Raw genomic sequence first — 144179 nt, 5'->3', positions numbered from 1 at the left:
AATTAAAGTTCCGTCCAATTACGAACTGTTCTACTGGGTACATATCTATTCAGTGCATAGTCAATTATTCTTTCAAACTAGAACTACAGTTCCTCTATATGCTTGTGCCCTGGGCTGAAAGTTTGAAGTTCCTCACTGAAACATAAGAGTACTGATTTTTTATCTAGTTTACTGTACACATATATATTTCTGCTTGTTTAGTTCACCTTTCTACTTTGGTAAACATTGTTGTCACAACTGTGTCATGCTCACTGATACCAGTTTTGATGTGGACATCCTCAAAGAGATCAGGTCTATTTGTTGCAGTTACATTCAATATATTTCCATAATGAATGAGGTTCCTAACTGTCTATTCTAGGTAGCCTTCAGACTATGCATTTAGTAAAGTTTCACAGGATGTCTTATGACAACCATCTCTAACAAAATTGTAATTTTCCCAATTAATTGATGGATGATAAAAGTCTCCACCAATAATTACAGTATGATTGAGGAACTTATGCACAAGTTATATCAGAAGATGAGCCTGGCCATTGATAGGAGGATCCAATTATCATTTTATGCCCACCCCTGATACTGAGTCTTGCCCAAACAATCTCACATACAGCTTCAATATCTACCTTGGTGGATTTGAGTTTCTTGTCTACTGCAACAAATACACTACCTCCCTTCCCATTTGCCTATCCTTTTGATATACACTTAAATTTTACCCAAAAATCACTCTGCTATCAATTTCAGGTTTCGACCAGCTTACTGTACCTAGTATTACGTGAGATTCACTGCTTTTCATGAGTGCTTCAAACTCTGGTGCTTTGTTGCGAATGCTTCAGCAGTTTACTATTAGACTTTTAATACTCTCACATGTGGGAGGCATTTATTTCAATCTTACACTTATACTTCTGCATTGTCTACAGCTATCATTACCTGAATTGGATGGAGAGTTGCCTATCTAGAAAACCCTTGTGTGCACCCCACACACAGTCAGCTACCTGAGTAGCAGCCTCTGATGTGTAGTACACACCTGAACAATTTAGGGGAAACAGCAGTTCTCAACCCTATAGTGCAAGTCCAGGAAGGCACAGCTTAGCTTGTCACAGAACAATTGAAGTCTCTGGTTCAGTCCTTCCACTCAACTCAGAAACAAAGGGCCTCGATCAGTTCTGGGGACGATGCTGAAAACTGTGAGCTTTGTTGAAAATGTGTAAGGCTGCTCTTCTCAAACGTCTCTGCCAGTTACTGGAATGACCCAAGAATGACCTCAGAGCCCACATGACAGACATAATTTGTTCCAACATGCATCACAATCTGCGGTTGGCTGCACGCTGTTCACTCAATGGCTGCCAGAATACTGTAGCCTCTTCAGTATGTTGAATGAGGCCTCCAGGCACACAGACTGAGTGCATCTGGAGTCCTTTCCTGTCCCTTGCTGCCATGCCCCTAAGAGGAGTCAACCAGGCTCCCTTCCATGTGCTCATGGGTGGTGTTGGAAACTGGTAATCATGACAGATACAAGGATAGGTTGAGGGTTTCAGAGAGAAAGCCTTGAAAAACTGTCTGTAAGTCTGACATCATACATCCAAAACATTAAACAGGATATAGATTGAACTTTGAAAGATATTTCCAAAAGTACCCAAATCTGTATCCATGTCTTACAAAAGCAAGTGTATATCATCAGGTATTAAGAAGTCCTCCCAAACCCTTAAACACTTCAGTTAGATTAGATTAGATTAAGTTTTCATTCCACAGACCCAAAAATGAGATGATTTTTGTGAGTGTGGGACATGTTGAGAAAGTATAACATACATATAAATATAACATATATATTTGAATGTAACACTCACTTCCCTGATTATTTGTCAGCAGATTGTCAAAACATATGAATACATTACAGTTCTGTGGAATATAGTCACAAGTACTAAAATATTTATAAGAAGTTGCTGACTGCAACAAAAAAGTCATTTAATGACGAAATTATAAACAATGCAGAGAATAATAGCAAAGAAGTCTGGGATGTCATTAAAAAGGAAACAGGAAGAGACAAAGGCATAATATGTTGCTCATAAAGGAGGGGGATAAAGTAATGAATGATCCACACCACTGAGCAAACTATGTGAATAAACTTTTTACAAGTATTGGAGAGGAATTACAACAAAAATTCCCATAAATAAATATAACATCTGTAAATAAATATGCACTAAGTACAGTGATGTTACTACCAACCGCACACCATGAGGTCAGTAAAACTGTACAGAACCTAAAAAATAAAAAGTCAGTTGGCTTAGAGGAAGTACCAATACATGTGTTAAAACAATGCATACAGAGCTTATAAGCTCCCTTAACAAATATAAAAAATAAGTCATTTACACCAGGGAAACTTCCAGTGTATCAAAAACAAACAAGAATTGTATCTCTGCTAAAGAAAGGCAGTGTAGAAGACATATAAAATTACTTGCCCATTTCCCTCCTGTCATCATCCTAAAAAATAATAGAACAATTATGAAAGACTGATTAATGAATTACTTGAATAAATGCAACCTTCTAAGTGACAGAAGTACAGAGCCAGCCATACAAGAACTCACAAAAGTGGTACTTGATGCTCCTGACAAAGATGGGTGTGTCAGAGGCATGTTTCTAGATCTTTCTTAGACTTTTGATACTGCTGGTCATAAGATTTTACTAAACAAACCAGAGGCATTACGAATAAGAGGCATAACTAATGACTGGTTCTGATCATACCTAGCAGATAGGGTACGAAGTGTAGAGACAAAATGTACCTTGAATACTCTAAACTTTTACTGAAACACTTAACAGAACCAAAATACTATTAAATAGGAGTCCATCAGGGTAGCGTACAGGATTGATACTGTTCCTGATAAACATAAGTCAATTTCCCAATTGTATTATGAAGAGTATAGATTGTTATTCACCATACAGAGGAAATGTTGAATCACAGACAGGAACAACAAAAATACTGCTTTAAATATGAGCTCTCAGCCAAAATATCTTCTTCTAAAGTAGAATACACACACACATTCACACAAGTGCAGCTCAAATACACATGACAGCTGACTCCAGCTGCTGAGGCTGGATTGCTTACAGCAGCTGGGCCTGATGGGAGAAGCAGTCTGCGGGTGGTGGAGAAAGGAGGAGGCTAAGGTGGTGAGGATAGTAGGGTAGGGGTGGGGGAAGGGGTAGTACTGCTTGTGGGAGCATTCAGGGATGTAATGGGGACAGGGCAGGGCTGCTAGGTGCATTCAGGTGGTTTGAGGTGGAAGAGGAGTAGAAAAGGAGAAAAAGAGAGGAGAGGAAAAAGACTAGAGGGTGCTTTCATTGAATAGAAGGCTGTGTTGTACTGGAGTTGGAGCAGGGAAGTGGACAGATAGGTGAGAACAGGGACTAATGAAGGTTGTGACCAGGGAGGTTAGGTTACAGAAACTTAGAATATATTGGAGGGAGAGTTTCCACCCATACAATTCAGAAAGGCTGGTGTTCATAGGAAAGATCTAGATGGTACAGACTGTGAAGCAGTCACTGAAGCACAGTGTGTTGGGCAGCATATCCACCAACTGGGTGGTCTGGCTGTCTCTTGGTCACAGTTAGTCAGTGACCTTCAACGTGGACAGACAGCTTGTTGGTTATCATTCTACTAAGAAAGTGAGCAACAAGCTATCTGTCTGCATGAATGGTCACTGACAAACTTTGGCCAAGAGACAGCTGGACCACCTAGTTGCCAAGCATGCTGCCCAACATAATATGCTTCACTTCAATGACTGCTTCACTGCCTGAGCCATTTGGATCCTTCCTACCAACACTAGCTTTTCTGAATTTTGCAGGTCGAAGCTCTCCCTGTAGTATATCCCATGTTCCCATAACACCCCTGGCCTCAACTGTCACTAACCTCTGTCCTCAGCTATCTGTCCCTTTCCCTGGCCCCTCCAGCAATACACAGCAATCTGTTTCACCAATGCACCCACTAATCATCCCCTCCCCTCTACTTCTCACCTTTTCTGCTCCCTCTTCTTCCCCTCTCCACCTTTCTCAAACTACCCAGCTGCATCTAGCAGCCCTACCTTGTTTCCATCATGTCCCTACAAGCTCCGACAAACAGCACTACACCTTCTGCCCCCCCCCCCCCCTCCGCCTTGCTATTTCTCCCACTCCGTGCTGCCCCAGCCTTCTCCTTACCTCCACCATTCACAGATTGCTTCTCCTATCAGGCACAGGTGTGTGTGTGTGTGTGTGTGTGTGTGTGTGTGTGTGTGTGTGTGTGTGAGAGAGAGAGAGAGAGAGAGAGAGAGAGAGAGAGAGCTGTGCTTGCATGGCTGAGTGTGTGTTTTCTACTTTAGAAGAAGATCTTTTGGCTGAAAGCTCAAATGTATAGAAGTCTTTTTGCTGTGCCTGTCCGTGACTCAATGTCTGTTCTACACTGAAGTATCAGAAGTCATGGGATAGCAATATTCACATATACAGATGGTAGCAGTATCGCATACATTATGTATAAAAGGGCAGTGCATTGGTGGAGCTGCCATTTGTACTCAGGTGATTCACAAAAAAAGGTTTCCAACATGATTACGGCTGCAAGACGGGAATTAACAGACATTGAATGCAGAATGGCAGTTGGAGCTAGGCACATGGGACACTCCATTTCAGAATTCCGAGATCAATAGCATCAAGAGTGCGCCAAGAGTACCAAATTTCAGACATTACCTATGACATGGACAGCTTCGCTTAATGACCGAGGGCAGTGGTGTTTGCATACAGTTGTCAGTGATAACAGACAAGCAACACTGTGCGAAATAACAGCAGAAATCAATGTGAGACATAGCAATGAATGTATCCACTTGGACAGTGTGGCAAAATATGGTATTAATGGGATATGTCAGGAGATGACCGATGTGAGTGCTAACAGCATGACATTGCCTGCAGTGCGTCTCCTGGGCTCGTAACTGTATGAGTTGGACCCCACACAACTGGAAAACTGTCATCATCATCATCATCATCATCATCATCATCATCATTTAAGACATTATGCCTTTCAGCGTTCAGTCTGGAGCATAGTCCCCCTTATAAAACTCCTCCAAGATCCCCTAGTCAGTGTTAACATTGGTGCCTCTTCTGATGTTAAGCCTATTACTTCAAAATCATTGTTAACCGAATCCATGTACCTTCTCCTTGGTCTACCCTGACTCCTCCTACCCTCTACTGCTGAACCCATGAGTCTCTTGGGTAACCTTGCTTCTCCCATGTGTGTATCATGACCCCACCATCTAAGCCTGTTCATCCTGACTGCTACATCTATAAAGTTCATTCCCAGTTTTTCTTTGATTTCCTTATTGTGGACACCCTCCTGCCATTGTTCCCACCTACTAGTACCTGCAATCATCCTGGCTACTTTCATATCCATAACCTCAACCTTACTGATAAGGTAACCTGAATCCACCTAGCTTTTGCTCCTGTACAACTAAGTTGGTCGAAAGATTGAAAGGGTCACAGATAACTTAGTCTTGGTACTGACTTCCTTCTTGTAGAAGAGAGTAGATCATAGCTGGGCACTCACTGCATTAGCTTTGCTACTGGAAAACCGTGACCTGGACAAATGAGTTCCAATTTTAGTTGATAACAGCTGATTGTAAGGTCTGAGTATGATGCAGACCCCCCAAAGCCGTGGAACCAAGTTGTTAACAAGGAACAGTGGCTCCATAATGATGTGGGCTGTGTTTACATGATAGTAATCATCCCTCTTTAATGAGAGATATTGAGCTTAGAAAAAGGATAAGGCTTTAAAATTATACACTGTGTAGCTTCGGGGGTAAGCTGTTCCAGAAAAAGAGAAGCAAAGGCAATAGTGTGAAAGTGTTATGTGAAATGATCAATGTTTTATTGTCATTATTAATATTTATTTGTGTTACATTTTTACCAAACTCCTACTCTTTCTAATCTAAATAGGCCTTCACTATATAGACAATATTGTTGTTGTTGTGGTCTTCAGTCCTGAGACTGGTTTGATGCAGCTCTCCATGCTACTCTATCCCGTGCAAGCTTCTTCATCTCCCAGTACCTACTGCAACCTACATCCTTCTGAATCTGCTTAGTGTATTCATCTCTTGGTCTCCCCCTACGATTTTTACCCTCCACGCTGCCCTCCAATACTAAATTGGTGATCCCTTGATGCCTCAGAACATGTCCTACTAACCGATCCCTTCTTCTGGTCAAGTTGTGCCACAAACTTCTCTTCTCCCCAATCCTGTTCAATACTTCCTCATTAGTTATGTGATCTACCCATCTAATCTTCAGCATTCTTCTGTAGCACCACATTTCGAAAGCCGCTATTCTCTTCTTGTCCAAACTATTTACCGTCCATGTTTCACTTCCATACATGGCTACACTCCATACAAATACTTTCAGAAATGACTTCCTGACACTTAAATCTATACTCGATGTTAACAAATTTCTCTTCTTCAGAAATGCTTTCCTTGCCATTGCCAGTCTACATTTTATATCCTCTCTACTTCAACCATCATCAGTTATTTTGCTCCCCAAATAGCAAAACTCCTTTACTACTTTAAGTGTCTCATTTCCTAATCTAATTCCCTCAGCATCACCCAACTTAATTCGACTACATTCCATTATCCTCGTTTTGCTTTTGTTGATGTTCATCTTATATCCTCCTTTCAAGACTCTGTCCATTCCGTTCAACTGCACTTCCAGGTCCTTTGCTGTCTCTGACAGAATTACGATGTCATTGGCAAACCTGAAGGTTTTTATATCTTCTCCATGGATTTTAATACCTACTCCGAATTTTTCTTTTGTTTCCTTTACTGCTTGCTCGATATACAGATTAAATAACATCGGGGAAAGGCTACAAACCTGTCTTACTCCCTTCCCAACCACTGCTTCCCTTTCATGTCCCTCGACTCTTATAACTGCCATCTGGTTTCTGTACAAATTGTAAATAGCCTTTCGCTCCCTGTATTTTACCCCTGCCACCTTTAGAATTTGAAATAGAGTATTCCAGTCAACATTGTCAAAAGCTTTCTCTAAGTCTACAAATGCTAGAAACGTAGGTTTGCCTTTCCTTAATCTTTCTTCTAAGATAAGTCGTAAGGTCAGTATTGCCTCACGTGTTCCAGTATTTCTACGGAATCCAAACTGATCTTCCCCGAGGTCGGCTTCTACTAGTTTTTCCATTTGTCTGTAAAGAATTCGTGCTAGTATTTTGCAGCTGTGGCTTATTGAACTGATTGTTTGGTAATTTTCAGATCTGTCAACACCTGCTTTCTTTGGGATTGGAATTATTATATTCTTCTTGAAGTCTGAGGGTATTTCGCCTGTCTCATACATCTTGCTCACCAGATGGTAGAGTTTTGTCAGGACTGGCTCTCCCGAGGCCGTCAGTAGTTCCAATGGAATGTTGTCTACTCCGGGGGCCTTGTTTCGACTCAGGTCTTTCAGTGCTCTGTCAAACTCTTCACGCAGTATCGTATCTCCCATTTCATCTTCATCTACATCCTCTTCCATTTCCATAATATTGTCCTCAAGTGCATCGCCCTTGTATAGACCCTCTATATACTCCTTCCACCTTTCTGCTTTCCCTTCTTTGCTTAGAACTGGGTTTCCATCTGAGCTCTTGATGTTCATACAAGTGGTTCTCTTATCTCCAAAGGTCTCTTTAATTTTCCTGTAGGCAGTATCTATCTTAGCCCTAGTGAAATAAGCCTCTACATCCTTACATTTGTCCTCTAGCCATCCCTGCTTAGCCATTTTGCACTTCCTGTCGATCTCATTTTTGAGACGTTTGTATTCCTTTTTGCCTGCTTCATTTACTGCATTTTTATATTTTCTCCTTTCATCAATTAAATTCAATATTTCTTCTGTTACCCAAGGATTTCTAAGAGCCCTGGTCTTTTTACCTACTTGATCCTTTGCTGCCTTCACTACTTCATCCCTCAAAGTTACCCATTCTTCTTCTACTGTATTTCTTTCCCCCATTCCTGTCAATTGTTCCCTTATGCTCTCCCTAAAACTCTGTACAACCTCTGGTTCTTTCAGTTTCTCCAGGTCCCATCTCATTAAATTCCCACCTTTTTGCAGTTTCTTCAGTTTTAATCTACAGGTCATAACCAATAGATTGTGGTCAGAGTCCACATCTGCCCCTGGAAATGTCTTACAATTTAAAACCTGGTTCCTAAATCTCTGTCTTACCATTATATAATCTATCTGATACCTTTTAGTATCTCCAGGGTTCTTCCATGTATACAACCTTCTATCATGATTCTTAAACCAAGTGTTAGCTATAATTAAGTTGTGCTCTGTGCAAAATTCTACCAGGCGGCTTCGTCTTTCATTTCTTAGCCCCAATCCATATTCACCTACTACGTTTCCTTCTCTCCCTTTTCCTACACTCGAATTGCAGTCACCCATGACTATTAAATTTTCGTCTCCCTTCACTATCTGAATAATTTCTTTTATATCATCATACGTTTCTTCAATTTCTTTGTCATCTGCAGAGCTAGTTGGCATATAAACTTGTACTACTGTAGTAGGCGTGGGCTTTGTGTCTATCTTGGCCACAATAATGCGTTCACTATGCTGTTTGTAGTAGCTTACCTGCTCTCCTATTTTCCTATTCATTATTAAACCTCCTGCATTGCCCCTATTTGACTTTGTGTTTATAACCCTGTAGTCACCTGACCAGAAGTCTTGTTCCTCCTGCCACTGAACTTCACTAATTCCCACTATATCTAACTTTAACCTATCCATTTCCCTTTTTAAATTTTCTAACCTACCTGCCCGATTAAGGGATCTGACATTCCACGCTCCGATCTGTAGGACGCCAGTTTTCTTTCTCCTGATGACGACATCCTCTTGAGTAGTCCCTGCCCGGAGATCCGAATGGGGGACTATTTTACCTCCGGAATATTTTACCCAAGAGGACGCCATCATCATTTAATCATACAGTAAAGCTGCGTGCCCTCGGGAAAAATTACGGCCGTAGTTTCCCCTTGCTTTTAGCCGTTCACAGTACCAGCACAGCAATGCCGTTTTGGTTATTGTTACAAGGCCAGATCAGTCAATCATCCAGACTGTTGCCCTTGCAACTACTGAAGAGGCTGCTGCCCCTCTTCAGGAACCACACGTTTGTCTGGCCTCTCAACAGATACCCCTCCATTGTGGTTGTACCTACGGTACGGCCATCTGTATCGCTGAGGCACGCAAGCCTCGCCACCAACGGCAAGGTCCATGGTTCATGGGGGGGTAGACAATATTATGAAAATGATATATTGCTACTCACAATAAAGTGGAGATGCTGAGTCACATATAGGCACAACAAAAAGACTGGCAAACAAGTAAGCTTTCAGCCCTTTCAGCCAAAAAGTCCATCATTGGGATTACACACACACACACACACACACACACACACACACACACACACACACACACACTTGCATGACCACACAGCTACCGAGGCCCGCCAAAGACTGTGGTCATGTGTTGCTTTTGCATGTAAGAGAGAGAGAGAGAGAGAGTGTGTGTGTGTGTGTGTGTGTTGTAGTAGTAGTAATAGACCATACAACAACATGTACACTTCTAATCATTGTTACCTGTTTATGCTTCCCATAAATGTATTGCTTAACACTTAACAAGTACTTTTTAACTGTGTTCTAAATAAGTTTGTCTTAGTGATCTCTTCAAACATTTTATTGTTCAGTTTTATTCCTTGGTAAAATACTGTATATTCTTTCTTGTTTAGTGTCAGTTCAGTTTACATCTTGTTCCAGGATCATAGATAGAGCTGTGTGTGCAATACTAAGCAATGTTACTTTTGATGTGTGCAATTGATTGGTAAATGTACTCAAATGGTGTAGTTAAAATTCACAATGTCTTAAACAGATCTTTACAATGAGTTTGTCTGCTATTTTGATTATTATTCATATGAACCTTTCCTGTATTTCAAAAACTGTGTTCATATTATGCGCATTTGTTCGCCAGAAAATAATGCCGTAGCTAAGAACTTAGTGTGCATATTAATAGTGTACAACGAAAAGACACTAGCTGTTACATGCTGATGACAGAACACTTAAGCGCGTAACTTGTTTATGACATACTGTTTCCCAGGATTTTTACCTGTCTATATTACTTCAACTGAGTATCAATATTCATTCCTAGAAATTCTGTGTTTGTTACGCAGTCTGTAGAGATGTCACCTACCTTTAATTTAACAATCTCAATTTTTTATCTTCAAATTAAAATTAATGGCATTTGTTTTCCTCATGTTCAGTGTATTTTTATTGCGTACTGACCAAATGTAAACTTCCTTGAGGGTTATATTTGCTTTTCGCAACAAAAAGAATTTTTTTCCCATGACTAACACTGCTGGGAAATTCATACAATGAAAGATTCAGGATATAATAATGACAATGTTATGAGACAGATAGATTACTACTCGCCATATACAATGAGGTGACAAAAGTCATGGGATACCCCCTAATACAGTGTTGAGCTTCCTTTTGTCTTGTGCATTGCAGCAACTCAATATAGTACAGACGCAACAATTTGTTGGAAGTCCCCTGCAGAAATATTGAGCCATGCTGCTTCTATAGCCATCCATAATTGCTAAAGTGTTGCTGGTGCAGGATTATGTGCATAAACTGACCTCCATCCCATAAATGTTTGATGGGATTAATATTGAGTATTTGTGTGCCCAAATCGTTTGCTCTGATTGTCCAGAAAGTTCTTCAAACCAATCATGAACTGTGGCCCATTGCCATGGTGCATTGTCAGTCATAAAAATTCCATGACAGATGGCTGCAAATGGTCTCGAAGTAGCCAAACATAACCATTTCCAATCTATGATCAGTTCAGATGGACCAGAGGATAGTGAAAAGGAAGTTGTGGTACTCAAAATGGAAACCAAACACTGTTGCTATGCTCCTGAGATCAACTGATAGTGCGAATAATGTTACTTTTGTGTTAGCAGAAGAGCCAACACCGTGTTACGAGTGGATGCCAAAATGCACGCGTTTTAGCTCATGCAGGCTGGCTTGAAGAGGGAAGAACTATACTGACATGAGGTCTGGAACATGACAAGGAATGAGAATTCAGAAAGCAGACATAATTAGTTTGATACTTAACTTTAATCCATTAATGATGAACGTCGCTCTTGATGGTACGTGATTCACAATATTATCTGTTCAGAATACATTCTTGAGGTAATTATAGCAACTGAGTATGGCGCCTTGCTAGGTCGTAGCAAATGATGTAGCTGAAGGCTATGCTAAACTGTCATCTCTGCAAATGAGAGCATATGTAGACAGTGAACCATCGCAAGCAAAGTTGGCTGTACAACTGGGGCAAGTGCTAGGGAGTCTCTAGACTAGACCTGCCATGTGGTAGCACTCGGTCTGCAATCACTGATAGTGGCGACATGCGGGTCTGACGTATACTAAAGGACCGTGGCCGATTTAAAGGCTACCACCCAGCAAGTGTGCGGCGTGCGGTGACACCACATTCCTCCACCACAAATCAGCTTACGGTTGTGGTATTAGGCCTCCGCCCGCCATGGGGAGGACCGCATTTTGACGTATGCGACGAGATGGGGAGCCTAACAACAGGCGAGGCCGTGCCACCCGCACCCTGCCATTCGGACCACAGGGAGCTAGGGAACGCCTGAAAACCTACTCCAGGGTGCACACCAACATGCGGTGTATGTGCCCACAGAGAGACAGGAGGTGCCAAAGGGTCAACCTCCATCAGGCCGGGGCACCCGATGGGCGGAGGGGGCAAGAGTTCCATGTCGGAGGACAACTGATCATGTGGAGTGATCGGTGGCATGTGACACAGGGGGGCACCCGGTGGCTGCAGCGACGCATCCACTGAGGGCGTCGCCGGCGGGAGAACAGGCGGCAGTGGCAGCGCGTCGCCACGGGGCAAAATGGAAGGCAGAGCCGGTAACACCTGGGCCGAGGCGAGCCAGTAGATGGATCTCCGGGGCACTAACCGGATGCCACCATCGCTGAAAGCAGACGGCGAGCAGCAGATCCTGTGCGACGACAGAGGCGCAGCTGATTGAGATGCTGGCGCACCTCACCAGAGGCCCCCAAAACCAGATACATAGTGCATCCAAGGCAGCAAAGAATGCACCCTGCGAGCCAACGCCATGAACCTCGATAGTGGCGGTAGTAGACAACGTCGCCTGGGGAAAAAGCAGGTGTCTGCCGCTGCACAGGAACCTGATGCGGTGGGTGTAGCAAAGACATGGAGGTTCGATGATGGCGTCCGTGGAGCAACTCAGCCGGCGAGTGACCATCTCGGGGCTGAGAGTGATATGACGACAAAAAGAGCAATAACGCATCCTCCCAAGAATGTGACTCTTTCACCTTCAACATCTGTGACTTTAAAGTCCTGACCAATCATTCAGTGGCACCGTTTGACTGTGGAGAAAACGGCGTGGACGTCAGATGTTGAATACCGTTGGCCTTGCAGAATGACTGAAATTCTGCGAACATGAGTTGTGGGCTATTGTCGGAAACAGTTGTGTGTGGAAGACCTTCAATGCAAAAGATAGCAGATAACACTTGGATGGTGGCAGATGATATTGTGGAAGACAGCCGGACAACAAAAGGAAAATTACTGAATGAATCTATCACAACCAACCATCGAGCATTCCAGAATGGACCAGCAAAATCGATGTGTAAGTGTTGCCAAGGGAAAGTGGCTTCTGGCCATGCAAAGAATTTCTGCAGTGGTGCTGATTGTTGTTCGGCACACACCATGCAAAAACAGCACATAGTAGTAATCGCGGAATTGATTCCAAACCAAGTACAGTGCTGACGAGCAAGTTGTTTCGTTCTCACTATACCCCAATGTCCTTGGTGGAGAAGCTTTAAGACAGAGGACTGTAACAAACGTGGGACCACGACCCTGGACTGATCATTATCAGAACACAACAGCAAAACACCACATCGAACAAAAAGTCTCCCCTTGTGAGCAAAAAATTGGCGAACCAACGGGTCCCCAATCCATGACCTTGACAAGGGCCATTGCGTAGCAACAAAATGCAGAATGGTAGCAAGGACAGGGTCGGCAGTTGTGGCTGTAGCTACATGACGAAAATCAATTGGAAACGATTCAACCACATCATTGGTTTCTGAATCAATGAACTTGCAAACAAGTTCAGGGGAATCGAATGCCCTATCCTCAGCAACAGGCAAACGGGACAACGCATCGGCGTTTCCGTGCTTAGCAGTGGACTGATACAAGATATCGTAGCAGTACTGTGAGAGGAAAATAGACCAGCGAATGAATTTCTGCACTGTACGTGGAGGTACAGGCTTGTTTGGGTGAAAAAGCGATATCAAAGGTTTGTGGTCTGCGATTATGGTAAAGTGACGACCATACAAGAAGTGATGAAACTTTGGAACAACAAAGTCGAGAGCCAATGATTCTTCCTCAATCGGTGAATAATTTCTTTGCGCAGACAAGAGCAATTTGGACGCAAAGGCAATAGGGCGATCGTGCGAGCCATCTTTGTGCGCAAGCACAGCACCGATCCTAAAATCTGATGCATCCACCATCAACAAAAGGGGATTCCAGGGATTGAATGGTGTAAGGCAAGTATTGGAAAGCAACGCAGATTTCAACCGGTGAAAGGCGGGTTTGCATTCCATCATCCAGACGAACGGAACACCTTTACGGTGTAAGCGATGAAGCGGAGCTGAAATGGAAGAGGCAGGCGGCACATACCTGTGATAATAATTAATTTTTCCCAGCACACTCTGTAGCTGCTTCAAATTTTGTGGCGAAGGGAAGTCTTGTATGGCATGGAGGTGCGTGGGACTGGGATGTATGCCTTGGGCATTGAGTACATATCCCAGGTATGGCAACTCACTAGCAAAAAACACACATTTGTCTTTCCGTAAGCGAAGACCATTATGTCGCAAGACCTGAAATAATGTTCTGAGATTGGCTAAATGTTCTTCTTCCGTCTTTGGCAGTCGTTTGAATTGATACAAACCAAGAGGCATGTTAACCACCAAAACACGCTGGGATTCTTTGTCCACAGGTATTTGCAAGTATGCATCTGCTACGTCCAACTTCGAAAAATATGTGCCTGGGCACAGTTTGTCAAAAAGATCTTCCGGGCGGGGTAAATGAAAAGTTGCAATCACTATTTGTGGATTCACTGTTGCCTTGAAGTCCACACAAAGTCTCAATTTTCCCAAAGGTTTTGGCAAAATTACTAAGGGTGATGCCCAGAGAGAAACCTGCACATGTTCAATTACACCTTGTGATTCCAAATCGTGTAATGTTTTTGCAACCTCATCACGCAATGCGTGGGGAACTTTGGGCGCTCTGAAAAATTTCGGTTGTGCGTTTACTTTCAGTTCCAAATGTGCTTTATAGTTCTTAGTGCAACTGAGGCCTGGTGCAAAAATGTCTGCAAATTCGTCATATAGACGAGAAACACTGTCTGAAGGCACAGTCTGGTTCACTGATAGGACCTGATGTACTATAGACAAGTTAAACAACTGAAATAAATCGAAACCAAACAAGTTCACTGCAGAAGAAGAACGGAGGACGTAAAATGACACAAGTTTTGTTTGTCCTTTGTATGTTGCAAGAAGGCTGCACTGTACTAACACAGGGATCTCTTGACCTGAATAGCTAGTTAACTTAACATTTGTGGCACGCAACGGAGGTGTGTCCAGCATTTTGTAAGTGTCTTGATTGATCGGTGAAACTGCAGCTCTGGTATCGAGCTGGAATGGTATCACTTTGCCGTTAATGTCCAAGTCTACTAAAAGTTTATTGTCCTGCTGTCGACAAGAGCGACTGTCTCGTGTAACGTGAAGTGACACTGGTACAAAATCACTTGCGACCTGACGGGAGTTCCAGCGATGTTGATGCACACTATTTGTGGGATGAACACAGTCACTGTTAGAGAGAATGGCACTGGGCGGAGTGGAATGAACGACATGAATTTCCATGGGCGAAGTTTCGCGAGCCTGAGTATCCTTGGTTTGATTCCAATTCCGGTACAAAGCAAAGGGCCTGGAATGGTTTGGAGTTTCTGATCTGAGCTTTTTCTGGCAAACACTCTGAACATGTCCTTTTTTATTACAGTAAAAGCAAATGAGAGCGTATGTAGACAGTGAACCATCGCAAGCAAAGTCGGCTGTACAACTGGGGCGAGTGCTAGGGAGTCTCTAGACTAGACCTGCCGTGTGATGGTGCTCAGTCTGCAAACACTGATAGTGGCGACATGCGGGTCCAACATATGCTAATGGACTGCGGCTGATTTAAAGGCTACCACCTAGCAAATGTGGTGTCTGGTGGTGACACCACAGTTACATTATGAAACAATGTGTGTATAGTGTGTTCAATGACTGGGAATGAGAAATGAATGAACAGTGTAGCACTAGCCTTTTACATTATTAAATAACCTCTTTGCAAAACAGTGTTGTATATTAGGGATAAATTGAATGAGGTAACTCAATTTTGAAAAGACTGGTCTTTTATTCAGGAGGTTCGAGGCTCTAATCTTCATCTGGACACCCTGATTTAAGTTTCCCTTGGTTTCCCTAAATTACTTCAGGCAAATGCCATGATGATTCTTACTATAAGGCAATTACTGACTGCCTATTCCATCCTAGTGAAACTAATTCTGTAAGTATGTAAATGCCTGTACACATGAATTATGTTATTTTTGTCATTCTTTGGTTATAATATAATGGCATGTCCAATACCCTTGTAAAAGTAATCTACCGATTTTTACTACTACTACTGCTACTACTACTACTTCTTTGAAGCCAAATTAACTTGATCATGAATATGAGAACCAAACACCAAAAATCCTGTCATTGGAAAATGTTATCAAATACTGGCAAAGCCACTATTAATAATGTTAGTGTTCTACAGACATTCTTGTACTTCGCTGGTACACTGATTTGCCGATTGAGTGTTATAGACTGGTGCTGATCTTGTCACTGCCTGAGTTGCCTACAGAGGCTTTGCCCTTTTTCTCCTGATTTATGTTTTCATTATTAGTGGTTGATGTAGTTGTTCCTACTTCATCATATGCCATATCAGTGGGGATTATTGGAGTTGTTCTTACTTCATCACATGGTGCATCTTTGGGAATTTGTGGAGGTACCCCTACTTCATCACATGCCACATCTTTGGTGATTGGTGGTTGTACCCCTACTTCTTTACTAGCCATACTTTTAGGGCTCAGTGGAGGTTCCTTCTTCACACGCCACATTATTTGGGCTTAAAGGTCATATCCCTACAAATCAATTGCTACACCATTTTTACTTTTTTTACATGATAAACTGTTGGTATTTCTCTGTTGCATGGGCATTACTATGGGTGGATATGATGGCCTCTAATGGCAAAAGGGGTTTCCCCTGGGTTGTAGCATCCCCCAGAGGTAAACTTAACAGGTTTTACGTATTGTTTACATTTTGTTGTGTCATCTCACTCTGCATGTTTCATTTTTACTGTTTAACGTGTCCTGCTACAATAAATCATGCTGCCATTGTCATTCCGAGGCATGGTGCCAGCTTTTACTCCTTGTGGATGCTGATCATTTTTTGTCCTAGCTACAAAAATGTGTGATTCCTGTTTTAGAACATACTGCATGGGGTGGCTTGAATTCCTATTGCAGTTAGAGGCCATAGTCAGTCTTATTAATTTGTCTGTTCTACAAGAATTCTGCCTTTTGTGCATGTCTTGTCTCATTTCTTATGTTCTGCTCTGGTCATATGTATTCTGCTTCTTTATGTCCTTCTTCACTGCATGTTCCACAAAGAATTTGAGAAGCTCTGCAAACCTTCACAGAATGTCCCACATTGCAACGCTTAAAACATTTTGCAATTACATTGTAATCTTTGTCTCCTAGAGATTGGAAATCCATAAATATTCTGTTTCATCTCAATAATTGGTTTCTTACTCTGGAACTTGCCTCTACAATATTATTTGCAAAACCTTTATCTTGTGACCCAGTTTTAACTCTCAGTTTCATTTCATTTGTAAATTCAACTCTGGGTGTGTGTTCTCATAAATTTAACTCATAGTTCATCGAAGAATTCATCATCTTTCCAAGTTGTTGGCACCTGAGAGATTGCCACTAGTGGTCTTCTCTTTTTTATGGTCTCACATTTAATTTCTGAAATGTTTCAACGTTTCTCCAAAAATGTTTTACAATCGTCTTGAATCTTTGTATCCACTATGACAACAGATTGTGTTTTCCTGATTGATCTTATCCTCAGCACTTCTTTTTCTGGATCTATGCATGTTGTCAGTTTGTTTAACACTTCATTTGTGTCTTTGTTCTCTGACAATTTAATGAAGAGATTTGCATTCTGTTTTGCTTTGGCCTCTTCTACTTAAGTGTTAAAACTTGCCTTCCCTGTTGGAATGGCTGCAACTGCAGCGTAAGTCAATGGTAATTGTTCATTCTCTATCTTCATGAGTGTTCATTTTCTATCTCAACCTAATGTTCTCTTCTTGCAGATTCTCTATCTTTTCCCTCATATTCTCTAGAACTGTGATCTGGTCTTTGAATTTACTGTTATCTCTCTTTAGGATGTCAATCTGTCCCTCTAGATGTGCCTATCTTAGTGCTCTGGCCCCAATCTGTACCTCTAAACTTACACAAAGTCTAGTGTTTTCATTATTTAGTGCCTGGACTTTCCCTTCCAGTTGTGACTGGGTGAGAGTGAATATGATTAATCTGCATTTCAGTTTTTGCAGACATGCTAGTGGTCATTTCTTAGCCCCAAATTCTTCAGCAAGTTCATTGACTATATATTTTATGGCACATAGTTTCACCTCTGGGATAGCAAACTCAGTGCTCAGAAGCTGTTCCTCCTCCATTTTCTGGGCACCTTTCTGTGATGCACAGCGTGTATATTTTGCTTCTTTCTTATAATCAAGAATCAGCAAACTATAGTGCATTTGAATTTAATTTGAAGCTCAGTACACTTGAGCGAAGGGATAGCCTACAAAGTGCACAAAGATTAATTATATGAGCAACACATGAGAATGTGTGATTCCATTTGCTTCCCTGCAAACAGATAGGATAATTCTTTGGATGGGAAACTTGCCCAGTGATGGGAATGGGCTTGCTGATCTCCTAAGACAGGTCTGTGGATGGCATTCAGAAGATTTCAACATTAAGAAAATGTACAAAGACCTCGTCAGGTTTCACTGGAGAATGTACTTTGACCCAGACCAAATGGGTGTGAAGTGATATGTGTATACAAGGCAGACACGAAGATCTTGCAGCTCGATGCTGTGAGGAGTGCAGAACTCCCCAGGTTGGCCCAAGAGTTTAATGTTGATGTCATGTGCATTCAAGAACCATACAGTAGAAATGGGAATTAAGTTTGGCCCCCTGAACAAAACAGATAACAGGAGACAGGGAGGCTATGCCTGCTACAGTGATAATGGACACCAAGTGCCAGACAACAAAAATCACACAGTTGTGCAACAGACTTGTTGTAACAATAGAGGTCACCTAGGGTACAGATACATGGGTATTGGTGTCAATTGTATGCCCAGTACTCCCATACAATTCAGCCATACACAGACATGATTCAACAGATAGCCCTTTACTCAAGATGGAAAAAGATGATATTTGCAGCTGACATCAATGCCAGATCCACCACATGGCACTGTGATCGGACTGATGACTGAGATCAGTTCATCAATGCCATCCTAAGTGCAAATAACCTGTACATTATCAACAAAGAAGGCCAAACACCTACATATAAAGGACATGCTGGAGGCAGCAGCAATGTAGACATAACTATTGTTAACCGCATTGCTGTAAATATAAAAATAGACTGGCATGTGTATCTGAATGTAGTGACAAGTGATCATAATGCAATTATCATTGACACAAAGACTACAGCACATCATGCACCATCATCAAACAATTATATGTTAACAAAGGCAAATTGAGACGGATTCAAAATTATGTGAGAGACAAACTAGTGGAAAACATAGATGAAGGGCGTGCAGCTGTCAGAAAATATTACAAACTGCCCAACGAAAATACACTTAACCTTCATTAACTAACATAAGACAGATGTTCTCTGGAGTTCCGAGCTATCTAGATTAAGACAAAATATGAGATCCAAGAGAAGGCTCTACCAGAATGCAATTACCACTCGGGACAGACAGATCTGACTATGGGGATGCAAAACCACATTCAAAACTGTGCTAATCATGACTAGACAAGAAATTTGGGAACACTACATCAAAATACATCTACAACACGACACATGGGGAATACCAAACAAACTTATAACTGAGAAATTAAGCCCCTTCTTGTCCTGGCTGCGCTAAGACAAGATGATGGAACTATGACACAGGATGGAGATAAACAGCATGGTATCTGCTCGACAAACTCCTGCTTGATGATGATCCACAAACAGATACACAAGCACACACACACACCTAAGGGAGACAATGTATAGAGATTATGCTGCAGAAACCATCACCTGCCTGTCTGTGTGAGAGAGGGTGACACTGGCAATTGCTGGCAACAAAAACAAGAAAGCACCATGACCAGACCATATTCACTCGGAAACATTGCAACACATCTCACCACAGATAATCCCATATTTAACAAATCTAATAAATGATGCCCTGGGGCTGGGATGGGTGCCTCAAGTCTGGAAAAAAGCCAACACAGTAATTATTAAAAAAGCTACAGACAGGGATCCATAAGAACCAAAACCATACTGATCAATTTCCCTGTTAAATACATTGGCTAAGGTCCTTGAGAGACTTCTGTGTAACTGCCTCCAAGCTCACAGGGAACTCCATGGGCTTAGTCAGCAACGATTTGTCTTAAGACCACGAAAATCTATTGACGACATTAGTTGGGCTTTCCAAATTATAGAACAGACATTACAGAGGTATGCTATTGTTATTCTTCTTGACATTGCTGGCACCTTTGATAATCTTTGGGGGCCAGCAACATTTGCATGATTTTGAGAACTACAGGTACCTGGATCCCTGTACAATAGGTTTTGAGACTATTGTAGGAACAGAGTGGCTGAGTGGCAAGAGGCAGCCGAAAGGTTGTAAAAAGGATTACTGCAGGATGCCCACAAGGCTCTACCTGCAGACCCATTTTCTGGGATATCACAATTGAACCGTTCATGAGATGAACATTCAGATAGGATTGTTGCATATGCCAACAACCTGTTAGTTGTGATATCAGTAAACACAAGAGCAACATTGGAAAACAAGGCCAGTGGTATGCTACACACTACATAACAATGGGTCACCCAAAACAAATTATCCATAGCAGCACATAAAATTCCAATGGCCTTGCCACAGTGGTAGCACTGGATCCCGTCAAATCACTGAAGTTAAGTGCTGCTGGGCTGGGCTAGCACTTGGATGGGTGACCATCCGATCTGCCGATTGCTGTTGGCAAGTGGGGTGCACTCAGCCCTTGTGAGTTAAACTGAGAAGCTACTTGATTGAGAAGTAGTGGCCCCAGTCTTGTAAACTGACATATGGCTGGGAGAACGGTGTGCTGACCACATGCTCCTACATATTCACATCCAGTGACAGTAGTGGGCAGAGGATGACACAGAAGCTGGTCGGTACCATTGGGCCTTCATGCCCTGTTTGGGTAGAGTTTCGTTTTTAGTACAAAAAACAGCATACAGAATGCTTAAAGGTTCACTACAAAGACACCTGGCAATTAAAATAAACAACACAAACTTAAAATGCGAAGAAGTAACTAGACATCTTGGGGTACACACTGACAAACAACATAGCTTCAGTGAACACATATGCCTAATTACAAACAAAACCAAAAGTATACTTCACAAACTGGTGGCATTAAATTCGACATAATACAGACTACCATTCACACACACATAAGAATGTACCACTGAGCACTTTTTGAGTCACTATTGAGCTTTGCAGCTATTACATGGGCACACAGATTCACTGTCTTCATGAACAGTATGACTGTTAGTCCTGGGCAGAGGAGTATACTACTTAGACTATCTGGGGTGTTCGGCACCACATCAGTCGATTCACTGTATGTGGTACTTGGAAATACCAGATCAATATAACCATCAGCTACTGGGCTGCAAGATACTGGATGAAGATGGGTAGACCTGAGAGAGTGTTGCAGATCACTGGGCAGCAACAGAAGATAGGCACTAACTAAAAAATTGGTGTGTGAACATTTGCCAAAAAAATTGGGATGAGAGTGATGAGGGGCACTGAGTCTATTCATTTTTCCCCAATATCAGGGAGCAGTTATGGTTATTCCATGTCAGCCTCAGTCAAGGCATGGTCTATTTTGTGACTGGATATGGCTCTTATCCCATGCACTTGAACGCATGTCACTTTCAGAAAGCAATCGTTACACATGCAGGGAAATTGGTTCCCCAGAACACTCCTTTTTATAATGCATTAGATACAGGCACTTACATAATACCACAGAACACAGTCAGGAAACAACACTATACAGTGCACTGAGGAACCCAGATACATGGACACAGTTGAATGCAATCGCCAACATCTCAAACGCAGAACATGACATAGACCAGTGGTTCCTAACAGGTGGTCCGTGGACAGCCAGGGGTCCGCGAGCTATGCCAGAGGGGTCAGCAAGATGCTATTAGAATGAAAAATATACTAAATATATTTCATATTTGTTGTGGCTTCCTGCAGGAGCAGAGCTTTAACGAATGCTAACTTCTGCGTCTAACGTCTTCCTAGAGTGTAAACAGATTGACAGTGAGCATGAGCATGAGCAACTTCTTATTCATACGGAAGTAAGATGGCTTTCTCAAGGTAGGATCTTGTCAAGATTTTTTGAACTTAGAGACAAGGTTTGTGTCTTCCTTCTTGGCAAAAAGTACACGGATTTTCTTGCTAACTTCTCTTGGCTTTGCTCAGTTGCATACTTAGCTGATGTGTTTGAACACTTGAATGTGTTAAACTTGAGTTTACAATGAAAAAATGTAGACATGTTCAAAGTTGAGGATAAGATTAGTGCTATGGTCAAAAAGTGTTAGATCTGGGTCTCAGGGATAGAAAATGAGTCACTAACTAACTTTTCTACTTTAAAGCAATTCTTGGAGTCATCAGAGGAGAGTTTTCCAGACCAAGATCAATGTAGCCGAGCATCTATGCAGCCTAGCCACCACTTTTAGAGAATATTTCCCTGAACCTGACCCTGACGACAGATGGATTTGAAATACCTTCAGCTGTGAAGAAATAGAGAAAATCCAAGGCCTCACTGAAGAAGAGCAAGATCAACTTGTGGATCTGTCCAGCTGTGGTACGATGATAAACATTTTCATCGGTGATAAAATTACAGACTTCTGGGCATCAGCACACAAGGGCTACAAGAAACTTGGCAATAAGGCAATGAAAAAGATCCTTCCATTTGCAACCACATATTGGTTGAGCAAGCATTTTGCTACATGTGTTTCATGAAAAACAAATATAGGAATCGGCTCAACATGCGGTCGGATTTCAGAGTGAAAGTTTCAAGTTTGGAACCTAATATTTCAGAAATAATGGACTCAAAGGTCAGACTGAACTCATCTTATTAAAAACTGAAAATTAAAACTGACTATATACTGATTGAGTACTCTGTTGTAACCATATTTTTTCAAATAAATACAACCTTGTATGAAATTAGTGTTTTCTTATTTTTCACACGTGTCTACTCAATGCAATCTCAAGTGTAGTATGTTTGAAAGACCAATATACTAAGTTTTAATTTTTTCCTGTCATTTTCCGTTCATACTCAATTTTTATTTTTTAAGGGGTTAGTTATACTAAACACCCAGATTTGAAGACAAAGATTTTGAGCAATAATCAAAAATTGAACAATAACAATGATGGGTAAATTGAAAAAGTTTTAAGCTCAATATTTTTTCAATAATAAATATGTCAATGTTTTTTCTAAGTACCAAAAATAGAAAACGTATAAAAAGACTCTTAATTTGGCTTTTTTAGGTACTTGTTACTGTGATATGACAAGGTACCAATCATGCTTGATGAGGGGGTCCTCCAGAAAAATTTTGTTGGGAACCCCTGACATAGACAAACAGACTCATCAATACAGAAGGTACAGAAGATGAAAACAGGCCAACATAGATAGCTGGAGTAGCTCCAGTAGTGACGATGATACGAGTTACAGTGACAACACTGACATAACACAGACACACAAAATATACATAATATGAAACATGTAAAACATGCACAACTATTCATGTGAACATTAATCAAAAATTGTGATGTATATGAACCACGGACCTTGCCGTTGGTGGGGAGGCTTGCGTGCCTCAGCGATACAGATAGCCATACCATAGGTGCAACCAAAACGGAGGGGTATCTGTTGAGAGGCCAGACAAACGTGTGGTTCCTGAAGAGGGGCAGCAGACTTTTCAGTAGTTGCAGGGGCAACAGTCTGGATGATTGACTGATCTGGCCTTGTAACACTAACCAAAACGGCCTTGCTGTGCTGGTACTGCGAACGGCTGAAAGCAAGGGGAAACTACGGCCGTAATTTTTCCCGAGGGCATGCAGCTTTACTGTATGGTTAAATGATGATGGTGTCCTCTTGGGTAAAATATTCCGGACGTAAAATAGTCCCCAATTTGGATCTATGGGCGGGGACTACTCAAGAGGACGTCGTTATCAGAAGAAAGAAAACTGGTGTTCTGCGGATCGGAGTGTTGAATGTCAGATCCCTTAATCAGGCAGATAGGTTAGAAAATTTAATAAGGAAAATGGATAGGTTAAAGTTAGATATAGTGGCAATTAGTGAAGTTCAGTGGCAGGAGGAACAAGACTTTTGGTCAGGTGACTACAGGGTTATAAGCACAAAATCAAATAGGGGTAATGCAGGAGTAGGTTTAATAATAAATAAAAAAATAGGAATGCAGGTAAGCTATTACAAACAGCATAGTGAACACATTGTTGTGGCCAAGATAGACACGAAGCCCACGCCTACTACAGTAGTACAAGTTTATATGCCAACTAGCTCTGCAGATGACGAAGAAATTGAAGAAATGTATGATGAAATAAAATAAATTATTCAGATAGTGAAGGGAGATGAAAATTTAATAGTCATGGGTGACTGGAATTCGGTAGTAGGGAGAGAAGGAAATGTAGTAGGTGAATATGGATTGGGGCTAAGAAATGAAAGAGGAAGCCGCCTGGTAGAATTTTGCACAGAGCACAACCTAATCATAGCTAACACTTGGTTCAAGAATCATAAAAGAAGGCTGTATACATGGAAGAAGCCTGGAGATACTGACAGATTTCAGATAGATTATATAATGGTAAGACAGAGATTTAGGAACCAGGTTTTAAATTGTAAGACATTTCCAGGAGCAGATGTGGACTCTGACCACAATCTATTGGTTATTAACTGTAGATTAAAACTGAAGAAACTGCAAAAAGGTGGGAATTTAAGGAGATGGGACCTGGATAAACTGACTAAACCAGAGGTTGTACAGAGTTTCAGGGAGAGCGTAAGGGAACAAATGGCAGGAATGGGGGAAAGAAATACAGTAGAAGAAGAATGGGTAGCTTTGAGGGATGAAGTAGTGAAGGCAGCAGAGGATCAAGTAGGTAAAAAGACGAGGGCTAGTAGAAATCCTTGGGTAACAGAAGAAATATTGAATTTTATTGATGAAAGGAGAAAATATAAAAATACAGTAAATGAAGCAGGTAAAAAGGAATACAATCATCTCAAAAATGAGATCGACAGGAAGTACAAAATGGCTAAGCAGGGATGGCTAGAGGACAAATGTAAGGATGTAGAGGCGCATGTCACTAGGGGTAAGATAGATATTGCCTACAGGAAAATTAAAGAGACCTTTGGAGCAAAGAGAACCACTTGTATGAATATCAAGAGCTCAGATGGAAACCCAGTTCTAAGCAAAGAAGGGAAAGCAGAAAGGTGGAAGGAGTATATAGAGGGTCTATACAGGGGCGATGTACTTGAGGACAATATTATGGAAATGAAAGAGGAGGTAGATGAAGATGCAATGGGAGATATGATACTACGTGAAGAGTTTGACAGAGCACTGAAAGACCTGAGTCGAAACAAGGCCACGGGAGTAGACAACATTCCATTAGAACTACTGACAGCCTTGGGATAGCCAGTCCTGACAAAACTCTACCATCTGGTGAGCAAGATGTATGAGACAGGCGAAATACCCTCAGACTTCAAGAAGAATATAATAATTCCAATCCCAAAGAAAGCAGGTGTTGACAGATGTGAAAATTACCGAACAATCAGTTTAATAAGTCACGGCTGCAAAATACTAACGCGAATTCTTTACAGACAAATGGAAAAACTAATAGAAGCTGACCTTGGGGAAGATCAGTTTGGATTCCATAGAAATATTGGAACACATGAGGCAATACTGACCCTACGGCTTATCTTAGAAGCTAGATTAAGGAAAGGCAAACCTACGTTTCTAGCATTTGTAGACTTAGAGAAAGCTTTTAACAATGTTGACTGGAATACTATCTTTCAAATTCTGAAGGTGGCAGGGGTAAAATATAGGGAGCAAAAGGCTATTTACAATTTGTATAGAAACCAAATGGCAGTTATAAGAGTTGAGAGGCATGAAAGGGAAGCAGTGGTTGGGAAGGGAGTGAGACAGGGTTGTAGCCTCTCCACGATGTTATTCAATCTGTATATTGAGCAAGCAGTCGAATTAAGTCGGGTGATGTTGAGGGAATTAGATTAGGAAATGAGACACTTAAAGTAGTATAGGAGTTTTGCTATTTGGGGAGCAAAATAACTGATGATGGTCGAAGTAGAGAGGATATAAAATGTAGACTGGCAATGGGAATGAAAGCGTTTCTGAAGAAGAGAAATTTGTTAACATCAAGTATAGATTTAAGTGTCAGGAAGTCGTTTCTGAAAGTATTTGTATGGAGTGTAGCCATGTATGGAAGTGAAACATGGACAATAAATAGTTTGGACAAGAAGAGAATAGAAGCTTTCGAAATGTGGTGCTACAGAAGAATGCTGAAGTTTAGATGGGTAGATCACATAACTAATGAGGAGGTGTTGAATAGGATTGGGGAGAAGAGAAGTTTGTGGCACAACTTGACTAGAAGAAGGGATCGGTTGGTAGGACATGTTCTGAGGCATCAAGGAATCACCAATTTAGTATTGGAGCTCTCCTGCAAACCTTGCAGAACTAGCACTCCTGGAAGAAAGGATATTGTGAAAGTTTCATATCAGTGCACATTCCACTGCAGAGTGAAAATTTCATTCTGGAAACATCCTCCAGGCTGTGGCTAAGCCATGTCTCTGCAATATCCTTTCTTTCAGGAGTGCTAGTTCTGCAAGGTTTGCAGGAGAGCTTCTGTAAAGTTTGGAAGGTAGGAAGCAAGGTACTGGCAGAATTAAAGTTGTGAGGACGGGGCGCGAGTTGTGCTTGGGTAGCTCAGTTGGTAGAGCACTTGCCCCCGAAAGGCAAAGGTCCCGAGTTCGAGTCTCGGTCCGGCCCACAGTTTTAATCTGCCAGGAAGTTTCAGCTCTCATTTGTTTCAAACTCCTCTGAGGCTCTCCCACAATGCTGCAGGCCTAACGCGACTGGTAGGAAGTCTGCAGAGGAGAATCACTGCCGTAAGTTAGATGAAATTCATTTGCTTTCAGTAGCATAAATCTGATTAGACTATCTTTGATAAATTAAAACCATGACAAATATCATAACATGATCCTGGATCTTTTTAGAAAAGTTTCTGTAAACTTTGTTGGAGACAGTTTACTCAGTCTCTAGGTATTGTCATAGGCATAATTCTTTTTTCCTCGTGGGTCATGAGTTGTGAAATGAGGTATTAAAATTTTGTGGTACTAATTGCTTCAAATAGTTTTTCCCAACACAACATGAAAAAATAACAAGAAGAGACAAACTCTTTATTCATATGAGCAAATAGCTGCTGCATTGCTATGTTGGGGTCATTCACCCTTTGACGTTGCAAACAGTCAGACATCAGGTTCAAACAGGTAGCCTACACAGCAAAGCCAAAGGAGCTATTAAAGCAGATGACAGCCAGTTGGTTTTGCCATCTGCCAGGGCAGCAGACAACAGCTACAAGAGGTCATAGGTACTGCAGACCTAGTTGCCTCTTCAGGGTCATGTCAAATGAAATAGATATGGCCGTTCTCTGGCACCTTTACGGTATGAAGGCACTACCTGATTTATGCTTGGCACTTCATTCCTAACGAGTTCTCTGGACCTGGTGCGAACCACATTAGCAGCTCATCAGTCAAAGTCACACTAAGGAATCAGCAGGATCTTTGATGCTGTATGATTGTTGTCGTGGCAGTCCAGAGACTGGTTTGATGCAGCTCTCCATGCTACTCTATCCTGTGCAAGGTTCTTCATCTCCCAGTACCTACTGCAACCTACGTCCTTCTGAATCTGTTTAGTGTATTCATTTCTTGGTGTCCCTCTACGATTTTTACCCTCCACGCTGCCCTCCAATACTAAATTAGTGATTCCTTGATGACTCAATTACGCCCTACCAACCGATCCCTTCTTCTAGTCAAGTTGTGCCACAAATTTCTCTTCTCTCTAATTCTATTCAATACCTCCTCATTAGTTATGTGATCTACCCACCTAAACTTCAGTATTCTTCTGTAGCACCACATTTCAAAAGCTTCTACTCTGCTTGTCTAAACTATTTATCGTCCAAGTTTCACTTCCATACATGGCTACAATCCATACAAATACTTTCAGAAACGACTTCCTGACACTTAAATCTATACATGTTGTTAACAAATTTCTCTTCTTCAGAAACGCTTTCATTCCCATTGGCAGTCTACATTTTATATCCTCTCTACTTCGACCATCATCAGTTATTTTGCTCCCCAAATAGCAAAACTCATTTACTACTTTAAGTGTCTCATTTCCTAGTCTAATTCCCACAGCATCACCCAATTTAATTTGACTACATTCCAATATCCTCATTTTGCTTTTGTTGATGTTCATCTTATATCCTCCTTTCAAGACACTATCCATTCCGTTCAGCTGCTCTTCCAAGTCCTTTGCTGTCTCTGACAAAATTACATTGTCATCGGCAAACCTCAAAGTTTTTATTTCTTCTCCATGGATTTTAATTCCTACTCTGAATTTTTCTTTTGTTTCCTTTACTGCTTGCTCAATATACAGATTGAATAACATCAGGGATAGGCTACAAACCTGTCTCACTCCCTTCCCAACCACTGCTTCCCTTTCATGCCCCTCGACTCTTATAACTGCCATCTGGTTTCTGTACAAATTGTAAATAGCCTTTCACTCCCTGTATTTTACCCCTGCCACCTTCAGAATTTGAAAGAGAGTATTCCAATCAAAATTGTCAAAAGCTTTCTCCAAGTCTACAAATGCTAGAAACGTAGGTTTGCCTTTCCTTAATCAATTTTCTAATATAAGTCATAGGGTCAGTATTGCCTCACGTGTTCCAACATTTCTACGGAATCCAAACTGATCTTCCCCAAGGTCGGCTTCTACCAGTTTTTCCATTCATCTGTAAAGAATTCGTGTTAGTATTTTGCAGCCATGGCTTATTAAACTGATTGTTTGGTAATTTTCACAACTGTCAACACCTGCTTTCTTTGGGATTGGAATTATTATATTTTTTGTGGCGGCGTTCGTAGCGACAAACACTTCGCTGTAGAAACGGCTTACGAAATCACCGCCACACTTTTAATAGCGGGCCGACCGGTCCGCTGGAACAGTGAACAGAAAGATGAAAACCCAAACACTCTGATTAAATAAAAGTCGGTACTTATCTTTATTAACGAAGATACAGAAACAGAGTAGTGAACTCCGTGTCTACAGAATCTGTCTAGTTCGAGTCGGAGCGGCTAGGTCAGCGTCGGCTGACGACAAACAACAACTCTGCTGCGATGAACACACAACTGACTAGCAAGTACACAAATCGGTGGCGAGTATACAACTGAGCGGCGAATACAGAACTGTCCTAGCACTCGCGACTCCAGCGCTTAAGAAGCCCGAAGCCAGCGGTGGCGCGCGCAGACTTCCGGCGATTTCCTGTATCGCTTGCGCTGCTTATGCGGACGGCGTCCGGACTTTGATGCTGCCAACCTTTTGGCAACGGGCTCGGTTGGCATTACTGGCTAGGATATAACAATATTCTTCTTGAAGTCTGAGGGTATTTTGCCTGTCTCATACATCTTGCTCACTAGGTGGTAGAGTTTTGTTAGGCCTGGCTCTCCCAAGGCTGTCAGTAGTTCTAATGGAATGTTGTCTACTCCCGATGCCTCTTTCAGTGCTCTGTCAAACTCTTCACACAGTATCATATCTCCCATTTCATCTTCATCTACATTCTCTTCCATTTCTATAATATTGTCCTCAAGAACATCGCCCTTGTATAGACCCTCTATATACTCCTTCCACCTTTCTGCTTTCCCTTCTTTGCTTAGAACTAGGTTTCCATCTGAGCTCTTGATATTCATGCAAGTGGTTCTTTTTTCTTCAAAGGCCTCTTTAATTTTCCTATAGGCAGTTTCTATCTTACCCCTAGTGATATGCGCCTCTACATCCTTACATTTGTCCTCTAGCCATCCCTGCTTAGCCACTTTGTACTTCCTGTCGATCTCATTTTTGAGATGATTGTATTCCTTTTTACCTGCTTCATTTACTGTATTTTTATAGTTTCTCCTTTCATCAATAAAATTCAATATCTCTTCTGTTACCCAAGGACTTCTATTAGCCCTCGTCTTTTTACCTACTTGATCCTCTGCTACCTTCACTATTTCGTCTCTCAAAGCTACCCATTCTTCTTCTACTGTATTTCTTCCTCTCATTCTTGTCAATCATTCCCTAATGCTCTGCCTTAAGCTCTCTACAACCTCTGGTTCTTTCATTTTATCCAGTTCCCATCTTCTGAAATTCCCACCTTTTTGCAGTTTCTTCAGTTTTAGTCTACAGTCCACATGTCTTACAATTTAAAACCTGGTTCCTAAATCTCTGTCTTACCATTATATAATCTATCTGAAACCTGTCAGTACCTCCAGGCTTCTTCCATGTATACAATCTTCTTTTATGATTCTTGAACCAAGTGTTAGCTATGATTAGGTTGTGCTCTGTGCAAAATTCTACTAGGAGGCTTCCTCTTTCATTCCTTACTCCCATTCCATATTCACCTACTATGTTTCCTTCTCTTCCTTTTCCTACTATCAAGTTCCAATCACCCATGACTTTCATCTCCCTTCACTATTGGAATAAATTCTTTTATCTCATCATACATTTCATCAATCTCTTCGTCGTCTGCGGAGCTAGTTGGTATATAAACTTGTACTACTGTAGTAGGGGTGGGCTTTGTATCTATGATGCTGTATATCAGCCAGCAATATCTTTTGCATGGAGAGGCCAGTGACATCATCAGGCTTTGGCAAGATATGGCCTTTGTGCTGGAGACATGAGCAGTATTTGGTATTGGCCATCATAGTGCTTCATCTCATTAATTTTTTTATTCCAAAGTGAAAAAGCAATTAACTTTGATATTTCTTTGGGCTGTCCACCCAAGAAGAGTTATTGTACCATTCAAGTTCAGCTCTGAGTTAACCATGTGTGTGTATTGTGTATTGAACCAGGGACCTGGAAACATCAGAGAGGCTTCGCCCCGCCATAGCCCTCAGAGGTTCACAACCCCACAATAGGCCACAGCAGTCCACTTGCCCCACTGCTGTCCCACACCAAACCCAGGGTTATTTTGTGTAGTTCAGCTCCCACTGGACCCTCCTCCCCCCTTCACCCCCCCTTACCCCCAGGAACATCTATACCAGATGAGTGTAACCCCAAATGTTTGCATGGTAGAGTAATTATGGTGTAGGTGTACGTGGAGAAAGTGTTTGCGCAGCAATCATTGACATAGTGTAACAGAGGCAGATGGAAAACCATCTTAAAAACAATCCACAGGCTGCTTGGCACAGCGAACCTCAACACTAAACTGCCAGGCAGATTCGTACCAGGGTCCAGCACACCCTCCCGCATAGCAAGCAACATGTTTGACTGCGCGGCTAGCTGGGCGGGCAACTTAACCATGTACTGTCAATGTAAAACACACTCCAAGGAGGAGATTTGAGGGCATGTGTTTACAACCAAACTTTTTCTGATTTCTTACCTGGGCTGTGTTCTTACTGTGCCTCCAGTGGTGCAGTATGAGTCTGCTGTAGATGAGGTGTTTTTTGTTGAACTCAGTTTTTCACATCCCAGGTTGATGGTGTTTTCTCATACATAATTTCCAGGTTTTGAGTAAACTGTTATTTATTTTCTGTTCCAGCATGGCTGAGCCATAGACAGTACTGCCCAAGCATTACTTATGAATTGCACACCCATTGTTCCAGCCATTTGGCAAAAAGGTCATGCTGTGGACAATTTATGTTGGCATGGCTTCAATTGCTTTTCCTGGCACATGGTATCACAGGTGATATTCAGCAGTGAACACTCTTTTGGCCTATGCACAGGCACCAAAATGTACTATTTACTGCAGCAGCTCAACCCAGAGACTGAGTTGCATGCCCTTCCAAATAAATGAATAAAGTCATCCTTATCAGACTATTCTGAGTTTCAAGTGCACATCTGCAGCTGTCCATCACAAGTTTTTCAGCTGCCCTAAGCTCAGTGGACAATTGTATAGGGAATGGAAATCAAAGTTACAGTGTCTATTTGGAAACTGCCTTTTTCAGTGTGTGAATACCCCAATGCACACAATCAGATGCTGCGTCCTTAGCTCAGTATGAGATTGTTATCTGATATCATCCTTGTCCATTTGCCTGAAGAACGACTCCACAATGATCTCCTTAAGCTTAAGGACCCTTCATTAGACATGTCTTCTCATCATTAGGGTTTATGAGAAATCTATTTGATACTCAGCAGTGTTGTGGATACCCCTTTAGGTGTTTGCTGCCTAACTGAATCACTGGACACAGCCTTGCTCTAGGCCTCCACACCAGCCCGATTCTCTCGTTATTTATTTTATTTTATTTTATTTGAGATACATATTCCATAGATCCAGTATGGCATGATTATTCATGGATGTGGAACGAGTCAAAGCAGATACAATATAGATATCATACAGACAATACATACTGGTGTATTACACATGGTAGATGAATGATTCAAAACTGGTACAATACAATAATATAACCAAGACAATAATATACCTGCCAACATCGCAAGCTGAGGAGAAAGAGAAAGCATAAGTGGATACTGAAAGGGTAACACAGTACATAGAGGAAGATGAAAATCTAATAGTCATAGGGGACTGCAGTCATAGGGGAAGGAGTAGAAGAAAAGGTTGTAGGAGAATATGGGCTTGTGACAAGGAATGAGAGAGTTCTCTAATAAATTTCAACTAGTAATAGCCAATACTCTGTTCAAGAATCACAATAGGAGGAGGTATACTTGGAAAAGGCCAGGTGATATGGGAAGATTTCAATTTGATTACATCATGGTCAGACAGAGATTCTGAAATCAGATACTGTATTGTAAGGCATACCCAGAGGCAGGTATAGACTCAGATCACAATGTAGTAGTGTTGAAGAGTGAGCTGAAGTTTAAGACATTACGAAGAATCAACACACAAAGAAGTGGGATACGGAAATACTAAGGAATGATGAGATATGCTTGAAGTTCTCTAAAGCTATAGGTACAGCAATAAGGAATAGCTCAGTAGGCATTACAGTTGAAGAGGATGGACATCTCTAAAAAAAAGGCCATCACAGAAGTTGTATACAAAGACATAGATACAAGGAAGTTAATTGTGAAGAAACTGTGGGTAATAGAAGAAATACTTCAGTTGATCGATGAGAGGAGAAAGTACAAAAATGTTGCAGGAAACTCAGGAATACAGTAATACATGTCACTGAAGACTGAAATAAACAGAAAGTGCAGGGAAGCTAAAATGAAATGGCTGCATGAAAAATGTGAAGAAATAAAAAAAGAACTATTGTCGGAAGGGTGACTTAGCATACAGGAAAGTCAAAACAACCTCTGGTGACATTAAAAGCAAGGGTGGTAACATAAAGAATGCAACAGGAATTTCACTTTTAAATGCAGAGGAAAGAGCAGACAGATGGAAAGAATACACTGAAAGCCTCAAGGAGGGGGAGATTTGTCTCATGTAATAGAAGAAGAAACAGGAGTTGATTAAGAACAGGTAGGGAACCCAGCATTAGAATCAGAATTTGAAAGAGCTTTGGAGCACTTAAGATCAAATAAGGCAGAAGGGATAGATAACATTCCATCAGAATTTTTAAAATCACTGAGGGAAGAGGCAACAAAACGACTATTCATGTTGGTGTGTGGAATGTATGAGTCTGGTGACATACCATCTGACCTTCAGAAAAATATCATCCACACAATTCTGAAGACTGCAGGAACTGACAAGTGCAAGAATTATTGCACAATCAGTTTAGTAGCTTATGCATCCAAGTTGCTGACAAGAATAATATACTGAAGAATGGAAAAGAAAATTGAGGATGTGCTACATGATGATCAGTTTGGCTTTAGAAAAGGTAAATGCAAGAGGGAGGAAATTCTAACATTGTGGTTGACAATTGAAGCAAAACTAAAGAAAAATCAAGACACGTTCATAGGATTTATCAACATGGAAAAAGCATTTGACAATGTAAAATGGCACAGGATGATCAAAATTCTGAGAAAAATAGTGGTAAGATATAGGGAGGGATGGGTAATATACAATATGTACAAAAGCCAAGAGGGAATAATAAGAGTGGATGACCAAAGAATAAAGTGCTCGGATTAAGAAGGGTATAAGACAGGGATGTAGTCTTTCACCCGTACTGTTCAATCTGTGCATCATAGAAACGATGATTGAAATAAAAGAAAGGTTCAGGCGAGGAATTAAAATTCAAGGTGAAAGGATATCAATGATATGATTTGCTGATGACATTGCTATCCTGAGTGAAAGTGAAGAAGTTAAATGATCTGCTGAATGGAATGAACAATCTAATGATCACAGAATATGGGCTCAGAGCAAATTGAAGAAAGACGAAAGTAATGAAGAGTAGCAGAAAGGAGAAAAGAGAGAATGGTCACAAAGTAGGTGATTTTAAGGAATACTGCAACCTAGGCAGTAAAACAACCCATGACAAATGGAGCAGGGAGGACATCAAAAGCAGACTAGCAATGGCAAAAAGCACATTACTGGCCAAGAGAAGTCTACTAGTAACAAACATAGGCCTTAATTTGAGGAAGAAATTTCTGAGAATGTATGTCTGGAGTGGAGCATTGTACTTATACGTTAGAGAAAATGGACTGTGGGCAAACTGGAACAGAAGAGAATTGAAGCATTTGAGATGTTGTGCAACAGATGAATGTTGAAAATTAAGTGGACTGATAAGATAAGGGATGAGGAGGTTCTGCATAGAATCAGAGATGAAAGGACTATGTGGAAAACACTGATAAGAAAAAGGGACAGGATGATAGGATATCTGTTAAGATATGAGGAAATGAATTCCATGGTACTAGAGAGAGCTGTAGAGGGTAAAAACTGTAGAGGAAGACAGAGATTGAAATAGATCCAGCAAATAATTGAGGACGTAAGTTGCAGGTGCTGCTCTATCTTGATTCCAGTCCCTAAAACTTAGTGGACCATTCCCATCATCACCATGGAAAAACTAAATGATTCACTAAGAGCTTGTGGAGACTTCAAAACCATGAGTAATGCCCAATCTGTCACTGGTACCTAACCTATGTCTAAAGTAGAAGACATCATCATGTGCCTCACTGATGCAAAAATTGATTTGCACAATGCATACCACCTACTCCCACTAGATGAGGCATCAAAAAGTATATTGGTCATCAGTACTGCACTTTGCCTTTTCCATTATAATTGGTTCCCCTTTGGCATTGTCACCACACTGGCGATCTTTCAGTGCTGCCTAGAGCATCTTACACGAGAGGTGCCAGGGGCAGCCAGTTACTTTGATGACATTATTGTTAGTGATAAAAATGTTCAGTACTTAGCCACCTACATCAATTCTGTAGCTGATCATAAACCTCTTTTGCCACTGTTCAAGGTCAACTCCAACATTCCAACCACAACAACGTGTTGCTCCAGTGATGGGTATTGTTCATGTCGGGGTACACTTACCACATACAGTATAGATCCACGGGTCAACATGCCAATGCCAATATCCTCTCAGGGCTACCCCATGGACAAATCTGGAGTATGACTTGGCCCCAGATCTCTATTTCCACATGGATACCAAAGCAGAAGAAGCAGTGGCCAACTTCCCCTTTGATTCGGTAGTCATCACCTGCCTATCTTTAGGGAACCTAGTCATCTGGGAACTAATTCAATTAGTAGACCAGAAACAATTGCACCACCCCAAGCTCAAATGTTGTCAAAATGAATTATCAATTATCACTGGTGTCTTACTGTTGCTGGGGGACAGTGGTCACACCTCAATGGGATTTCACAAGCCCACAGACAGTGCATCCTGACACTTCCCCACAAATGTCCTGAGCAAATGACTGGCTCTCCAATCAAGCAAGGTGACACAGTGGTTAGCGCACTGGACTCGCATTTGGGAGGATGATAGTTCAAACCCCTGTCCAGCCATCGAGATTTATGTTTTCTGTGATTTCTCTAAACTGCTCTAGGCAAATGCTGGGATGGTTCCTTTGAAAGGGCATAGCTGATTTCCTTCCCCAACCTCGACACAATGTGAGCTTGTGGTCTGTCCCTAATGACCTTGATGTCAACAAATTGTTAAGCTCAACCTTCCTTTTTTTTTGCTCACCAACATGTGTATTGGAGAGATATTGACAATGATATTATTAAAATGGCTGCAGCAGCACCACCTGTTGGAGTAAACAGGTACCTCCAGTTTGGAGACATTTTTCTGGGCATATTCATCACCACCATGGTCTTGTCTCAAACTTAGACTCTGCAAGCCCTTTGTTGTGATACTCCTGGATAATTGTCATTGATGTAGGCAGCAGTTTCCTACATGTGCCTTGAGTGTCTTTGACATCCTTGGTGAAAACAACTGAAGCAGTAGTTTACATTTTTTCCATTGAGGGTTCCCCAGAGACCATTGTCACAGATAATGGTCCTAAGTTTATGTCTGCTGAATTTGGCACTTTTTGTTCAGAAAACAGCATCACCTAGGTGCACGTGACACCCTTTCATCCAACATCCATCGATCTTGTGAAAATGTTTGTCCACATGTTCAAGACACAAATGGCCAAGCTGCACCAGTGCCATATGTTGGATGCTCACATTGTTCATACCCTACCACCACTCCTCCACACAAGATGGGTCTAGTCCAACCAAATAACTGCATGGAAAGCTATATTGGTTGCTACTCTTGATGATTCCCCCAACTGTTCTTCATAACCTGTCCTGGTGATTGAGCCACCGTCCCTACAGGGTGCTCATCTTATCTAAAGTGGCCAACTCTAGATGCTGGCAGTTACAAAACATCTGTTGGAGTGGGCAATGGTTGAAATGCAACTTCAAGATGGTTCCAGATACAGCAAACACAGCAACCAGGTGCACCCTCACAGTACACTGACCCCTCTGACTGAAAATCCTCCACAATTTTTTGTTCCATAGTCAGACACCTTGACACCCAGGACCATTGACAGCACCCTCTAGGTGCCACTACAACAGGCTATGTAGTCTCTGAATGCTGATGAGTTTAGCCAAAGTTACCACTCCAGAAGATGTTGCACATCTGCCTGTCCAGCAGGCAGCAGCCACAAGAGGTCACTGTCCCCACAGAGCTATTTGCCTCCATGATTTCACATGGCCTCAAATAGACCTGGCTGTATCCTGGTGCCTTGACAGTATTTATGTAGCACCTGATCTGAACCAGGCAGTTCAGTCCTAACAAGTTCTCTGTGTCAGGTGCCCACCACAGTAGTGGCTCATCAGAGTCTCACTAAGAAACCAATAGGATCTCAGAAGCTGCATCCAACCAGCAACATCCTCTGCATGGAGCAGCCAGCACGATCACCAGGTTTCACCAAGACATGGCCTCCACACCGGGCACAATACACGGTGGCCTTATGACCTTATAATACATGTGTGGACTTTGGTATTGACTGTCACAGTGCTTTTTTTATCAACATTTTCATTCCAAACTGAGCAGAGCAACTAATTTTGATATTTCTCAGAGCTGTCAGCCCAACATAACAGTTATTGTGCCATTCAGCTGCAACTCTGACTTAACCACATACTACCATTGTAAAAGCTTACTCCAGTGAGGAGATTTAAGTTCATATTCTTACCTGGGATGTATTCTTATGGCTCCTCCAGCAGCAAAGTACATATGACATCAAAGATCATCAAATTAACCCGAAGTGTGTCAAGAAGATAAGCAATGGCTGAATTAGCATTATTTGCTTATCTAATTTGTGAGCTTATTATTCTTGCCTCTTGGAGTTCTTATGAAGCTTTTTTTAAAAATGTATGTAGCAAAACAATGATTAGGCCTAGGCAAAGTTTTGTATTATAAGGTGATAAGGCCACCGTGTATTGTCTGCTACGGTGCAGTGATTAGTGTTGTTTGGACAACAATTACTCATATGATCCTTAACCACATGCTAATGCATATTTGGATGATTTGAACGTACACAAGGAGTTCTGTTAGCTCCTAAATAAAGAAGGATGTTAGGGTTTAATGTCTAATAGATGATGAGGTCATTAGACATGAAACATGAGCTTGGGCTGGATAGGAACTGGAAATGAAATTGGCTGTGTCTGAAAGGAACCAGCCATGAATTTGTATTAAGAAATTAGAGAAATCACAAAAAGTAAAATGTGGATTACTTCACAGGATTTTGTGTCCCACTCCTTAAGAATGGATAGTATTTTAATCAGTGTATCAATTTGTTCAACTGTACACTCCTGCTGTGAATAGCAGAATACTTGGGTCTTTTGTGAAATTCATCTAGTACACACACACACACACACACACACACACACACACACACACACACACATTTACAAAAAAAAAAAATTTTTTAATTCATGAATTTGGCCAGCTATGGACCCCATACAACTTAAGACTTACGGTGTTTCTTTTTCTTCCATTCTTCCCAGTACTACTTCATTTTCTCACCAACTGCTCATCTGTCCACACTCTCTTGGGTTGAGGTTTTGGCTCATCTTCTTCATAGTTTGCGTTTTCTATCAGTAGCCTGAAATGATTCCTGTCACGTATTATTTCTTCTGTAACACCTACTTCGTTGCCGTCTTTCTTTACTGCTTCTATCCATCCTACAGTTTTTTTCAGCTTACTAACATAATTAAAAATTTTCTTTGTAATCCGTGTTTCTTCCATTCTTTTTAAATGTCCATAAAATTTTATCCGTTTCTTCCTCATTGTATCTGTGATATTTTCTGTATTTTTGTATAAGTCTTCATTTCTCATTTTAATCCACCTATTTTCCTTGTTTTTCTCAGGACCTGGAGTTTTTCTTAGTATTTTTCTCTCTTTTTTTTCTAGTTCTCTTAATTCACCTTTCTTATTCAATGTTAGGCACTCTGATCCATATGTTGCTTGTGTTCTAATAACTGAATTATAATGTCTAATCTTTGCTTGTATGGATATAGATTTCTTATTGTAGTAGTTTTGTGTTAATTTATATGCAAATTCTAACTTTTTAAGTCTTTCTTTATTTGTTGTGTTATCCAGTCCACTGGCTTGGATCCACTCCCCCAGGTATCTGAATCTATCAACTCTTTTAATTTTTTCATAATTTGTTTTCATAAACTTTTCTGTATTATGTTTTTGTTCTATATACTCGGTTTTTTCATAGGATATTTTTAGCCCAGTCTTTTCAGCAATCCCGTGTAACAGATCAAGCATAACTGTTGCGTCTGTTCGGTTCTCAGTTATCAATACCATATCATCCACAAAGACTAAACATTTCACTTCAAATTTGTTCTTTCCTTGGGCCATGCTTATACCCTTTGTGCCTCTGTTTTTTAATGTGCTTTCCCACATTATTACTATTTCATCTAAAACCAAGATAAGAGAATTGGGGACAGTCCATCTCCTTATTGAATGCCTATTTTGATTTTGAATGGTTCAGAAATTTCGAATTGAAACTTAATTCTTGATGTTGTATCTGTGAGTGTTTGTTCAACAAGTCTTCTGGTGTTTTCATCTATCCCTGATTCATAAAGTATCTGGAATAGTGTTTGTCTGTCCACTGAGTCGTACACCTTCTTGAAGTCCATGAAAGTAACTACTGTATTTTTATTTTGTATAGCTCTCACTCTCAAAATTGTTTTTAAATTAAGAATCTGTTCTGCACATGATCTACCTTTTCTAAATCCTGCTTGATAATCTCCCATATTAGGTCCTGCTTGTTCCTCTATTCTATTTAAAAGTGCTTTAGAAAGTATTTTGTATGTCACTGGTAACAAGGATCTGCCCCAGTAGTTGTTGGTGTCTGTTTTATCTCCTTTTTTATGGAGAGGATGGATCAATGATTGTTTCCAGTCACTGGGTATGATTCCTTTTGTCCACATGTCTTTAATTACTTTGTGAGTTTTCTGCCATGCGGATAAGCCCCCTAGTTTCCACATTTCTGCTACTATCCCATCCTCTCCTGGTGCTTTGTTATTCTTCAATGCTTTGATAATCTTTTCTATTTCTTCTACTGTAGGTGGTTATACACATACACATATATATACATATCTGCTGAAACACCAGAATAAATGCACCTGATGACTCTTAGGAGAGACACCTGGTAAACATATTTTCAAGCAGATATTATTTCAGTCTGTGTTTGAAGTTAATTTTATTATCTATTAAATACTTTACATCTGGTCAAAGATTTTTCAGCTGAATACCTACCTCACTGCTTTCTGTGCCACACAAAGATTTTGTGATGGGCAGTGTAAGTCATTCCCCATGCTAGTATTATATTTATGAATGATGTTGTTTCCAAGCTTTCACTGACTGGTGAAACAAATTTCATAATGGAACAAACTGTTGTCAGTATTCCCAACTATTTAAAGAGCTGTCTACATGAGGCTCTAGAGTAGACACCACATACTGTATTTATTGCACACTCCAGTTCAATGAACATATTTTCCTTGATGAGGAGTTACTGCACAATATGATGCCAGAAGACATCAGTGAATGGAAACAGGAAAGGTAATTTAATTTGCTGGCATTTTCATCTCCAAAATCTTATACTGTCTGTAACATGAAAGTTGCAGACCTTAGATTTGCAACATGTGATTTCCAGAAAATGTGATATTTTTATTGATTTACTCTCACATGTTATTTTTAATGTTAGTAGTTGTTGCCTGTCTCTTGCTTTGTCTGTGTTGAAGTCACTCTATTAGGCTTGATTATGATGCTTGCACTGTCAGCAAAGAAAAAAATTTCTGTTTCTTGCTTATATGATGATAGATAATTTATAAATAACAAGAACAAGAATAGAACCAATTCAATTACTGGGGTATAGCTGTACATATTTTTCCCCATTCTGAAGATGGTTCTTCATTGTGTACACTTTCTGTGTTTCTTAATGTGATACTCAGCACCCTTTTACCTAAAAATAATGAAAGCCAGTTACCAGCAAGATTTCTGATACCATAATATTCTAGTTTCTCTAGAACACTGTGGACTGCAATCAAATGCTTTTGCAAAGTCACGGAAAATATCAGTTGGCAATATTTTGTCATTTAAATTTTGTGTAATCTGATTTGTGAAAGTACTATGTTCTGTGGGGGGACCTTTTTGAAATTAAAATTAAGATTCACTCATGCATTTATTCACACAATGTACTCCATCAAGATTATTATTATTATTATTATTATTATTATTATTATTATTATTATTATCATCATCATCATCATCATCATCATCAACTCCATGATGAAGAAGAGCCTTGAGGGTTGTGGAACAAACCAAGTTACACATTAACAGGCAGACACACCACTTCTGTAAAGTATATTAACAACAACTTATGACCAACACTAATCCGCTAAAACTGATAATTATGGTTACCACTCTTACAATGTTTTATCTAGAACGAAATTTTCACTCTGCAATGGAGTGTGTGCTGATATGAAACTTCCTGGAAGATTAAAACTGTTTGGAAGGTAGGAGACAAGGTACTGGCAGAATTAAAGCTGTGAAGATGGGTCGTGAGTCATGCCTGGGTAGCTCAGTTGGTAGAGCACTTGCCTGCGAAAGACAAAGGTCCCGAGTTCGAGCCTTGGTCCGGCACACAGTTTTAATCTGCCAGGAAGTTTCAGTGTCTGTCTATGTTAGGAGAAAAGTAGATATTTTGAAAAATGCCACTGCTCCTCCTTTTATACTACTCAGCTGTTGTTATTATCTAATACCTCAAACAAAACATTTTAACTTTACACAGATTTCTATTAGGTGTCTGTATACTGGCAAATCAGGATCATTTGGTATAAGTATTAGTACTAGGCAGAATTTACATTCCTGAATGCTACTAGTCAGGTATATTGGAGGAGTGGCTAATGAGGTATTCTTTTACTGTGCGTGTACAGACAAAAAAATGATTACAATTTCAGAAATATTGGGTGATTTATTCAAGAGAAATAGATGCACAAATTGAGCATGTCAGTAATGTGTTGGTCCACCTCTGGCATTTATGCCAGCAGTTATTTGGCTTTGCATTGATTGGTAGAGTTTTTGGATATCCTTCTGCCAGATATCTTGCCAAATACTGCCCAACTGGTGTGGCAGATAGTGAAAATCCTGAACTGGTTGGAGGACACTGCCCATAATGCTCTAAACATTCTCAATTTTGGACAGACCCAGCAATGTTGCTGGCCAAAGTAGGATTTGATAAGCAGGAAGAGAGGCAGTAGGAATTCTTGCCCTGTGCAGGTAGGCATTATCTTGCTGAAATGTAAGCACAGGATAGCTTGCCATGAAAGGCAACAAAATGGGACATACAATATTGCCACCTTACCACTGTGCTGTAAGGGTGCTGTGGATGACAAGCAAAGCGGTTCTGCTATGAAACGAAATGGCACCTCAGACCAGCACTCCTGGTTGTCAGGCCTTACAGTGGGTAACAGATAGGATGGTATCCCACCACTGTCTGAGGCATCTCCTGACACATTTTCACTGGTCATCAGGGCTCAATTTGAAGCAGGACTCATCACCTGAAGACAGTTCTATTCCAGTCAATGAGATTCCAGGCCAAATGTGCCTGGCACCACTGCAATTAGTCTTGTTGGTTTACAGAGGTCAATGGTAGTCGATCTGAGAGATGCCATGAGCTCAGTGCCCTTTCTATGATCTGCATATTAATGTCTTTGTGGTGATTGAAGCACCTGTTGCACATTGAATCAATGCTAATGATGAATCCGTAGATGTGCAACAGTAGATGTGCAACCACTCCAAGTGAACAATTTTTTAGTAAAAGGCAACAGGAGGCAGAAATCCAAAAGATAAGCCCTGAAAAACGTTTGAAAACCAATCACCATAGTGTTCAGTGTGTAAGCAATAAGAGCATGGATCTTAAAATATGTTACCTTAACGTTCAAGGACTGAAAGATAAAGAACTTATCATAAATGAGTTTGGTCTTGATAACCAGTTTGATATTTTTTGTCTGAGTGAACACTGGGCTAATGAGAATGAACTTGCAGTTGCCAAATTTGACAATTTTAGTATAGTAAATAGCTACTGTAGGAAAGAGCACATTAGAGGTGGTGTGGCAATTTATTCCAACCAGTCACTCAATTGTACAATAACCAAACTAGGCCTAAATTCCTCGTGTGATGAACAGCACTTTGAGGTTACGGGTATAATCATTAATAGTCATAAGCTAATAGTAGTATCCATGTACAGATCACCAAAGGGAAGCATTAACATATTTTTAGAAAAAATGGACATGCTATTGAGTGAATTAAGTAATATTAAATGGCTACATTATGATATTGCAATAGGAGGTGATTTGAATGCTGATTTTGATGTTACTAAATGTAAGGGTAGTGTTGCAGATCTGGAAAACTTACTAAGACAATACAATTTATATCATGTTAATAACAGGCCCACAAGAAACAAAGCATGTTTAGATAACATCTTTGTAAACTTCAAGACCACTGAAAACACATGCGAAGTTGTAGTGTTCCCATTCTCTGACCATGACTCCGTATCTCTAAATTATGCAAGTAAAATTCCCCTCAATAGGAGCAATGCAAACAGACCTGTCCCAACAGTTGTGATTACCAGACGCATAACTGAGGATAAAATTAACACATTTTGTAATTCCCTTGCTGACAGAGACTGGTTTGGCCATTGTAGTGTCGATGGACATTACACATCAAGTAATGACCTGCCAGCCAAAATAATATTTGATAGATTTTTTAATGCATTCTTGACCCTATTTAACCATAGTATTCCCATAAAGAAAATCAAAATAATGGACAGCAGCCACAAATCCAGATCTCAAAACAGACAAAATATATGGTACAATAAACAGCTGACAGATCTAAAGAAACAAGTATTGTTACTGTACAACATATACAATAGTATGAAGTCTGACTGTGCCAAATCAGCCTATGTGGAATGCAGGAATGAATACAAAAAAGCCATCCTGCAAGCCAAAAAAACCTACAATGCCAACAGCATACATAATTCCACCAATAAATGCAAAACCGCTTGGAAAGTAATTAACAGTGCTGACAGAGATACTAAAAAAGACAAAATTAATATCCCACCACAAACACTCAATGAGTTTTTCATTAATTCAGTGAAAGAAATAGGAGACACAATTATCAAACCAGACATTAGTCCATCAGAGTTACTCTCCCAAAATTGGGGTAGACAGTCACCAAATACAAGCATGGTAACCTTCTCCGAAGTATCGCCTAGATATGTACAAGGGGTCATAAAACAACTGAAATCATCTGATAGCTTAGATATATATATGGCATATCATGCAACCTGCTAAAAAAAGTGTGTGATTGCATTCTGTACCCTCTAACCCATTGCATAAACAAGTGCTTACTTGAGGGATATTTTCCTGATGAGTTAAAACTGTCTAGGATCGTCCCAGTATACAAAAAGGGAGATAAAGACTCTCCATCTAGCTACAGGCCTATTTCAATAGTACCCGCATTCTCCAAGGTAATAGAATGCATCATGTACCAACAACTTTGACCACCTAGGAATAATTAATGCTACACAATACGGGTTTAGGAAGAATCTGTCGACCATTGATGCAATCAACACGGTAGTCAGTTACATCCTCAAAGTTTTTGAGAACAAAGGCTTTGCTCAGGTCTCATTCTGTGACCTAAGCAAGGCCTTCGACTGTGTTGAGCACATGGCACTACTAGAGAAACTAGAATTCTACGGCATCAAAGAAAACAGTCTCAGACTATTAAAAGCTTATCTCAACAACCGTAAACAGGTAGTTTGTGTTGGTAAGGAAATGTCAAACATAGAAAAATGTTAAAGTAGGTGTGCCTCAGGGATCTGTACTGGGGCCCTTCCTGTTTCTGATAATGATCAATGACCTCCCCTCGTTTATTAGATCCACCACTGTATTGTATGCAGATGATACAACTTTTCTCCATAGCAGTAACAATCTTAATGACCTTAAAACCTGTGCTGAAAATACACTCACTCATGCAGCATATTGGTTCAGAGCAAATGGTTTCCTGCTAAATGAAAATAAAACTCAGCAGATAATCTTCACTCTAAGAGAAAAGCCACTATCTGATGACCCTAGTTCTGTTAAATTCCTGGGAGTTTATTTAGACGAAAAGTTAACCTGGAGCCAACATGTAAACTATATTAGTAGTAAACTATCTAGAGTAATTTATTTATTAAGACAACTCAGAAATTGTGTACCTGAAACATACATCAGATCATCTTATTTTGCATTTTTCCAGAGTATAATATCCTATGGCATTATGTCATATACATGACATCCTATTATTGCAGAAGAAAGCCATTAGGATAATTACAAACTCTTCACATAAGGCTCACTGCAAACCCTTATTTACTAAACAAAAAATTATGACTGTAATAAACCTCTATATATACAATGTCTTAATCTTTACGAAGAAGAACCTACAAGATGTGAAACGTAGAGAAAATGTACATTGTTACAACACAAGAAGCATCAAACACATATACACGCCTTACCACAGACTATCAAAATCAATAAATAGCTATGAAGTCACAGGACACAAGCTATTTAATAAGCTGCCACATGCCATACAGGATCTTCCTGAACATACATTCAAAGAAAGACTGCATGAATGGTTTATTGCCCACCCATTCTATGATATCAATGAATTCTTCAACTGTAAAATGCAGTAATCCAACAGATGACCCACTGTACATTTATTGTAATATAAACTAAAATATTTCAGTAGTCAATACCTTATCACACTGTATTATAAATTGTAACTTCATTTGACGTTGTCAATTGCTGTAATGGCCTAAAGACAATAAAATTATTATTATTATTATTATTATTATTATTTAATCATATTCCTGTTGTATCATTTGCTAGTGTGAACCTCCGTTTTCTAAGATTTGACTCCACCTATGCAAGGGGAAGACCTCTAAAGCCATATCATTTTAGTTTCCCTAGCTAAATGCCAATGAGGTTAATTTTGTTATTTAGTTGCAGTAGAATTGACTTTGGGAGATCATATATTGCATTCTCAGCACTGTCTCCAGTTTTATACACTGGTGTTATTGCTGCATATTTCAGTCTTTCAGGAAATACTCCGTGATCCATTGCTGATTACACAGGTAACTCGGTAGTGATGCCACCAAGCCAACACAAGGTTTTAGCACTTTGACTAAGATATCTTTACAGCCAGAAGTTACTGTTTTTAGCAACCTACCAGCTTTTGTGATCTCTGTAACAAATGAGTTGGCAAAACTGATGTCTGGCTTGGAGTATGCATTACTTGTCTAATTTTATTACATCTGTGTTTGATAGACTATGTTTTGTCCCCATGTTTTCAATTACTGTTAGAAAGAATTCATTGAATTGTGTAGCCAACAATTTTAATTGTGTATCGCCTGTTCACTATTGCTTCCATTTGGAAATTCAAAATCATTTTCTTTGCTGAGATTTTTTCATTTTATGCCAAATAAGGCTCCAAATGTCCTTGCCTTGTTATTGGAATTTTCATTATTTTGCACATACACATGGTTTTTGCCTTTTTGATGACACACTGAATAATTTTGCAATGCTGCTCCTAGGGCAATTTTAGTTCTTGATTAGAGCTAGTCCTTAGCATTAAATAAAGCTCTCTATAACACAAGATATTTTGACCCCAGATGTTAGCTACCCTTTTTATCAGTTTCCAGTGTAAATTTTCCAATCCCATTTTAAAGGAAAACTGGATTCACAATGTAGGAATATTTTTGGGAAAGAAAATACCCATCAAAGATGAAATCTATACTGAAATATCCACTCACAATCACTTCACAGTTATTTATACTAATTAGTACTCATTCTAATTGTTGAATAAAGTTAAAAACATTTTCTGTTGGGGATTAGACTTTCAGAACTGCTGTCTTTGACATTTCAAGTACATTACTAAAGTACAGCACACAAATGGGTTTTCAGTACAATATTCATGGAAGTCTATGGCCTGGAGCTTTATTCCACTTTTTGCGTACAAAGCTGATCCTCTTTCCCCACATTACACCTATAGTAATGTGCTACCAACTTGTATACATGTACATGCATCTGTTCAGTCTCTGTGATTTTAAGATGATATTCTGGTATGCACAGCTCATCTGTAGAAATACTTACTAAGTATATTTTTTTTAGAGAGATTTGTTATGGTTCTTGCATATACGCATATAATCTTTTCCAGTGCCCTCAAGATGGAGGTAAGTTGTGAGATAATCAGTAATTATTATTATTATTATTATTATTATTGTCTATGTTACTACCTTTCTTGGAAATATACCCTGTGACACTGATGTATTGCATATGTGACTGAATGTGTGAAGAACAGGATTTTAGAATTTTACTTGAGACATTATGAACTCTATCAAAGATTTTATTTATGTCTGAGAATGTTAATTACATTCTTAATGTTCTTGATACTGAGCTCATATTCAGGAGGACACAGATTCAAATGCCCATCTGGTCATACTGATATAAATTTTCCAACATTTTTCTAAACTGCTTTGGGCAAATGCCAAGATGTTTTCCTGGGACAGGACTTGGACCATTTTCTTTCCTAATTGAATCTCATGTTACATCTCTATTGATTTCATTGTTGACACAGTGTTAAATCCTAGTCTCCCTTCCTTCCTTTACTATCATTGTCCTTGTGTATTGTCTTTCTGGTGCTGAATATTACATTAAATAGTGACAAAATGAATGAAAAACTATGATGTCATTTCTCTTAATCTCAGTCACTTTCACTTTCATCAATAAATTGTTCATCTTTGTGAAATATATGCACAAACAAATCAGGAAGAGATGTGTGGGAGCCAGGGCAGCTCCTCTTTATCAGTGTGCTGCTCCACTTTATTATGGCTCCTCAAGCGTTACACAGTGGAACTATGGTGCAGGACTTTCATTGTGTGCCAGAACTGCAGACACGTACCTACCAAAAAAGAAACTTGAAATTAATTACACAGAATGTAGGAAAAGACAGATAACTACTTACAGTAAAAGAGACACATCAAGTTGTAGACAGCACAATTAAAAGACACTTACATATAGCTTTCAACCACTGCCTTCATCAGTAAAAGAGAGACACACACCACTGACACACACAAGCAAGCACAACTTGTGCACACACAACCACCAACCTCATGCACATACAACTGCCAACTCCAGCATCTCGGGCCGCACATGCTGGAGTTGGCGGTTGTATGTGCATGAGGTGTGTGCTTGCTTGTGTGTATGAATGGTGTGTGTCTCTCTTTTGTTGATGAAGGCAGTTGCTGAAAACTATATGTAAGTGTATTTTAATTGTGCCTGTCTGCTACTTGATGAGTCTTCTGTAAAGTAAGTAGCAATCTCTATTTTCCTACATTGTTGATATTCCTACCTGGAGTTTCCTCTGTTTAAAATTAATTACATAACTCTTTTACGTGATAATTAGAACTTTATGACTATTCCTCAAACACAAGCATTTCATCAACATATCTGCTCTATTACATGTTTAGTTTTAGTATTACGTAGACATTTAAATGTGAAAATAGCATTCATTATATCATAGTTTTTCTTTCTCACAGGTTCTTCATCCACACAGGATAAGCAAAAACACTATTTACCACCTTAGCATTAATCACCATTTTTCTGCTTATGTTCCTTGCAGGTAGATTGTACATGTTTAGTATCTGTTCAATATTTTCCATTTTTTACCTTCTTAACCCTTTTGAACCTAGATTTTTTCTGAAGGAAAGAAAATTTTTCTTTATGTGGTCATGCTCTTAGGTGAATTTTTAATGATTTTAGATGCATGATTTATACACAAATATGTACCCCTTTTCAAAACATACTTTGTACACATGCCTTCGTTTTGTGGTCTAAAATAACTAATTATAAAGTATTTTCTATTGTAGTAAATAGTAATATGATCATTCAATAATTACAATGAAAAATAACAACAACAGTATTCAACTGTACAATGGAATATAGTGAACCAAACACATCCGTTTATTCTGGTGGTCACGAGCTGCTGCGCACTGCTGCATTGACTTGCTGATATTTCCATAGTGATGCCCAACAGTTGGCAACACTTGCGCATGATGAAAAGGTTGAACATTCAAAAATGTGTAGCTTAGGTTTCCATTGGGAAAAAATACTTGTGTTGCAGCTGCGACACAGTAAAAGTTTATGTACACAATTGTAGCCAGAGGGTCTGAAAGGGTTAATGGCACTAACTGTTGTTACAGTCAATTGATTGCATGAGAAGTGATTTATTTAAAAATGACATCTTATGATATGAGTAATGTTTATTGAATTTGAAGCACTATTTAAAAGTGAATTATCAGGTATCATTGTTGAAACACATTCAAGAAACTCACTGCAGATCAACATTCTATCAAACTTTCTTTAGTTTTTAACTGGTCGACAATCTGGATATGGTGCCACTGATATGTGTGGTTGGTACAGGTAGCACTCAAAACCACCAGGACAGTAATGACTCAGACACATATCATCCCGGTCAATGTAGCAAGGTGCCCTTGCTGCAACATATGAGAAAGTTTCATTATCTGTTAGTAATTTAAATTTTGTTTCACATTAAAAAATGAGAAAATTTGTAATAGAAAATTATTGGTTGTATCACATAGTAGGTTCCATCCCCCTCTCCCCCTTACACACACACACACACACACACACACACACACACACACACACACACTGAAAAATGGAATTTGGATGGAGGAAAAAAAAATAAATTTAGGAGCAGACTGTCATTATATGAATAATGATGATCTTTATGTTGAACGTCCTAAATTGAAATCATAATAATTTTCTTATTTTGCTTCACAGACAGGTGAAAGATGCATATTTTGCAGTTTATAGCGTCCAAAACTTCCCATATGCTACCTTTTGTAGGGGTCTAAGAACAAGAACAAGAGCAAATATGTCAGTTAAGAACTTTTGCTGGGTATATTGTCTTGAATTTTTTAAATTTTTATTTATTATTTTTGTACCATGATTTATGGCAAGAGAATAAGTCTATAAATATATAGCAGGAAGACATTCATCTACCATGTTTTGATATGGCAAACTGATACTTAACTCTTTATCATTCAAAACGTGGTCAGTACAACTACTGAACAGCAGATTTATTTTAAACATTTTTACTATTTCACCTCCTCTTCATGTAGTATAATTTTACTGAGATATGAAAGCTGTTAATGCAAAAATCCAGCAATTCTTTGGTAAATGAGTGACAGTAGTTTAATCATTTTTTTCTATTTTGATCATTTACAATGACAAAGCTGTGTATTTTTTGAAATGAAGGAGAGAACAGCTAACAGGCCAAACTTTCTGTAAGAGCAAATTAATTAATGTGGTACTACAATCTTTATTGTGTTTCTGTTATTTATACAGCTCCTATGTTGTGGTAAAAGTAAATGAACTCTATTTTTGTTAAATATGCTAATAGAAAGACCTGAAGGAATTCAATTGTTAGTAGGGACACTGCCTCATTGAAAGGCACACAAATAGTTTTTGCATGAATCTACACACACACACACACACACACACACACACACACACATACACACACACACACACACACACACATTTGGATGGCTACATTGTTCTGGCTGACTACATTGTACTGGCACTGGAACTGGAGTGGAGGGAGGGTTTGTGTTGGATGGAGTGGGTGAGGAGACATTGGAGGCTGGGAGTGCAAATGAGGGTTAGGAAAGGGTGGGTGACAGGAGGAGGCAGCAGCTACACAAGACAAGGGAAGTTTCAGCAAGAGGGAGCTGTGCACAGATTAAGAATGGATAATATCTTTTCCCCTAGATTCATGACTATGGTATTTACTACGTCCAATGTCAAACAGGAGTCTTTACTTCAGATTGACAAGGAGTGCAGGTTTACACTAAGGGGTAAACCTCAGTGATTTTTGAAGAAATACCAATGAAACCTGAAGGATTATGTTACAATTAGAATGAATATTTTCAATTAGGGTACAACTTTCTGGTTGTGAAGATGCAGATGATTAAAACATCAATGAATGGTTAAATACCAGTGTCTATGGACTGGGATTTGAGCAGCTAAGTGATGTGAATGTAGTGAACAAAGTGGTTTGGTAGAGGAAGAGAGTGAAGATGAGACAATCCACAAAACCATTAACACACACACTGAGGCACTGAAGTGCACTGATCTGTTATTAGAGTATAGAGGATACTCAGTAGGGTTCAGTGAAGTGAAATGGAAAGACGATGATGATCTCAGATCAGACACATATACACTATGTGATTAAAAGTATCTGGGCACCTGGCTGAAAATGACTTACAAGTTCGTGGTGCCCTCCATCGGTATTGGTGGAATTCAGTATGGTGTTGGCCCACCCTTAGCCTTGATGACAGCTTCCACTCTTGCAGGAATACATTCAATCAGTTGCTGGAAGATTTCTTGGGGAAAGGCAGCCCATTCTTCACAGAGTGCTGCACTGAGGAAAGGTATCGATGCCAGTCGGTGAGGCCTGGCAAGAAATCGGCGTTCCAAAACATCCCAAAAGTGTTTTATAGGATTCAGGTCAGGACTCTGTGCAGGCCAGTCCATTACAGGGATATTATTGTTGTGTAATCACTCCATCACAGGCTGTACATTATGAACAGGTGCTCGATCATGTTGAAAGATGCAGTCACCATCCCCGAATTGCTCTTCAACAGTGGGAAGCAAAAAGGTGATTAAAACATCAATATAGGACTGTGCTGTGATAGTGTCACACAAAATAAGAAGGGGTGCAAGAGCCCTCCATGAAAAACATGACCACACCATAACACCACCACCTCCGAATTTTATTGTTGGCACTACGCAAGCTGTCAAATGACCTCCAGCGGGCATTCGCCATACCCACATCCTGCCATTTGATCGCCACATTACATTGTGTACCGTGATTCATCACTCCACACAGTGTTTTTCCACTGTTCAATCATTCAATGTTTATTCTCCTTACATCAAGTGAGGTGTTGTTTGTAATTTACCGGCATGATGTGTGGCTTATGAGCAGCCGCCGCCCATGAAATTCAAGTTTTCTCACCTCCCGCCTAACTGTTACTGGGAGGTTTCTTGGGGAAAGGCAGCCCATTCTGCACAGAGTGCTGCACTGAGGAAAGGTATAAATGTCAGTCAGTGAGGCTTGGCACCTGCAGTGGATTCTGGTGCAGTCTGGAATTCCTGTGTGATGGTCTGCGTAGATGTCTGCGTATTACACGTTACGAGCCTCTTCAACTGTCAGCGGTCTCTGTCAAACAACAGACGATGTCAGCCTGTACACTTTTGTGCTGTACATGTCCCTTCATGTTTCCACTTCACTATTACATCAGAAACAGTGGCCCTAGGGATGTTTAGGAGTGTAGAAATCTCACGTACAGATATATGACACAAAAGACACCTGACCTCGTTGGATGTCCATGAGTTCCGTGGAGTGCCCCATTCTGTTCTCTCACGATGCTTAATGACTACTGAGGTCACTGATATGGAGTACCTGGCAGTAGGTGGCAGCGCAATGCATCTAATATGAAAAACTTACGTGTCCAGATACTTTTGATCACATAGTGTAGGGTAATATCAGTGGCAGCAGAAAATGGTATAATGGATGTAGGATCTGTTATATATAGGAAGGTAGGGCAGAGAGTGAGTCACTGTGGGCAGTTCTGTGATAGGATTCTTGTCATCAGAAATGACAGCAAACCAACACCAAAAGTTATAGTTCAGGTATACACGCAATGTCATAATCAGAAGACACAATTCAGTATGTAAAGGGAGATGATAATTTAACAATCAAAGGAGACTGGAAAGCAGTAGTAAAGGAAGTTATAGAAGTTGAGTAATGGGAGATTATATACTTGGTAGAAGGAGTGGGAGAGCAACAGTGGAAATTGAGTTCCTGCAACAAATGGCAGTTAGTAAAAGTGAATATGCTGCTAAAAAAAAAGGAGAAGAAGAAGAAGAGGAGGAGGAGGTGTACTTGGAAAAGTCCTGGAGATAAAGGGAGATTCCAGCTGGATTGCATCATTGTCAAACAAAGATTGTGCAATCAAATATTGGATTGTAAAGCACGCCCAGGGACAGATTTACACTATGATCACAATTAAGTAATGATGAAGATTACACTGAAGGTTATGAGAATCATTTGGAACAATCAGTGATGAAAGACATGGGCCACTAAAGTAAGTATGTTTAAAGAGACCTTGATGTTGATGGAATGTTAAATCCAGTTAATAAGATGCATTTGAAACTTCCTATGGTTGCAGATTTTGTGGTAAATACCATAGTAGGTAGATCAGTTGAAGAAAAATTGACATATGTAAAAAGGGCAATGACAAATGTTGGACACACAAACATACACACAACAAACATAATGGCCAAGAATCCTCAGGTAGCAGAAAAAATACTTCAACTGATCGATGAAAGAAGGAAATACAAAAATATTCATGGGAAGCCAGGAATACAGAAATATGTCACTTAGGAATGAGATAAATGGGAAGTGCAGAAAAGGAAAAGGGACGTGGTTGCACAAAAAATGCAAACAAATATAAAAAGTAATCTTGGGAGGACCATAGAGAAAAGTCAAAATAATCTTTGATGAAGTTACAAGCAAGGCAGCAACATTTAAGAATGCAATGCGAATTCCACTGTTAAACACAGAGGAGAGTAGATATGTGGAAAGAATATACTCTAGGCCTCAACGAAGGAGAGGGGTTGTCTGGTGCCATGATAGAAGAAGAAATGAGAGTCGAAAGGAGAGACATATTGATTCCAGCATTTAGAGTCAGAGCTTAGTAGAGCTTTGGAAGAGCTGCAATCAAATAAGGCAGAAGGAACAGATAACATACTTTCAGAATTTTTAAAATCATTGGGGGAAACGGCAATATAATGGCTGCTCAAGTTGGTATCTAGAATCTATGAGACTGGAGATACACCACCAGATGGTTGGTAAAAGAACATCCACACAATCCTGAATAAAGCAAGGGCAGATAAGTATGAGAACTGTTGCACAGTCAGCCTAACACCTCATGCATTCAAGCTGCTGACAAGAACCAATATACAGAACAATGGGAAAAATAAAGGACCTGTTAGATCACAATCAAGTTTGGCTTTTGGATTTTGCACCAGAGAGGCAATTCTGACAGTGCACTTGATAATGGAAGCAAGACTTAAAAATATCAAGATATGTTCATAGGATTTGTAAACACAGAAAAAGCATTTGACAATGTAAAATGGTGCAAGATGTTCAAAATCCTGAGAAAAACAGGAGTAAGCTATGGTGGAAGATTGATAATATGCAATATGCACATGAACCAATTGAGTACAATAAGAATGGAAGGCCAAGAATGAAGTGCTCAGACTAAGAAGGATGTAAGACAGGAATGCAGTCTTTCACCGCTATTGTTTAGTCTATACAATGAAGTAGCAATGATGGAAATAAACAAAAGTTAAAGACTGATTAGAATTCAGTATGAAAACATATCAATGATAAGATTTGCTGATGATACTGCTGTTCTCGGCAGAAAAAAATGAAAAATTGGAAGGCCCTAGGGGCAGACCAAATCCCAACATGGAAAAGTGTGGGAGAATAGGGAACTGATATTCTCTGGGATCTAATGCAAAACATCTGGAAAGGAGAAAGAATGCCGCGTGCATGAAGAAGCAGTATACTGGTTTCCATATATAAGGGGAATGTGGATATCCAAAACTGTGGCAATTATAGAGGGATGAAACTGATGTCCCACACAATGAAGTTCTGGGAAAGGATAACTGAGAAGAGGTTGCAGCTAGAGACTGAAGAATGTGAAGAACAGTTTGTATTTATGCCGGGAAGAGGAACAACTGACACAATATTTGCACTAAGGCAACTTATGGAGAGGCACAGAGAAGTACAAGCCGAACTGCACATGGCCTTCATCGATCTTGAGAAGGCATATGCCAGAGTGCCGAGGCAAGTGATATGGAGATGTATGAGAAGTAAACACCAGCCCAAAAAACATATCAGGGTGGTAGAAGACATGTATGAAGGTGCAATGACACAAGTCAGGAGCAACACAGGTGCAACAAAGGCATTTCCAGTGAGAGTAGGACTACATCAGGGATCTGCTCTCAGCCTGTATCTCTTTGGCCTTGTCATGGATGTACTAATCAAAGATGTTAAAAAAGAGACACCATGATGTTTTCTGATGATGTTGTAATCTGTGAACCCAGCCACGAGGCAAGCTTGAACAATGGAGAAAAGCTCTAGAGGAAAGGGGAATGAGAACTAGCAGGATGAAAACAGAGTATATGTGTACAAAGGATGCCAAAGATCTATATATTAACCTGCAAAGAACAACTGATGCTGGTCAAGAAATTTAAATACCTAGGCTCTTATATGCAAAGTGATGCAGGACTGGAGGCTGAAATACAGCACAGGATAAATAGTGGATGGATGAACTGGAGGAAACTGAGTGGAGTACTGTGTGATAAGAAGGTTAGCTGCAGAATGACAGGAAAGCTTTCCAAGTCTGTGGTGAGGCCTGTGATGCTATATAGTGCAGAAACTTGGCCAATTACAAAAGCCCAAGAGAAAAAGATGGAAGTGGCACAAGTGATAATGTTAAGGTGGATCAGTGGGGTGACACAAAAAGATAGACTAAGGAATGAGTACATCAGGGGAACAGTGAAAGTGGGGCCCATAGGAAAGAAGATACAAGAAAGTAGGCTAAGATGGTATGGACATTTGCAGAGAAGAGGGGGAGTACTACATGGCAAGAAGAATTGAAGACTCAGAAATTGAAGGACCAAGGAGAAGAGGAAGACCGAAACTGAGATGGAAAGACAAGGTAGCAGAGGATCTATGGAAGAAAGGATGGCTTAGAGAAGAAGCACCGGATAGGCATTTACAGGAGAGAAGGATCCAGAAAAGCAATGCCGACCTCACATGACGTGAGAAAAGGCTGAGATGATAATAATGATGATGATGATGATGATGACTGCTGTTCTCAATTAAAGTGAAGAAGGATTACAGGACCTGTTAATGGAATGAACCATCTAATGACCACAGAATATGGACTGAGAGTAAACTGAAGAAAAAGAAAAGTAGCTAGGAGTAACAGAAATGAGATTAGTAATGAACTTAACATCAAACTGGTGAACATGAAGTTAGTAAATTCCAGGAATTCCATTACCTCAGATGCAAAATAACACTGGTGGGTGCAGTAAAGAGGATATAAAAAGTAGAGCACCATAGGAAAATACGGCATCCATGGACAAAACAAGTCTATTAGTATCAAAGAAAACCCTTAATTTGAGAAAGAAATTTCTTAGAACGTATGTTTTGAGCACAGAATTGTGTAGTAGTGAATCATGGACTGTGGGAAAACTGGAAATAAGAGAATCTGAGTGTTTTTGGGATGAGGTGCTGTAGGAGGACATTGAAAATTAGGTGGACTAAGATAAGAAGTGAGGATTATGTAGATAACACATAAGATTAGGAATGAGGATGTTCTCTGCAGAATTTGTGAAGAATGGAACGTATGGAAAACACTCACTAGAAGATGGAACAAGATGATAGGTATTTGTATTTTATTTGTCTCATAACATACATTTGCAGATCATCTGATCATGCTGTACAGGAGACATGTCAGTTTTTGTCTTATGATATACATAATTACATAACTAATTTTTACCAGTATGGGTTGAAATTGGACATAGCAATATTATTAAATTGTTTTTCTTATGATGTAACAATACCTTATCTTTATATATCTATACAATATTAGACACAATGCTATAACATTAAACAGTCACACTACTCAAATAATGGCCATAGTAATGTTATTAAATTGTTTTTCTTGTGATGTAATAGTACATTATATATGCATACAGTATTATACACAATGCTATTTTTGATTGTTTGGTTCTAAATTGTGTAAACAAGGATTTTGAAAAGTTAAGTTTAAGCCAATTTTGTTGAAACCATGTATCTAGGTTGCTTAGTGTGTTTATAACACCATCCAGAATTTCTCCTACATTTTGCTTTTCAAGGAGTTCTGAAGTATCATCAGCAAACATAACTGGCTGGGCAGTCATCAGAGAATATCTTTCATGGTATTAGAAGAGAGATATATAGGGTACAAACTAAGCCAGAGATTAGAATATGTTCAACAAATTGTTAAGATGATGTGATTAATTGGTACCCATTGTAGCAGCCTATATGTAAATCTGCATGACCAATCATAGAAACTGCCTTCATTATCTTTTCATGATTTACAAAGTCCAATTACAATTTGTTGTAAACCAGCTATGTCAATTTTAATGTAAAACTTTTATTCATTTCATTTTCTTTATCAGAATATCTTGTATTTCCTCATAATATTGCTGCTTTTGTCAGTTACAAAACTTTTTTTAATGCTTAACTCTGAACCAGAACAGAAATATTATAACATGGAAAACATTAAAAAACTGGACAATTATTTCCTGAAAGTGAACTGAAAACAAGTGACACAAAATACCGTGTGTTTTAGATTTAATTTTTAAGATAAGTTGTCAGTTTACAAGATGTAATGTGTAAGTAATGAAGTGGGCTTTCAAATCTGACATATACTATGTTTTACACATATAGCAAACAGCAGTTTCCAGTAAAAACACATGAATTTTAAATTATCCATGTTTTCAGTTGTTAGTGCAGTCATGGGACTATATTAACTTGGATAATTGAGTACTTGCTGCATATAGAGTGAAAGTAATAATAATAAGTAAAGGCAATGATACACCATACATTGGAGGAACTGAATGGTAAATGTGCTCATAAACAAAAAGTTGTAGCTCACCATACGAACATTCATTCTGCTTGAGAGTACACAGGAGCATCCTAGACTGATGAGATGGATTAGAGTACCTGTGCATGTGCATGTGTACACTGTGTGACAAAAGTCATGGGACAGTGATTTGCACATATACAGACAGTGGTAACATTGCATAAACAAGATATAAAAGGCCAGTGCATTGGCAGAGCTGTCATTTGTACTCACAAGATTCATGCAAAAAGGTTTCAGACATGATTACGGCTACACAATGGGAATTAATAGAATTTGTATGCGGAATGGTAGGTGGAGCTCAACACGTGAGACATTCCATTTCAGAAATTGTTAAGGAATTCAATACTCTGAGATATACAGTGTCAAGAGTGTGCTGAGAATACTAAATTTCAGGCGTATCTATCACCACAGACATCATAGTGGCCAACGGCTTCACTTAATGACTGAGAGCAGCAGCGTTTGTGTAGAGTTGCCAGTGATAATAGACAAGCAACAATGCTGAACGTATACATTAGGACAGTGCAGCAAAATTTAGTGTTAACGGGCTATTGCAGCAGAGACCGATGTGAGTGCCTTTGCTAACAGCACGACTTTGCCTGCAGCATCTCTCATGTGCTTGTGACAATATTGGTTGGAGCCTAGATGACTGGAAACTGTGGTCTGGTTAGATGAGCCCAGATTTCAGTTGTCGACAAGGCCCTGTGATTTCATAACAGTGTCGGCTGTGTTTTCATGGAATGTACTGGGTCCTCTGCTCCAACTGAACTGATCACTGACTGGAAATGATTATGTTCAAGCTATACACTTCTGACATCATTAATGTGGGGCGACTTGCAGTTTTATGAAAACTGAATAAATTTTCAACTGTCAAGATCGCTAAAAATCATTTATCAATACAGATGATAAGTTTTGGCAATTCTCTGTTGCCATCTTCAGATCAGAAGGTGGAAACAGAGGATTGCCAAAACCGGTCATCTATATGAATAAATGATTTTAGCTATTTTGGCAGTTTAAAGTTTATTTAGCGTTCATACACTACTGGCCATTAAAATTGCTACACCACAAAGATGACGTGCTACAGATGCAAAATATAACTGACAGGAAGAAGATGCTGTGATATGCATATGATGAGCTTTTCAGAGCATTCACACAAGGTTGGCGGCAGTGGCAACACCTACAACATGTTGACATGAGGAAAGTTTCCAACCAATTTCTCATACACAAACAGCAGTTGACCGGCGTTGCCTGGTGAAACATTGTTGTGATGCCTCATGTAAGTAGGAGAAATGCATACCATCACATTTCTGACTTTGATAAAGGTCGGATTGTATCCTATCGTGACTGCGGTTTATCGTATCGCGACATTGCTGCTCGTGTTGGTCGAGATCCAATGACTGTTAGCAGAATATGGAATTGGTGGGTTCTGGAGGGTAATACGGAGTGCCGTGCTGGATCCCAATGGCCTCATATCACTAGCATCTGAGATGACAGACATCTTATCCTCATGGCTGTAATGGATTGTGCAGCCACGTCTCAATCCCTGAGTCAATAGATGGGGACGTTTGCAAGACAGCAACCATCTGCACGAACAGTTCGATGACATTTGTAACAGCATGGATTATCAGCTCGGAGACCATTGCTGCGGTTACCCTTGACGCTGCATCACAGACAGGAGCGCCTGCGATGGTGTACTCAACGACGAACATGGGTGCAGGAATTGCAAAACGTACTTTTTTCATATGAATCCAGGTTCTGTTTACAGCATCATGATGGTTGCATCCATGTTTGGTGACATCGTGGTGAACGCACATTGGAAGCGTGTATTCGTCATCACCATACTGGCTTATCACCCGGCGTGATTGTATGGGGTGTCATTGGTTACACGTCTCGGTCACCTCTTGTTCACATTGACGGCACTTTGAACAGTGGACGTTACATTTCAGATGTGTTAAAACCCGTGGCTCTACCCTTCATTCGATCCCTGAAAAACCCTACATTTCAGCAGGATAATGCACACCGCATGTTGCAGGTCTTGTATGGGCCTTTCTGGATACAGAAAATGTTCGACTGCTATCCTGGCCAGCACATTCTCCAGATCTCTCACCAATTGAGAACATGTGGTCAATGGTGGCTGAGCAACTGGCTCGTCACAATACGCCAGTAATTACTCTTGATGAACTGTGGTATCGTGTTGAAACTACATGGGCAGCTGTACCTGTACATGCCATTCAGCCATTCAAGCTCTGTTTGACTCAACGCCCGGCGTATCGAGGCCGTTGTTATGGCCAGAGGTGGTTATTCTGGGCACTGATTTTTCACGATCTATGCACCCAAATTGCGTGAAAATGTAATCACATGTCAGTTCTAGTATAATATATTTGTCCAATGAATACCCGTTTATCATCTGCATTTCTTCTTGGTGTAGCAATTTTAATGGCCAATAGTGCATGTTCAGCTACTTGGAAGCTGTTTGCAGCCATTCAAGGACTTGATGTTCCCAAATATGTCACCAGGCCACAACTGTTCATGATTGTTTTGAAGAACATTCTGCACAAGCAGAGCGAATGATTTCGTCACCCAAACCGCCCGACATAAATCCCCTCGAACGTTTATGGAACATAATTGAGAGGTCAGTTTGTGCACAAAATCTTGGACCGGCAACACTTTTGCAATTGCGGATGGATACAGAGGCAGCATCACTCAGTATTCCTGCAGGGGACTTCCAAAGGCTTTTTGAGTCCATGCCATGTTGAACTGCTGCATTATGCCAGGCAAAATGAAGTCCGACACAATATTAGATGGTATACCATGACTTTTGTTACACCAGTGAGTGTGAGTGTGAGTGTTAGTGTGTGTGTGCGTTTGTGTGCGTGTGTGTGTGTGTGTGTGTGTGTGTGTGTGTGTGTGTGTATGTGTGTGTGTGTGTACATGCATGTGCATGTTTTTTAATTGTTCATATTTCTGTTGAGTTCCCATTATTGTAGTGATATATTTCTTTACGGTCTAGCATTAAGGCACTTGGAAGCTACTAAAGCACAGTATTACAAATGGAAGTTCCCATGTTACAGGTAGCATGATGATGAAAGAACTCAGAATATGGGCATACATCCAGTCCTCTCAAACATATGTGATAATTGTATCTTCACACAAATTTTAACATTAGTGTGTAATTCTTTTAATCATGCTTGCTAACATGTGAACACAAGGAAAAGGACTCTGTAGCTAGTCACAGTGTTCTAAAAATGCGTATATAGCTTCTGACATCTTAGATGCAGATAAACTTCCTACAATTGGAAGGGAGGGTTTGTTGAAGCTGATCGTTAAGAAGTACCTCAGTTAGGAAAGGGAGAATAATTCAAAGATTAATTCAAATACACTAAAGTAATTTTCATCAGCTCTCAAGGAGTGTGAATGTTTTAAGTTTCTATTACTTTGAGAAGCTGTAATGGTTTATATGTGATATACTCACTGTACTCACATACTCCTGAGAGGCAGCAACCATCACAGCAGGCGTAATCATCAGCACACTACAAAACAATGTTATTATTAGCACATTTACACCATTGTAAATAATGTATTGGTTAAATTATAATAGATAATAGAATTAACAGTACTACTATTAATAAATGAAACACGTGTGGTAGGAAATCTATTAACACTGACAGTAACCCTATGGTTCATTCTACATTATATTTAATCTGTAATATACTTTACTACTGACTGAGCGTAAATACAGAAACAATACTGGTCCTCATCTGAGAGATAAATTCACAACATGGATCATGCAGCACAAAAGGAATACATAAATATTTCAAATAAGAGTTGTAAACAGAGCTAACAGGCATCCCTCTTTAACTGGGACCATCCCAGTTTGAGGAATTAGTTTCTTCATCCCAGTCAATTCTTCACTTTGTCACAGTTATGTGATAAAATTTCAAAATTGCTCAACATTAAAATGAAAATAGTCAATGCTATACTCTGTCTAATAAACAATGCAATACACTATTCTAGCATACAACATGATACATCAATATTTTGCCTACAATTTTTTCTACCCCTACACTTATAACTTGCATGTCTTTTGATCACATTCATATATTTATCAATACAAAATGTACATACCAATTGTGCCTATGCTAAAATGATGGTAACTCAAGAGCATTGCACATATTATTTATTTATTTATACAGTTTGATCTTTTGGAATTTTCATAGTTATTACTATTATTGTTGGCTATTGAAATGTTTTTAAGGGATCAGAGGAATATGCAACATGAATGAACTAATTTAGTTGATGCTGAAAGCAGTGTTGCGCATTTGGTGGAATTTATTTCGCCTATGGCTTTGGCCGGAGTTGTTATAACACAGTAAAAATTTAAATTTCGTATGGCATTGTTGGCTGTGATATCACGTGGGTTGGGTCCACCCACCTGTTGGAAAGCATTATCTCCTTCTGCTTCCACTGGCCCCTTTCCTCGCGGAGACAGAGCAAGGTGGCACAGCAGTCAGCACACTAGACTCACATTCAGGAGGATGACAATCCAAATTCTCATCCGGTCATCCAGGTTTAGGTTTTCTGTGATTTCCCTAAAATGTCGATCTTGCTCTTCTGAAAGGACATGGTCGACTTCCGTCCCCATCCTCCCAAATCTCTCACTAATGACCTCATTGTGGATGGGATGTTAAACACTATAACCTTCCTTTGTTCTTCGTTGCAGATGTATGAGAGTTGTATTGTATGTATACGCCTATTTGTGGAGTGTAGGTGAGTCGAACATATGCGTGTATAGTATAGTGTTATCTCTGTGTTCGATGTTGATGAGAGAAGGGAGAGGGTGAAACCTAATGCCACCACATAGCCTATTCCTCTGAAGTAACGCCAAGGGGACCACTGGGCTTACGTGCCCATTTCAGTTGTTAGACATTTTTTTTCAATCAGAGTCTGCAAGACTTGGACTTATTTTGTTTCTATAATTTTTTCTTCTCCTCTGGAAGTGAGTGACAAATGTATTCTGGGGCTGCAATTAAGATTCTAAAGTTTTTTTTTCTCTCTCTCTCTCTCTGTAAATTTTTGTCATGGAGTCTGCAGTGTGAATAAAGACAAAGAACAAGCGCTCTGTGAGTGGCACAGCGAAGTGATGTATCGACACGGCGAGTGTTTATGGACAATTTGTCCAGTGTGTGGTATATTTAGCACAAAGTGTTTCGGGACTATGTTATCTTATTATAAACAACTAAGGAAAGTATATGAAACAGTTAAATGCATTAGATTAATCAACAGAGTGCAACGCAGTACCCATGGCGATAGCCAGAGACAATAAATAAGAATTACGGACTGCTTCGGAAAGAATTCCATGGTGCAATCACAGTGGACCGATGAAGAGTGTACTCTGAAATAACCGCATCTTTTCCCGATAACTCCCGCAAACATGACGCCATTTTGACGTCACGCGTAATATCGACGAACGTATGATCGGCTATCGACTTCGTGACGAGGAAGAATATGAATGGAATTGCTCCTCGATTCACTCGCAGCAATTTAAACTGTCGCTTAGGTTACTGCCTAACCACACACTCCAAAGGTGGCACGTTTTCGGAAATAAAGACCCAAATATTAGCGAAAAGGAAGAATATGAATTTTATTGTTGATCGTTTCAGTCGCAGCAATTTTAAGCTGTCCTCTACGGTTCCTGCCTAAACACATACTCGGACATTTCTAAATATTTATTTCATCCTTCGTTCTCAGGTAAGACTGATGTAAATAACGGGTGATTTTTACTGATGAAGCGACTTTTACCAACCACGGTAGTGTGAATTTGCATAATATGCATTACTGGTCAATAGAGAACCCTCATTGGCTTCGACAGGTACAGCATAAGCAACTGTGGAGTGCTAACGTGTGGTGCGGCATCGTCGGAAATGTCGTTGTGGGGCCGTACGGCATTCTGGGTATACTAAATGGCAATAACTACGCACAGTTCTGCCCATTTTGCTGGAAGAGGTACCACTAACTCCGCGTCCGTGCATGTGGTTCCAACATGATGGCTGTCCTCCTCAGTCTTCCAGTGTGGCTACAGAACTGTTAAATGAAAAGTTCCCGGATTCTTGGACAGGATGACGTGCTGAAGTGAAGCGGCCAACCCGCTCTCCTGATTTGACCCCTCTTGATTTTATTCAGTGGGGAGCAATCAAACATAAAGTGTCTGCTCAAATACCAACTACGCCAGACAATATGAAGCAACATATCATCGAAGCGTGCGGTGATATCTCACGTCACACCCTCGCATGCATTCACAAATCATTCGAACGGCGACTACAAATGTGCATTGCAGCAGAGGGCAAGCATTTTGAGCACATGCTTCAGAAAAGTTTTGTATCATGTACAGTATGTATTTTGCATCTTTGTGAGTATTTGCTTCGTATTGTGATCAATAGTAAATATTTTCAAATAAAAAACAAATATGTACGAAATAATTGTGACCAATAAGAGCCTCCAGTTCCGGCGAGATCGTGCACCAGCACTCTCACCTGAAGATGGCGGCCAGTTGGACCGCGGAAATATTGTGTCATGAAGACGTTATGATCCGGCTGCATACCCGAGAAGAATATTATCAAGAGCCTCATCATTTACATTTGTATTTCTGTTACTTAAAATGTAGTAACATCTTGTAGTATTTTAATACTGTATGTTTTATATTATTTTGGTACCACAGTTGTCAAATAACTTAATAATATTTGCGCGACATCATCAGTTAATTTTTGCGCAAAATATCGCAGTATGTACTACTATTGTAGGGTAAATGGGCGTGTTTGTGCAAGGACGGATTCGCGACGTTTACCATGCACTCTACACAACACGAAAGGTCGCATTGGACAATGCCACTTCGAAGGACGAACACGATATGAGAACATATCTGTGTCTCAAAAACTATTCGTCTAAATATTATGATATGCGCATATTTGAAACCGTATTTTTAAGCCCATCATGTTACGCTAAAATTTAACATACGGTTCCATTTAAAAAATAAAGATGACCTCATTCTCTGTAATAAAAAATAGCACAAACATGAAAAGTGATGTATTCAAGTAACCCCTGTCCCTGCAATTCACTGTCCAAACGGCATCTTTGTATCTATTACGGTTGGGGAGATACAAGGGGTTATGACTGAGCTTCCTCACCCTGTATACAGGGTGTTACAAAAAGGTACGGCCAAACTTTCAGGAAGCATTCCTCACACACAAATAAAGAAAAGATGTTGTGTCGACATGTGTCCGGAAACGCTTAATTTCCATGTTAGAGCTCATTTTAGTTTCGTCAGTATACCCGATTCACCGCCAATTGGCCCAATTGAAGGAAGGTAATGTTGACTTCGGTGCTTGTGTTGACATGCGACTCATTGCTCTACAGTACTAGCATCAAGCACATCAGTACGTAGCATCAACAGGTTAGTGTTCATCACGAACGTGGTTTTGCAGTCAGTGCAATGTTTACAAATGCGGAGTTGGCAGATGCCCATTTGATGTATGGATTAGCACGGGGCAATAGCCGTGGCGCGGTACGTTTGTATCGAGACAGATTTCCAGAACGAAGGTGTCCCGACAGGAAGACGTTCGAAGCAATTGATCGGCGTCTTAGGGAGCACGGAACATTCCAGCCTATGACTCGCGACTGGGGAAGACCTAGAACGACGAGGACACCTGCAATGGACGAGGCAATTCTTCGTGCAGTTGACGATAACCCTAATGTCAGCGTCAGAGAAGTTGCTGCTGTACAAGGTAACGTTGACCACGTCAGTGTATGAAGGGTGCTACGGGAGGACCAGTTGTTTCTGTACCGTGTACAGCGTGTGTAGGCACTATCAGCAGCTGATTGGCCTCCACAGGCACACTTCTGCGAATGGTTCATCCAACAATGTGTCAATCCTCATTTCAGTGCAAATGTTCTCTTTACGGATGAGGCTTCATTCCAACGTGATCAAATTGTAAATTTTCACAATCAGCATGTGTGGGCTGACGAGAAACCGCACGGAATTGTGCAATCACGTCATCAACACAGATTTTCTGTGAACGTTTGGGCAGGCATTGTTGGTGATGTCTTGATTGGGCCCCATGTTCTTACACCTACGCTCAATGGAGCGGGATACTCTACCTGTGTTGCTAGAACATGTGCCTTTACAAGTACGACACAACATGTGGTTCATGCACGATGGAGCTCCTGCACGTTTCGGTCGAAGTGTTCGTACGCTTCTCAACAACAGATTCGGTGACCGATGGATTGGTAGAGGCGGACCAATTCCATGACCTCCACGCTCTCCTGACCTCAGCCCTCTTGACTTTCATTTATGGGGGCATTTGAAAGCTCTTGTCTACGCAACCCCGGTACCAAATGTGGAGACTCTTCGTCCTCGTATTGTGGACGGCCGTGATTCAATACGCCATTCTCCAGGGGTGCATCAGCGCATCAGGGATTCCATGCGACGGAGAGTGGATGCATGTATCCTCGCTAACGGACATTTTGAACATTTCCTGTAACAAAATGTTTGAAGTCACGCTGGTAGGTTCTGTTGCTGTGTGTTTCCATTCCATGATTAATGTGATTTGAAGAGAAGTAATAAAATGAGCTCTAACATGGAAAGTAAGAGTTTCCGGACACATGTCCACATAACATATTTTATTTCGTTGTGTGTGAGGAATGTTTCCTGAAAGTTTGGCCGTACCTTTTTGTAACACCCTGTATAGACACACACACACACACACACACACACACACACACACACACACACACACACACACACACACGCAGCTGATCAATTCTATTTAGTGTTGGCTGTCTACAGAACACGTGACTGAGAAGCAGATTACGTAGCAGCAACAAGACGATTGAGCACTGATAACGCTGTCAAATGTGTTACTCCCGGAAATAATTGAAATAAAAACAAAAGTCTTTAATTACTTATCACTGACTTGATAGCGTTCACCGGAAGCTTAAATATGACTATGCGAGAGACCGTCGCACTTTCTCAAGCGTCACGTTATCGCACATCACTGCGTCCTTTGCTTGGGATGATGTCCAACCAAATAAATGCAGCCGGCCCTTTGGCTTGTGAGGTTGTCGTGTATTTCTCCGATTTATTTCTACAGTACGGATGAATTTCTATTTTAAAACTGGTAGCCTAAGAAAAGTATGTTGTTTTTAAGTGCAGTTGCAGACTATGAGTGCAAAAATAATGTGTCCATTACTGTTAACAATAATTATGTTTACATGTCCTGTAAACTGACTTGCTCCACATCATTTCGATAAAAGATTCGTTCAAATGATCAGTAAAACATGTCAGTAACTAACTATGTATTCAATGGACACACCAGGGCTTGCCAGATGGAAAACAAAAGACGGAAGCAAGAATGGGTGAATGATACGAGAAGGAATTTTGTATGGGGAATCTGCTCACTTACACAGGGTGATTCAAAATTACTATTACGGACTTCTATGGGCTATGGAGGGGACTTTGTAGGTAAAGTTCTGAGAAGAACCATATCAGGAAATGCCCCGTTTGGATGTAAAATCAGTTTGAGGATCGGATAGCTTTAAAATCTCTCGCTTCACGACAGTCACGTAGCGGTGACAACGATCTCTGAAATGTGTGCTGTAGAAGCGCACGGCATGGGCAACGTTTCGAGTACTTTCTCTTCTACGTGACGAATGACGTCCCCTTCAAAGTCGAAAGTTCAGAACGTCCATGGAGCACGACAGCCATTTTCGAACGACCAGTTTATGGCAGCCGTCATTACAGCCGGACGAAGGTGTTACGTGATGTAATCATTATAAGAGGCACTGACGGCCACGTCCTCTTCTCAGCAGAGACCGATTTACGTAAGTCCACTAAACACGGGCCTAGGGGCGGCAGCTTTAGACGGCAGCATTTTTCCACTGCATTTATCTTAACATTTTATGTTTTAAATTAACTACGCTTACAAATGACAGATATTGTTAATACTGTGAAATATCTCGACAGTTTAAACCTGCCGTAAGAACTGCAATCGACAGTACAAGCTCTGACATGTTATTAGTTTACTTGGTGACTGAATGGAAACTCAGACACTCGATTTCCGTCTGGAATTGTGGTTATAAAATTGTTCAATAAAATTTTAAAATAAGCTACCAGAATGATAATCTACATACTAGCTATGAAACGTTATTATTCCGAATGCTGCCGGATTCATTGAGAACAGAGAAAGAAGCGACAGTGAAAATGAATTACTCTGCACTGTCGTTCTTGTCTTAACGATTTTATTTCGTAGAACATTTCGGTCAAGTAATCCAAGCTAGTCAGTTCATCACTGTCGTGTTCAATATAAAAAGCTTTGTGCTCATGTGGCCTGTGGTACAATTTACAAACTTATTTTCTTTTGTGTTTGTGTTGATTGGCTGTCGTGTTTACAATAGAAACCTTTGTGCTCGCGTGGCTTGTGGTACCGTACGATTTTGAACTGGATACTTTTTATTTACAAATTTATTTTCTTTTGTGTTAGTCTCGGTCGACAGTTTCGCATGTGTCTTTAACATGAATAAGAGTGACAAAAACAAACGTGCAAAATTAAGTAGGGTTGCATTTCGGAAAACAGCGAACGAAAAGTGAGAACGAAAAGCTAATGTTCTAAAAACGCTTGGCAGAGTAGACATATTTTTCACAAAAAAGTTGCTGGTTCCAGTTCTAGTAGTATTGATGATGTCTAGTACTACAACTGTAATGAAAGATGTAAAGGCGAACGAAAGACTAGTTAAAAATTAAGAAAAAACAAATTGTTCCTCAATTCGAGTCTCACAAAAGCCTAAGTGTAGAAACAGATATTACAGAAAGAAATAACTGCGTTAGTGTCGATCCTGGAGTGGAAAATGGTGTGTTAATAAATCAACAATCGACATTCTTTAATCCCGTAGCATTAATCAAAATTGTAATGCTGTTTTTTTCTGATTCACGAAGGTCAATAGACAGAAAAACCAGATATTGGAACAAAAATTTATTTTATCGTAAACATTTAAATGGTGAATCAACTTTAAGTGATTATTTAACATACTCCTGCAGCACTAGTGCTATTTTTCGTACACAATGTAAGTTGTTCAAAGGTAAGACCGTGATTACTACTATTGGTATTTCAGGTTGGAGAAATATTTCCGATGTTTTATCTCATCACGAAAATTCACTTGAACACAAAAATTTTGAGTTATCACTTTGAACAAGAAAAAAAAAAACAATTGGAACTGTAGAAAACCATTCCGAATCATAGGTAGACAGAAAAAAATGTACCGGCACAATGTGTTAAAAAGGTGTTTGCGTTAGTGAAGGCGCTAACAAGTCGTGGATTTCCCCTGCGTGGACACGTTGAAAAATTCCATTTATTGCATAATGGTCAATTTATGATTGAACTTACTGCCGACTTCTAATTCCGGGGCAGGGACACACAAATTAACTATCTTCAACAATCTGAGATGAAATAATAGAGCTGCTTTCGGAACGAATAAAAAGAATTCTCTTAAGTGATACAAAACAGGCCAAATATTTCTCTATAATACACTCCTGGAAATTGAAATAAGAACACCGTGAATTCATTGTCCCAGGAAGGGGAAACTTTATTGACACATTCCTGGGGTCAGATACATCACATGATCACACTGACAGAACCACAGGCACATAGACACAGGCAACAGAGCATGCACAATGTCGGCACTAGTACAGTGTATATCCACCTTTCGCAGCAATGCAGGCTGCTATTCTCCCATGGAGACGATCGTAGAGATGCTGGATGTAGTCCTGTGGAACGGCTTGCCATGCCATTTCCACCTGGCGCCTCAGTTGGACCAGCGTTCGTGCTGGACGTGCAGACCGCGTGAGACGACGCTTCATCCAGTCCCAAACATGCTCAATGGGGGACAGATCCGGAGATCTTGCTGGCCAGGGTAGTTGACTTACACCTTCTAGAGCACGTTGGGTGGCACGGGATACATGCGGACGTGCATTGTCCTGTTGGAACAGCAAGTTCCCTTGCCGGTCTAGGAATGGTAGAACGATGGGTTCGATGACGGTTTGGATGTACCGTGCACTATTCAGTGTCCCCTCGACGATCACCAGTGGTGTACAGCCAGTGTAGGATATCGCTCCCCACACCATGATGCCGGGTGTTGGCCCTGTGTGCCTCGGTCGTATGCAGTCCTGATTGTGGCGCTCACCCGCACGGCGCCAAACACGCATACGACCATCATTGGCACCAAGGCAGAAGCGACTCTCATCGCTGAAGACGACACGTCTCCATTCGTCCCTCCATTCACGCCTGTCGCGACACCACTGGAGGCGGGCTGCACGATGTTGGGGCGTGAGCGGAAGACGGCCTAACGGTGTGCGGGACCGTAGCCCAGCTTCATGGAGACGGTTGCGAATGGTCCTCGCCGATACCCCAGGAGCAACAGTGTCCCTAATTTGCTGGGAAGTGGCGGTGCGGTCCCCTACGGCACTGCGTAGGATCCTACGGTCTTGGCGAGCATCCGTGCGTCGCTGCGGTCCGGTCCCAGGTCGACGGGCACGTGCACCTTCCGCCGACCACTGGCGACAACATCGATGTACTGTGGAGACCTCACGCCCCACGTGTTGAGCAATTCGGCGGTACGTCCACCCGGCCTCCCGCATGCCCACTATACGCCCTCGCTCGAAGTCCGTCAACTGCACATACGGTTCACGTCCACGCTGTTGCGGCATGCTACCAGTGTTAAAGACTGCGATGGAGCTCCGTATGCCACGGCAAACTGGCTGACACTGACGGCGGCGGTGCACAAATGCTGCGCAGCTAGCGCCATTCGACGGCCAACACCGCGGTTCCTGGTGTGTCCGCTGTGCCGTGCGTGTGATCATTGCTTGTACAGGCCTCTCGCAGTGTCCGGAGCAAGTATGGTGGGTCTGACACACCGGTGTCAATGTGTTCTTTTTTCCATTTCCAGGAGTGTAGTAGAGTCCAGTGCAGACATTTCACGTATTGATCAGTTACCTTTCGTATTGAGATATGTGAACGAGAATGGTGATCTTTCTGAGCATTTCCTTCTGTTTTTACCAAACTCGGGGCACCAAGTCTGAAAACTTAGCTGAGGCCATAGAGAAAGCCCTGTCTACAAAGTCCATTGATATTACTGACTGTAGAGACCAGTCATACGACGGTGCAAGCAACTTGTCAGGAAGTTACACCGGTTTGCAGGTACGCATTAAAGTACGAAATCCGAAGGCGTATTATATGCCTTGCGTAGCAAGTTATTTGAATTTAGTCGGTACTAGTGCTGCAAGCTGCTGCAGGAAGCATGTTCATTTTTCAGTTTAGTGCAAAACGTTTATAATTTCTTCTCTGGTTCTACACAACTCTGGGATCAACTTCTTTCTTTCATGAAACCGGGACGCAAAATAGTTAAAAGTTTATCAAAAACACGTTGGTGAGCAAGAGAGGAAGCATGTGTAAACGAAAGTTTGGAGAGCGTTATCAGTGCCCTCACACATGGTACCAACAGCACCTATCAGAAACCACTTGCGGAAAATGATGCTTCAGCTCTGCTCAATCAACTCAGTAGACTAGACACAGTAGTTATGATGACATTTTGGGAGGACATACTCCAGAGATTTAATAGCATAAATGTGTAATTGTAAAGTGTAAATATTGATACTGAAATAGTGTGTGAATTATATAAAACACCTGTAAGGTTTATTAGCTATATTCGTATCATTAGTAACAGTTATGAAAATAAGTCCATGGAGATTATGACTGATATGGGCTACGAATGCACCAACAGAAGATCAAGGAAACGCAAACTTCATATTGGTGAAGAAGAGACACTGAAGAAGTTCTTGTGACTGGTAGAGAGAAATTTAGAGTCGAAGCACTTTTCCCAATACTCGACAACTTGTATGCTGGATTAATATGGAGGTAGGAAATTTATAAAACACAGTTAGAGTCCTTCACAGTCTTCAGTAAACTTTAGAACAGTTCACCAGATTTCCAAATAACTTCCGGGAATTCAGCCAGGTAACACTTTCAGCGACCGCCGACATTTCGGCGGGAGAACACCCCGCCATTTTCAAGGCAAGCTGTGCCATTTATGCTCAGTACATCGTTCCTCCATATATACTCGATATACACCCTCCTTTCACAGACCAAGATCATCCTTAACAGAACTCAAGAGGAGGTCGGAAAAGACATTTCACATCGTATTTCCGTAAAACGGCACACACAATTACAGCAGTCAAGTAGATCTGCTATTGCCGAACGTTGCTTGGATACTGGTCACCCCATGTTATATAATAACACCGAGATATTGGCATGCACGTCCAGCTATTGGAACAGCGTTATTAAGGAGGCATTTGAGATTAAATTAGCGAGCAACCTCGTTAACAGCGATGGAGGTTTCTGTTTAAACTCTGTTTGGAATCCGGCTCTTTCCCTTGTCAAAAAACAGAGGGACAGAGTCAATGCTACCTCACCTGCGAGTTCGTAGTCTCACTATCGATAGCTCTGATTTTGGTCATCTTTGGTGGCACTAGTGTTCACAGTGTGTGTGTTATCTTTCCTGCATCAGTCCGAGAACCGACGTTTTAAATTTGCATGTACGTCGCCTGTCCGTTGCAGTTTGCCTGGAAAATGGCGGGGTGTTCTCCCGCCGAAATATCGGCGGCCGCTGTAAGTGTTACCTGGCTGAATTCCCGGGAGTTATTTTAAAGTTGTATACGCCAGGAGAAACTCAGGTCTCTACAGTTCACCAGATGTTGTTTCTGGACGCACAGCAAAACTCCCAGCATCATATGAAACTGATTAGGACCTTCCTTCCCACGTGAATGTGTACCTTCCGCAGCACTTGTGAAATCTTGTGAGATTGCTGATGTATTAGTCGAAATGAATAAATTTCTACGAAAGATGATGATGATGATGTTTGGTTTGTGGGGCGCTCAACTGCGTGGTTATCAGCGCCCGTACAATTACCCAATCTTTGCTCAGTCCAAATTCGCCACTTTCCTGGATGATGATGAAATGATGAGGACAACACAAACACCCAGTCATCTCGAGGCAGGTGAAAATCCCTGACCCCGCCGGGAATCGAACCCGGGACCGCGTGCTATCTCTACGAAAGTCCATGTTCCCGAATGTTGATGTTGCTCTATGTATGGCACTTACAAATTGTTCGGCAGAACGCTCGTTTTTGGCTCTTCAGAGCCTGAAATCGTTCCTGCATTCTGTCTTGTCTGAAAGAGACAGAACACCTTATCTATTCTTCACAACAAAGCTGACATGCTAACTGATGACTGTCTCAACTATGAAGGCACGATTAACGCGTTTGCTGCCGTCAAAGCCATCCACAAATTTGGCTGCCTGGTGAGCTTTGTTTGTTTCTTCATATTAGTTTTAAAAATTTCAGGTTATAATGTGGTTTTTAGTAGAAATTTAGAACGCATTCATTGTGATTTAAAAACTCTACAGTTATTGTGCTGGCGTAAGCTGTCACCAGCACACCAGGTGGCAAAGATGTTGCGAGAAGATCGATAGTAGGCACAAGCAATGCGCCTGTCGGGAGAGGTCAGAGACAGACTTGGAAGCGAAGTGCCACCAACGCCCTCTCTACCGCCAGTAGTTGGATCGCTGCCACGGACCGGAGCGCCGAGTCAGTCATCCAGTCAGTCAGTGAGTCGCGTCAGCAGTCGCCTCCCAGTGGGAGTCGCAGTCACAGATAACTCAGCCTCTAGCTCAGAGTCAGTCAGTACCTGGCGACCAGAGTGGTGTACATAGCGGGACTTATGCTTCATCAGCAATCAGGGTAACGTGGACCATTAAACAGAAGAATTTGTACCACAACAACGTGCTTAAAGATAAGTAATTTTCTGCTCTGATAAATAAACAACTCTGTTAATATATGGGTGCAGTTATGTCACAAAAGAGGATACCGGCCACCAAAAAAAAAATCCTCTCCTTGCTTCCCATGGTACAAGCCTACAGTGACAACGAGACGACACAAAAGTTGTTATTTGAAACATACTTTTGATGGGGCGCAAATGTTGCAGTGTGTCTAGGGGCGCAGAAATTTAAAATCCGCCACTGCTTCCTGGCTTGTGCGCGCACCGTGAAGCGGCTGGTCTGAAAGTGATCCGATATTCAAACCGATTTTACATCCAAACGGTACATTTCTGGACACACGTTGCTCCTCAAAACTTCATCTACTAAATTCCCTCTACGACACATAGAAGCCTGTAATAAGAGTTTTGAATCACCCTGGAGAATGACATGCAAGAAAATGATGATCTCCATTTCGCCTATTTTACAATTAGTAAATATATTTTTGGATACGTACTGACCCCTATTGAAGATAGCTTGAAGAAATATGGCACCTTCAGAGAAACTGTGACACCCAAAGGCTGTCTGGCAGTTACTTTGAGGTACATGCTTTATTCGTTGCAATGTGCATATACAAAAATTTCAAACAAAGTGATGTAATAAGACTAAAAATACTTAAAATACAAAGTGATGTGTTTTCGCCGAATGAACTGGGTCTACTAACCAGGTGAGCTGCATCTGCATACTACCTGCCCCTGTAAATTGATAGAGCGATTTCCAACAAGATAATCTTAAGGCTGATTGTTTCTAAGCGGAGGAAGACAAAAAAAAGATGCAATACGAAGAAGTTACGCACATTGGTCACAATTTGATATTCACACCGGTATCGATGGAAATTGCAAAACTGTGAACTTTGGCGGCCAATGGATGAATGCAATTTCAGCGCACCGGTGGCAACGATAGTAAACATGTCGATACCAGGCCATACTGTGTACTCAGTTGGACAGTATCTACCTGTACGCCTTGCAGACAGGTGCGTGAACAATATACTCAGATGTCGGCATCTGAGAGAGGACGTGCAGCTGGACTCAAAGAACCCGGTTGGAGTAATTGGCGAATCACTCTACATTTGAATAGGAGCGGACTCGACGGTATTGGCAGGAAAGGGTGAACCGTAGCCGAACACATCGTCAATAAAGGAAGCGGTCGACCTAGAGATACGACAAAACGTCAGCACTGCGCCATCGTCAGATAAGCATTCAGAGCCCGGGGCCCATTATTACCATCGATACGACGTGCAACTGGCGCTTCAGCGACCACAAGGACCAGTAATAGGAGGTTCACAGAGGGGGGGGGGGGGGGGGGGCTGAGCTCGTGGCGCTCGTCGCGCCGACTACCGTTGACCTCTGTACACCAACAAACCAGTCTGCAGTGGTGTCGGCTACATTCGGCCTCGAATCTCACTGACTGGGATAGAACTGTCTTCAGTGATGAACTGAACCCCGATGACCAGAGAAGACGTGTCTGGACACACCCCAGACAGCGGTGGGATACCAACATGATTGGCGCCCGCCATACGGCTCGACAATCAGGATGTTGTTGTTGTGGTCTTCAGTCCTGAGACCGGTTTGATGCAGCTCTCCATGCTACTCTATCCTGTGCAACCTTCTTCATCTCCCAGTACCTACTGCAACCTACATCCTTCTGAATCTGCTTAGTGTATTCATCTCTTGGTCTCCCTCTACGATTTTTACCCTCCACGCTGCCCTCCAATACTAAATTGGTGATCCCTTGATGCCTCAGAACATGTCCTACCAACCGATCCCTCCCCTGCCACCTTCAGAATTTGCAAGAGAGTATTCCAGTCAACATTGTCAAAAGCTTTCTCTAAGTCTACAAATGCTAGAAACGTAGGTTTGCCTTTCCTTAATCTTTCTTCTAAGATAAGTCGTAACGTCAGTATTGCCTCACGTGTTCCAGTATTTCTACGGAATCCAAACTGATCTTCCCCGAGGTCGGCTTCTACTAGTTTTTCCATTCGTCTGTAAAGAATTCGTGTTAGTATTTTGCAGCTGTGGCTTATTAAACTGATTGTTCGGTAATTTTCACATCTGTCTACACGTGCTTTCTTTGGGATTGGAATTATTATATTCTTCTTGAAGTCTGAGGGTATTTCGCCTGTTTCATACATTTTGCTCACCAGATGGTAGAGTTTTGTCAGGAATGGCTCTCCCAAGGCCGTCAGTAGTTCCAATGGAATGTTGTCTACCCCGGGGGCCTTGTTTCGACTCAGGTCTTTCAGTGCTCTGTCAAACTCTTCACGCAGTATCGTATCTCCCATTTCATCTTCATCTACATCCTCTTCCATTTCCATAATATTGTCCTCAAGTGCATCGCCCTTGTATAGACCCTCTATATACTCCTTCCACCTTTCTGCTTTCCCTTCTTTGCTTAGAACTGGGTTTCCATCTGAGCTCTTGATGTTCATACAAGTGGTTCTCTTATCTCCAAAGGTCTCTTTAATTTTCCTGTAGGCACTATCTATCTTACCCCTCGCGAGATAAGCCTCTACATCCTTACATTTGTCCTCTAGCCATCCCTGCTTAGCCATTTTGCACTGCCTGTCGATCTCATTTTTGAGACGTTTGTATTCCTTTTTGCCTGCTTCATTTACTGCATTTTTATATTTTCTCCTTTCATCAATTAAATTCAATATTTCTTCTGTTACCCAAGGATTTCTATTAGCCCTCGTCTTTTTACCTACTTGATCCTCTGCTGCCTTCGCTACTTCATCCCTCAAAGCTACCCATTCTTCTTCTACTGTATTTCTTTCCCCCATTCCTGTCAATTGTTCCCTTATGCTCTCCCTGAAACTCTGTACAGCCTCTGGTTCTTTCAGTGTATCCAGGTCCCATCTCCTGAAATTCCCACCTTTTTGCAGTTTCTTCAGTTTTAATCTACAGGTCATCACCAATAGATTGTGGTCAGAGTCCACATCTGCCCCTGGAAATGTCTTACAATTTAAAACCTGGTTCCTAAATCTCTGTCTTACCATTATATAATGTATCTCATACCTTTTAGTATCTCCAGGGTTCTTCCATGTATACAACCTTCTATCATGATTCTTAAACCAAGTGTTAGCTATGATTAAGTTGTGCTCTGTGCAAAATTCTACCAGGCGGCTTCCTCTTTCATTTCTTAGCCCCAATCCATATTCACCTACTACGTTTCCTTCTCTCCCTTTTCCTACACTCGAATTTCAGTCACCCACGACTATTAAATTTTCGTCTCCCTTCACTATCTGAATAATTCCTTTTATTTCATCATACATTTCTTCAATTTCTTCGTCATCTGCAGAGCTAGTTGGCATATAAACTTGTACTACTATGGGGTGCCATTACATTTCATAGCAAGATACCTTTGGTTGTCATCAGCGGCACGCTTACAGCATGTCAACGATATTCTACGACCCATTTTGTTGCCCCTCATCATGGGCTTCCACTTCAGCAAGTTAGTGCCTGGCTGCACACGACGAGCTTGCCAAACCAGCAAGGTCGCCGTACCTCTCGCCAACTGGGAACGTCTGGAGCATTGTGCGCAGGTCCCTCAACAAGCACCTCACATCTCCCCATTTCCGTCCCCCTCTGATAATTCTTTCGTACTGTGTATGTTTTTTCTTTCTTTCTTACAGTGTAGTTTAGAAAGCTGGCCTATTGCCTCTCACGCAGAGTAGGTGACTGGGTTATAGGAAACACGAATTGGAAACAAACCCCACAGCATGCCTACGCCGTGCCGCCTCTCAGCGGCATAATCGATTATAAAAGTCACCTATCGTCGCCGGGCAGCACCGAGAAACATTTTGTCTCTAACAACAGTTTTTTCCCATTACATGGTCTATCACCCCTAGAGGTTTGTTGGAAAGACACCGAAACATCTTGTATCAGAGTCAAGTGCCGAAGAATTCTGGAAGTATGTACTACAGTTTCAAGAAATTTTTCTCAGTTGTGGTGCAAGCAGTCGTGGGAGCTGATTACAAGTTCGTCTGTGTCGATGCTGGTTCCTAAGGCAAACAGGGTGACAGTGGAGTGTCCCGGAACTTGAAGTTAAGCAGACTGGTCAAACGTGGTGTTCTGCAATTTAGGGCTGAAAGATTCCTGGAAGTGAAACAAGATTACCAAATGTCCTGCTAGGTGACAAGAGTTTCCCCTTGAAGAAGTATCTCACGTGGCCGTACCCTATCACAAATTTGACACATAAGCGTGAGTTAGTCAACAAACGATTGTCGCACGCATGACTAGTGGTTGAAAGAGCTTTCGGAGTAGTGGCAAATAAACGGCCTCTACCGCTTAAAGAAGTTGAAGTTGATTCTGACCAAGCAGAAAAGCCCAGTAATAGTCAAAGACGGCTCTGCAGACGTTCGAACCATTTCGACTGAAACAAATAATCCGTACATGCATTTACTACTTCGCAGATTGCAAAAAAGAAGTATTGCTACAGCGTCAGAGGTGAGAAAATGCTTACAACATTTCTTGTCGTGAACACTGTGTAAGGAATACTTACAAATGGCTCTGAGCACTATGGGACTCAACTTCTGAGGTCGTCAGTCCCCTAGAGCTTAGAACTACTTAAACCTAACTAACCTAAGGACATCACACATATCCACGCCCGAGGCAGGATTCGAACCTGCGACCGTAGCGGTCTCGCGGTTCCAGACTGTAGCGCCTAGAACCGCACGGCCACTCCGGCCGGCGAATACTTACAATTATACTCTCAGTTAGTGCCTGACACTGTACAAGAACCCCATTTCCTACCCCCCCACCCCCCCACCCCAACGAGCCAGCAATAAAAATCACAAGTTTTGATTATTCACATCCCCAATCCAGTCACAAATATCCCCATAGATCGTACTTTTGATACACTAATGTAAACAAATTACTGTATGAAACATTATACGCATTTTATTATTTTATCACTATAATCGTAGACATCTGAGGACACGTTGAAAATAGGATCACGGGAAGAAATTAGTGCGCAAATACACTCCTGGAAATTGAAATAAGAACACCGTGAATTCATTGTCCCAGGAAGGGGAAACTTTATTGACACATTCCTGGGGTCAGATAAATCACATGATCACACTGACAGAACCACAGGCACATAGACACAGGCAACAGAGCATGCACAATGTCGGCACTAGTACAGTGTATATCCACCTTTCGCAGCAATGCAGGCTGCTATTCTCCCATGGAGACGATCGTAGAGATGCTGGATGTAGTCCTGTGGAACGGCTTGCCATGCCATTTCCACCTGGCGCCTCAGTTGGATCAGCGTTCGTGCTGGACGTGCAGACCGCGTGAGACGACGCTTCATTCAGTCCCAAACATGCTCAATGGGGGACAGATCCGGAGATCTTGCTGGCCAGGGTAGTTGACTTACACCTTCTAGAGCACGTTGGGTGGCACGGGATACATGCGGACGTGCATTGTCCTGTTGGAACAGCAAGTTCCCTTGCCGGTCTAGGAATGGTAGAACGATGGGTTCGATGACGTTTTGGATGTACCGTGCACTATTCAGTGTCCCCTCGACGATCACCAGTGGTGTACGGCCAGTGTAGGAGATCGCTCCCCACACCATGATGCCGGGTGTTGGCCCTGTGTGCCTCGGTCGTATGCAGTCCTGATTGTGGCGCTCACCTGCACGGCGCCAAACACGCATACGACCATCATTGGCACCAAGGCAGAAGCGACTCTCATCGCTGAAGACGACACGTCTCCATTCGTCCCTCCATTCACGCCTGTCGCGACACCACTGGAGGCGGGCTGCACGATGTTGGGGCGTGAGCGGAAGACGGCCTAACGGTGTGCGGGACCGTAGCCCAGCTTCATGGAGACGGTTGCGAATGGTCCTCGCCGATACCCCAGGAGCAACAGTGTCGCTAATTTGCTGGGAAGTGGCGGTGCGGTCCCCTACGGCACTGCGTAGGATCCTACGGTCTTGGCGTGCATCCGTGCGTCGCTGCGGTCCGGTCCCAGGTCGACGGGCACGTGCACCTTCCGCCGACCACTGGCGACAACATCGATGTACTGTGGAGACCTCACGCCCCACGTGTTGAGCAATTCGGCGGTACGTCCACCCGGCCTCCCGCATGCCCACTATACGCCCTCGCTCAAAGTCCGTCAACTGCACATACGGTTCACGTCCACGCTGTCGCGGCATGCTACCAGTGTTAAAGACTGCGATGGAGCTCCGTATGCTACGGCAAACTGGCTGACACTGACGGCGGCGGTGCACAAATGCTGCGCAGCTAGCGCCATTCGACGGCCAACACCGCGGTTCCTGGTGCGTCCGCTGTGCCGTGCGTGTGATCATTGCTTGTACAGGCCTCTCGCAGTGTCCGGAGCAAGTATGGTGGGTCTGACACACCGGTGTCAATGTGTTCTTTTTTCCATTTCCAGGAGTGTATTTCCATCTTCCCAGAATAGCTGAATTGCTAGTAATTAAAAATCCTGCAATTATACGGTGGGAGATATAAAACGTTTTGAAACTTCCTGGCAGATTAAAACTGTGTGCCCGACCGAGACTCGAACTCGGGACCTTTGCGCACACTCCGCTGCAGAGTGAAAATCTCATTCTGGAAGCATCCCCCAGGCTGTGGCTAAGCCATGTCTCCGCAGTATCCTTTCTTTCAGGAGTGCTAGTTCTGCAAGGTTCGCAGGAGAGCTTCTGTAAAGTTTGGAAGGTAGGAGACGAGGTACTGGCAGAAGTAAGGCTGTGAGTACCGGGCGTGAGTCGTGCTTCGGTAGCTCAGATGGTAGAGCACTTGCCCGCGAAAGGCAAAGGTCCCGAGTTCGAGTCTCGGTCGGGCACACAGTTTTAATCTGCCAGGAAGTTTCATATCAGCGCACACTCCGCTGCAGAGTGAAAATCTCATTCTGATAAAACTTTTTCATTGGCCTTATTTATTCACTGAAATAACTATTTATAACTTTATATATTTATTAATATTATACGCTATGGATTTTATTTTCGCGGACGTCACAGTACATAAAACGTATTATTATGTAACATATGTTTCACGACTGATAGCTCCCACTCCATATTCTTGAGTTTGATACCTAAATGATTAGCATATTCCATTAGTATATGCGTCGTAAACATTTCTGTATCAATAACACGAATATGAATGTTGCCTTTTTGCTATAATGACCTGAAATTACATCCTTCTTATGATTAAACTAAGATTATCCAGCTAGTTGTTCACAAAAAATATTTTTATCCATACACTAAGAATGTTAGTTTTACATTAAGAGCTTGAAATAGAAAAAAAGCAATAATTAACGCAAAATCATATTGGATATTAACAAAAATAAGCAGCAATATTGCCACACTATTTCTGCACAAGGTAAGTAAACAAGACGTGAACTTCAAAAAACGCGCGTTCAGCTTTTAGGCTATCTACACCGAAGCGCCAAAGAGACTGGTATAGGCATGCCTATTCAAATACAGAGATGTGTAAACAGGCAGAATGCGGCGTTGCGGTCGGCAACGTCTATATAAGACAAGTGTCTGGTGCAGTTGTTAGATCGGTTACTGCTACTACAATGGCATGTTATCAAGATTTAAGTGAGTTTGAACGTGGGGTTATAATCGGCGCAGGTGCGATGGGACACAGCACCTTCGAGGAAGCGATGAAGTGGGAATTTTCCCGTACGACCATTTCACGAGTGTACGGTGAACATCAAGAATCCGGTAAAAGATCAAATCTCCAACATCTCTGCGGCCTGAAGAAGATCCCGCAAGAACGGGACCAACGGCGACTGAAGAGAATCGTTCAACGTGGCAGAAGTGCAACCTTTCCGCAAATTCCTGAAGATTTCAATGCTGGGCCATTAACAAGTGTCAGCGTGCGAACCATTCAACGAAACATCATCGATACTGACTTTCGGAGCCGAAGACCCACTCATGTACCGTTGATGACTACACGACACAAAGCTTTACGCCTCGCCTCGGGCCGTCAACACCGACATTGGACTGTTGATGACTGAAAACATGTTGCCTGGTCGGACGTGTCTAATTTCAAATTGTATCGAGCGGATCGACGTTTACGGGTATGGAGATAACCTCATGAGTCCATGAACGCTGCATGTCAGCAGGGGACTGTTCAGGCTGGTAGAGGCCCTATAACGGTGTGAGGCGATTGCAGTTGGAGTGATATGGGACCCTTAATACGTCAAGATACGAATCTGACAGGTGAAAAGTACGTAAGCATCCTGTTTGATCACCAGCATCCATTCATGTCGATTGTGCATTCCTACGGACTTGGCCGATTCCAGCAGGACAATGCGACACCCGACACGTCCAGAATTGCTACAGAGTGGCTCCAGGAACACTCTTCTGCGCTTAACAACTGCGGCTGGCCACCACACTCCTCAGACATGAACAATATTGAGCATATCTAGGATGCCTTGAAACGCGCTGTGCGGATGAAATCTCCACCGCCTCGTACTCTTACGGATTTATTGTCAGCCCTGCATAATTGACTGAGTCGGCTCCTTCCAGCACTAGTCCAGACATTAGCCGAGTCCATGCCACGTTGTGTTGCGGCACTTCTGCGTGCTCGCGTGAGGCCCTACACGATAACAGGCAGGTGTAGCAGTTTCTTGGCTCTTCAGTGCCTAATACTTTGCTTGATTACTGTTTGACATGTGACTATGCTAAGGGACTTTTTGCATTATTTTCATGTCTTCCATTGACCGGCATAATTAACGTTGCACTAAATGTGTTTCGAGAGCTACATTTTTTGGGTTGTTTGGATAAAGGGTAGATGTATTTGAGAAACCACTCTAAACCACCCTCAAATTGACCGGTAGAACGGACTTTTAACAGATCAGAACTGAACCCTGCCAGTCCTCGTCTCTCCAAGCCGGCCGGAGTGGCCGTGCGGTTATAGGCGCTACAGTCTGGAACCGCGTGACCGATACGGTCGCAGGTTCGAATCCTGCCTCGGGCATGGATGTGTGTGATGTCCTTAGGTTAGTTAGGTTTAAGTAGTTCTAAGTTCTAGGGGACTGATGACCACAGTAGTTAAGTCCCATAGTGCTCAGAGCCATTTCGTCTCTCCAATTCGACACATCATGCAGCCGTCCTCTGCAATGTTAAATCTGCAGACAGGTATTGTTATAACCTCCTAAGAATTTTGTTGTGAATAAAAAATATATACCCTTAGATTGCAGAAGGGGCGAATGCTCCCACTTAACCCTCCTCCCCCGCCCCCATGTCCTCACCCCCCCTCCCATTTCCACGCCGACGCTTATGCTAACGATGCACTTTACATTTTGTTAATAATAGCAACAACCCAGTAGGACTAAAAGGGGACACTGAACGTACGAAGGTAATCCCAAAAGTAAGGTCTCCTATTTTGTTATAAGTACAAAACTCTGTTTGTGTAACAGTTGGTCTTACAGTTATGAAGAGTACTTCACGCGCTGTGTGTAAACATGCGCACGCCGCGCTGAGGCGCTCAGTCTTGGATTGGCAGCCGTTGAGAGTGGAGCTCCCGTTGGATGTTACCGCCAAGTGCGAAATGCGCGCAGTTATTCGATTTTTGGACGCAAAGGGCACTGCATCGATTGAAATCCATCGCCAATTGACGGAAGTGTATGGTGAGTCGTGCATGGATGTTGAAATGTTCAAGTGGTGTAGAGAGTTTGCAGCTGGTCAGACCGAAATTCATGACCAACAAAGGAGCGGGAGACCGTCAATTTCTGAAGGTTGAGCAAAGCATGCGTGAAGATCGGTGGATCACCCTGGACGATCTTTGCACGTTGGTTCCTGAGGTTTCCCGCAGCACCGCTCACATAATTTTAACGGAAACATTGAACTACCGGAAGGTGTGCGCAAGATGGATGCCACACATGCTGACTGAGAACCACATGCGGTAACGAGTTGATGCTTCCCGCGAATTTCTTCACCGCCTTGCAGCCGAACAGGACATCTTTCTGGACTCAATTGTCGTGGGTGACGAAACCTGGGCACGCCACTTTACACCTGAGACCAAGCAACAATCACGCCAGTGGCGGCATCCTTCTTCGCCAAAGCCGCGGAAATTCAAACACAGTCTGCCGGTAAAGTCACGACAACCGTTTTTTGGGATCGGAAAGGGGTATTGTTGGTCGACTTTATGCCCACTGGGACTACAATTAACGCTGTGAGACACTGAAAAAACTCAAATGGGCGATTCAGAACCAGGGAAGAGGAACGTTGAGCAAGGGCGTACACATTCTCCACGAAAACGCTCGCCCACACATCGCTCGGCAAACCGTTGCTCTCCTGCAACAGTTTCAGTGGAACATAATCACCCTCCCACTCTATAGTTCTGACTTGGCGCCCAGTGATTATCACCTGTTCCCTAGGTTAAAAGAACATTTGGCCGGAAAGCGATTCAGCGCCGACGATGAGGTGAAAGAAGAGGTTCGTAACTTTCTGAACAGCATGGCGGCGAGCTGGTATGACATGGGCATACAAAAACTGCCACAGCATCTACAAAAATGCATCGACAGAAATGGTGATTATGTCGAAAAATAGCTAAATATTCAATCTGTAAACTGATGTAAATCGCTGTAGAAATAAATAGGTCTATGTACTTATAAAAAATAAGAGATCTAACTTTTGGGATTACCTTCGTATATAAAGGAGGGCACGTTTCTCACGTGATATCCTGCGAACCATGGACGAAGAGCAACAGACAGATTCCATGTTTCCGGAAAGCCTTTGATAGCAATAAACGCCGGTACGTTGTCTTCGACGGCGAGTGTTCATCAGAGACTAGGGCGTCGTAAGAACTGCCCAATGACCTCTATTACTCTCTGTGTACATACTTGTAAATAATCTGACGTATAGGGTGAGCAGCAGCCTTCGGCTGTTTGCTGAAACTGCTGTGGGTGTACGGGGAAGTGTCGTTGAGTGAGTGTAGGAGGGTACAAGGTGACTTAGATAAAATTTCTAGTTGGTGTGATGAATGGCAGTTGGCTGCAAATGTACAAAAAAGTATTCCGTAATGTCGAATATAGCATTATCAGTGAACTGCTTGACACAGCCACGTCGATTAGCGTTGCAAAGCGATATGAAGCAGAAACAGCACGTAAAGACGGTAATAGGGGAGGCGAATAGTCGGCTTCGGTTTGTTGGCAAAGTTTTAGGGAAGCGTGTTTCATCTGTGGCGGAGGCTGCATTGAGAACACGAGTTCGATCCATTCTAATTACTGCTCGAGTGTTTGTTGACTCTCATCCCCCCCCCCGTTCCCCCTCCCCCTGCAAGTTGGATTAAAGGAAGACATCGAAGCAATTCAGAAGTGGGATGCTAGTGGGAATCCGCGGAAGGAAAACCTTTTCGCGAAAGACTATTACGAAAATTTAGAAACTGACTGCACAACGGTTTTATTATCGGCAACGTACATTTCGTGTGAGGGTCACGGAGTTAAGATAATGACAACTTAGGGTCCGTGGGGAGGCGTATAGGCAGTCGTTGCGAATGGAGCAGGAAAGGAAGTAACTAGTAACTGCATAACTGTACAAGGTACCCTCCACCACGCACCATACATTGGCTTGCGGAGTATGTGTGTAGTTGTAGATGTAGAATGGTCACAGGTTTTGTCTGACTCATGGGATAGCGTCACTGAAACTTTGAAAAATCTGAATCCGCAGATTCGTGAATATACACGCAAATTATTCCGCGATCGCCTACTTACAAAATTTCAAGAACGCTGTTAAGTGAAGAATGTAGAGACATTTTCCGGCCTGCTACGTATTTGATGTAGCAGAGGTCTTGCACAACTGGCAGCTGTGGACACTTCTGCCACGTCTGCTCGCACTATCGCCACAACCTATGGTTCCCCCCTGCTAGAGCGGTCTGGACCAGAACTTTCTGCACGCATGCAGGTGATGGACTTATAGTATACGACTGGTCATCAAACTTTTTTACTCGACAGGCTATGCTGACACTGTGTGGAGGCGCCTCGGGCCACATATGTACCGACCTTGTTATTAATTGGTAACCTACATAAATTAGTATCTCGTGGGCCTCCAATAGTAAGGTCGCGATATGTTGGCTCAAAGTGCAGATCATTAACAGCCGGCAACATTCGAAAGAATTCGTGTTAACGGTTTTATTTCAGCTATCCCAAAGCTGTGGCGCTATAATTGGCTGACGAAGTGTTGTTGCGTTGTCTATATGATTAATCAATATATATTATACTCTAAAGAGCCAAAGAAACTGGTACACCTGCCTAATATCGTGCAGAGCCCCCGCGAGCGCTCAGAAGTGTTGCAACACGACGTGGCTTCGACTCGACTGACATCTGAAGTAGTGCTGGAGGGAACTGACACCATGAATCCTGCAGGGCTGTCCATAAATCCGTAAGAGTACGAGGGGGTGGATCTCTCTTCTGAACAGCACGTTGCAAGGCGTCCCAGATATCCTCAATAGTGTTCTTGTCTGTGGAGTGTGATGTCCAGCCGAAGAGTTTAAACTGAGAAGAGTGTTCCTGGAGCCACTCTGTAGCAATTCTGGACGTGTAGGGTGTCGAGTTTTCCTGCTGGAATTGCCCAAGTCCGTCGGAATGCACAATGAACAGGAATGGATGCAGGTAATCAAACAGGATACGTGTCATCTGTCAGAGTCGTATCTAGACGTGTCAGGGATCGCATGTCACTCCAACTGCACACATCCCACACCATTACAGAGCCTCCACCAGCTTGAACAGTCCTCTGCTGGTTCATTCATGAATTCATGAGATTGTCTCCATATTCGTACACGTCCATCCGCTCGATAGAATTTGAAACGAGACTCGTCCGACCAGGCAGCATGTTTCCAGTCATCAACAGCCCAATGTCGGTGTTGACAGGCCCAGGCGAGGCGTAAAAGTTTGTGTCCTGCAGTCATTAAAGATACACGAGTGGGCCTTCGGCTCCGAAAGCCCATATCGATGATGTTTCGTTGAATGGTTCGCACGCTGACACTTATTGATGGCCCAGCACTGAAAGCTGCAGCAACTTGTGGAAGGGTTGCACTTCTGTCACTATGAACGATTCTCTTCAGTCATCGTTGGTCCCGTTCTTGCAGGACCTTTTCCGGCCGCAACGATGTCGGATATGTGACGATTTATCCTATTCCTGCTATTCACAGTACACTCATGAAACGGTCGTACGGGAAAATTCCCACTACATCGCCACCTCGGAGATGCTGTGTCCTATCGCTTGTGCGCCGATTATAACAACACATTCAAACTCACTTAAATCTTGATAACCTGACAGTGTAGTAGCAGTAACCTATCCAACACCTGCGCGGTTGCCGACCGCAGCGCTTTATTCTGCCTGTTTATCTATCTGTATATTTGAATACGCGTGCCTATGCCGGTTTCTTTGGCGCGTCAGTTTAAAAGTAAGTCTACAATGAGCGTGTCGCTAAAACTCAGAAAAGAGTCCTGGTAAGATCAAGGGAGTTATACGGTTTCTTTGCCGTCTATGCGACATCCATGGAGGTTTCCGTTTTTACCTGAAGGGCGTGCTTTTGAAGATATGAGGACTGGGGAGTTTCGCGCACTAGAAATTTCTAGAACATCACAAAACATTCCAGAATATGCGAGAGTATTCGAGAGCATTTCATGTTTCAGAATATTTCCACAATGATCCGGGATGTTCTGCAATGTTCGGGAATAGCCTGGAACATTCGGGAAGATTCCAGAATGTTCTGGAATGTACCAGATCATTGTGGAACATTCCAGAACACCCTCGAAGTTGTAGAATGTTCTGAAACATCGTGGACCATTTGAAGCCTTTTTTGGATGTTCTGAAATTCGCCACTTGTGGGTTCGAATGTCAGTTTCTCATCAGTGGCGAGGGGAGAAACCGGAAAACTAGTGCAGTAAGTGACTAAAGGCAAAAAGTAAAGTGGAACAAGAATGATCGTCAAACAGCTATCGAATAACATCATCGAAGCCGAACTTATGATGGAAGACACACACTATTTATCCCCAGAATACCGCTGATCTCTTCTGAATCGCCATTCCAATTTAAAATACTGCAATTTCCAATAAAATATCTTACAGAATGAGATTTTCACTCTGCAGCGGAGTGTGCGCTGATACGAAACTTCCTGGCAGATTAAAACTTTGTCCCAGACCGGGATTCGAACTCGGGGCCTTTGCCTTGCCAGGGCAAGTGCTCTACCAACTTTTTTTTTTCTTTTTTTTTTAGACTCGAACTCGAGACCTTTGCCTTTCGCGGGTAACAGCTCTACCGACTTTATTTTGTTATTTTTTTATTTTTTTCCTTTTTTTTGAGGGGTTTATATTTATTTATTTGTTTAATTATTATGGAAGGTAGGAGAAACAGAAACCTTTATTATTCAAAAAATAAACAAAGTGCGTCGTGACACATGATAACTGTCCTGGAAGGAACCTCGCTGCCGTCCTACCATGCAGCATGAAATAACAACAAAGTCAATGTGGGGCCACCGCCGGCACCCTAAAGAAAAGTATTTATGGATATGAAAACAAAATTTGAAGTACATCCATTTGCTAACTGTGCAAGCGTGAGTTTTTCGTAGGTCGCATACTCGCAAAGTGTTCTTAGTCGATCACTTTACTTGGTCGCTTTCACAAATACAGCACCGCCGCTCATCTTTGCGCACCCGGCACACCACAAGTATATGGCGGGTCCGCAAAAACCGTTACTGGGAAATTGGCATACCATTCCTTGTACTTTTGTAGCCGTAATAGTTTTGTGTGTCCATCTTGAAAGTATTGCCAGTAATCCAGGACGTTCACTAAGTTCGTGCGTGTGTTTCTATACATGTAATGGACCGTCATACCTGAGATCCACGCCACTGCGTTCCTCTTACGACGCGGAAAATACGTTTCCTCTGGAAACAGTACTACTACAGCAGTACAAGTTTATATGCCAACTAGCTCTGCAGATGACGAAGAAATTGAAGAAATGTATGATGAAATGAAAGAAATTATTCAGGTAGTGAAGGGAGACGAAAATTTAATAGTCATGGGTGACTGGAATTCGAGTGTAGGAAAAGGGAGAGAAGGAAACATAGTAGGTGAATATGGATTGGGGCTAAGAAATGAAAGAGGAAGCCGCCTGGTAGAATTTTGCACAGAGCACAACATAATCATAACTAACACTTGGTTTAAGAATCATGGAAGAAGGTTGTATACATGGAAGAACCCTGGAGATACTAAAAGGTATCAGATAGATTATATAATGGTAAGACAGAGATTTAGGAACCAGGTTTTAAACTGCAAGACATTTCCAGGGGCGGATGTGGACTCTGACCACAATCTATTGGTTATGACCTGTAGATTAAAACTGAAGAAACTGCAAAAAGGTGGGAATTTCAGGAGATGGGACCTGGATACACTGAAAGAACCAGAGGCTGTACAGAGTTTCAGGGAGAGCATAAGGGAACAATTGACAGGAATGGGGGAAAGAAATACAGTAGAAGAAGAATGGGTAGCTTTGAGGGATGAAGTAGCGAAGGCAGCAGAGGATCAAGTAGGTAAAAAGACGAGGGCTAGTAGAAGTCCTTGGGTAACAGAAGAAATATTGAATTTAATTGATGAAAGGAGAAAATATAAAAATGCAGTAAATGAAGCAGGCAAAAAGGAATACAAACGTCTCAAAAATGAGATCGACAGGAAGTGCAAAATGGCTAAGCAGGGATGGCTAGAGGACAAATGTAAGGATGTAGAGGCCTATCTCACTAGGGGTAAGATAGATACTGCCTACAGGAAAATTAAAGAGACCTTTGGAGATAAGAGAATGACTTGTACGAATATCAAGAGCTCAGATGGAAACCCAGTTCTAAGCAAAGAAGGGAAAGCAGAAAGGTGGAAGGAGTATATAGAGGGTCTATACAAGGGCGATGTACTTGAGGACAATATTATGGAAATGGAAGAGGATGTAGATGAAGATGAAATGGGAGATATGATACTGCGTGAAGAGTTTGACAGAGCACTGAAAGACCTGAGTCGAAACAAGGCCCCCGGAGTAGACAACATTCCATTGGAACTACTGACGGCCTTGGGAGAGCCAGTCCTGACAAAACTCTACCATCTGGCGAGCAAGATGTATGAAACAGGCGAAATACCCTCAGACTTCAAGAAGAATATAATAATTCCAATCCCAAAGAAAGCAGGTGCTGACAGATGTGAAAATTACCGAACTATCAGTTTAATAAGTCACAGCTACAAAATACTAACACGAATTCTTTACAGACGAATGGAAAAACTAGTAGAAGCCAACCTCGGGGAAGATCAGTTTGGATTCCGTAGAAACACTGGAACACGTGAGGCAATACTGACCTGACGACTTATCTTAGAAGAAAGATTAAGGAAAGGCAAACCTACATTTCTAGCATTTGTAGACTTAGAGAAAGCTTATGACAATGTTGACTGGAATACTCTCTTTCAAATTCTGAAGGTGGCAGGGGTAAAATACAGGAAGCGAACGGCTATTTACAATTTGTACAGAAACCAGATGGCAGTTATAAGAGTCGAGGGACATGAAAGGGAAGCAGTGGTTGGGAAGGGAGTAAGACAGGGTTGTAGCCTCTCCCCGATGTTGTTCAATCTGTATATTGAGCAAGCAGTAAAGGAAACAAAAGAAAAATTCGAAGTAGGTATGAAAATTAATGGAGAAGAAATAAAAAATTTGAGGTTCGCCGATGACATTGTAATTCTGTCGGAGACAGCAAAGGACTTGGAAGAGCAGTTGAATGGAATGGATGGTGTCTTGAAGGGAGGATCTAAGATGAACACGAACAAAAGCAAAACGAGGATAATGGAATGTAGTCGAATTAAGTCAGGTGATGTTGAGGGTATTAGATTAGGAAATGAGACACTTAAAGTAGTAAAGGAGTTTTGCTATTTGGTGAGCAAAATAACTGACGATGGTCGAAGTAGAGAGTATATAAAATGTAGACTGTCAATGGCAAGGAAAGCGTTTCTGAAGAAGAGAAATTTGTTAACATCGAGTATAGATTTAAGTGTCAGGAAGTCATTTCTGAAAGTATTTGTATGGAGTGTAGCGTTGTATGGAAGTGAAACATGGACAGTAAATAGTTTGGACAAGAAGAGAATAGAAGCTTTCGAAATGTGGTGCTACAGAAGAATGCTGAAGATTAGATGGGTAGATCACATAACTAATGAGGAAGTATTGAATAGGATTGGGGAGAAGAGAAGTTTGTGGCACAACTTGACCAGAAGAAGGGATCGGTTGGTAGGACATGTTCTGAGGCATCAAGGGATCACCAATTTAGTATTGGAGGGCAGCGTGGAGGGTAAAAATCGTAGGGGGAGACCAAGAGATGAATATACTAAGCAGATTCAGAAGGATGTAGGTTGCAGTAGGTACTGGGAAATGAAAAAGCTTGCACAGGATAGAGTAGCATGGAGAGCTGCATCAAACCAGTCTCAGGACTGAAGACCACAACAACAACAATTGGAAAAAATACTATGTCAGAACAGACCGCTGTATAGATAGCGCGCCGCATGAACGCCATTATCTTTCTTGCGAGAGTCCAGCCAGCCAATGCCTCGCCGCAGACCAGCCGATGGTCGTCCGTATCCAGCACGCCACATTGCTGATACAAGGGCGAATCCGCCAAAAGTATTGCGTACTTTTTATCATTTGTAGGGTATTTTCGGTTGACGACAATGTGCCATGTTGACCTGACTGATGTAGGTAGGTGGGGGTGGTGGAGCGTGCGCCACACCACGTGCCAATCAATTAACAGCTGGATGTTTCCGTTCCACCCTATTCCGGGCGATCTGTCGAAGAAGCAGATGGTACACGTCCTTCGCTGTCGACTGTCGGGTCGTCGGTAAACGCTCTCGAACGTAACTGAGTTCCACGATGAAGGTGCGCACATACGTTAAAGGGGGCGATATATGGCCGACACTGACTGGAGGAAGTTGCGGTGTTGGTACGAGTTCTTCGATGATCGTCCCCGTAAGCGAGTGGTTCCTGTTGCGCCACCGTTTGAGCATAGTATTAATATACATGGCACGCGCCTTCTCGTGCACGTTCACTAAACCAACGCCCCCCTCTCGCGCTGGGAGGGTAAGCGTGTTGTACTGTACCCAGCCAGGCACACATAGTACCCAAAAGCCGCCTGAATCCTCATAGCCATCGTGCGCGTCAAGGGGAGAAGGTGTGTCAGGTGGCACATCATGGGCGCGCGATAAAGGTTGACGGGTAACACACGCTGCAGCATATCCATCGACCGTAGGGCGTTTAGTCGTACTGCCGTGCGGACTCTGAGTAACAGTCTTCAGTAGTTGTCCGCAGCCGTTCTCGCTGTCTCTTTATGAAAGGTGATACCCAAACAGCGGAGGGTTTCCACCGCAGGTAAGGGTCCTTCCGTTCCTGGTTCTAGTCCACGCCCCACATGTATGAATTGTGATTTTCGGTAGTTGACCACACTTCCAGCTGGCATCCCATACGTCTGTAGCCAATCCAGTGCGGTTTGAGTCTCCCTCTCATTCCCTACGAGGAACACAATATCATCCGCGTATGCTCTGCATTTGAATGATAAACGCCGTAGGGAGATCCCGGTAAGACGGCGGCGAAGGCCTGCGAGGCACGGTTCTAAGGCGATCGCATAAAGAAGGATCGACGAGGGGCAACCCTGTCTCACTGATCTTAAGATCTTAAAATACTCAGTTCTCCCTACCAACTGAGCTACCCAAGCACGACTCACGGCCTGTCCTCACAGCTGTACCTCTGCCAGTATCTCGTATCATTCTGGAAACATCCCCCACGCTGTGGATAAGCCAAGTCTCCGCAATATCCTTTCTTTCAGGAGTGCTAGTTCTGCAAGGTTCGCAGGAGAGGTTCTGTAAAGTTTGGAGGGCAGAAGTAGAGCTGTGAGGAGGGGGCGTGAGTCGTGCTTGGGTAGCTCAGATGGTGCCGGCCACTACGGTCGCAGGTTCGAATCCTGCATCGGGCATGGATGTTTGTGATGTCCTTAGGTTAGTTAGATTTAAGCCGGCACGGTAGCTCAGAGTGCTCGGTCAGAGGGTTACGTGCCCTCTGTAATAAAAAAACTGAGTGAACGGATCAACAAAGAACCTGAACGGCTGTCATCGGACGTCCCCCACGAACAAATTCATCGACCAATATAGAGCGCCGGCACGGTAGCTCAGCGTGTTCGGTCAGAGAGCGGGTTGGCCTCTGTAATAAAAAAACTGAGGGAAACGATCAACAAATGAACTTGACCGGATTTCATGTGACGTCCGCAACGAACAAACCCAACGAACAACAAGGAACAAAATGGAGGAAAAAAAGAAAAAAAAAGATGGTAGAGCACTTGCCCGCGAAAGGCAAAGGTCCCGAGTTCGAGTCTCGGTGTGGTACACAGTTTTAATCTGCCAGGAAGTTTCAAATATCTTACAGTTTTACAATTAATAAAGCGCAATGGCAAACTTTAAAATATTGCCTCATCAATCTCAAAGACTCCTGCTTCTTTTATGGTAACTATGTGTAGCTTGCTCTCAGTAGGAAATTCGGAAAATTGTTACATGTACACCCAGGATAACAAAATGGAAAATGTTGTTTGTAAACAAGAATTGTAAATAGTAAGAATACGTTTCAATAAATTTTTTTACCTCGTATTCTTTAATAGGTATTGTAAGTAGTTTTTAGTTAGATGAATAAAGACCAATAAAAATAAATTGTTTTCAGTAATTTTTCTCCCTCTTATACTTTAAAGTTTATCGTTTTATTCCAACTACCACACAATCTCATATCATTTCCATGAGCGAAGTCGGGCATCCCAGATAACTGATTAATATGGCAATTGTAGTTATATTTAAATGCATTATGCAATATGAGACACGATCACAAATGTTTACTAAATATTTTGAATGTAATTCTTCTACTCGTTGTGTTGCATTACAACAGCCGTAATGAACGTTTCTTTCTACAAACAGGCCTAAGTTACCGCGTTTGAAGATGACTGTCTCTGTTATGCGCATTCCAGCACCCATGTTACTTCTGTGTCAAAAGTATTATCATAGCAAGCTTACCCCCGTATGCTATCAGTACTGGAAGACTAACAATAAAATATTCTCCCTCTCACATCCCCTAACCCCCAATGGCTATGCTACTTACCCCTCCGCTCCTGAGGTAAGCGGTCAGCTTTACTTGTCTCACGGTCTCACGGCGTAATTCACCAACGTCAATTAAAATTAAGCAATTCTTACAAATATTACAGTCTCTGTAAATATTTCTATTTGTTACTGAGCAAGAAAACTACTCTTACGAAGTTCTCAACAAAATAGTTCAAATGTCTCTAAGCTCTATGGGACTTAACATCTGAAGTCATCAGTCCCCTAGACTTAGAACTACTTAAACCTAACTAACCTAAGGATATCACATATATCCATGCCCGAGGCAGGATTCGAACCTGCGACCGTAGTAGCCGCGCGGCGCCGGATTGAAGCGCCTAGAACCGCTCGGCCACAGCGGCCGGCAGCTCAACATTATTAGCCTCGGCCGTTAGTCACTAGGTGCATATTGTTATAAAGTATGGCGAATACTTGAGTCGGGCCGCTAGGGCTGCAGTTCGACGACCACTGTCTCTGTTATGCGCATTCACGCACCCATGTTACTCCTGTGTCAAAATTTATATCACAGCATGCTTACCCCCGTGTGTTGTCAGTACTGGAAGACTAACAATAAAATATTCTCCCTCTCACATCCCCTAATCCCCACGGCCTAGAGCAGGCTGTTCCAGCTGGTCGGCTCCGGTGTGAGCCGCGGAGCGCTCCCTGCTCACGAATGGCAAAGAAAACATCAAGAACTTTTCCCTGACTTAGCCAACGAACTGCACTGTGGTAAGGTATATCCCCATACTCCGCTTCCATATCTTTCAGGAATCATTTGAATTGGTGATGGTTCATACCGTGACGCCGCACAAAATTCACGCATTTCACGACATCTTTCATTACGCCACCTAGCTCTACTGTTCCAGCACACAGTGCCTCTTGGTGAATAAAACAATGAAGAGTCAAAATGTCTTTCCCGAATTCATCCCTGAGTTTATTTTTCAAACGAGAAGCAAATCCTTGGTGACGCCCAATCATTTGTGGTGCACCGTATGTCGCTACAGAATGGAGCTTATCCCACGGCAAATTCATATTGTCCACTGATTCACAAACAGCTTCAAAAATGTCACGTCCTGTTGCGGTGTCATCGAGTGGTACCACATCCAAGAGTTCTTCAGTTACTTTCAGCTCCATGTCGACACCACGCACAAAGACTGCAAGCTGAGCACAGTCCTATATGTCGGTGCTTTCGTCAAGCGCTAGCGAAAATTCAACAAAGCTCTCCGCCTTTTTCCTGATCTGTGTTTCATAATCCGCTGCCATGTCCAGGATTCGACGAGACATTGTCTGCTTCGACAGGCAAACCCCATCGATTGCCTGCACCTCCCTTGGAGACAAACATTCTGCACTGCTACCATGCACAATTTTACGAGTTGTCCCACCGAAAACGGCTTGCCGCTCGTCGCAATGATGTGAGCGACCCTGCAGCTTGCTTGAACTGCAGATTCAGTAGTGTTTTCTCCGCTCTCATTCACCTGAATATTATACATGCATTACAGAACACGAACTATGTTGCATATTTTGATACTTTCCGTATTACGAAACCGTTTTTAAACTTACGTCTCCTGGTATGTCGTTATTAAGCCTGGCTACAAGTTCTCTGCGTGAAACACCTTCTACCTGATCGTAGTGCACTGCGTGAAGACGCGTATAATGTCGTTGTGTATTGTACCTCTTCGCAGAATTAAATACTTTATGACATACAAGACACTGCCGACGACCATCCCTCTCAATGAATAGAGAGGTATCCTCCAATAGAAGTACAGGGCTCCCGCGGCTAGTCATAGCTGTCATTGAATACGGATTATTGCGTCAGTTGCGGCTGCATGCGGCCAGGGGGCAGTGAGTTCGCTTTCCCCCTCCACGCGGGCTCCGAGCTGCCGCAGTGAGCGCTCCGGAGCGCTCCGGCTCCCTGGAGCTCGGTTGGAACAGCCTGGCCTAGAGCATATGGTGGCCGGTACGTACGGCGCTGGACGGCGGCACTAGGACCAGACGCACCCTAGGTGGTCTCGTCAACTACTGCTGCTGAGTCCTCCACTGCTGTCGCCGTCCCCATTACTGCTGTCATCTCTTTCCTCAACCGCCACCGCTCTCGACTTCACTACCAATTCCATTACCACATCTGCTTACTCACAACTGCAGTTATTCCCAAGATGCACACTGTAATATTTCTGGTTCTGCAGCCATCACTTTCAGGTACAAGGAGCTCTTCTTAGAGCAGTTAAGAATGCAGCAGTGGCAAGATGACGTAATGTGGCGTGATTTGCCGATGACAGATGGTCTGGTATCTTGAGAAAGACCGCCTACATTGCGGTCCTTCTCTGCGGCCGTCTGCTGCGTTCGGAAGTTGCGCGAGAAAATGATAAACAGCGCATTTCAAATTAAACCACTTCTCAATAGCGTGCTATCATTCAATTACTTCACAAGTATTAATAAACGGCAGAATAATAAACAACTGCTAAACGAAAAAGCAGAGGAAGCACTTCGGAGGTGTTCGGATCGCGGCCAAACTGGATGACGGGGGAAGTGGTTCAACTGTTAAATCAGAGCTGGTTCGGCAGTACCGGCGGACAGACATGTTTGCCAAGGTCGGTGTCAGTTAAGACTTTATTAGTTACCTGAAGTTTGTAAATGTCATAGCTGGTTTGGCCGTCTCGGAGGGCAGACATTGTCTGCCGCGGCCGGCGTCAGGTTAAGACTTTATTACCAATCTATGTTTATTTGGACATGCAGTCGAGAACAGTGTGGTAGTAATTACGGAAATACGCAGTTCATTATTTTGTTGAAGAACGGAAATTGTGACTCTAAAGTGGAGTGTAAGTGTGCGATTTCTGGTGTTCTGTCAATAAGAAATGAGTGTTATCCCACATAAGCAAATTAATTGGAAATTTCATTATTCACATAATATCAATTCCTCACTACGTGTCTCTTACAGCCTCAAGATAACGGATTCACGACCTACGTGCTGCTTTCTACGCAGACTGCGGGTTGGTGAACATTTATTAGAACTTACGCATTCCACTCGAGGCGGTGGAAGCAAATGGGCACCTCGCGTGTACCGCAGTCTTAGTGCAAATGAGGTCAGCGACACGTCATCTGTGGTAGCACAGAGGACGAATGAAGGAGGGAAATTTTCGAGAGGTAGGGTTTGTAATACGCACGTACATGTATCTCCATCTCTCTCTCCCTCTCTCTTTTTCAACCTGCCGTAACATCATCACTACCCTCGTCACTGCCACCAAAGGGTATCCTGTCTCAGCCATGACACACTCATAGAGGCTGACAGCATTCTTGTGGGATATGCCCAAAATGTCCTCTACATTTAAATCACTGCAGCTGGGACCGTCAGGTGGTTTATCCGTCTCTACCTGTTAAAAAGTGGGGGATCCTTAGTTACGTACGTATAAGAGAACGCGACGATGAACACTCAAGACATTGTCTATGCTTGGGCTCCTGTAGAGCACACACTCCAGAACTCATTGTCTTCGCTATGGGCGTACCGTGAACAGGAGCTCTGAAGTGATCCAATCTTCAAGGTCATTTTACATCCAAACACTACGTTTCCAGAAAGAGTCCCTTATTAAAACTTTATCTCCTAAGCGCCCTCTACAGCCCTAGAAACCTGTAATAGCAACTGTGAAACGCCCTATAGATGAAGAGATAGGCACAGGACACACTGGCATGAAGATCTGTATCAGATTAGTGTTCGGAACAAAATGAGTGTTACGCCGCATTGGAAACAAAGTTCATTTTTGTGTCATTGTAAGAATTGAAATCTCTGTAGATGAGGCACAGATTTATCAGTACACTGTTGCAAATTGTAACAATCGTTGGTTGACTTTCTTTAATTTTTGCTGAATCCACCGATATCCGTTACCTCAACCGAAACTTTCGATACCGTTTAATGTAATTTCGTGCGTATCTCAGTTTTCACTGGGGAGCTCGTTGTATACACGTAATTTTCAGTCATCAGCATTCCTTTGTTAAGAAAAACTTGTTAGGGCAACTTGCTTGAACATTTTGTATACTATAAGAAGGCATAACTACGGTAGCTCCGAAAACGTTATTCATGCAAGGACTCTTACATTCAGTTAAAACAAAATTGATTAATATAATAATTATAAATATTAATATAATTAATTAATGTTAATATAATTTATAATTATTAAAAATATTAATACAAATTATATCCTAAAATAACGCATGACTAACTACTTTTTAATGTATCTAAAAATTATTATCAGAGTTTACATTTGAATATCGATGTGACATCTTTGAAGGCTATCTTTGTATCATTATTGTCTTTGGTAGTATGTTGGCGCCAAGTAAGGTAGAGAGAATTGTTGTGAGTTGTGGTTAAGTTACGGACGGTGTGCTGAACTTGCGAGCACTGATTGCTGTTGATGAAACTATTTCATGACTGTAGCAAGTTCATAGGAGAAGAGTTGAGAACTTTATACATGTGACAGCAAAAATTGTAATAAAAGTGTGGAGTTCTAAGAAAAGTATTTGAGTCATTTCGTAGCAAACCCGGACATCATTTTTGGACTATCTGAATGGAATTTAGCTGCCCCTGTACAACGACGCCGCAACAAGAAAGTTGAAATAATATTTTTATCTAATACGTTTGTTTGCGTGGCCATCTTCCGCAGCAGCTGCTAACATCTGTCACTGTAAGTTATCCTTGAGTTGACTGCAATCTAATTAAAAAGAACTACACCAGACGAGTTTCGATTTTATTTACAAAGCACCTTCCGTGGTTATTCTGTAAATTGGATACATACGTTTGTACATTTTTTGATTGTTTTTAGGTTAAAAACAGAGTTTTCTGCAAGGTACTTTGGTGTTTCTTTCCATAATGTGCTCCTTCTCCTTCTTGCTAGCAGTGGTTGGCGTAGACAGACTTCATTTCACATTTACACTTGGCAGTTTTTGGCATTCTGCAGTATTTCCTGCGGCGCACTATTTACAATTGACTTTCTTAACTGTTTTTCATTTTGCACTGCCACTGTGTTTATGCCTATTTGTTCGTTTTCGTTCACGTTGTGAGTGTTGCCAACCTATGAAACGATGTTTTGTGTGTGTGTGTGTGTGTGTGTGTGTGAGAGAGAGAGAGAGAGAGAGAAATTGTCTTTTATGTAAGTAGAGACATGAGAGTAGTGGGGTTGTTTGATTTTTTTTTTTTTTCATTATAATAAATGTGGTTACACATATATGCAGTGCTGATAATCCGTCTTCACAAGTCATTACTAATTGAGCTGCTCGGGGGAACACAATGGTAAGCACCATCGCCGTGTATTTTGCGGTAGATGGCTAATGACACCACCTGTGGGATGCAGAATGCAGTAAACTTACTAGTAGTTCCAAATTCACTCAACAGACGTCAGGGCCGAGCTTAATGGTAAGCGCCACTGTCCGTATGTTGCGGAAACATAATGGTAAGTGACAGAGAGAATGGCGGCAAGTAAAAACATCTCCGAGATTATGGCAACAGTGAACATGGCAGAAGACGAGAAATATACTTCCAATGATACTAATACCTTCGAGAGGGATCCAGAATACATTCCTAACGATTCAGATGACTCAGAGGTATGTTATTTTGTAAATATACTGTCTTTAGTACGTTTCACGAACATACCGGTAAGTGCATGTACATACCATTATGTTCCTGAAGTACGTTATTTTAGAATGGCTACATTTTTTTGGCTAAGTGGTGTGTGAAAGCGCATTTTTCATTTATATTGTTACATGTAATAATAATAATGGTAACGGTAATAGTAGTTTTCGTTGTTATACAGGTTAGTAGCGAATCAGATCATATTGCCGAAGACAACAAACGGTGTATTGCTCCTGCAGAAACCATTCAGGAACAGACAAAGACGTCGTCTCGGAAAAGGTGCTGCAGTGGCCAAAATAAGAACTCGAACATGGTACTGTTTTGGAAATATTTGATTTCAACTGGTAGATTTCGTGTGATTGAACATCACTTTCCCGTGAGCGGGCACACAATTTTGCCGTCCGATAGAGATTTCGCGACAATTGAAAATTACTCGTACATTCGCCGACAAGTACAAGATGTGTACAGTCCAGATCAGTGGTGCGGGATCATCAAGAAGTCGGCTAAGACGAATCCATTGCTTGTATATAATATGAAAAGAGAGGATTTCTATCAAATACAATACTCTAAAGAAGCGTTTGTCTTCAGAAAGAAGACAGTTGATAGTCGAGATGTCAACCTAAGGAAAGTATGTAGGTGGAAGGTGACCTCCGAATATCCATCATCTTTATTCATCAGCGAGACATTTTGTCATGACATTTGGCATGAATAAGCTCCAGGAAACGTGGAAGACAAGGACCAGTTCCTATGCTTCGACTTAAATACAATGGGCAAAGGCTTATTGGAAAGAAGAAAGTTGCTGACGTCCTGTCGCTCCTAAATTACATACCTCCTGTCCACCACGGATTTATCCTGTCACTAAAGCCAACAGTTTTGGATGAAAAAGACTTTAGTATTGAGAGTGATGAATGATTTTGCAGTTTCAGTAAAGTGTTAAAGACTTACTGTAAAATTTAATATGTAATGTTCTATCAGTATGTGTTGTTAATGGTGTATGGTAATGTAATAATTTTTGTATATTTCATTTGTTTTGGTCAGTTCTGAGTTTCATTTGTGTCTGTATAGTAGAAGATAGATGTTAGAATCACTACAGAATGAAAGTAGTGTTAAAAAAAAATTATTCAGATTTGCAGATCAATTGAAACTTTAGATGCGCTGTATCCCGAAACTGTGATTTTGGCGCTTACCATCTTGTTCCCCCGAGCAGCTCAATTATTGCTCGGCAGTGCTGGTGGTGCTTTAGAAGGCGCAGGCGGAGTAGGTGGCACTCACCCAGTGTCCCGGCGGCCTGCAGTCTTGAGCGCTGACGCCCGCCATTATCAGCAGCAGCTGCAGCGGCGGCAGAAGGCAGAGCGGGCGCATCCTGCGTCGCTGCTGGAAGGGCCCCGTTTGACGGGAGCCGTGCCGCCACCGGACCACTCCCGCTGGCAGCCACCGAACTCGGCAGGCTGAGGGAGCGCGTGTGAAGGCTGGCCTGCCGTCTCTGTCTCTCTCTCTCTCTCTCTCTCCCTCTCTCTTTCTGTCCCACGGCGAGGACGCGGCGAACGGGCCTGCCAGCACAGTGGGCGTTACAGATTAGTGCCAAGCACCTAGCTGACTCATCTCTCATCTGCTCTACGCGTTGAGGGAATCTGGGCCGCTCAACAGCCTCCGAGGGTCACAAAGCGTGCCTCGAGAACTGCCTAAGAACGATAATGTTCTGTTACATATTGTTTCTTTTATATCCTGCTTACCCGACTGTACCGACTGAACGTATACAGGGTGTCCCAGGAGGAATGTTCAATATTCAGGTATATGAAAGGAACGATCATCCGAAGCAAAACACTTCATATGGACATATGCCCATTCTGAATTGTTCCAGAGATGGAACACATTGTTATTTACTTTCTGTATTATTCAGTACATTGTGGAGTTTGCATATGTGCATATTTAAAGCAGTTAATAACCGTTACAACATGTGTTTTATAAACTATCAATTGAAAAATACTTATCTTTAACTCTCTCACCTCTAAGAAATGATCGTACACGCCGCATTACAGCTCTTGTACTGCTTATAATAAATGTTCGAATAACCGAGCGAGGTGGCGCAGTGGTTAGCACACTGCAGTCACATTCGGAAGGACGACGGTTCAAACTCGCGTCCCGCCATCCTGATTTAGGTTTTCCGTGATTTCCCTAAATCGCTTCAGGTAAATGCCGGAATGGTTCCTGTGAAAGGTACGGCAAGAAAGGAAGAATGAATTGATTGTTGGTGATTAATAACGATCATCCTCCTTTACCTCCTCGGCATTACTGCAGATGACGCGTCACTGAGCACATTTCTTCTGTGCATGCAGTACACGTGAGGCGCCTAGTTGTTTCCACTGCACTGTGTGGAATACGAAGGTTCTGTTATAGTTCACTAACCTGCTATCTTCAAGCTGATGTCCCCAGCGCAGAAAACAGCACACGGATCGTAGGTTCTGTATCTTGAGGCTGAAACTGACTTTTAGCGAGGTTCTGTTCTGAAATAATACACTCCTGGAAATTGAAATAAGAACACCGTGAATTCATTGTCCCAGGAAGGGGAAACTTTATTGACACATTCCTGGGGTCAGATACATCACATGATCACACTGACAGAACCACAGGCACATAGACACAGGCAACAGAGCATGCACAATGTCGGCACTAGTACAGTGTATATCCACCTTTCGCAGCAATGCAGGCTGCTATTCTCCCATGGAGACGATCGTAGAGATGCTGGATGTAGTCCTGTGGAACGGCTTGCCATGCCATTTCCACCTGGCGCCTCAGTTGGACCAGCGTTCGTGCTGGACGTGCAGACCGCGTGAGACGACGCTTCATCCAGTCCCAAACATGCTCAATGGGGGACAGATCCGGAGATCTTGCTGGCCAGGGTAGTTGACTTACACCTTCTAGAGCACGTTGGGTGGCACGGGATACATGCGGACGTGCATTGTCCTGTTGGAACAGCAAGTTCCCTTGCCGGTCTAGGAATGGTAGAACGATGGGTTCGATGACGGTTTGGATGTACCGTGCACTATTCAGTGTCCCCTCGACGATTACCAGTGGTGTACGGCCAGTGTAGGAGATCGCTCCCCACACCATGATGCCGGGTGTTGGCCCTGTGTGCCTCGGTCGTATGCAGTCCTGATTGTGGCGCTCACCTGCACGGCGCCAAACACGCATACGACCATCATTGGCACCAAGGCAGAAGCGACTCTCATCGCTGAAGACGACACGTCTCCATTCGTCCCTCCATTCACGCCTGTCGCGACACCACTGGAGGCGGGCTGCACGATGTTGGGGCGTGAGCGGAAGACGGCCTAACGGTGTGCGGGACCGTAGCCCAGCTTCATGGAGACGGTTGCGAATGGTCCTCGCCGATACCCCAGGAGCAACAGTATCCCTAATTTGCTGGGAAGTGGCGGTGCGGTCCCCTACGGCACTGCGTAGGATCCTACGGTCTTGGCGTGCATCCGTGCGTCGCTGCGGTCCGGTCCCAGGTCGACGGGCACGTGCACCTTCCGCCGACCACTGGCGACAACATCGATGTACTGTGGAGACCTCACGCCCCACGTGTTTAGCAATTCGGCGGTACGTCCACCCGGCCTCCCGCATGCCCACTATACGCCCTCGCTCAAAGTCCGTCAACTGCACATACGGTTCACGTCCACGCTGTCGCGGCATGCTACCAGTGTTAAAGACTGCGATGGAGCTCCGTATGCCACGGCAAACTGGCTGACACTGACGGCGGCGGTGCACAAATGCTGCGCAGCTAGCGCCATTCGACGGCCAACACCGCGGTTCCTGGTGTGTCCGCTGTGCCGTGCGTGTGTATTGAGTACTGGCAAACACATCCTGCCACAGACAACACGATTGTACATCTCGACTGCCAATCCAGAGTGACGAACAGGAACTTAAATAAAAATTGGAAACACATCCTACGACAGACAACATGTCTGTTCTTCTCGACTGCCTAATCCAGAGTGACGAACAGCCCGAAACACTTAGCGCGCCATACCAGAAAAGGCGTGACCTGAAAGCTTCCGCAGTGCTTCGTCTGCAATTTCGTCAGTCTTTTGTTTTTGATTTAAATTGTTTTTAATAATTCTAAAATGACTGATTGATAGTCAGCAGAGATATTTATATTTATAGAGAGATATTTATATTAAAAAGTGAAGTCATTCCAATGAGTAATTTAACTAATAATAATAACTATACTTTAACGTTTTGGCGCCCTTGTTCCGAACACAGCAGCCAATCACAGAGCGGTAGCATTATGCAGGCGGCCTTTCTCACGGGAATGGTACCGAATCTAACATCTGTCACAGGTACCTCACACTACATTTCGTCATCTATATACTTCCTGCATCTCCACTGCTCTGGAACAGCTTCTTGGAGCCTAATATGATGGCTGACTAAGCCAGAAATATTACTAAGGGCACGACCGACTTCCTTCCACATCCTTCCCTAATCCGATGAGACCGATGACCTCGCTGTTTGGTCCCCTCCCCGATCAACCAACCAACCCGGGTGCCCCTCAAATGCACGCTAATGTTCTAATATCCCACTTCAACTTCAGTGCATTTGTGCACTCTTGGGAGAAGATGTTGCACTGACTGTCCGAGTGCCTCTGCAAGTTTCCTGACGAGGGCAGCAGCATAATGATGCGACCAAGCACTTCGTCTCGCGTATTCACCTTTCGTTTGTACACCTCAGTCATCATCCAACCTCAAACAAAAATCTAGTGGCGTAAGTTATGGCGACCTTGGTGGCCACTTAATTTTGCTACGACGACCAATCCAGCGGTTAGGATAAGTGCAACTGAAATGTTCCCTCACACGGCTGGTGAAATGTGGACGGATTCCGTCATTTTAGAAGTGCATTGCAGTCCACATGGCCACTGGAACGTCCTCAAAGTGTTCAACAAACCAATTTCCCAAGAAGTGCAAGTAATTTAGCCCCGACATTCGCTTTTTTAAAATGGCTGTACCTATCAACATGATACCGACCATGCCGCACCAAACACCGATCCAAAAACGAACTTGCAAACTGGTTTCACCTGTAGCATGTGGATTTGCCTGCTACCGTAGATGATTTTTTTTACTTAAACGTCAAAGAGGCTGGGTGGGTAAGACACATACGTCCGTGCAACTGACCCAAAAACAAATGTACATCAAATGAGTTCTATGTCGGAAACCATTTGGAATAGGGCAAATGTCCATATGAAGTTTTTTGCTTCAGATGACCATTCCTGTGATATCGCTGAGTATTGACTATTCCTCGTGAGACATCTTGTACAGAGAATATACCAACTTTACTCACTCGACATGACCGGAATTTCTTACCTTGGATACGCATCGCACAGCAGATAACGAAAAGCTGCACTTCGAACAGGATAGTGCTGTCAAAAGGAGTTCATTAACTCATGTATGCCAGCAGAGAAACTATCTGATATCCCTGAGTATTGACTATTCCTCGTGAGACATCTTGTACAGAGAATATACCAACTTTACTCACTCGGCATGACCGGAATTTCTTACCTTGGATACGCATCGCACAGCAGATAACGAAAAGCTGCACTTCGAACAGGATAGTGCTGTCAAAAGGAGTTCATTAACTCATGTATGCCAGCAGAGAAACTAGAAAAACTCATTACAAAATATTATTTCGTCTTGATCACGGGAACAGTTTATTGATTATCAGTTTCGACTCTCACAGACTCAGCTTCATAACAAAAATGTTATTGTAAAACGCACAGTTCGTCCCACCGTGAGGAACAGGGTGACAATTAGTGAACTATATTAAATAAAACCGTCATAACTTCTGAATCGTTTGCATTAGGATGTTCAAACTGCACGGTTGGCCGCAGGACATGATGGGAATTAGTATGCGTGTTGTTGTTTGGCCTAGCGACGAAACCCACTTTCATTTGGATGGGTTCGTCAATAAGCGAAACAGGCACATTTGCGGCACTGAGAATCCGCATTTCGCGATCGAGAAGTCTCTTCACCATCAACGAGTGACTGTGGGGTGTGCAGTGTTCAGCCACAGAATAATCGGTGCGATATTCCTTGATGGCACGGTGACCACCGAACGGCATGTGAAGGTTTTGGAAGATGAGTTCATCCTCATTATCCAAAGTGACCCTGATTTCAACAAGACGTGTTTCATGCGCGACGGAGCTCGTCCCCATCGAAGCAGAAGAGTGTTTGATGTCCTGGAAGAGCACTTTGGGGATTGCGTTCTGGCTCTGGGGTACCCAGAGCCTCGACTGGCCGTCACATTGTCCGGATCTGAAGACATGCAACTCATTTTTGTGGGGCTATATTAAGTACAAGATGTATAGTAATAACCCCAAAACCATCTCTGAGCTGAAAACAGCCATTCAGGAGATCATCGACAGCATCAATGTTCCGACACTTCAGCGGATCACGCAGAATTTCGCTGTTCGTCTGCGCCACATCATCACCAAGGATGGAAAGCACAGAGCATGTCATAACCTAAACCTTAAAATCTGTGGTGACGTTTAAATGTTGAATGTGGTGTGTTTTTTTCATATAGTTCAATAATTGTCCCCCTGTATGTATAAATACTACAGCAGTTTCACCTGTCACAAAGTCATCTTCAAGTAGAAAAGTTCACTGCAATATGCAGTTTGTTCCCCACCCTAGTACAGTATCTTCTTCCTAGGCTTTCCCCGTGTCTCCACAAGGTCGGCGTGTTATTCCGGATCTGGCAATGTTAGTTGTGGTAGAGAACCAACTCGTGAAGCTAACGTTTTAGACCTCATAGCAACAAATAGACCGGAACTTTTCGACTTCGTGAATGTAGAAGAGGGTATCAGTGATCATAAGTCAGTGGTTGCATCAATGACTACAAGTGTAATAAGAAATGCCAAGAAAGGAAGGAAAATATATTTGCTTAACAAGAGTGATAGGGCACAAATCGCAGAATATCTGAGTGACCACCATCAAACGTTCATTTCTGAGGAAGAGGATGTGGAACAAAAATGGAAAAAATTCAGAAACATCGTCCAGTACGCCTTAGATAAGTTCGTACCGACTAAGGTCAAAAGCGAGGGGAAAGATCCACCGTGGTATAACAATCATGTACGAAAGGTACTACGGAAACAAAGAAAGCTTCATCATAGGTTTAAGAGTAGTCGAATCATAGCTGATAAGGAAAAGCTGAACGAAGCGAAAAAGAGCGTAAAGAGAGCAATGAGAGAAGCATTCAACGAATTCGAGCATAAAACATTGGCAAACAATCTAAACAAGAACCCTAAAAAGTTTTGGTCATATGTAAAATCGGTAAGCGGATCTAAATCCCCTATTCAGTCACTCGTTGACCACGATGGCACCGAAACAGAGGACGACCGAAGAAAGGCAGAAATACTGAATTCAGTGTTCCGAAACTGTTTCACTGCGGAAAATCGTAACACGGTCCCTGACTTCAGCCGTCGCACGGACGCCAAAATGGAAAATATTGAAATAAACGATATCGGAATTGAAAAACAACTGCTATCACTTAGTAGCGGAAAAGCATCCGGACCAGACGAGATACCCTTAAGATTCTACAGTGATTATGCTAAAGAACTTGCCCCCTTTCTATCAGCAATTTATCGTAGATCGCTGGAAGAACGTAAAGTACCTAGCGACTGGAAGAAAGCGCAGGTCGTTCCCATTTTCAAGAAGGGTCATAAATCAGATGCGAATAATTATAGGCCTATTTCGCTTACGTCAATCTGTTGTAGAATAATGGAACATGTTTTGTGTTCTCGTATTATGACGTTCTTAGATAATACAAATCTCCTTCATCATAACCAACATGGATTCCGCAAACAGAGATCATGTGAAACTCAGCTCGCCCTATTTGCCCAAGAAATTCACAGTGCCGTAGACACTGGCGAGCAGATTGATGCCGTATTCCTGGACTTCAGGAAGGCATTTGATACGGTTCCGCACTTACGTTTAGTGAAAAAAATACGAGCTTACGGAATATCGGACCAGGTTTGTGATTGGATTCAGGATTTCCTAGAAGAAAGAACACAACATGTCATTCTTAACGGTTCAAAATCTGCAGATGTAGAGGTAATTTCGGGAGTACCGCAAGGAAGCGTGATAGGACCTTTATTGTTTACAATATACATAAATGACTTAGTTGACAACATCGGTAGCTCCGTGAGGCTATTTGCAGATGACACGGTTGTCTACAAGAAAGTAGCAACATCAGAAGACTCGTACGTACTCCAGGAAGACCTGCAGAGGATTAATGCATGGTGCGACAGCTGGCAGCTTTCCCTAAACGTAGATAAATGTAATATAATGCGCATACATAGGGGCAGAAATCCATTCCAGTACGATTATGCCATAGGTGGTAAATCATTGGAAGCGGTAACGACCGTAAAATACTTAGGAGTTACTATCCGGAGCGATCTGAAGTGGAATGATCACATAAAACAAATAGTGGGAAAAGCAGGCGCCAGGTTGAGATTCATAGGAAGAATTCTAAGAAAATGTGACTCATCGACGAAAGAAGTAGCTTACAAAACGCTTGTTCGTCCGATTCTTGAGTATTGCTCATCAGTATGGAACCCTTACCAGGTTGGATTAATAGAAGAGATAGACATGATCCAGCGAAAAGCAGCGCGATTCGTCATGGGGACATTTAGTCAGCGCGAGAGCGTTACGGAGATGCTGAACAAGCTCCAGTGGCGGACACTTCAAGAAAGGCGTTACGCAATACGGAGAGGTTTATTATCGAAATTACGAGAGAGCACATTCCGGGAAGAGATGGGCAACATATTACTACCGCCCACATATATCTCGCGTAATGATCACAACGAAAAGATCCGAGAAATTAGAGCAAATACGGAGACTTACAAGCAGTCGTTCTTCCCACGCACAATTCGTGAATGGAACAGGGAAGGGGGGATCAGATAGTGGTACAATAAGTACCCTCCGCCACACACCGTAAGGTGGCTCGCGGAGTATAGATGTAGATGTAGATGTAGATGGTCAAAAGTAGCGTGTTTGTTTAGAGTGCTAACAATGGTTACAGTAGAAAACTAGGAACGTTTTGTCGTCCAAGCACATAAAGGAACATTTCAATTTATTCATTAAAACAGATGTAACTTAAAATTCCCTGAAAAGATTCTTCAAAATGCGCATAATACGCTAACCATGATTGACTAGAGTGACACAAATATAAATATTGCGCTGTTTTTTGTAACTTCAATACAAAAGAATGACACAATTCATAACAATAGAACAACACTGTTTTGAGTTTCTTAAGAATGATCCGTTCTCTGTGGAATTCACTACTCAACTAACAATGTAGCGTTCATGTTGTTTTGAGTATGTTCCCTCTCCAAACCGTTAAAGTGATACATCTGTTCTCTAACGGTCAAATTATTAATTATAGCAACACACTTTTGACGATTGGTCAGGTATTGTTTTTTCAACCTTGTCACATCGAAAACTCACTTTTGTGGCAAGAGTGCGATATAGAGACTATTCCGGTTTTATTTACTCTTTATGACAAGAATTTCTCACCGCAGAAAGGCTTTGGAAAACAGATAAGAAAAATCTGGAAATGACGTCATGTAAACACCTTAAGAAAATGCTGCATACCGTGCAGTATCCTGCAACGGCAGGGATTGTCACTTCTTCATGCGTGCTAAAGGAACAGCAAGAAGAATTTATTACAGAACACTAGTACATCTTCATCGCATAGCAACTCTGTTGGCTACCAGTTACAAGTCTCACACAGTCACGTTCAGATGACAAAAAGTCCCTGCCGAATGCATTTCGTTCCAGACGTTAGTAATGTTTGTCATACGTAGAAATACTATGCAGGTTTCGACTACCGTGGAGCAAGTCAAGAACGTCACTGCATAATTCAGCCGTTCCAGAGCTTGCTACTGTTTGATATACGAAGAAATATTGTAACAGTTTCGTGTCTCGCAGAGTGATTTTCAGATCTGAAAGGTCACTGCAAAACACAGTTCATTTCAGAAAAAAAATGTTCAAATGTGTGTGAAATCTTATGGGACTTAACTGCTAAGGTCGTCAGTCCCTAAGCTTACACACTACTTAACCTAAATTACCCTAAGGACAAACACACACACCCATGCCCGAGGGAGGACTCGAACCTCCGCCGGAGTTCATTTCAGAATTTAGCACTGTTTGACGCACTTATAAATACTATACCCGTTTCGACTGTCACAAATTTATCTTCCGGTCAAAAAGGTTACTACAAATTCAGTTCAGTCCAGAACTTACTACTGTACGACATACATAAAATGAAGCATGGTGTTTGACATACATACAAATATGCGTAGTAAAAATGGTTCAAACGGCTCTGAGCACTATGGGGCTCAACATCTGAGGTCATCAGACCCTTACAACTTAGAACTACTTAAACCTAACTAACCTAAGGACATCACACACATCCATGCCCGAGACGGGATTCGAACCTGCGTCCGTAGCGGTCGCGCGGTTCCAGACTCAAGCGCCTAGAACCGCTCGGTCACACCGGCCGGCTATGCGTAGTACTATAAGTATTGTACAGTGTGAATCATGTAAAGCAAGTCAGAAAGTTTCGTGTAGATTTTTTTTCAAACGATTACGTCTGTTATGTTTCAGGTGAAAATAATTACCAGAAAGGACTTCATCTCAAGTGAGAAGCCCGATGTATGGTGCGGTATGGGGAAACGAAATCATTCATTGCTGTCCGAAGAAATTTCCCAAGTGAATTCCAGAGTGAGTCACCAAACGTTAAGGCGATTATGGCTTGGTATGACAAGTTGTTAGCTACTGGTAGTGTAAACACACAGACAGGTTCCGGCAGAAAACGCACCTCTCAAGAAAACAGGAGATCAGAGAGATCAGATCTTCCAATGAAGCCCATTAAAGTCAATTCGCCGAACTAAAACTCCTTCGCCCACTATTTGAGACGGTGCTGCATAAACGACTTCGCTTGAACGCTTACAAAAAATCAAGTAGCGCAAGCCTTCAACCGAAACGACTTGCATCTTCACCACGGTTTGCTATTGAGACGTTGGATCGGATCGGACAAAGCGCCATCTATCTAGGAAATGCCATATTTTATGGCGAAGGTTTTGGAAAAGTTAATCGGCATAATATTCGCATCTGGGATTAGGTAAATCCGCACAGTTTTCCGGAACATCTCACAGGCAGCAAAAACGTGAATGTGTAGTGCACGCTGATGATAACATAGTTAGATCATTTTTCTTCACTGAGCAAACTGTAAGAAGAACCGTTTATCTGGACAATTTGACACAAGGCGCCAAGTGCCAAGAGTATATCACATTCGCGTGGGACTCGTTGCTTCCTTTGGTCCAAAGAGAAGCTGACATACTTAGGCTGGTGTGGCTGCGCTCCGAGATGACTTCGGAATGCCTGCACACGGATGAACTTCCGACGTCAATAAATAGAGCTAATACCAAATGCTGGGAGGGGCAGTGTACGTGATGAGACTTAAGAGAACCGAAAACGTCTTCTGTCCACAGAGGTTTTCCATCTTGCCTTGACTCCAACGGTCGAAACACGGCCGTCTTTGTACCACTGAGTCTGCTCGAGGAAGGTGGAGAGCTACTCGTATTTGAATTTTTGTCTGAATCATCTTGAGAAAATAAACTCTCTCTAGCAGATCAAACAGGTCTTTGATGCATGCATAACGTACCAGATAATAACATAAAACTATTTAAAGGAGGTTACTTTAAAAGTACATCTCTTTAAAATATTCTCAGTTGTATGTAAGTAAGCAAAAAAAAATTACAATTAACCATATAAAAAATCTATTTGTGTTCTTACAGTTTAAAGCTAATCAAGATATAAGAAAATCTTCAAGAAATAAAAATTGTCTATAGAAATCACCTTAAAATTGAACACATTGTGATGACTCTAGAAGTAGTCTTATAAGTGAAGAAAATAACATTAACTTCGAGAACATGTATAGTTGGTCCGTTTCTCATTTGCCAATTTATTTTACTTTTGTTAATATACATCTTATGGTCTCTTCCAAGTCCTTCTCTGTCTCTGACATAATTACAGTGCCACTGGTAAATCTGAAGATTTTTTTTTTCTCTCCCTGAACTTTAATTTTTTCAGCAAATTTTTCTTTGAATTACTTTGCTGCTTGCTCAATGTATAGATTGAATAACATCAAGAGTAGGCTACAAACTTGTCTCGCTCCCTCCTGTTTCTCTTTCATGCCCTTCGACTCTCATAACTGCCAACGGCCTCGTGCAGCGTTAACACCGATTCACGTCGGATAACCAAAGTTAAGCACTGTCGGGCTGGGCTAGCGCTAGGATGGGTGACCATCCGGACCGCCGAGCGCTGTTGGCAAGCGGGGTGCACTCAGCCCTTGTGACGCAAACTGAGGAGCTATTTGACTGAGAAGTAGCGGCTCCGGTCTGGTAAACTGAGATATGGCCGGAAGAGCGGTGTGCTCACAACATGCCGCTTCGTACCCGCATCCAGTGACGCCTCTGGGCTGAGGACGACACGGCGGCGGGTCGGAACCGTTGGGCCTTCACGACCTGTTCGGGCGGAGTTTAGTTTAGTTTTTAGACACTTATAACTGCCATCTGGTTTCTGCACAAGTTATGAATAACATTTCACTCCCTGTATTTTATCGCTACTATCTACATAGAATTTCTAAGAGTATATGCCATTCAAGACTGTCAAAAGCTTTCTCCAAACCCTCAAGAATAAAAGTAGGTTTGCCTTTCTTTAATCTAGCTTCTAACATAAGTCATTGTCTCGCGTGTTGCTGCATTTCTCTGCGCCAAAACTAATCATCTCCGAGGTAGGTTTCAACATTTTTTCCGCTTCTTCTGTAAAAAAATTCGTGTCAGTATTTTCAACAACGACTTGTTAAACTGATAGTTGGCTAATATTCTCACTTTTCGACAGCTGCCTTCTTTGGATTTGGTATTCTGAAAGTCTGAGGGTATTTCACGTGTCTCATACATCTCACGCACCAGGTGGAACGTTTTAATCATGTCCGAGGCTCCCAAGGATCCCAGCAATTCTGAGGGATGTTATCTACTCCAGCGGACGTTTTCAATGCTCTGTAAAATTCTCCTCGCAGTATTTCATCTCCTGTCTTATTTTTATTTACTTCCTTGCTTTCAAGTTCATTCTGCTTGTATAGCCCTTCTATATGTTCTTTCCACCTTCAGCTTTGCCTGCTATGCTTAGTACTATCTTGCAATCTCAGCTCTTGATATTCGTATTGGTTCTGCATACTGCCGAAGACGATGTGGCATTTAACTTTTTGTGTTATAATTAGTTCCGTTACATTACGTTTTCGGTCTGAGAGACTGGCTAGGCCCGCCGGTGTGGCCGTGCGGTTCTAGGCGCTTCAGTCTGGAACTGCGCGACTGCTACGGTCGCAGGTTCGAATCCTGCCTCGGGCATGGATGTTTGTGATGTCCTTAGGTTAGCTAGGTTTAAGTAGTTCTAAGCTCTAGGGGACTGATGACCTTAGAAGTTAAGTCCCATAGTGCTCAGAGCCATTTGAACCGTTTTAGACTGGCTAGTGACCAACAACAACAGGAAGGCAGCGCATATTCATGGATTACACTTATGAAGCTATGCTAGTGTTTTTGGTGATTTTTGTTGTGTAGCTGGTCCAGGCATACTTCTCTGCCCAAGCCCGCAACTCTTGGTCTAGTGGCTAGCGTTCCTACCTCTGTATCACGGGGTTCCGAGTTCGATTCCCGGCCGGGTTGGGGATTTTCTCTGCCCGGGGACCGGTTGTTTGTGTTGTCCTCATCATTTCACCGTCATTCGTGGAAGTGACTAGACTGGATTACGGTTTGGAAATGTGTATGGGCGCTGATAACCGCGCAGTTGAGCGCCCCAGAAACCAAACATCATCATCATCATCTCAACCCAACGTTTGGTCCTACAGTGCTGGACACATCATTAGTGCATAAAACGGTCCAGAAAGCTGTTACAATCTCAAACAAGGTAACAAGCCGAACTGTTTACACATATCCACGCAACGCGTGGATATGTGTAAACAAACCAAAGCGGTATCTAAAATCGTGAAATCGCGCAGTCGTGTGTTAGGGAGCCTGACGTTGTCTCCAGCAGTGGAAGACGTGAGGTTAAGACGAATGTGCTTTGAACCACGGCTTAAACAAAACTCACCAAATACGCAAACTCCCGCCGTCTAAGCTTGCATCGTATGCACATGTTCTTTTGTTTCAGTTTAATCGAAGATTTCTTTGCTTTCGACATCCCCAAAGCAAGTCGACATAGGTGGAAAGACTTCCGTGCGTATGACGGATTTCCTTTTCAGCAAATTTTTAGCTCGACAACCAAAAGTCCTAAATAACGTAGCCAAATATTATTTTTAAAAATTTTTACGTGGCAGGAGAAGCCGACGCCGATGAAGGTGAAGGGGAAAGTAGAAGCCCCGCCACCCTCTCCCCCCCCCCCCCCCCCAGTTGGTGAGCACACTGGGCTCACATTGTTAAGGACAGCTATTCAGATTCACGTCCCACCATACAGATCACGGTTTTTCGTTGTTTTCCTAAACCGATTAAGACAAACGCCGGAATGATTTGTTTGAATAGGATGCAGTCAGTTTCCTTTCTCATCGTTCCCCCAATCTGAGCTAGTGTTCCGTCCATAAAGACATATCGTCGACGGCCCTAAACTTCCTCCCTATCCTGTTGCCGTCGAGGCTTACACGGTGGGACATCGCACTCATGTACCCTCCGCCACGCCTAGCAATGCGGCTTGCGAAACTTAGGCATACGTGTACATCGCGGGCGTGTTCGCCGCGAACGCAATTCACGTTCTGTTAAATACTAGGGTCCGAACTTAAATAGTGGCGACTATTTATTCAGAAGCGATACAAAAGAGTTACATGCTTGCTCCTGTTACTGCCTTTCAAAGCAGTCACCAACGTTGTGTAGAACCCGTTGCCAGAGATGTGGGAGGCGTAGTATACCGTTAACAGAGCTGGTTCTGTTGATGGTGCGAGTGGAGCGGTCTACTGCCTGTAGAATCTCTGGGACAGTTCTGAAGCGAATACCACGAAGTGGTTCCTTCATCTTCGGAATCAAATCAAAGTCACAAGGACTTAAGTCCGGGGAGTATGGTGGATGGTACAGTACCTCCCAGTCCCATCGAACGAACAGAGCAGCCACAGCTTGCGCTGTATGCGCCTGCACATTGTTGTGCAAAATGATGGGTGGGTTGCGGAGAAAGTGTCGCCTTTTCTTTCGCAAAGCTGGTCGCAGGTGTTGCTCCAAAAACGAACAGTAATACTGAGCATTGACGGTCAGCCGTCTTTCACCATACTGGGGCTCTGACGCACTTTCGACTTTCGCGGCGACCCATAATGACGCCATTTGTTGGATTGGCGTTTCAGTTTTGGCTCGTACGATGTGGCCCATGTCTCATCCAGCGTTACGATACGGCGTAAGAAAGACAGACTCTCCTTCGCGCTCATAGCGCTCCAAGTGCGTCTGAGCAGCGTCGCAACGCATCCATTTCCGTCAAGTCATGCGGAACCCATCGTGATGCACTTTTTCGCATGCCCAGGCGTTCCTTCAGGATGCGAAGCACTGTCGTATGCGCTAGTCCGGTTTCGTGGGAGAGCTCACGAATCGTGTGGCGTCTATCACTGTTCACTAACGCGCCAACAGCATGCACTTCTTCAGAGACGCTAGGACGACCTGCCCGATGCATGTCTGCCACAGTTTGCCGACCTTCGTTGAAGGCTTTTACCCAACGTGCCACTGTTCTGTACGGCAATGCTGATACCCCGCACTCCTCTTGAAGACCTTGATGACACTGTCGTGCTGTACGACCTCTGGCACATTCAATCCTGATCCAACTCCATTGTTCCTGTTTCGAAAACACAGTGACACCGTTACGTTAGACCGCTCGCTCACAAGTGGCGGTGTTTCCCTCGACTGTGCGCACGCCGGTGACGTGGGACGGGCGAGTCCATTTGCTCGGAGGCAAGGCAGGTATGTCGACAACGTGTGCTATCAGCGACAATAGTAGATTCAACTGCATAGTGTCTCCACAGCACTGTTGCCACTATTTAAGTTCGAACCTACGTACACTGAAGCGCCAAAGAAACTGGTATAGGCATGCGTACTCAAATACAGAGATATTTCAACAGGCAGAATACAGCACTGCGGTCGGCAAAGCCTATATAAGACAAGTGTCTGGCGCAATTGTTAGATCGGTTAGCTCTGCCGCAATGGCAGGCTATCAAGATTTAAGTAAGTTTGAACGTTGTGTTATACTCGGCGCACGAGCGATGGGGCACAGCATCTCCGACGTAACGACGAAGTTGGGATTATCCCTTGCGACCATTTCACGAGTGTACCGTCAATAGCAAGAATCCGGTAAAACATCAAATCTCCGACATCACTGCGGCCGGAAAAAGATCCTACAAGAACTAGACCAACGACGACTGAAGAGAATCGTTCAACGCAACAGAAGTGGAATCTTTCCGTAAATTGCTGCATATTTCAATACTGGGCCATCAACAAGTGTCAGCGTGCGAACCATTCAGTGAAACATCATCGACATGTACCCTTGATGACTGCACGACACAGAGCTTTATGCCTCGCCTAAGCCGGCCACTGTGGCTGAGCGGTTCTAGGCGCTTCAGTCCGGGACCGCTCTGCTGCTACGGTCGCAGGTACGAGTCCTGCTTCGGGCATGGACGTATGTGATGTCCTTAGGTTAGTTAGGTTTAAGTAGTTCTAAGTCTAGGGGACTGATAACCTCAGACGTTTAGTCCCATAGTGCTTAGAGCCATTTGAACCATTTTTGACTATCGCCTAGGCTGGTCAACATCAACATTGGACTGTTGATGACTGGAAACATGATACCTGGTCGGACGAGTTTTTTTCAAATTCTATCGAGCGGAGGGACGTGTATGGATATGGAGAACCTCATGAATCCATGGACCGTTCATGTCAGCAGAGAATTGTTCAAGCTGCCGGACGCTTTGTAATTGCGTAGGGCGTGTGCAATTGGAGTGGTATGTGACCCCTGACACGTCTAGATACGATTCTGACAGGTGAGACGTACTTGAGCATCCTGTCTAATCACCTGCAGCTGTCTAGCAGGTCCTCTAATCGCTCCCTGGTACAGTCGTTTGACTATTGAAAATGGTTCCAACAAGTCACCACTGGAAAACACTGCTCTTTATCGCAATAACTCAAGATGTAAAGTAATACCACGATACTAGAAATACCAGGGAACACGTTATCACAGATAAGACTGTCCTTAAGGCTTGTAAGCTCACATTTATTGCAATAAATGACATACCTGAAATGTTACCACTCTCATTATGACGTCAGATAGGTAATGCACGTAGGAAGTTCGTCGTATTCATGATTTCCTCTTCAAAGTAACATACCGTAATTGTTATTTAACACAAAATGACATTAAAAATTTAAGTTATTCACGAGCATGACACGACGAACCGTCTCGTTCTGCATATGGATTCAAACCCAGATCATGCAGATGAAGATTTCGTGACTGACGGAAACTAACAGTCATTCCTGACTAGACATAAAAAGAGTAATATACCTCGATTTTAGACAGTATCAGTTAGCAAATATCAACTTTAAATTACATAACGTAAAATTTTTTAACGTGGGCGAATTCCTACCCAGCATCTGTTGTCCCTGTTAACGAACTACCAGAGATTTTAAATATTGCTTCTTCACAACTAACTTACTTGAAATGCTGTGAGGTAAAGCTTTGTGTTGGACAGGGATTCGAACCCAGAACCTAATCGGATTGATATCGAAGCACAATCAACTGTGATATATTGGATTTTCTCGGCAGTAGCTAGATGTTTTAACTGAACTGACGAGACGAAACATTAATTTTTTCCTTCCCAGGACTCCAACCCGGCACCTATCGCTGTTATATTCTAAAGAAAACGAACGTTAAATATGGGTTTGTTGCACCAGCAGCGACATGTGAGGATGTTTCAATTAGAAATAATATGACGAAGAGTTCAGTGCTGACTGGGAATCGAACCCCACACATATCGTTGTTGACTACATACAAACAGACGTCAGCTGCCGAATTTTTCTCCACCAGCAGCTCGGAATAACACCCTTGAACTTACAGTGATCTCGCATATAGTTATATGTCTCGCTGGGAGTTAAAAAGTCAGATATCGTTAGTGTTGACAACGAATGAATATGCATTAAAAATCAAAATAATTTTCCACCAGCAGATAGGTGTTCTCATGCTAGAGCTTGATAATTCATAATGAAAACCTTAGTGCCCGGCCAATATGTGCCACGCCCAATATGTGGAGATGCTGAGGAATCTGCAGTTTTGAACAAACTGTAGTCGAGCTGTCTTGCCACGAAGGGATCAAAATCCGCGTTAAGAGCGGTCTGAGTTGCATTCCCAGTTCAGAACCAATTTTATCGACACACAGAAGCTCAGATAAAAGATGGAATAAGTATCCTGTGACCCTACATAGCGTTTGCTTCGTCACTGAAAATGAATAACTAGTATAAGAAAGGATACTGGTGACAGAGTTTCTACATGTCACCACTCGTGAGTTTATTCTGGTTCAACCTAACGTTTACTTGGTAGAGAAGGAATATCATGTTCAATTGTGAATTTCAGACCACACTTCCATTATACCTTCTTCACTTGGCGTAGCTAGAAGCGAATAGAATATGTCTCTCCCTATCAAAAAGAATCAGCAGAAGTTCGTATTGAACCTAGATCGTCAGTATACGAACCTAACATCAATCCAACAGACCACCAAATCCTCTTCTCCGTTGCTCATTTTTCTGTCATAACACCGATGCGGCACACTCGATGAGAATTCTGACACACAGGCTCCCTGTAGTGGTTTCCAGCATGTTCAGTACAGTCATGTACCTGGTTGACCGAATCGCCATGAACTAGCTGCCTTGGCTACCCAGTGCATACATTCGACTCTATTTTGTAAACACCGAAATAAAATCACGTAACTGCCACCTACACAGAACTGCCAACAGTGTAGGATGCAGAAATTTAAGTAGGAAGTGTTCCTTTCCATTTGAGCTACTCTATTGCGCTATCTGTTTGTTGAAACCGTCGTTCAGTGCAAAAGGAAAGCTTGAACTGTCTGTCTCTCAGAAGTCTACATCCGGCCTTATGCATTATCTCACAGCACTGTGGAATGCAGAAGTTCTGGAGGAACTGTTGTCGGCTTCTGGAGCTGCTAGCTACTAGCGTAACGGTAAGCGTCGCGCACTATTACATCCACTGCTACATTTTTTAAAACGCAATTCTGCTGTCTGCTAAAGTTATTAGTGTAATGGAACTTTGGACATAATTCCCTTCAGGGCTCACTTCTGCGACATTTTGTTCTTTTCAGGTTTAACAGACGGCCAGGCAGCAGATGCACCTCGAAGCTTTTGTATTATGTCTGGGGAGCGCGCATCGTGCCAAAATAGTCAGAAAAGTATTTTCTATATTGGGTGTCCTCTGGTAGTGGCATTTTATTCTTCTTCAAACCTTGTTTGACAGCTTTAACTCTGAACAAGTTTTCGACATGCATGTAATCAATAAACTGCATGTGCATTGTCAGACGGTTTTAGATAACATCTGAGAATTTGCATATATCGTTGATGATTAATTAATTTATCTCTCATATTTAGTATTGTTTTAACAACACTTAAAGAAACCTTACGAAAATTGTGCACTGTATTATAAGAAATGAAATAAAACTTCCCACGACAACCTTACGACGAAAGTCTGTTTTAATAAAACTGAGTATCTGTACACAAGCGAGACTCTGTCAGTACGAATTAGTAAAAAACTACTCATTTAGATTTCGATTGGGTCTGTGTTTAATTGGTATGCTGTGTCATACTCAACAGGTATGCAGATGTGGCATTTCATAAATAAAGTTATGTACTCCTAGGAACCCAAAATTTGCTTGTCAGCAGCGGAAAGAGGCGTTACCTGTTGTGCAGCATTGTGCACCTGTTGTGCAGCAGTGTAAGAACTTCTGCATTCCACAGTGCTGTGAGATAATGCATAAGGCCGGATGTAGACTTCTGAGAGACAGACAGTTCAAGATGTTAGGTTCGTATACTGACGATCTAGGTTCGATACGAACTTCTGCTGATTCTTTTTGATAGGGAGAGACATATTCTATTCGCTTCTAGCTACGCCAAGTGAAGAAGGTATAATGGAAGTGTGGTCTGAAATTCACAATTGAACATGATATTCCTTCTCTACCAAGTAAACGTTAGGTTGAACCAGAATAAACTCACGAGTGGCGACATGTAGAAACTCTGTCACCAGTATCCTTTCTTATACTAGTTATTCATTTTCAGTGACGAAGCAAACGCTATGTAGGGTCACAGGATACTTATTCCATCTTTTATCTGAGCTTCTGTGTGTCGATAAAATTGGTTCTGAACTGGGAATGCAACTCAGACCGCTCTTAACGCGGATTTTGATCCCTTCGTGACAAGACAGCTCGACTACAGTTTGTTCAAAACTGCAGATTCCTCAGCATCTCCACATATTGGGCGTGGCACATATTGGCCGGGCACTAAGGTTTTCATTATGAATTATCAAGCTCTAGCATGAGAACACCTATCTGCTGGTGGAAAATTATTTTGATTTTTAATGCATATTCATTCGTTGTCAACACTAACGATATCTGACTTTTTAACTCCCAGCGAGACATATAACTATATGCGAGATCACTGTAAGTTCAAGGGTGTTATTCCGAGCTGCTGGTGGAGAAAAATTCGGCAGCTGACGTCTGTTTGTATGTAGTCAACAACGATATGTGTGGGGTTCGATTACCAGTCAGCACTGAACTCTTCGTCATATTATTTCTAATTGAAACATGCTCACATGTCGCTGCTGGTGTAACAAACCCATATTTAACGTTCGTTTTCTTTAGAATATAACAGCTATAGGTGCCGGGTTGGAGTCCTGGGAAGAAAAAAATTAAATTTTTGTCTCGTCAGTTCAGTTAAAACATCTAGCTACTGCCGAGAAAATCCAATATATCACAGTTGATTGTGCTTCGATATCAATCCGATTAGGTTCTGGGTTCGAATCCCTGTCCAACACAAAGCTTTACCTCACGGCATTTCAAGTAAGTTAGTTGTGAAGAAGCAATATTTAACATCTCTGGTAGTTCGTTAACAGGGACAACAGATGCTGGGTAGGAATTCGCCCACGTTAAAAATTTTTACGTTATGTAATTTAAAGTTGATATTTGCTAACTGATACTGTCTAAAATCGAGGTATATTACTCTTTTTATGTCTAGTCAGGAATGACTGTTAGTTTCCGTCAGTCACGAAATCTTCATCTGCATGATCTGGGTTTGAATCCATATGCAGAACGAGACGGTTCGTCGTGTCATTTGAAGTTCATACTTATTCGCAACTAGCTGCTCGTGAATAACTTAAATTTTTAATGTCATTTTGTGTTAAATAACAATTACGGTATGTTACTTTGAAGAGGAAATAATGAATACGACGAACGTGGTGGCTCTGAGCACTATGGGACTTAACATCTGTGGTCATCAGTCCCCTAGAACTTAGAACCGCTTAAACCTAACTAATCTAAGGACAGCACACAACACCCAGTCATCACGAGGCAGAGAAAATCCCTGACCCCGCCGGGAATCGAACCCGGGAAACGACGAACTTCCTACGTGCATTACCTATCTGACGTCATAATGAGAGTGGTAACATTTCAGGTATGTCATTTATAGCAATAAATGAGAGCTTACAAGCCTTAAGGACAGTCTTATCTGTGATAACGTGTTCCCTGGTATTTCTAGTATCGTGGTATTACTTTACATCTTGAGTTATTGCGATACAGAGCAGTGTTTTCCAGTGGTGACTTGTTGAAACCATTTTCAATAGTCAAACGAGTGTACCAGGGAGCGATTAGAGGACCTGCTAGACAGTTGCGTTATGTGGGTTGCATGCGAATCAGGCGAAATGCAATTCAGGTCGTTCGGATAATTTTGACACGACTGTACATGGCGTTATGCTCTCCGAAATAAAGACTGAGACGAATGTCGCGACCTTTGTTGCTATTTTACTGGGTGAAGCATTGGATGTCAAATCTCTCACAGTTATCAACTGTATTCAAATATAGGTGCAAGGGAGAGATTTATCAAAGGTAGGACTTATTTATCGGCAGAGGCGACAGCAAAAGTTAGAGACGTAATTGCTCATGCTATATTTGTGCACAGTTAGATCTACGAGTTGAATTTGGTTCCGTCATTCAGGCAGCATTGTGTATGTGGGTATGTAAAGTGTTTTTTTCTAATCTTGTTGGTTCTCTAACAGTTTTTCGCGCATTCCTCGAAAAGAATAAACATATTAGATACAATACTGGTAATCGGAAGTGTTTAAATTCAGAAGGATGTTCCTGAAGCCACTCCGTAGCTATTCTGGACGTGTGGGGTGTTGCGTTGTCTTGCTGGAATTGCCCAAGTCTGTCGGAATGCACAGTGGAGATGAAGGGAAGCAGATGATCGATTCACCTGTCAGAGTCATATCTAGACATTTTAGGGGTCCCATATCACTCCAACTGCACACAGCCCACACCATTACGGAGCCTCCACCAGCTTGAACAGCCCTCTGCTGGTTCATTCATGAATTCATGAGATTGTCTCCATACCCGTACACGTCCATCCGCTCGATAGAATTTGGAACGAGACTCGTTCAACCAGGCAACATGTTTCCAGTCATCAACAGCCCAATGTCGGTGTTGACAGGCCCAGGCGAGGCGTAAAAGTTTGTGTCCTGCAGTCATTAAAGATACACGAGTGGGCCTTCGGCTCCGAAAGCCCATATCGATGATGTTTCGTTGAATGGTTCGCACGCTGACACTTATTGATGGCCCAGCACTGAAAGCTGCATCAACTTGTGGAAGGGTTGCACTTCTGTCACTATGAACGATTCTCTTCAGTCATCGTTGGTCCCTTTCTTGCAGGATCTTTTCCGGCCGCAACGATGTCGGAGATTTGATGTTTTACCGGATTCCTTATATTCACGGTGAACTCGTGATATGGTTGCACGGGAAAATCCCACTTCATTGCTACCTCGGAGGCACTGTGCCCCATCGCTCGTGCGCCGACTATAACAGCACGTTTAAAGTCACTAAAATGTTGATAACCTGCTATTGTAGCAGCAGTAACCGACCTAACAACTGCGGCAGACACTTGTCTCATATAGGTGTTGCCAACCGCAGCGCCATATTCTGCCTGTTCACATTACTCTGTATTTTAATACGCATACGCATTCTTTGGCGCTTCACTATAGATAAAACCGGTAATTTTTATGTTACATGCCTTACCAACGTTTTCAGAACACGCCACTGACGTACATGAAGATCAACGCTACACGTCGTTGAAAGCAATGCCACTGCCGATATTTGCTCTTTTGCCGGCCCTACCTTCAGCCAGACAGTCTGCAACTTCGTGCAGTGTGAGACCTCCGAGTTGCTGCTGGTGCGTGTTGCTCCCCGCCTGGGGCACGTGGGACTGTCGGCAGAGGGTGTACGAACTTGTGGAGCGGCCTGTGGCGGGACAGCTTTCTCCGAGGTGCGTCGCTGATAGTGCTGGGCACACGGTGCAGCGGGACAGGGCCCGTCTGATAACACACGTTACGGGACAGTGACCTTGCTACGGGTGTCGGGCTTGTAGGTGTCACGTGGTCGTACCTGAAACCAGAGACAAAATTCTCGTGACTTCACTAGTACGCATGTGGCGTTACCGTAAACAGCCGTGTGCATACGTGTTTTGAGGTTATCCATCGCGAGATTGTGCACTTCGACAATCGTGTTATGCTGTTTGACGAGAATGACGTATCTACATTCCACTTGGAAATGAGCCACGCACTACTAATGCTTAAGAAAGAACAATTGTAAAATACATCCTGTTGGGACGATGGCTTTCTTGAAATTTGTCGAAGCTGTGGTGCCTACCCAGAAGAGGGTGACAGAAGAAGTTGAATTAAAAAAGAAATCACTGTAATGTTTAATATATTTTGCGTAGGAGGAGCTACACAGGTTGCACGTTTTTGAAACATTACCGCTAGGAAATAGAAATATATTATTTACGGCCCAAACAGCATGTTTGTACAGAGTGATGTAGAGAAGACGGGCAACCTCAGATATTTCCAGAACGAGTAAACATATCGAGAAATGGTTTTCGATAACTTACAGAGAACAATGTCGCAAATTGTATGAGTTAGGCAAGTAATTTTAAGGTTTTAAAGCTCCAGAATTATGACACCACTTAAGATATTGGAACTATACAGGGGTGGTCCACTGATAGTGACCGGGCCAAATATCTCACGAAATAAGCGTCAAACGAAAAAACTACGAAGAACGAAACTCGTCTAGCTTGAAGGGGGAAACCAGATGGCTCTATGGTTCGCCCGCTAGATGGCGCTGCCATAGGTCAAACGGATATCAACTGCGTTTTTTTAAAATAGGAACCCCCAATTTTTATTACATATTCGTGTAGTACGTAAAAAAATACATATGTTTTCGTTGGACCACTTTTTTCGCTTTGTAATAGATGGTGCTGTAATAGTCACAAACGTATAAGTACGTGGTATCACGTAACATTCCGCCAGTGCGGTCGGTATTTGCTTCGTGATACATTACCCGTGTTAAAATGGACCGTTTACCAATTGCGGAAAAGCTCGATATCGTGTTGATGTGTGGCTATTGTGATCAAAATGCCCAACGGGCGTGTGCTATGTATGCTGCTCGGTATCCTGGACGACATCATCCAAGTGTCCGGACCGTTCACCGGATAGTTACGTTATTTAAGGAAACAGGAAGTGTTCAGCCACATGTGAAACGTCAACCACAACCTCCAACAAATGATGATGCCCAAGTAGGTGTTTTAGCTGCTGTCGCGGCTAATCCGCACATCAGTAGCAGACAAACTGCGCGAGAGTCGGGAATCTCAAAAACGTCGGTGTTGAGAATGCTACATCAACATCGATTGCACCCGTACCATATTTCTATGCACCAGGAATTGCATGTCTTGTGCAGTTCTGCCACTGTGCACAAGAGAAATTACGGGACGATGACAGATTTTTTTCACGCGTTATATTTAGCGACGAAGCGTCATTCACCAACAGCGGTAACGTAAACCGGCATTATATGCACAATTGGGCAACGGAAAATCCACGATGGCTGCCACAAGTGGAACATCAGCGACCTTGCGGGTTAATGTATGGTGCGGCATTATGGGAGGAAGGATAATTGGCCCCCATTTTATCGATGGCCATCTAAATGGTGCAATGTATGCTGATTTCCTACGTAATGTTCTACCGATGTTACTACAAGATGTTTCACTGCATGACGGAATGCCGATGTACTTCCAACATGATGGATGTCCGGCACATAGCCCGCGTGCGGTTGAAGCGCATATTTCATGACAGGTGGATTGGTCGTCGAAGCACCATACCATGGCCCGCACGTTCACCGGATCTGACGTCCCCGGATTTCTTTCTGTGGGGAAAGTTGAAGGATATTGGCTATCGTGACCCACCGACAACGCCTGACAACATGCGCAGCGCATTGTCAATGCATGTGCGAACATTACGGAAGGCGAACTACTCGCTGTTGAGAGGAGTGTCGTTACACGTATTGCCAAATGCATTGAGGTTGACGGACATAATTTTGAACACTTATTGCATTAATGTGGTACTTACAGGTAATCACGCTGTAACAGCATGCGTTCTCAGAAATGATAAGTTCACAAAGGTACATGTATCACATTTGAGCAATCCAAATAAAATGTTCAAACGTACCTACGTCCTTTATTTTAATTTAAAAACCTACCTGTTACCACCTGTTCGTCTAAAATTGTGAGCCATATATTTGTGACTATTACGGCGCCATCTATCACAAAGCGAAAAAAGTGGTCCAACTGAAACATTCATATTTCTTTACGTACTACACGATTATGTAATAAAAGATGGGGGTTCCTATTTTAAAAAAACGCAGTAGATATCCGTTTGACCTATGGCAGCGCCATCTAGCTGGCCAACCATAGCGCCATCTGGTTTCCCCCTTCAAGCTAGACAAGTTTCGTTCTTCGTAGTTTTTTCGTTTGACGCTTATTTCGTGAGATATTTGGCCCGGTAACGATCAATGTGCCACCCTGTATACTAACTATACAATGAAGACTTTGACGACCGGATTTCTTAGTTGCTGCAGAGCCTTCCATGTTGTAAGACCCTGGTCCAAGAAACTGTTCTCTTCCTGGCGTTTCGTCTAGACCTGCGCTGGACGTCTTCGGATTCAATCTGAAAAATCTCAACGTCACCAGGAGCACGGCCATACAACCCAGAATACTCTCTAGAAAGTAGACACTAAGACAAAAACAACCATGCAAACTAAGAAGTCATGCAAATTTGTCATAAATCAATATTCAAGCAGATATCGACAGGAAATACAAAATTATGAACAATGGCGGGCGATGGTCGAATGTGTGGTGCTGCAGAGCAATTTCAGCGTGCAGCTGGCGAGGATAGTAAACAGGGAACATGTCGAGACCGGGGCATAAGGTCCTTGAGAATTTCATTTTGAGTACCCAGTTGGTCAGTACGCATGCCTCGCAGTCAGGCAAGGGAGCAGTACACATGGATTAGAGATTAGATTAATTATTCATTCCATAGACCCATAACAGAGGGAATCCTCCTGGGTGTGGAACATGTCAGATAAACACATTACAAAATGTAATTATAAAAACTTGAGTTTCATTAATTTTAATGATCCTCAGTCAATAAACAGTAAAGTTATGTACATGAATTAAATTTAAAATCCTAATATTTACAGGTTTAATACTTACATCTGCTTTCATTAAATCCATCATTCAGACATTTGCTAGTTTCTTGGCTACTACAACCAAGTATTGTCAAAAATTAAAGTAAATTATTCATTTCAGTGATCCTCAGTTAAGAAGTCAGATTATGTACAAGATTTAAAATTAAACTTCCACTATTTACAGACTTAAGACTTACATCTGCTTTCCATACATCGATCATTCACACAGTAGGTAGTTACTTGGCTTTTACAACCAAGTATTGTCAAAAATTAAAGTATAATAAATTTTCATGAAAATGGTCTACTGCACCTGTTGAGAAACTCATGGATAGAACAGAAGGAGTTGGCCACCAAAAATTCTTTTAAATTGTGTTTAAATTGTGCCTTGTCTGAAACTAAACTCTTAATGGTTGCTGGTAACTTATTGAAAATATGCGTTGCTGAATACTGGACTCCTTTCTGGGCAAGAGTAAGTGATTTTAAATCTTTATGTATATTGTTCTTAGTTCTGGTATTGATTCTGTGTACTAAGCAGTTAGTTGGAGAAAGAGATGTATTATTTACAACAAACTTCATTAAGGAATAAATATACTGAGAAGCTGTGGTTAATATGCCCAGTTCTTTGAATAGGTTTCGACATGATGTTCTTGGATTTACACTACCCGTTACTCTTATTATACGCTTCTGTACTCTAAAAATTCTCTGTTTGTGGAGTTACCCCAAAATATGATACCATATGACATAATGGAGTGAAAATAAGCAAAATATGCCAGTTTTTTATATTTATATCCCCTATGTCCGACATCATTAGCATTGTTTAGGCGCTTTAGTAGTTCGTTAGTATGTTGCTCCCAACATAGATATCAGCGTCCGAGAGAGGACGTGTAGGTGGACTTGAAGAAGCCATTTGGAGTAATTGGCGGGTCGCTGGACATTTGAACAGCAGCGATGCCACCATCGACGATGTTGGCAGGAATGAGCGAACCATGGCCGAACACAGCGTCAAGAAGGAAGCGGTCGATCTAGAGAGACGACAAAACGAGAGGCCTGAGCAATCGTCAGAAAGGCATTTTTAGTTCCAGACTCATCATTATCATGGATCCGGTGTGCAGCTAGTGCTTCAGTGACGACACTGACCATTTATGGGCGACTCACAGAAAGGGGAAGGGGTCTGAGCTCACGGCTCTTCCCCCCTGCACCGACTGCCATTGACCTCTGTATGCCAACAAGCCCTTTTGCAAATGGTGTCGGCCACATTCTGCCAGGAACCCCATTAACTTAGCTGAATCCTACTTCGAAATGAACCCCGACGACCAGCGAAAACGTTTCTGCAGACGCCCCGGGCAGCACTGAGATACCAGTCTGAAAGTCCACACACCGTACGGCCTGACAACCAGAAAGAATTCCATGGAGCAATCATAGTGGAGCGATGAAGAGCGGACACTGAAATATCCGCATCGTTTCACAATAATTCCCGCAAACATGACGTCATTTTAACGTCACGCGTATATCGACGACCGCATGGTCGGCTATCGACTTTGTGACGAGGAAGAATATGAATGTTATTGCTCCCCGATTCACTCGCACCAATTTAAGCTGTCCTCCTAGGTTCCTGCCTAACCACATACTCAGAAATTGCTAAATATTTATTCCATCCTTTGTTCTCAGATAAGACTGAATGTAAATAAAAGCCAACATTGCTGAACATACTTGTATCACATTCATAAGAAACTAACAGAATGTTTTAATAACGCTAACATGAAAAAAATTGCATTTAACGGGATGCAAACCAACAACTTTTGGCTCCAGAAACTACGAGATCATTCATTACGGTGCTATGTTAAAACTCCGGTTTTGGTTATCATACCTGTATTTTACCTTGAAGGTTTGTATCGTTGATACGTTATTGACATTTAAAGATAAAGGTAATGTGTTTCTGAAAAATTTTCAATGCTGCATTACACTGAAACGGTATACTGCAATTTTTAAAAAGTGTGTTACAATGTTAATTTGTAAATTATTGACGACAATAATACACTCCTAAGAAATTTGGAAAGTTGTGGTAAGGACTATGGGAGCAGACAGCTGAGGTCATGGGTCCATAGGCTTACACACTACTTAATCTCACTGAAACTAGCTTACGCTAAGGACAACACACACACATACACACACACACACACACACACACACACACACACATACACACACACCCATGCCAGAGGGGGAACTCAACCTCCGACGGGGAGAGCCGCATGAACCGTGGCAAGGCGCCCTTGACCACATGGCCACCCCGCGCGGCGGTAGTCTGTGCTGCTATTTCTCTTCATACCAGGATCGCTTTGGTTGTCAGCCGCGGCACAGCCGTATGTCGACGATATTCTATGCCCCTTTTTTCCCCTTCGTGGCAGAGCATCCTGGGTTTATATTACAGCGAGAGTTCCTACTGCTTGTCTTCGTGCTACTCAAACCCTGCCGTGGCCAGCAAGGCCACCGGATCTCTCCCTAGATAAGAACGTTTGGAGCAGGGCCTTCCAACCACCTCGGAATTTTGACGATCTAGCTAGCCATATTCTATTTATAGACTTCAAGAAGGCCTATGATAGCATACACCGACAGACACTCTTAAACACCATGAAAAAATTTGAAATACCATTAAAATTAATCAAATTAGTTAAAATGTGTTTGGAAGAAACCATATGCAAAGTTAAGACACCTGCAGGAGAGACTGAAAATTTTAAGGTGTACACTGGACTGAGACAAGGGGATGCCATCTCACCTATTCTATTTAATATTATCTTAGAGAAGATTGATAGAGAATTCACCAAAACTAATCCACAAGGGATCCAACTGCAGGGACAGAACATTACTAGACTTGCTTATGCAGATGATGTAGCCTTAATAAGCACTTCAAAAGCTGAATTAATCAGGATGATGCAAAATTATTACAAAATAGCTGAGAAAGCTGGACTTCATGTGAATGAAGAAAAGACAGAATATCTAGTCATAAGTAAAAAACTCCAAAAGAATACACCACTGACCGTAAATGGTCTCACTTTCAAGGCAGTTGACCACTTCAAGTACTTAGGGAGTCTTTTTAGCAGAGACAATAGAGCAGAAATAGAAATAGACGCCCGTCTAGCAGCAGCTAATAGAACTTTTTACAGCTGTATCAAAATTTTAAGGATGAGATCACTTAGTACTGAATTCAAAATCCGTTTTTATCAGTCAACTATTGTACCAGTAGCATTATATGGATGGGAAGCTATTACATTCAGGAAAAAAGATGAAGAAAAACTGTTGATATTTGAAAGAAAAATACTAAGAAAAATATTTGGACCAATCTTCGATGAAAATGTCATGGAGTGGAGGATAAGGAAAAATGAAGAACTACGGGAGCTGTACAAACATAGTACCATTGTGGAAATGTTAAAGAAGAGAAGACTGAACTGGGCTGGTCATGTAGCAAGGATGCCGGAGAACAGACTACCCAAAATAGCATCCACTAAGAAATTAGAAGGAAAGAGAAGAAGAGGAAGACCTCGAATTAGGTGGATGGAGAATATCCGGGAAGATGCAGCTAGGATGGGCATCAACTCTGATTGGACAACAATTTCCCTGGATAGAAATAATTGGAAGAGGCTCGTAGAGCAGGTGTATGGTCGATAAGGCCTTAGCCACGTGTAAAGTAAAGTAAAGTAAAGTAAAGTAAGCTAGCCAAATTGACACAATATCCCTTAGGAATACGTCCCACAACTCTGTCAATCAGTGCCAAGCCGAATAACTGCTTGCATAAGAGCTAGAGGTGGGCCAACGCATTATTGACTTGCTCAACTTGTGAAGCTCTTTGTCTTGGGAAAATCATCCAATTTTTCTGAAACTGTAATTATTTGTTTGTCTGTGAATATACAGGGTGCGTCAAAAAAAGGTATACACACTTTGAACTGCCATAGACATTTTATTTCCCGTTCTACAAGGTTAAATACCTGTGAGAAAGTAATATGTTTCTTCAACAGGTGGCAGCAGTGGCAAGGAAGTAACTGTAACATGGCGGACGTGTGTGTGAGCTTTGAAGCGCGGAAGCGGACAATTAAGTGGTACTGGAAGGTTGAGAATGTAGCTGCGGTTCGAAGACAGTGGAGAAGTGAGTATGGTACAGAACCACCTTCAAGGTTAACAATTACACGTCTACGAGACAAATTCGAAATTCATGGAACAGTATGTGATGTGCATAAAGGTCGATCTGGGCGACCTCGTACAGCTACAAGTGATGATTCCACAACTGCGGTCTTGGAACTGTTTCAGCATTCGCCTCAAAAATCTTCAAGGCAAGTGGCACGTGAGAGTAATGTGTGTGCTAGTAGTGTGCTTCGCATTCTGAAGAAAGGCAAGTTTCGTGTGTACATCCCAAGGCTTGTGCAACAGCTAAGTGACGACGATCCAGATCGAAGGTTAGAATTTTGTGAATGGGTTCAGGAGATGGTGAGACGTGAATCGGGATTTATGGGTACCGTAATTTGGTCGAATGAAGCCCAATTCAAACTCAATGGAACTGTCAATAGGCACAATTGTGTGTACTGGGTTGACGATAATCCTCACATTACAGTTGAAAAGGCTGTGTATTTGCCTGGTGTAAATGTGTGGTGTGGTTTGTCTGCAAGGGGACTCATTGGGCCTTTCCGCTTTGAAGGTACTGTTACTGGAGAAACGTACCTAACAATGCTTGCTGACTCCATATTCCCTGCCATTCGTGCATTATACGGTAATGATGAGTTTTTTTAACAAGATGGCGCCCCACCGCACTATTATAGGGACGTACGAGCAAACCTGGATCACAATGTGCCAGGCCAGTGGATAGGACGCAGGGGACCAATCGAGTTTCCAGCACGCTCTCCAGACCTCACGCCGCTGGATTTCTTCTTATGGGGCACAGTAAAAGATGAGGTGTACAAACGTAAACCACGTAACCTGGACACACTTTGGACAGAGATTCAGGTGGGGTGTGCAGAAATCTCATTGCACACTTTGGTACGATGTACGGAATCAGTGGTGACTCACACTCAGAAATGTATTGATGCTGAAGGCCACCAGTTTGAACATTAATCACATTTTCAAAGTACATTTATTTTTCCAATTGGACTTTAAGCTTTCCATTTCCAGACATTTAACATTGTAGAACGGGGAATAAATTTTCTATGACGCTTCAAAGTGTGTATACATTTTTTTGATGCACCCTGTATATATCACATCTATCGGTTACTGTCCCAATCGGATATTCCACCAAGGTGCGTTTTTTTGTCATAGAAATTATATGCTTATTTCTATGGCGTTGAGAAGAGATTTCGAAGACTGACATGGATTCAGCGGGTGTGGAAATGTCATGCGGGTCACGAACCACCCGCTACCTCCGCCTCCTCCCCCCCCCCCCCCACCCCAAACACGTTTCAGGGGAAGCATTATATGTTATAGCCATAAGCGAAAGGCGTGTAGGGGACAATAGAACATGCAATTTATCTCAATAAACTTAGGTCTGTAATCAAACGGATTCCCCTACATCACCTATTATGACGGAGTGCATGAACACAGCTACGTGTCTGAGGACAAAAACATTGCAACAAGCGTTCCACAAGTTCAAAATTTCCAGGCATATTCCAAATGAATGGACAACCACCATCCACAATGCAATCCCAGGGTTCATTGACACAACAGTTTTGAAATACACCAAAGCTTTTATAGATCCCCACACAAAAAAGTCGAACTGCTTCTAGATGGGGGAGCTGCTATGTATTCCCGAACAGCCACTTGAAAGCGTGTTAGTGCGCCATCATGCTTGTATGACATACGCTTTCTTTCACTGAAAGGAACGTCATCCAACCGTAGCATTAGACGTTAACAGTACTGTAGCACTGGCACTTGTGTATAAGTGGTATCAGAGAAACCATTCGTTTCCGGAGCCGTGTTTATTGGGATTATTTGCTTGTTTCATTGTCATCTACACGCCCTTTTTCGTTTGTACCTATAATAGTCAGACACCTTGTAGTTTTAAATATATCATTTTCCAAATTTCACAGCTGACTTTCGGAGAATAAAGTAACACAAGAACCAAGTGACTCGCAAATAATAATGAATTCTAGAAATTACAACTAAGTTTAACATAGGACACCTTTCAGTAGCTTCTGTGAGATCATGCACACGTGGACTGCTTTACGACGTGACTGCTAACATTCCAGCCTGACAAGGGTGCACATCCCCAGGCCGAACATACTTGTTATCAGTAAGTAATCAGATATGGTTCATGAGTCCACAGCTAGAACCAGTAAACCACAGGAAGATGAGTAAGGTAAGACAGAAAGGGAAAGCTCTGCACTGATATGAAAACCTTGACTGTAAAAAATCGCAAGGGGGAAGTTGTTTGTTTTGACAAAATGCGCAGTATAGTTTAATAAATACACATAAATAAGACACGTCTTGTTTTCAGACATTTTAAGCGTATCGACATATTTTTAAAATTGTAAATTCTATCAAAAATTTTATTCTGAAAATTACATCAATGGGTACTTAACATTGGCTATTTGAAACTGAGTGCATTTAACATCAATTGCCATTGACTGAACATTGCTTACTTGCTGGGCGAGTTAAAGAAGTATTACTGTGAAACCAGTCAAAAATACAAATTTAATAGTTTTGGACTGTTTCATTTATGATACTCAGATGTGCGTTACCAAGGTTTGAAATAATGACATTAATAAACTCAAAACTTAATCTATGATTAAGCACAATGTTAAGGATGGGCGATAACATTTCTTCCCTCACACTGTCACAACAATTTAAGCAACCAGTGCTAAGGGTTGCAGTTTAACGTCCTTTACTTGCTTAAAGCGTTATTCACATTTACCTGATCAGCAAAAACTTCTGAAGCACATTCACGTTCAGGAAAATACTGAGGATCTTTATCTGAGTCGAAGTTATCTACGTCATCCTCAAATCAGTACAAATCGTCCCTGAAAGGCATTTTTTGCCACGAATATTACACACATTACTACTATTAACAGCCTTGTTTTTGGCACTTACCACTGTTTGCATACACACGTCCTTACAAAGTTAAAATCAGAGAGAATCTGAAATCAGAGATAGAAAGACAGAGCTGCTATTTCTCGGTTTATCATAGAGTCGTCAACAACATTCTAACACATTAAAGGCACACCACCAAAGAATTATTGGAATGGGACAGAAATTAGTAGATGTGATGCAGATGTACAGACACACAAATGATTTTAATTTCAGAAAAAACCTGGATGATTTATTCAAGAGAAACAGCTTCACAAATTGAGAAAGTCAGTCCCACGTTGGTCCACCTTTTGCACTTATGCAGGCTGTTTTGCGAACAGCCACGGTTTATCATATAATATGGAATATTGTGTAGATCAACCAAGTGTGAATCACGTGTTGTAGTTCCAGCAGCTGTGCAGACAGAGGCATTTCAGCAGACACATGATCGTATGTTGTTTTGTAATGGGGGTAAGTGAACAATAGATAAAAGAGAAGCAGAAAGGTTCTGGTAGAGAATAACATGCGCTGATGTTCAACAGTATGTCAAGAACTCCATTCTGTGTGTGCAACACCCTGATTTATGCCATCAAAAGACACAATCACAAAGACAACCGGAGTCTGATTACCCATTTCAAATGATATGAGCCGATATTTTGGAACTGTTTCGCAGGAGTCAATCAGAAACAAGTATGTGTTAACAATTATCGATCACTTTTCGAGGCATTTTAGTAATGGTAGCAACACCGCATCAGAAATGGGCACAGCAGCTTACAGTACGGTAAATCTTTGAATATTTAAATTTGGGCTACCACAAAAGATTATTATGGACCAAGGGACAAATTTTAAGTCTGATCTCATTAAGCAGTTGTGTCACTTACTGAAAGTTAAGAAATTATGTAAGATCCCACTCCACCGATAGGCAAATGGTCACACGAAAAGAGTTCAAAGATGCTAAGCCATTAAGCGAATTGTTAACACTTAGACTGTGCTGTATATTTAGGTTTTGTAGTTAGTGCCTACAATTCAAAGACTCACACAGGAACAGCGTTATCACCTTACAAGGTTGTATATGGACGTAAAATGCCATATCCGTTTGATACGATTCAACGAAAGTTGGGAAGAGAAGGTGAATACATTAATATATTTGCAAACACTCTAAAGGAAGTCTGGCAAAAGGTAAAATAGGTCAACTTGAAAGCGCTAGAACGTCAAGAGCATGTGGGGTTAGGTAAGAGGAATTTATCACAGTATCGAATAGGTCAGTGGGTCTTACTTGCGAACCCTTAAATTTCAAAGGGTTGGACAAAAAAGTTTTTGACGAAGTTTCAAGGTCCATACCATGTCGTCGAGGTAAAGTCGCCTGTAAATGTAAAGTTACAATTGCCTGGACGAACTTCAGTTGTACATATCAGTACAATTAAATTTTTTCAAGGGGCCATAGATTTCTTTCCTCAAGTACCAGCGGAATTGCCATGTACTGAAACTCAGAAGCAAAAGAGCAGAGAAATACAGCAGAATAGGCCATATGGGTTGAGATCTAGAAATGTAATGGAGATGTAAGAGATAAATGGGTAATAGTATGATTTTTTCTTTGTTTTCATTGACGTATGTAGTGTATTTAAGAATATAGGTATTTTTTGTTGTATTCCCACTTCGTTCTAAGGAGGGAGGAAGTACATGTGAATTATTTCCTCTAGGTGATGTTGCTGATGATGCTTAGATTGAGTTTAGCGAATGTTATGATCTTGCTCCTCTTCGGAGCAGAAGGATTTGTCATCCAGCCTATGCTGAATGGGGTTTTGTTCGCGCAGAAGCCGTATGTGGTCCTCACGAATGACGTATGGTCGTTGAGACTGACCTCTAACATCTGAGAGGTAAGTAACGAAGTGAGAAGTTTGGAAGATACGTTCTTCGAAGTGTCAAAGGAACCAAAATGGGGAATACGGTAGGGGATACATGGAGTGAGTAACATGGACTTAAGTTTCTCTATGATAAGTTTGGAGAGCAGATGCATCTAGTAACAGGTACAATCCCACATTTTTGGCGCAGAGGGAGAGAGAATGGCTGAACGCGGGTGATAAACTAATAAAAACCGTTGTATGGCATTGGAGATAATGATGATATTTCAAGTTTGTTTAGTACAATAGGCCAAGTGCAAGAAATAGGACGACATACAGAAACAAAAGTGGATTGAAATACGGCGCAAATTACAGGTACGGAGCAAGGATTGGTAAATATAAGTAAAATCATCATTATCATTTAAGACTGATTATGCCTTTCAGCGTTCAGTCTGGAGCATAGCCCCCTTATACAGTTCCTCCATGATCCCCTATTCAGTGCTAACATTGGTGCCTCTTCTGATGTTAAATCTATTACTTCAAAATCATTCTTAACCGAATCCAGGTACCTTCTCCTCGGTCTGCCCCGACTCCTCCTACCCTCTACTGCTGAATCCATGAGTCTCTTGGGTAACCTTGCTTCTCCCATGCGTGTAACATGACCCCACCATCTAAGCCTGTTCGCCCTGACTGCTACATCTATAGAGTTCATTCCCAGTTTTTCTTTGATTTTCTCATTGTGGACACCCTCCTGCCATTGTTACCATCTACTAGTACCTGCAATCATCCTAGCTACTTTCATATCCGTAACCTCAACCTTGTTGATAAGGTAACCTGAATCCACCCAGCTTTCGCTCCCATACAACAAAGTTGGTCGAAAGATTGAACGGTGCACAGATAACTTAGTCTTGGTACTGACTTCCTTCTTGCAGAAGAGAGTAGATCGTAGCTGAGCGCTCACTGCATTAGCTTTGCTACACCTCGCTTCCAGTTCTTTCACTATGTTGCCATCCTGTGAGAAAATGATTCCTAAGTACTTGAAACGTCCACCTGTTCTAACTTTGTTCCTCCTATTTGGCACTCAGTCCGTTTATATTTCTTTCCCACTGACATTACTTCCGTTTTGGAGATGCTAATCTTCATACCATAGTCCTTTCATTTCTGATCTAGCTCTGAAATATTACTTTGCAAACTTTCAATCGAATCTGCCATCACAACTAAGTCATCCGCATATGCAAGACTGCTTATTTTGCGTTCACATATCTTAATCTCACCCAGCCAGTCTATTGTTTTCAACATATCATCGCTAGGCAATGAAAACCTCATAACTCCATCTGACAAAGAAATCCAAGTAACTCCATTACCAAATGTAGACAATTATGCCGCATACCCTGTTGAAACCTTCCTTCTTCGAGTTGTACGGTGTCGCCATCTAGCGGCAATAATGAAAAACTCACATCTCCAGTGATATGTAGTTTGTGCCACAAACCTCGTATCTCCAGTAAACGCCATTGTTAGTGTGAAGGGCGAACACATGCTCCGAGATTGAAACGTTTTTTGATGTGATAGTAACTTTTTTGACTGGCAGACTCAACACTGCTTTATTGCTACAGGTACGTGTTAGTATTTCTAGGTATTGAAATGTATTGTATTTTAATATACAGAATTAATAATGACTTCCTTAAATACAATGTTGATTTATGAGGTTTTCATCGCGCATAAAGCAGACTGCACTTGGTACATAATTTTAGAACTTAACAGAATCCTATACATTCTACAAATGGTTCAAATGGCTCTGAGCACTATGGGACTTAACTTCTGAGGTCATCAGTCCCCTAGAACTTAGAACTACTTAAACCTAACTAACCTAAGGACATCACACACATCCATGCCCAAGGCAGGATTCGAACCTGCGACCGTAGCGGTACCGGGGTTCCAGACTGTAGCGCCTAGAACCGCACGGCACCCTGGCCGGCTATACATTCTACAGTAACTAGTTGGTTTTCAGCTATGGGTAAAAAGAGTAAATTCACTCTTCACCATGTGAAACAAGCCAACATTGGGTCATATCGTATAAAATCACCAGGAGAAGATTCTAGTCAGGTTCCTCCTTGTCCTCCACCAAAAGAAAGAGTATACCTACAAAATGAAAGTAAACCGTAGTTTTTATTGCTGTAACTTCAAGTAAGATCCTTGTTTGAAAGTTGAGGTGATTAAATTATTTAAATATCATTGATGACGTTATTGTTTACACTACAGATAATGCGGAAAAATAAGCTAATACAAAGGCGAATTCCACTTCTGAGTTTGAAAGTCTTTTCGAACACAGCAGCGAGGATGATATCTCCAGTAGCAGTAGTGATGTGTATGATCCAGATAAAAACAAAAATGACCATAGAAGTAACAACAGCACGGAAGACAATGATGACAAAGTTGATGTGGGAGTAAAAAGTACTAAGTAGCGCCGTAAAGGGAAAAGCAATCAATCACTTCAAAGTTTGCAGAAAGAAAAAGATATGAGGGGACAGGATCATATAGTAATGCAAAAAGATGAGTTTGGCAAAAAGAGACCGACAATGAGCAGAAGTAGGAGGGAAATGAAATCACGATGTACTTGTAAACATTCTTCCTTAAATTCGAACAGTAATTGCAGGGATATTACAGAAGAGCAGAGACAGCTAATAATTAATCATTTCTGGCAGGATATGTCTTGGGGTGAAGCCATGTCTACTACGTTCCAGTTAAAAGACTCAGAAATAATTCAGAATCTAATAAATCTCACTGTTCTAACACACTATATTACAATTTTGTAATAAAAGGACAGAGAAAAACTGTCTGCAAGACTATATTTCTGAATACTTTGTGCTTAGGTGAATGGGGTGTCAAAACATGGGCATCTAGTGCATTAAGAAGAACACTTACAGAATGGCCTCAAATGCAGGAGAGACCAACGAAAGTTTCAGGTGGACGACAATCAGCGTCAGATTTTTTTGCAGAGTTGCCGAAACTGGAATTGCATTACTGCCGTCGTTCTTCCACAAAACTCTACTTGGAACCTAACTGGCAGAGTAAGTAAGAACTACATTTTGCAAGAAAAGAGGACAAATCCCGGCTGCTTACAAACAGTATGCGATGAAAATAATCGTAACTTATTTTCTCCTAAAAAGAACCAGTGCGATATTTGTTGTTCTCGCCAGACAGGCAATCTCTCAGACAATGAATACTCTTTGCATATGGCCTGAAAAACTGAGGCAAGGGAAGCAAAAAATAGTGATAAATTAGGAGCAGCTAGAGTGTTTTCTATGGACCTTCAAGCACTTCTGCTTTCTCCAAGACTAAAAGCATCTGCACTGTACTATAAAAGCAAACTAAAGGTCCACAACTTTACCATCTATGATTTAAAAAGTAAGAATGGTTATTGTTACCTTTGTCACGAGAGTGAAGGTGGACTAACAGCTTCGGAATTTGCCGATATACTCATGCATTTTATAGAAACATACGTCCAAAATGACTCAGAAGCTATACACTGCCTCACATTTGAAATGAGAGAACATGTCCATGCCTAAAAAAATGCAGCCGTAAAATAAACTTGTTTACAGCCACCTGTGACTGTGATTGTGATAGTAGCAGCAATAGTAACAATAATAAATGTTAATAAACTGCAAAAATGTTTACAGCAATAAAAGTTTAATTAAAGCTACCAACATCGTTTCTATGTTTTTTAAACACTGTAATTTATTAACATTCAGATTCCAATATTTTGATCATTGTGAAATTATTCATTTCACTTTATATCTGTAATAATGTATCCTTACAGATGTTTCATAATACACAAATAATGCAAAGTTTAAGTGAGTATTTCTTAAAACAAATTAAACATTCATTCATTTCAATTTTTAACCATGCACTCGTTATATGCCTCTTATCTCCATCACTACCAGAAAAATAACCGTGAAAACCTCGGAACTCCAAAAACAGGGAGACAATTTGAAGTGCATAATAAAGTCTTATGTACAATGATCGGATCCATATTGTGTAGCAGAACCACTACATTTGACTAATCAGGTCCCCATGTGATTTCAGTAATTAGTTTTTTGTTTCTCCTGTAAAATTTGACCAATTTGAGTTACGAGGTTTTCATTGCCTAGCGACGATATGATCCATAAATAATATGAACAACAGTGGAGACAGGTTGCAGCCTTGTCTTACCCCTGAAACTACTCTGAACCATGAACTCAATTTACCGTCAACTCTAACTGCTGCCTGACTATCCATGTAAAGACCTTTAATTGCTTGCAAAAGTTTGCCTCCTATTCCATAATCTTGTAGAACAGACAATAACTTCCTCCTAGGAACCCGGTCATATGCCTTTTCTAGATCTATAAAGCATAGATACAATTCCCTGTTCCACTCATAACACTTCTCCATTATTTGCCGTAGGCTAAGGATCTGGTCCTGACATCCTCTAAGAGGCCTAAACCCACACTGATTTCCATCCAATTGGTCCTCAACTAACACTCGCACTTTCCTTTCAACAATACCTGAGAAGATTTTACCCACAACGCTGATTAAAGAGATACCTCTGTAGTTGTTGCAATCTTTTCTGTTTCCATGTTTAAAGATTGGTGTGATTACTGCTTTTGTCCAGTCTGATGGAACCTGTCCCAACTCCCAGGCCATTTGAATTATCCTGTGTAGCCATTTAAGACCTGACATTCCACTGTATTTGATGAGTTCCGACTTAATTTCATCCACCCCAGCCGCTTTATTGCACTGCAATCTATTGACCATTTTTTCCACTTCCTCAAATGTGATCCTATTTCCATCATCATTCCTATCCCATTCTACCTCGAAATCTGAAACATTGCTGATCGTATTTTCACCTACATTGAGCAACTCTTCAAAATATTCCCTCCATCTGCCCAAGGCATCCACAAGATTCACCAGCAGTTTTCCTGGACTGTCCAAAATACTTGTCATTTCCTTCTTACCTCCCTTTCGAAGACTGCTAATTACACTCCAGAATGGTTTTCCAGCAGTTTGACCCATAGTCTCCAACCTGTTTCCAAAGTCCTCCCACGATTTCTTCTTGGATGCTGCAATTATCTGTTTGTCTTTGTTTCTTTCTTCAACATAACTTTCTCTGTCTACCTGGGTTCTGGTATGTAGCCATTTTTGATACGCCTTCTTTTTCCTTTTACAGGCTGCCTTGACTGTATCATTCCACCAAGCTGTTTGCTTCATCCTACTTTTACACACTACTGTTCCAAGACATTCTTTAGCCACTTCTAGTACTGTGTCCCTGTACCTTGTCCATTCCTTCTCCAATGACTGTAATTGACTACATTCAACTAACTGGTACCTTTCTGAGATCGCTGTTATGTACTTGTGCCTGATTTCCTTATCCTGAAGTTTCTCCACTCTTATCCTCCTACACATGGACCTGAGCCCCTGCACTTTCGGCCTCACAATCCCAATTTCACTGCAGATTAAATAATGATCAGTGTCATCAAAGAATCCCCTGAATACACGTGTGTCCCTCACAGCCTTCCTGAATTCCTGATCTGTTATTATATAGTCAATGACAGATCCGGTTCCCCTGCCTTCCCAAGTATACCGGTGAATGTTCTTATGTTTAAAAAATGAGTTTGTGATTACTAAGCCCATACTGGCACAGAAATCCAAGAGTTGTTTCCCGTTCCTGTTGGCCTCCATATCCTCTCCAAATTTACCCATAACCTTTTTGTACCCTTCTGTTCGGTTTCCAATCCTGGCGTTAAAATCACCCATGAGCAGAACACTGTCCTTGTCCTTTACTCTAACAACTACATCACTGAGTGCCTCATAAAAACTATCCATCTTATCTTGATCTGTCCCTTCACAATGCGAATATACTGACACAATCCTAATTTTCTTGCTAGACACTGCCAAATCTATCCACATCAGTCGTTCGTTTACATACCTTATTGCAACTACGCTGGGTTCCATTTCTTTCCTGATGTAAAGCCCTACACCCCATTGTGCTATTCCTGCTTTGACTCCTGCCTGGTGGACCTTGTATTCTCCCACTTCCCCTTCTTTCTCACCCCTTACCCAAATGTCACTAACAGCTAAAACGTCCAGCCCCATCTTACTTGCAGCCTCTGCCAGCTCTACCTTCTTCCCAGAGTAGCCCCCATTGATATTAATAGCTCCCCATCTCATTACCATTTGTTTGCCAAGTCGTATCTTAGGAGTCCCTGGTTTGTCAGTTAGAGGTGGGACTCCGTCACCTCCAAAGGTCCGAGGCATTTTGCTCTGATTGTTGCCAGCATCATATTTAAAGTACCAGGGAAGCAGAGGTTGCTAGCCTTACTTGCCCCGAGTCCCATTGGGTTTTACCCCTAACGGCTGAGGGACTAACCGGTGGATTTGGTAGTCTTTGCCGAATGAGCACAAAGGTGACCACGACTCAGAATATGTCCGAGATGCCCAGCCTTATTCCAAAGTAACTGGTATCCCGACTGTCGGGACCACTTACTTGGCCACTCATACGTTGCCCGTGGTTCATGAACTAGGACATGACTACAGGAACCCACACCATGAACCATATAAGTAAAATGATGCATAAAATAACAGCTGAGTTAGAGTAATATGCTAATTATACAAAGATTACCACAAATAAGGATTTATGTATAATGCAGAACCTATGAAAACATTAACAGCAGAGTAGGGATATTTAGGTTGATGAGAAAATTAGAAAACAGTTCAAGAGGCTCTATAAAAGAATTGGAAAGAATTCAAGAATCTGTCCACCATGTTCCGCATAAACTATTAAGCACTACGCTGTTAACACAAAAAATATTTCGGCAAAGATTACTGCAAGCAGAAAGGGAATTTGCCGCAGGTCTGCATTATGTTGTTTCCCTAAATCAGAGCAGCGAAGCATTTTACTATCATGTTTCCGCATTTAAATTTTACTCTGATAAAGCACGTATATATATATTAACGTACAATACCCAGTCACTACCTTTAATGTTATACGATTCACTCATATGCAGTTGGATGGAGAGTTATTGACAGATGGATTAACGGTTAATGAAGTATTACTTGTACCTGAACAACGGGAAACGCACCTAGTTCTATCAGTAGAAGAGCTTGGTAAGTATATTAATGAAATTATTACTATTTGTCCTGCACGAGCAGTTCAGGTGGATAACAGGTCGTGTGAAGTACAATTACTTTCGGGGAAATTGAATGCACCAGAGTGTAAGAAAGCAGTTATGAAACCGCGAACACATTCTCAGTTAAATCATTAGATTTTTACCGTTTGTTTCCTTTTATAAGGCAGGCCTCCAACAAGGCAGTTATTCGGCTGGGCATTGATTGATAGATTTGTTGAATGTCCCCCTGAGGGATTTCGTGCCAAATTCTATCCAATTGGTGCTTTGGATAGTCAAAATCCCAAGCTAGTTGGAGGATCATGCCCATAATTCTTCGGACGTTGTCAGCTGAAGGTATATCCAGCTACACTGCTGGTGAATGGAGGCTTTGGCAAGCACGAAGACAAGCTGTAGAAATTCCCGCTGTGTGCAGGTGCCGTTATCTTCCTGAAACGTAAGCCCAGGATGACATGCCAAGATGGTTAACAAAACAGGGCGCAGAATATTGTCGACGTACCGCTGTGCTGTAAGGATACTGTGGATGACAACCAGTGGGGTCCTGCTATGGAATGGTATGGCAACAAAAAACCATAATTCTTGGTTATCAGGCCGTATGGCAGGCAACAGTCAGCTTGGTTTCCCCCTGCTATCTGGGGTGTGTCCAACCACGTCTTTGGCCTGGATCTCACTGACTGGAGCAGAATTGTCTTCAGCGATGAGTCTTGCTTCGAACAGAGCCACGTTGACCACTGAAGACACATCTGGAGACGCCCTGGACAACAGTGGGTTACCAAACTGTACGGACTGACAGCCAGGAGTGATGTTGGGGGATGCTATTTCTTTTCATTAGCAGGACCTCTTTGGTTGTCATCCGTGGCACTTATAAAACACAACGGTACGGCGACGATATTCTACGTCCCGTTTTGTTACCCTTCCTGGCAAGTCATCCTGGGCTCATTCCAGCAAGACAATGCCCGCCCGAACACGACAAGAGATTTTACTGCTTTTCTTCGTGCTTGCCAAACCCATCCTTGGCCAGCAATGTCGCCGGATACATCCGAAGTTGAAAACGTTCGGAGAATTATGGGCATTGCCCCCTCCCCCTCCCCAACTTTTCTGATACTTTGGCAGATGACTGCAATTTCATTTTTGAAATGAGTAGGTGGAATCAATCCAGACAAGTAGTATTCATCACGTGTTTCATGCAACGCCCAGTGTAGACGGAAAACGGCTGTCTGTATCCCGTTACAAACAAAATTATTTTTAAAGTGGAATTTTACGTATACACTCCTGGAAATTGAAATAAGAACACAGTGAATTCATTGTCCCAGGAAGGGGAAACTTTATTGACACATTCCTGGGGTCAGATACATCACATGATCACACTGACAGAACCACAGGCACATAGACACAGGCAACAGAGCATGCACAATGTCGGCACTAGTACAGTGTATGTCCACCTTTCGCAGCAATGCAGGCTGCTATTCTCCCATGGAGACGATCGTAGAGATGCTGGATGTAGTCCTGTGGAACGGCTTGCCATGCCATTTCCACCTGGCGCCTCAGTTGGACCAGCGTTCGTGCTGCACGTGCAGACCGCGTGAGACGACGCTTCATCCAGTCCCAAACATGCTCAATGGGGGACAGATCCGGAGATCTTGCTGGCCAGGGTAGTTGACTTACACCTTCTAGAGCACGTTGGGTGGCACGGGATACATGCGGACGTGCATTGTCCTGTTGGAACAGCAAGTTCCCTTGCCGGTCTAGGAATGGTAGAACGATGGGTTCGATGACGGTTTGGATGTACCGTGCACTATTCAGTGTCCCCTCGACGATCACCAGTGGTGTACGGCCAGTGTAGGAGATCGCTCCCCGCACCATGATGCCGGGTGTTGGCCCTGTGTGCCTCGGTCGTATGCAGTCCTGATTGTGGCGCTCACCTGCAAGGCGCCAAACACGCATACGACCATCATTGGCACCAAGGCAGAAGCGACTCTCATCGCTGAAGACGACACGTCTCCATTCGTCCCTCCATTCACGCCTGTCGCGACACCACTGGAGGCGGGCTGCACGATGTTGGGA

At 42.2% G+C, this 144179-nt stretch overlaps 1 protein-coding gene across 1 annotated transcript; it reads right to left on the bottom strand.

Annotated features, from left to right (window-relative positions):
• Positions 1-48216: 48216 nt before the first annotated feature.
• On the bottom strand, positions 48217-141246 carry LOC126191178 (uncharacterized). The gene is made up of 5 exons (XM_049931953.1): positions 140614-141246; positions 122675-122903; positions 100454-100731; positions 61009-61066; positions 48217-49238 (listed from the first exon to the last, which is right to left on the bottom strand). Exons 1-5 carry the CDS (start codon positions 141244-141246, stop codon positions 49105-49107), a joined length of 1332 nt encoding a protein of 443 aa, XP_049787910.1. The 3' UTR covers positions 48217-49104.
• Between the last annotated feature and the right edge of the window lie 2933 nt (positions 141247-144179).

The sequence above is a fragment of the Schistocerca cancellata genome, chromosome 6 (assembly GCF_023864275.1).
Source record: "Schistocerca cancellata isolate TAMUIC-IGC-003103 chromosome 6, iqSchCanc2.1, whole genome shotgun sequence".
Taxonomy (NCBI): domain Eukaryota; kingdom Metazoa; phylum Arthropoda; class Insecta; order Orthoptera; family Acrididae; genus Schistocerca; species Schistocerca cancellata.
Note: the sequence above shows the minus strand (reverse complement) of the source record. Positions and strands in the feature narration are given on the sequence as shown.

Coding starts and splice junctions, on each gene's coding strand:
- LOC126191178 (XM_049931953.1), bottom strand. CDS start 141,246: ATGCCTCGGACCTTTGGAGGTGACGGAGTCCCACCTCTAACTGACAAA. Junction 61,067..100,453: donor GCAGGCCGCCGGGACACTGG/GTGAGTGCCACC, acceptor ATTGTTTTGTAG/TGTGCTGATGATTACGCCTG. Junction 49,239..61,008: donor CTCAGGAGTATGTGAGTACA/GTGAGTATATCA, acceptor CATATGTTGCAG/CAAGGGCACCTTGCTACATT.